Source organism: Hypanus sabinus, chromosome 3, assembly GCF_030144855.1.
Source record: "Hypanus sabinus isolate sHypSab1 chromosome 3, sHypSab1.hap1, whole genome shotgun sequence".
NCBI lineage: Eukaryota > Metazoa > Chordata > Chondrichthyes > Myliobatiformes > Dasyatidae > Hypanus > Hypanus sabinus.
This window is the reverse complement of record NC_082708.1, coordinates 169,621,127-169,763,050: the sequence shown is the minus strand read 5'-3', so window position 1 is coordinate 169,763,050 and position 141,924 is coordinate 169,621,127. Positions and strand designations below refer to the sequence as shown.

At 41.0% G+C, this 141,924-nt stretch overlaps 2 protein-coding genes across 9 annotated transcripts; one reads left to right on the top strand and one right to left on the bottom strand.

Moving 5' to 3' along the window:
• Window positions 1-25,178: 25,178 nt before the first annotated feature.
• On the bottom strand, window positions 25,179-46,245 carry LOC132391903 (vomeronasal type-1 receptor 51-like). Of its 8 annotated transcripts, none has more exons than XR_009511376.1 (3): window positions 45,967-46,245; window positions 45,690-45,780; window positions 25,179-27,714 (listed from the first exon to the last, which is right to left on the bottom strand). XR_009511376.1 is itself a non-coding variant. In XM_059965662.1 (2 exons), the coding sequence occupies exon 1, from the start codon at window positions 30,602-30,604 to the stop codon at window positions 29,633-29,635; it is 972 nt and encodes a 323-aa protein (XP_059821645.1). In that variant the 5' UTR covers window positions 30,605-31,277; the 3' UTR covers window positions 25,179-27,714; window positions 29,622-29,632. The 8 variants fall into 8 exon arrangements, 1 of the variants encoding a protein (XP_059821645.1); XR_009511380.1 differs by having other exon boundaries at window positions 45,748-45,780; XR_009511373.1 differs by lacking the exon at window positions 25,179-27,714 and adding an exon at window positions 40,393-41,805.
• A 60-nt stretch (window positions 46,246-46,305) lies between these two features.
• On the top strand, window positions 46,306-127,155 carry LOC132391902 (zinc finger matrin-type protein 1-like). The gene is made up of 7 exons (XM_059965661.1): window positions 46,306-46,487; window positions 107,973-108,073; window positions 111,676-111,780; window positions 115,141-115,303; window positions 118,309-118,587; window positions 119,868-119,955; window positions 125,343-127,155. The coding sequence occupies exons 1-7, from the start codon at window positions 46,349-46,351 to the stop codon at window positions 126,169-126,171; spliced, it is 1,704 nt and encodes a 567-aa protein (XP_059821644.1). The 5' UTR covers window positions 46,306-46,348; the 3' UTR covers window positions 126,172-127,155.
• The last annotated feature ends 14,769 nt before the right edge of the window (window positions 127,156-141,924 follow it).

Here is a 141,924-nt window from a genome sequence, read left to right as displayed (position 1 = left end):
GCTTGGCTGGAGGGGTAAACGGTCAGTATTGGGGATGTGGTCAAGGACTCTCCTTCCGGAGGTATATGTATGTACACGTGTAACAACAGCAGCTTTGGAGGGTACTTTGTTTTAACACTTCCTATGTGCAGAGTTCTGATATACAAATGGAGGCAAATTAAGGGGGACTGAGAGGATGCAATAGGAGCTCAGAAAGATAGTGAGAGGTGATTTGATAGATTGTTTTATAAATTATAAGGCCACAAAGACAGGAGCATAGACTATTACACCCATTGAGTCTACAACGCCATTCGGCCATGGCTGACTTAATTATTTGTTTATTGTGATACAGCTGAGAATCTCTCTACTCCATTCTCTTGCCTTTTCCCTGTAACATTATTATCAGTGAGATGAACAGTAAGGCTTTGTTCTCTCAGCAACTGAATGGATGAGGCTTTGGCAAGCATCATAGAGTGTAGAAGAGAAAGGAACTGAGAGCCAACAATGCCCAGTGGCTTCCACTTTGGAATTCTACCCAGAAGATTCCAAGAAAAATAACTATCAGTTTTTTTCTGAATCAGAATTAGGTTTCATAATACTGGCATATGTCATGAAATTTGTTAACTTTGGGGCAGCAGTACAATGAATTCAGTAAATATATATTAAATAGCTCAGTTAGAGTAAGTAGTGCAAAGGTTCATTAAAAAAGTAGTGAGGTAGTGTTTAAGGTTCAACGTCCATTTAGAATTTGGATGGTAGAGGGGAAAAGGCTGTTCCTGAATTGTTGAGTGGGTGCCTTCAGGCTCCTGCACATCCTATTGACAGTAACAATGAGAAGAGGATGATGGGGGTCCTTAATAATGGACACTGCCTTCCTGAGGCACCGCTTCTTGAAGATGTCTTGGATACTACAGACAACACGTACAAAATGCTGGCGGAACTCAGCAGGCCAGGCAGCATCTATGGAACAAGGAACAGTCTGCGTTTTGGGCCGAGACCCTTTGGCAGGATACTACAGATGCCCATGATGGGGCTGACTAATTTTTCAACTTTCTGCAACTTACTTCAGTCCTGTGTAGTAGCCAACACCCCATCCCTCCCCCACCATAGCAGACAGTAATGCAGCCTGTCAGAATGCTCTCCACAGTACATCTATAGAAGTTTTAGGTGACAAACCAAATCTCCTCAAACTCCTAATGAAATTTAGCCACTGATTTGTCTTCTTTATAGATGCATTAACATGTTGCGACCAGGTTAGGTTTGCAGAGATATCGACACCCAGGATCTTGAAATTGCTCACTCTCTCCACTTCTGATCCCTCTACGAGGATTTACCCACAATCAGCTCTTTGGTCTTGCTGACATTGAGTGCTAGGTTGTTGCAACGACACCACTCAACTATCTGGCATATCTCACTCCTGTAAACCCTCTCATCACTAACTGAGATTCTGCCAACAATGGTTATTTCATCAGCAAATTTATAGATGGCATTTGAGCTATGCCTAGCTACACAGTCATGGGTGTAGAGAGAGTAGCCTATGTCTCCTATCATACATACAGTTCAATAGTTCCGTATCATATCAGAAAATGTATACAATATGCAACGTGAAATTCTTGTTCTTCACAGACTTCCACAAAAAAAAACGAGTACCCCAAAGAATGTGAGTAAAAAAAGTTAGGAATCCAAAGCCCCTCCCCACTCCCCTCTCCCAAACACAAGCAGCAGCAAAGGATCGATCCTCCCCCTCCCACACTTACCCTGCACCCACCAAGCAAGCAATAGCAAAGACTAATCTTTCACCCGAAAATTCAACAAACTGGTCTCTCCCTCCCTCCCTAATAAAGAGACATAGAGGTGTCACACAGCAAGAAGGGAAACAAACAAAACGACTCGCTGATTCACGGTGTTAAAATCTGCTGCATCGCTTTTTTCCTGAGTTCTATGACTCGAGAATTGGCAACAAACAGTTATGATGTATAGCTACACAAAATTTCCACTTTATATCCACCTTGGCATCAGTATATAAAAAATATTTTGATGTCCAACAGAGGGGAGACTTAAGAGCAAAGCAAGAATTTCCAATTATTTATTTCAAATATTTTCTTGCGACATTTTTGAACGCGTGTCAGCTTTCAGAATAATCCCTTTGGACCCATTCAGCGATTTCTTCCACTGTAATGTGTTCACTCTTGCCATCAAATTCATCTCAGTCCACCTCGCATTTTTACTCATTAACCTAGCAACCATCATCTCTTTGGAGCAACCCAGAGCACATTGAGGAAACCACATGTTCACGGGAAAATCAAACTCCACTCAGACACGAGAGATCAAAATCTAACCTGGGTTTGTTGCACTGCAAGGAAATAGCTCACATACTACCGTGCCTGACAAGAAAGTAACTAATACAATTCAAGAAAAAAATACATCAGAAACAGTTTTACTCATCTTTAGTTCAAATTTGGAATTCACTGATATGCCAAATAAAGGTCTGTAGAAATTAAACCATACTTAAAAAGAACATGGCAACGTCCACTGAAGTGTGTGCCTTCAGGCTCCCGTACCTCCTTCTGACAGCCCGAAATGTCGACTGTACTCTTCTCCTAGATGCTGCCTGGCCTGCTGAGTTCCTCCAGCATTTTGTGTCTGTTGCTCGGATTTCCAACATCTGCAGATTTTTCTTGTTTGTGATTAAAAAGAACATAGATCAGTTGTAGTGATCCAGATAACCTATAGCACTATGCACCAAGAGCTGGAAATTCTCTATAATTATTTAACCAGCAGAGGCCAAAAAATGCTGAATAACCTTCTGTATCCTACATTTGCACAATGCTATGATAACGTGAGGGGGAAATCAATTAACAAATTTATCGAGAATGAGGGAGGAGGCATTGGTATTGACTTGGAGGAGAAATTCATCCCCAGTCAGTGTTACTAGTTGCATTGTATGGTAGCAGTGGCCTCAGAAAACAACGCTGGAGTGTAGCTCTCGTCACTGTAAAAGAAGGGTAGGATTGTATTCAGAGGGTAAACAGTGGATTCACCAGCACATTGCCTCCAATGGAGCACTTCAGTTGTAGGATAGACTGGAGCAGAGGAGGGTGAGGGGGAACAAAGGTATACAAAATTAAGAGGGATATAATGGGGTGGTGGGGTGGATACATCTACACCAAAGGAGGTGTAAGGCACTCCTTCCTTTTGCTAGTCTGCAAGTCACCCTTGGGCAAGGTGTAGCACCTGCTTAGACTACCCACCCCCCCCCCGATCATGTGAAGCCATTGTTTAGTCGTCTGAGCTCCTGATGCATATCACAAGTCTTGGGTATGTGACCACTGATGTCAGCCAGACAATATCTGAAGGGTATTGATAATGACTAGGATCACCCGTCTTGTAAGGACACTGCCCAGAAGAAGACAATGGCAAACAACTTCTGTTGAAAAATTTGCCAGGAACAATCATGGGCGTGGAAAGACCATGATCACCCATGTCATTGAACATGGCACATAACGAATGAACAGATAACTAGGGCAAGTAATAAGAACTTCTCCTTTTCCCTGTGGTAAAGCTGTCTAAAGCCAGAGGCATGGATGTAGGAAGAAACAAGAGGTATCAAGGTGATTGGCTGGTTACAATTTGGAACTCATACCGAGTTGAGATGCTCCACAACATTTACAAAGTACCAAGGTGGAAACTTAAATCAATAACCAAAGTCAAATCAAGTTTAATTATCATTCAAACCATACATAGATACAGCGTTCCTCTGGGGCCAAGGTGCAAACGGTCAAAATAGCAAGCAAATATTGAAAAAAAATAGCAAGTAACGTTCAAACTAGCAAATTCAAAATATTGAGCAAAGAAGCATATTCACTCAAAAAAAAATATAATTCAAGACCCTGAGCAACAACGTCTGGCAGTCTCCCAGCAGTGAACAGATGTTTGCAATCCAGCCTAACATTTCACTACTTGAACACGGGCGGGCAGCACCAGCCGAGCACAACCACTTTGTAGCACTCGCTCATCTCTCACCTGGTCTGCAGCAGCAGGCAAGCCCGAGGCTTGAGACCTAGTACTCGCTACAACTGAGGCTACACAGCTCCAATGTCGACTGTCCCTCCACCAGACAAGGGCAACAGGCCTGCAGCAACTTACATTATCACGATCCAACAGTTTTGTGATTGCAAGTGAAATAAGACAATAGGACAGACTGTGTGCTGATAATAGGATTAATCTAGATGGGTACTCATTGGACAGTGTGGACAAAATGGGCTGAAGGGCCTTTTTCTGTTCTGCATGACTCTAAGATGTAATACTTCTTACTTCAGTGGTTGGTAAGTGGATGGAGAAGATCTGGAGAGGCAGGATTTATGAACATTTGGAGAGGTATAATATGATTAGGAATACTCAGCATGGCTTTGTCATAGGGAAGTCATGCTTTATGAGCCTGATTGAATTTTTTGAGGATGTGACTAAACGCATTGATGAAGGAAGAGCAGTAGATGTAGTGTATATAGATTTCAGCAAGGCATCTGATAAGATACCCCATGCAAGGCTTATTGAGAAAGTAAGGAGGCAAGGGATCCAAGGAGACATTGCTTTGTGGATCCAAAACTGGCTTGCCCACAGAAGGCAAAGAGTAGTTGTAGACGGTTCATACTCTGCATGGAGATCGGTCACCAGTGATGTACCTCAGGGATCTGCTCTGGGACCCTTACTCTTCGTGATTTTTATAAATGACCTGGATGAGGAAGTGGAGGGATGGTTCATTTTGGTAGGTCAAATATGATGGCAGAATATAGTATTAATGGTAAGTCTCTTGGCAGTGTGGAGGATCAGAGGGATCTTGGGGTCCGAGTCCATAGGACGTTCAAAGCAGCTGTGCAGGCTGATGCTATGGTTAAGAAGGCATATGGTGTATTGGCCTTCCTTAATCGTGGAATTGAATTGAGGAGCTGAGAGGTAATGTTGCAGCTATATAGGACCCTGGTCAGACCCCACTTGGAGTACTGTGCTCAGTTATGGTTGCCTCACTACAGCAAGGATGTGGAAGCCATAGAAAGGGTGCAGAGGAGATTTATAAGGATGGTGCCTGGATTGGGGAGCATGCTTTATGAAAACAGGTTGAGTGAATTCAGCCAATTCTCCTTGGTGCGATGAAGGATGAGAAGTGACCTGATAGAAGTGTATAAGATGATGAAAGGCATTGATCGTGTGGATAGTCAGAAGCTTTCTCCCAGGGCTGAAGTGGTTGCCACAAGAGGACTCAGGTTTAAGGTGCTGTGGAGTAGATATAAAGGTGACATCAGGGGTAAGTTTTTTACTCAAAGTGTAGTGAGTGTGTGGAATGGACTGGCAGCAACGGTGGTGGAGGCAGATACAATAGGGTCTTTTAAGAGACTTTTGGATAGGTACATGAAGCTTAGAAAAATAGAGGGCTAAGGGGAAGTCTAGTAACTTCTAAGGTAGGGACATGTTCGGCACAACTTTGTGGGCTGAAGGACCTGTAATTGTGCTGTAGGTTTTCTGTGTTTCTAATAGCAGCTATCTATCAATGGAACTGAATTTGAGAGGTGGAATAGAACACAATATTAGAGTCTGTTTAATGCCAGAGTTCAAGGTTCCCTTCAGCCATTTGGTTCTTGGGCCAACCTGTACTACCCTAATCACTACAGCTTAGCAACACTATGGTGTCTTTGTACTAAAATGGAGTTTGTTTGATTTTGCCGTGATTGTGTTCTTTCTTGTAAAAATTGTGTTTAATTTACTGGATGTTTGTCTTGTGAATGCTGCTTATCAGATGCCATGAGCCTGTGATGGTGCTGCAAGTAAGTTTTTCACCGTACCCGTGCACATATGGACTTGTGCTCATAACAACGTTCTCCACTTTGACTGTAATGCAGCCCCAACCACAAGGTTTATGTGGGCATCCTTTTTCATTCATTCGTGTGTTGCTCTCCATGTCTGGTCCTTGGCCAACTTTGCCTTTCCTTATTGAAGAAACACAGTTTTTTTATGAGTTCCAGTATTGCTGCAAGGTTAGATGACATTTGTAACAATGAATTCCTTCTAACTGTAATTTAAAAATTTTTTAAATATAATTTTACTGAACATTCTACACACACATGGTATCACAAAAGTAAAGTTACTGGTCTAAACAGTTAAACTTTTGGGTTGCTGATCCTGACATACCATGGCAAACTATCAGAAGCAGGTTTCATATCATTGGCATATATTGTGAAATTTATTGTTTTTCGGTAGAAGTACATTGCAATACATAATAATAAGAGCACTATCAATTACAATTATATATATGTATATATATATATATATATATATATATATATATATATATAACTTAAATTAAGTAAGTTGTTCAAAAAGAGAGCAAAAAATATAGTGAGGTAGTGTGTCATGGCCAGAATTCAAATTGTAGTAATTAAATAAATCTGAAAATTATTAACACAAGGAATTCTCTTGTTTTTCCAGTCCTGATGAAGGGTCTTGGCCCGAAATGTCAGTTGTTTATTCCTTTCTATAGATGCTATGTGATGTGCCAAGTTCCTCCAGCATTTTGTGTGTGTTGCTCTGATAATTATTAAAATAGCTTGCCTCAGTAACAGTCATCATAGAACAAAAGCATTGTGTTTAAGTCACATTAACGTCCTCTCTCACCCTGCCTGGCCTTATCTGAAACTTGTGACATCTGACATTCAATGCCTCTTCAGGGATAGATAATGACTGCTGGAGCACACACTCTACATCTATAATTTAAAATAAATGTTAAATATCCTGTTTTAAATTATGTTTGCAGATCAACACAAGACTTTTAACTCTGTATGTTCTTCCGTAGTTGGAACTGTCTGTGGCTCCAAAAGTGACATGTACGATGAGGCTTTTGAGGTTGTTTCCATTGAATGTACTACCAACTATTGTCATATTGAGTCAGAATGTAGGTGAATGGATTACTCAAGTGTGGAGTATGACTTTTATGTTGCCTACACATAAAAATCGACCACATCTATTAAACAAAGTATAAAATGCATTAACATAGGCAACACCAGGGAAATTCCGGGTCAGAAACTGCTGGTTCATTCTAGGGAACTCTGGATGTCACAGAGTCATACAGGGCAGGAAAGGACCTTTCAGCCCACTATGTCTCTTCTGGGCATCAATTACCCATCTATACTTCCATTCCATTTTCCAGCTCTTGGCCTTTCAAGTGCATTAAATACCCTTAAATGCACTGTGCAGTCCAGATTTCAACCACCCTCTTCCTCAAATCCTTTTCTTTGCCCTTAACCTGAAGCTACATCATGCAGCCAATATTTATCCTTTAATCAGTGTCACAAAAACAATGTTTTATCACTACCATGGTGATCTCAGTTGGAGCTAGTTGTGTACAAATTGATTACATAGCATTAGTTAAAGTAATTTATTGGATGTAGAGTGTTTTAAGGTGCTCTGAAAGATGCAACATACATGTAAGCCTCACACTCAAAGTGCTGGAGAAACTCAGCAAATCAGGAAGCTTGTGTAGATGGGAAATAAACAGACGATGCTTCAAGTCAAGTCCTCATGAAGGGTCTTGGCCCAAAATGTCAACTGTTTATTCCTCTCCATAGATACTTCTGACTTGCCGAGATCTTCCAGCACTTCAGAATCAGGTTCAACATCACTGGCATACATCATGAAATCTGTTGTTTTGTATCAGCAGAGTATTGCAATACAGAATAATAAAAGCTATAAATTACAATAAGAGGTATATATTAAAGGAGAAAATTAAATAAGTAGTGCAAAAAGAGAGGGAAAAAATAGTGAGGTAGTGTTCATAGGCTGATTGTCCATTCAGAAATCTGATGGCAGACGGGAAGAAGCTGTTCCTGAATCATTGAGTGTGTGCCTTCAGGCTCCTGAACCTGCTCTGTGATGGTAGCAATGAGAAGAGGACATGTCCTGGGTGGTGGCAGTTCTTTCTGATGGATGCCACCTTTTTGAGGCATCACTCCTCAAAGACGTGCTGGATGCTGGGGAGGCTGGTGCCCACGATGGAATAAGCAGAGCTAACAACCTTCTGCAGCTTTTTCCGATCCTGTGCAACGACCCCTCGATGATGCAACCAGTTAGAATGCTCCCCACGGTACACCTGTAGAAATTTGCAAGTGCCTTTGGTGACATACCAATTGTTAAACTCGTAATAAAATACAGCCGCTACAATTGTATCAAGATGTTTGGCCCAGAACAGATCCTCAGAGATGTTGACACCCAGGAACTTGAAACTGGCCATCCTATTCACAATCAATTCCGTGGTCTTCCTGATGTTGAGTGCAAGGTTGTTGCTGTGGCACCACTAAACCGGCTGATCTATCTTGCTCTGGTACACCACTTCTTCCCAATCTGATATTTATTTATTTAGTAACACAGTGCAGAGTATGCCCTTCTGGCAGCCCCAGCAACCCCAATTAACCCTAATGATCTCTGGACAATTTACAATGACCAATTAACCTATCCGGTTCATCTTTGGACTTCCCGGGGGAGGAGATAGAGAGAATGCTCTTAGAATGGCTCTGGAATTGAACACCAAACTCCTGAATGCCACGAGCTGTAATAGCATCACACTAACCACTATACTACCACAGCACCCACTACCAACAATTTGTGCCGTTGACAAATTTACAGATGGTGTTTGAGCTATGGCTAGCCCCACAAATGTGGATGTAGAGAGAGTAGAGCAGTGGGCTAAGTACACATCCTTGAAGTGTGTCAATGAGGAGGAGGTTTTCTTCCTGATTTCCCAGTGAGGAAGTCAAGGATCCAGTTACAGAGGGAGGTACAGAGGCCCAGGTTTTGGAGTTTGTTGATTAGAGCTGAAAATTTGATTCTGTTGAACACTGAGCTGTAATCAATAAACAGCAGTCTGACGTAGGTATCACTATTGTCCAGGTGATCAGAGAGGAGAGCCAGTGAGATTGCATCTACTATAGACCTTTAGAGGTGACGGGCAAATTGCTGCGAGTCCAGGTCCCTGCATATGCAGGAGCTGATTCTAGGAGTTCATTTTCAAAGGTTTCAAAGTACATTTAATGTCAGGGAAATGTATACAAAACACATCCTGAAATGCTTTTTCTTCGCAACCATCCACGAGGAGTGCCCCAAACAATGAACGGCAGTTAAATGTTGGAACCCCAAAGTCCAACCCCCAGCTCCCCTCCCTCCCGCGCATAAGCAACAGCAAGCAACAATCCCCCCCTCCCCCATCGGCACCCGCCACCAAGCACTCAGGTGTGAGCAAAGCAACAGCAAATACACAGACTTGCAGTTACCCCAAAGACCACATTTCACCCAGTATTCAACATACCACAGGCTCTCTCTCCTTAATAAGAGAGAAAGAGGTGTCTCCGTTTTCACAGCGAGAGGAGACATAACAAAGAACTCTCTAGCTTATGATATTAAAAGTCCATTATGTTGCTTTTTTCTTGAGCTCTGTGCCCAAAGATCTGGTCATAGATATTCTGGCTTACTCGACGACACACGGGTCTCCTGCCGTGACACCGACCCTCGATCCGCCCATCTCCAGAGCCCTGAGATCCTAGGCCTCCAAAGCCGAGCCAGACTCTTAGGCCGAGCCCTTGCTGTGCCAAACAACAATGGCCGATTATGAAACACCGAGAGCAGGTCCCATTCCCACAAAGAACCATAGTCAGTGTGTAACTCCAGGTCAGGGTCTTCAAAAGAACCATGAAAGGGAAAAATAGAGAGATTAAAGATGGAAAAAGAGCTGTTTCTGAAGATGAAAGCAAAGGAGTTGCTGTTTAGTGCCATCATCACTCTGCTCCACCTCCAGTTTCTGTGGGTTGCTCAAGATTTCCAGCATCTGCACAGTCTCTTGTGTTGTAAATGTAAGCCTTTAGTCTTCGATTCTTGTACTTACTGTCCTTCAACCATCAGGCTTCTGAACCAGTGTGGATAACTTCATTCACCTTAACTGTGAACTGATTCCGCAACCTGTGGACTTTGTTTCAAAGAGTCTACAATTGATGTTCTCAGTTTTATTTATTTACTTTTTTTTCTACTTGCACAGTCTATCTTCTTTTGAGCATTGGTTGTCAGTTTGTGTGTGTACTTTTTTTATTGATTCTATTGTATACTTGTTCTACTGTAAGTGCCTGCAAGAAAAGCAAACTTTGATAATAAATTTACTTTGAAATTTACTAGTTCAACACAGAAAAGGCTATTTGGCCCAATGGGTCTGCACGTCTCCAAGGGAAGAAATCTGCTCATCCTTTTCCCCCCTCCTCATTTCCCTATACCCCTACATATACCCCATCTCTCTCATACATGCCTTTCAATTGATTGTTTTGTCAATGGTGTACACTCAGTAGTCATTTACAGTGGTCACTCAAACCTACCAGCACATTGTGGGACAACAAACAAACTGCTGGAGCAGTTTTAAAACATTATTGATACTGAATGTGTTTTTGATAGCACCCCCCACCCGCACCACCCCCCCCCTCCCAGGCTGCCATAGGATTACTCAAATCCATGAGTTCCTCCAGCAGTTTATTTTTTGGTGTAGATCCCCATCTCTTCCATCAGCATATTATGGGGTGTAGGAGGAAACCAGAGATGCTGGAGGAAAGTGATGAGGTCACAAAACTTCACACAGGCAGCAAAGGAAGATCAGCATCGAACCAAACTACATGGACTTTAGCAAGGCCTTTGACAAAGTCCTGCACGGGAGGTTGGTCAAGAAGGGTCAGCCACTTGGCATTCAGGGTGAAGTAGTAAATTAGATTAGACGTTGGCTAAGCGGGAGAAGCCAGAGATGGTTGCCTTTCTGATTGGAGGCCACAGTGGTGTGTCGCAGGGATCGGAGCTGGAAGCATTGTTGTTTGCCATCTATATCAACAATATGGATAATAATGTGGTCAACTGGATCAGCAAATTTGTGGATGACACCAAGATTGAAGGTGCAGTGGACAGCAAAGAGGGTTATCAATTCTTGCAGTCGGATCTGGACCAGCCGGGAAAATGGGCTGAAAAATGGCAGATGGAATTTAATGCAGACAAGGGCGAGGTGTTACACTTTGAGAGGACAAACCAGAGTAAGACTTACATGATGAACGGTAGGACACTGAGGAGTGCGGTAGAACAGAAGGAATGCGGATCCATAATTCCTTGAAAGTGGTGTCACAGGTAGATAGGGTTGTAAAGAAAGTTTTCAGCACATTGGCCTTCATAAACTTATGTATTGAGTACAGGGTTGGGAAGTTATGTTAAAGTTGTACAAGATGCTGGTGAGGCCTAATTTGGAACTTTGTGTCCAGTTTCCACGCACCTACAGGAAAGATGTCAATAAGATGGAAAGAGTGCAGAGAAAATTTACAAGGATGTTGCCAGGAAACGAGGACCTGGGTTATAGGGAAAGGTTGAATAGATTAGGACAAAGAAGACTGAGGGAAGATTTGATAGAGGTATATAAAATTATGAGGGGTATAGATAGAGTAAATTCCAGCAGGCTTTTTTTTTCCATTGGGTTTGGGTGAGAATAGAATTGGAGGTCATGGGTAAGGGTGAAAGGTGAAATATTTAAGGGAAGATGAAGGGGAAATTTCTTCACTCAGATGATGGTGAGAGTGTGGAACAAGCTACATTGGAAGTGGTGGATGCGGGTTTGATTTCAATGATTGAGAGAAATTTAGATGAGAGAGTTCTGGAGGGCCGTGATCAGAATCAGAATCAGGTTTATTATCATCAGCATGTCGTGAAATTTGTTCATTGAGCAGCAGCAGTTCAATGCAATACATGATAATGTAGAAAAACTGATCAATTACAGTAGATATATATATTGAATAGATTAAAAATAGTACAAAAACCGAAATACTACATATTTTAAAAAGTGAGGCAGTGTCCAAGGGTTCAATGTCCATTTAGGAATCATATGGCAGAGGGGAAGAAGTTGTTCCTGAATCGCTGAATGTATGCCATCAGGCTCCTGTACCTCCTTCCTGATGGTAAGAACATAAGAAATAGGAGGAGGAGTAGGCCATTTGGCCCATCGAGCCTGCTCCACCATTCAACAAGATCATAGCAGATCTGGCCATGAACTCATCTCCATCTACCTGCCTTTTCCCAATAACCCTTAATCCCCCTACTATGCAAAAATCTATCTAACCTTGTCTTACATATATCTGCTGATGTAGCCTCCACTACTTAAGAAGAGGGCATACCCTAGGTGAGAGTGCTTTAATAATGGACGTTGCCTTTCTGAGGCACTGCTCCTTGAAGGTGTTTTGGGTACAATAGAGGTTAGTACCCAAGATGGAGTTGTGGTGAACTACATATACCTGTCTGGACACACCCCCCCCCCCCCCACTGATTGCTCCTGTGGCTCCTCCCACTGACCCCGGTATAAAGGCGATTGGAGGCGCTGCCCCGGCCTCAGTCTCCAGGATGTAGTGTGGTGGTCACTTGCTGCTTGTTCTTTCTTCCAGCCAATAAAAGCCTATGTCTCACCTCACGTCTCCGAGAGTTATTGATGGTGCATCAGGAGCTGACTAATTTCACAACTTTCTGTAGCTCCTTTAGGTCCTCTGCAGTATCCATCCCCACCCCCCTGAACCGGACAGTGACGCAGCCTGTCAGAATGCTCTCCATGGTACATCTAGAGAAGTTTATGAGTGTTTAGGTGACAAAACAAATCTCTTCAAATTTCTAATGAAATACAGCTGCCGTCTTTCCTTCTGTATAACTGCATCATTACGTTGGGACCAGGTTAGGTCCTCAGAGATCTTGACACCCAGGAACTTGAAACTGCTCACTCTCTCCACTTCTGATCTCTCTATGAGATTGGAATGTGTTCCTTCGTCTTACCCTTCCTGAAGTCCCCAATCAGCTCTTCCATCTTACTGACATTGAGTGCAAGATTATTGCTGTGACACCACTCCACTAGTTGGTATATCTTGTTTCTGTACACCCTCTCATCTCTATCTGAGATTCTGCCAACAATGGTTATATCATCAACAAATTTATAGATGGTATTTGAGCTAAGCCTAGCTATACAGTCATGGATATAGAGTAAGTAGATCAGTGGGCTAAACACACACCCCTGAGGTGCGCCAGTGTTGATTGTCAACGAGGAAGAGATGTTATCACCAATCCGCACAGATTGTGGTCTTCTGTTTAGGAAGTCGAGGATCCAATTGCAGAGGGAGGTACTGAGGCCCAGGTTCTGCAACTTCACAATCTGGATTGTGGGAATGATAGTACTAAATGCTGAGCTATAGTCGATGATCAGCATCCTGACGGAGGTGTTTGTGTTGTCCAGGTGGTCTAAAGCCGTGTTGGAGAGCCATTGAGATTGCATCTGCTGTTGACCTATTGAGGCGATAGGCAAACTGCAAATGAGTCCAGGTCCTTGCTATTGCAGGACTTCAGCCTAGTCATAACCAACCTCTCAAAGTATTTCATCACTGTAGTTGTGAGTGCTACCGGACAATAGCGCAAGTGGGAACTTCCACCTGTTGCAGTGAGGGGTTGAAAATGACCTTGAATACTCCCACCAATTGGCTGACACAGGTTTTCAGAGTCTTACCAGGTACTCCATCGGGACATTCCGCCTTGCGAGGGTTCACCCTCTTTAAAGACAGCCTAGCATCGGCCTCTGAGATGGAGATCACAAGGTTATTAGGTGCAGTAGGAATCTTCACAGTTGTAGTTGTGTTCTCCCTTTCAAAGCGGGCATAGAAGGCATTGAGTTCATCTGGTAGTGAAGCATCGCTGCCATTCATGCTGCAAACATGAGGAAATCTGCAGATGCTGGAAATTCAAACAACACACACAAAATGCTGGTGGAACACAGCAGGCCAGGCAGCATCTATAGGGAGAAGCACTGTCGACGTGTCGGACCGAGACCCTGCCATTCATGCTATTGGGTTTCACTTTGTAAGAAGTAATTTCTTGCAAACCCTGCCAGAGTTGATGTCCAGGCCCAGGTCAGTGGTACAAGGCTAATTAATAGTTTGTTACAGACTAGATGGGCTGAAGGGCCTGTTTCTGTGCTGTAGTGTTCTTTGACTAGGATTCTAATTCCCTGGAGCCAAAAGTTAACAGCATTAATTGCTGCGCAACTGTGCTTCCTCATCGCAATTCTGCAACACCTCCTCCATCCTTACAGACTGAGTATTTCAATTTGGTATGAAAAAGGTTCTCTTATCTCCCTTTTGCTTCCTTTTGTTATATTTCTGTCAGTGGAAAAAGTTTCTCCCTATTCTGTCAAAAGAATAATCTTCTTTGCTTTGTGGTAAACAGGTTTAGATTTGTTGAACCTTATCCCGTGTGTGCTTAGTTTTTAATCACCACAGGAAGAGCAGGGTGGATCACAGACAGATCTGCCAGTTAATACAGGAACAGGAAGGAAATGATGTTCACGCAATGGGAAAAGTTATAGCAAGTTTTGTTCTAATGCGCATTGTGGCTCCCTCTGCTGGTTTCTGTAAGTATATCAGGCAAAAAAAAACCCGGAGATCGCTGAAAACTTACGCTGTTTCATTTCAGAATCAGAATCAGGTTTATTCTCACCGGCATGTGTCGTGATATTTGTTAACTTAGCAGCAACAGTTCAATGCAATCCATAATATAGAATAATAATAATAAATAAGTAAATCAATTGCAGTATGCGTATGTTGAATAGATTAAAATCGTGCAAAAAGCCAGAAATAATATATATTAAAAAGTGAGGTAGTGTTCAAGGGTTCAATATCCATTTAGGAATCGGATGGCAGAGGGGAAGAAGCTGTTCCTGAATTGCTGAGTGTGTGTCTTCAGGCTTCTGTATCTCCTTCCTGCTAGTAACAGTGAGAAAACCTCATGCCCTGGGTGCTGGAGGTCCTTAATAATGGATGCTGCCTTTCTGAGGCACTGCTCCTTGAAGATGTCTTGGGCCCAACAGAGGCTAGTACCCAAGGTAGAGCTGATTAATTTTACAACTTTTGGTAGCTTTCAGTCTGGCGCAATAGCCATCACCACCCACCACACCCGACAGTAATGCAACCTGTCAGAGCGCTCCAGGGTACACCTATAGAAGTTTTTGAGAGTATCTGTTGACATACCAAATCTCTTCGAACTCCTAATGAAGTAAAGTCGCTGCCTCGCTTTCTTTATAGCTGCATCGATATGTTGGGACCAGGTTTGGTCCTCAGAGATTTTGATACCCAGGAACTGCTCACTCTCTCCACTCTGTGAGGACTGGTACACGTTCCTTCGTCTTACCCTTCCTGAAATCCACAATCAACTCTTCATCTTACTGACGTTGAGTGCCAGGTGGTTGCTGCAACACTACTCCACTAAATGGCATATCTCACTGCTCATCACCCCCTCATCACCCCCTCATCACCATCTGAGATTCAACCAGTAATGGTTGTATCATCAGTAAATTTATAGATGGTATTTGAGCTATGCCTAGCAACACAGTCATGGGTATAACATAGAAACATAGAAAACCTACAGCACAATGCAGGCCCTTCGGCTCACAAAGTTGTGCCAAACATATCCCTACCTTAGAAATTACTAGGTTTACCCATAGTCCTCTATTTTTCTAAGCTCCATGTACCTATCCACAAGTCTCTTAAAAGACTTTTAGAGAGTAGAGCAGTGGGCTAAGCACACACCCCTGAGGTGCACCGGTGTTAATCGTCAGTGAGGGGGAGATGTTATCACCAATCCGCACAGATTGTGGTCTTCCGGTTAGGAAGTCGAGGATCCAATTGCAGTGGGAGGTACAGAGGCCCAGGTTCTGTAACTTCACAATCTGGATAGTGGGAATGATGGTATTAAATGCTGAGCTATAGTCGATGAACAGCATCCAGACATTGGTGTTCATGTTGTCCAGGTGGTTTAAAGCCATGTAAAGAACCATTGAGATTGTGTCGGTCATTGACCAATTGTGGCGAGAGGCAAATTGCAATGGGTCCAGGTCCTTGCTGAGGCAGGAGTTCAGTCTAGTCATGACCAACCTCTCAAAGCATTTCATCACTGTAAATGTGAGTGCTACAGGTCGATAGTCATTAAGGCAGTTCACATTATTCTTCATAGGCACTGGTATAATCGTTGCCTTTCTGAAGCAAGTGGGAATTTCCGCCCATAGGTTGAAAATATTCTTGAATACTCCCACCATTTGTTTTCAGGAGTTATCTAGATTTACAGTAGTTAATGTCCATAACCTTCAATGAGTATTTGAAATTGTATAAAAATGAAGTTTTTTTAGTTAATGTGCTATAAAAGCTACCACATTTCACTTCTGAGGCAAGACATGACAAATTAAAACAGTAAAAATAGGCACATTGCTTATTGTTGCATGTACACCGAAAAACATTTTTTGCATACTGTTCAAACAGGTCAATTCATTACAATGGAGCATTGAGCTCAAACAACGGTAAAACAATAACAGAATGCAGAATAAAGTGTAAAAGCTACAGAAAATCAGAATCAGGTTTATTAGCACTGGAATGTGACATGATATTTGTTAACTTAGCAGCAGCAGTTCAATGTAATACATAATATGGCAGAGAGAGAGAAAAAATAATAAATAAAATAAAACATAATAATAAACAAGTAAATCAATTATGTATATTGAATGGATTATTTTAAAATGTGCAAAAATGGAAATACTGTGTATTGAAAAAAGTGAGGTAGTGTCCACAGCTTCAAAGTCCATTTAGGAATTAGATGGCAGACGGGAAAAATTGTTCCTGAATCGCTGAGTGTGTGCCTTCAGGCTTCTGTATCTCCTACCTGATAGTAACACTGAGAAAAGTGCATGCCCTGGGTACTGGAGGTTTTTAATAATGGGCGCTGCCTTTCTGAGACACTGCTTCCTAAAGGTGTCCTAGGTACTTTGTAGGCTAGTGCACAAGATGGAGCTGACTAGATTTACAACCTTCTGCAGCTTCTTACAGTCCAGTACAGTAGCCCCTCCATACCAGACAGTGATACAGTCTGTCAGAATGCTCTCCATTGTACAACAATAGAAGTTTTTGAGCATATTTGTTGACATGCCAAATTGCTTCAAACTACTAATAAAGTATGGCCACTGTCTTGCCTTCTTTATAACTACATCAATATTTTGGGACCAGGTTAGATCCTCAGAGATCTTGACACGCAGGAACTTGAAGCTGCTCACTCTCTCCACTTCTGATCTCTCTATGAGGATTGGTATGTGTTCCTTCATCTTACCCTTCCTGAAGTCCACAATCAGCTCTTTCATCTTACTGATGTTGAGTGCCAGGTTGTTGCTATGGCACCACTACACTAGTTGGCATATCTCACCCCTGTACGCCCTCTCGTCACCACCTGAGATTCTATCAACAATGGTTGTATCTTAAGCAAATTTATAGATGGTATTTGAGCTATGCCTAGCCACAGAGTCATGTGTATATAGAAAGTAGGGCAGTGGGCTAAGCACACACCCCTGAGGTGTGCCAGTGTTGATCGTCAGCGAAGAGGATATGTTATCAAACTGCACAGACTGTGGTCTTCCAGATGAGGATCCAATGACAGAGGGAGGTACAGAGGCCCAGGTTCTGCAACTTCTCAAACAGGATCGTGGGGACGTGCAGTGCAGGTGGACAATAAGGTGCAAAGTCATAAGGAGTAGATTATGAGGTCAAGAATCCATTTTAATGTACTAAAGATCCATTCAATAGTTTTCTAAGAGTGGGGCAGAAACTGTCTTTGAGCTTGGTAGTACATGCATTCAGGTTTCTGTATCTCCTTCCCAGTGGGACGGGCAGAGAAGGGAGGATGTCTGGGGCGGGTGGGGTCTGTGGTTATGTTGGCTCCTTCACTGAGGAAGCGAGAAGTGTAGATAGAGTCCATGGTGGGGAGGCTGGATATGCTGAGCTGTGTCTGCAACCTAGCAGTTACTCATGGTCACATGTAGAGCAGTTGCCATACCAAGCTGAGATGCTTCTGGATAGAACAGTTTCTATGGTGCACCTGTAACAATTGGTGAGGGTCAAAGGTGACCTTCCAAATTCCTTTAGTCCCTTGAGGAAGTAATGCTCATTGGTGAGCTTCCTTGGCCGTGGCATCCGCATGGATGAATCAGGACAGGCTATTGGTGAAGTTCACTCCTAGGAACTTGAAGCTCTCAATCACAACACTGCTGACAGGAGCGTGTGCACTAACCCCTTCCTGAAGCCAATGACCAACTCAAGATCGTTGTCATGACGCCACGTTACTAAGCTTTCTACCTGCTTCCTGTACTCCAACTCATCATTACTTGAGGTATGATCTGCTATGCAAACGTGTAGATGGAGTTAGAGCAGAATTTGCCACACGTTGGTGAGTATACCAGGAGCAGATTAGGGGGCTGGGAATGCAGCCCTCTGGGGCACCCATGTTGGCAGAGTCATTGCTGCCTATCCTGCTGATTGCAGTCTGTTGGTTAGGAAGTCAAAGATGCATTTGCAGAGGGGGGGCTTTGACTTCTGGAGCCTAGAAATTGGTGATGAGTTTGCTTGGAATTATTGCATTAAAAGTGGAGCCTGTGGTCAATAAACAGCAGTCTAACATAGATGCCTTTACTGTTCCACATGCTCCAGAGATGAGGGCGGAGCAGGAAGGTGGCATCTACCACAGACATGTTTTGGCGGAGGGCGAATTGTGGTGGGTAGAGGTGATCAGGAAGGCTGGAGTTAACGTGTGACATGACCAATCGTGTGTGTGTGTGTGTGTGTGTGTGTGTGTGTGTGCATGTGCACGTGTGTGTGCATGCCTGCATGCGTGTGTCTCTGTGTGTGTGCATGTGTGTGTGTCTGTGTGTGCACGTGTGTGTGCATGTCTGCATGCGTGTGTCTCTGTGTGTGTGCATGTGTGTGTGTCTGTGTGTGCACGTGTGTGTGCATGTCTGCATGCGTGTGTGTCTCTGTGTGTGTGTGTGCGCACGCACGCGCATGTGTGTGTGTGTATGTGTGCATGCACGTGCACGTGTGTGTGTCTATGTTTGTGTGTGTGTGTGTGTGCGCGTGCGTGCACATGTGTGTGTCTGCGTGTGCATGTGTGTGTGTCTGTGTTTGTGTGTGTGTGTGTGTGTGTGTGTGTGTGCAGTTTATCTTTTTCCTGTGAGTACATCATTTTACATGCTGCTCTAGTATTCTCCCTTTCCCAAAGGCATGCAGATTGGCAGGTTTATTGATTAAATTGTTCTCAGTGTGTAGCTGACTGAGGGAATCATGAGACACAGGAGCAGAATTAGGCCAATCAGCCCATCGAGTCTGCTCTGCCATTCCATCATGGCTGATTTATTATCCCTCTGATGCACCATCAATAACTCTAGGAGACTGGAAGTGAACAATAGGCTTTTATTAACGGCAAGAAAGGGACCACAACCATGTTGAGACTGAGGGAGGAGCAGTGCCCCCAATTGCCTTTATACAGGGGTCTGTGGGAGGAGCCACAGGAGCAGTCAGCGGGGGGGGGGGGGGGCGTGTCCAGACAAGTATACATAGTTTACCATACCCTCTCAACCCCATTCACCTGCCTTCTCATACTCTTTGATACCCTTATTAATCAAGAACCATCAACTTCTGCTTTAAATATACCTAATCTGTTAGACTCTACAGCCATCTGTGGCAATGAATTCCACATATTCACCACCATCTGGCTAAAGAATTTTTCTTCATCTCAGTTCCAAAGAGATGTCCTTCCATTCTGAAACTGTGCCCTCTGATCCTAGACTCCCTTACTATTGGAAACTTCCTCTTAATGTCCACTCTATCTCGACCTTTCAATATTTGATAGGTTTCAATGGGAATTGAATAATTCTTCTAATTAGAATTCTGATTAGATTGTGAATAATGGAAGTTCTGCTGTAAACAAATCGATTTAGTCACCGGTCACGTGTTTTAACATGTAATCTGTTTAAAAGTACTTCATGTTGTCAAAGCATGTTTTTTTTTAATGGGCAATTTATTTCTTTCTGCTTTTGGGACAGATGTCACAATGAGGTACTTGATACCATGATTCATCACTTAAGAGCTTCCCAATTGATGCACCATCAATAACTCACTCAGACGTAAAGGCAAGATATCGGCACAGTGAGTGAGCACCATACTACATCCTGGAGACTGAGAGGCCGGGCTCAGGCCTTGATCGCCTTTATACAGGGGTCTGTGGGAGGAGCCACAGGAGCAGGGGGCGTGTCCAGACAGGTGTATGTAGTTCACCACACCAGTAAAATCCTGCTGCTTCTCTGCATCCACAATCAACAGAAACAAATTCAAAGTTCATTTAGGTGAAATTAAAGATGAGCAAAGGTTGTACAAACAAGTAAACATGAAGGAATAGCGATTTATGAACGATGATGCATAATGGTTCTCTCATCCATTCAGTGCCTGGGAGTTAATGCAATCCATATCATTTGGAAGTTTATTTTGCATAAGTCACTAGTCCCTAATGTGTTTACTCTTTTAGAATCCATTCAGCATCTCACAATTTACGACCTTCTCAATTAGATTAGTTCCCTGTACAACTCCCAATATCAATTATTCATTATTTGCTAGTCTTTACTCTTTGCATAACTCCCATTTTTGTTATCATGTATTGCTGCTCAAATGCTAACAATGATACTCTGGATGTTGTTAAAGGCACTAAATATGAGTTACTGTTTGGAGGAGAATTAGTGCACAGAAGAGGTTTAAAATGAATTGTATCACAAGCCAATGGTGACACTGTTAATTTCTAGGCTGAAGAGCTCCACAAATTCCTGTTTTTTTACTGCCAGTTTGCTAGTACAATACTAAAAATGAAAGTTTAAATGACATACAATTATTAGAAAATTGTATAATGACTCCAAAATATGTCAATAAAATAATTTCGGATCTTGGCCCAAAATGCCGACTGTTTATTCCTCTCTGTAGATGCTGCCTGACTGATCTGCTGAGTTTTGTCAATGTTGATCAGGATTTCCAGAATCTGCAGAATTTTATGTGCTTATGTTCTCAACAAATCACTCTTTTGTATCAGCTGGTGCTATAAACTGTTAAGCTAACCACTATGTTACCATCCCTCTTCCCAGGCCTTTCATTATTATGTATATTTCTGTAACCTTCCTTTCTCTAAAGACTTAGTCCCAGCCTCATCAAGCTATTGTTGTAAATGTAGACCCTCATCCAGCAAGCTATTCGCATAAATAGATGGCATGGTAGCGTAGTGGTTAGCACAACGCTTCACAATACCAGTGACCTGGGTTCAATTCCCTCTGCTGCCTCTAAGGAGTTTGTACATTCTCCCCGTGACCAGGTGGGTTTCCTCTAGGTGCTCCAGTCTCCTCCCACATTCCAGAGACATACCAGTCAGTAGGTTAATTGGTTGTTGTAAATTGTCCTGTGATTAGGCTAGGATTAAATCGAGGAACGTGGCTCGGGAGGGCTGGTAGGATCTATTCTGCATTGTATCTCAATAAGTACGTGAGTAAGCCCTTTCTGGATCATTTGCCACACCCTCGCACCCTTTCTATATTGTGCCGACCAGAATCTGACGCAATGCTCCAGTTGAGGCCAAACCAATGTTGGTGAACCGTCTTCTTGAGTAAGTGCTGGTTTTCTATTGAGAGTACTCCCACAGTGCCATTGGATAGGGAGTCCCAGGATCTAGACTAAGTGAAAACGAAGAAAGGATGATACTTCCAAGTCTGGATGATGTGCAAATCAGATCAACCAACAAATGGTGATGTTGCTATTTGCCTGCTACGCTTGTCCTTCTTGTTGGAACTGGCTATAAACTTTGGAGATGCGGTCAGCAACACCAGACTAAGTAATGGCATCAGTGCATACTTCTGCCATCTTGAGCCACGTGCAGGGTATGAATGTTTAGCATGGTGAAAGGGGAACCAATCAAATCTGCTTTATCGCGCATAGAATGAGTGTTGTAGGAGCTGTAATCATCCACCAGTTGACAAGCCATTGACTTCTGGCTGCCCAAGGAGATTGCAGCTTTATGTAAGATGCCTTGATTAAAACGGTGAATCCTGCTCAGGACTGCAGAGAAAACACATGTAGTCTCAGCTCAAAACATCGACTATTTATTCGTTTCCATCGGTGCTGCCTGACCTGCTGAGTATTTTGTATGTGTTAATTGGATTTTCACTGTCAGTCAGGTGTATTGATGTGGACCGTAGATGCTACACTGTGCTTAGAGCAAACAGTTTTTAGATAGCATCAGTTGCCACACACATCAATGGGTAAAAGTACAGTCGACGTTTTTGGCCGAGTCCCTTCAGCCGGAGAAAAAAAGGTGAGGAGTAGATTTAAAAGGTAGGGGGAGGAAGAGAGAAACACAAGGTGATAGGTGAGATAGGGAGGGGGGAGGATGAAGTAAAAAGCTGGGATGTTGTTTGGTGAAAGAGATACAGGGCTGGAGAAGGGGGAATCTAATAGGCGAGGACAGAAGGCCATGGAAGGAAGAAAAGGAGTGAGGAGCACCAGAACGAGGTGATGGGCAGGCAAGGAGATAAGATGAGAGAGGAAAAAGGTGATGAGGAACGGTGAGGGGGGCATTACCAGAGGTTCGAGAAATCGATGTTCGTACCACCAGGTTGGAGGCACTCACATTCCAATATGTCAGTGCATGGCCTCCTCTGCTGTCGCAATGAGTACACACTCAGGCTGGAGGCACCTTGTGTTTCTTCTAACCTGCCCCACCGTTTAAATCTACTCTTCGTCTTTTCTTCTCTGGTCCTGTCGGAGGGTCTCGGCCCAAAATGGCAACTGTACTCCTTTCCATGGATGCTGCCAGGCCTGCTGAGATCCTCCAGCATTTTGTGTGTGTTGCTCGGATTTCCAGCATCTGCGGACTTTCTCTTGTTTGTGATCAGTTGCATGTGCTGTGATCACACTGAGCTTTCACCTGCGGCTCCAAGTAGCTGCTTTCATGTGACAGCGGCCACTCTTCAGTACACCTCTTCCACAGCTGGCCAAACCAGGTGAGGGTAGTCGGCGGGCCTCATACCCCGGTGAGATAGGGACTTGCCTGTCCTAGCGTGTGAAGTCAGCTCCAGCAGTCTGGGCGGGTGAGACCCAACAGCCAGGAAGGCAGTTCAGCAATGGAGACCGAAGGGCATGACGAGAAGAAGTTATGTTCATCCACCACAAGCAGGGAAGATCCCAGTTGTGACATCTGCTTGTATCACTGGATCCGGGCTACTGAGGTCAATAGAGTGGAAATGCTGCAATGGCTTTCCACTTTAAAAACTCTCCCACACAGGTTTCCTGTCATCGTCGGACAACCCCCAGCAGTATTAGTCGTGTTCTGATTTGTTCTGCATTTCATTTAAATACATAATTTGTTACTCAGTTAAATGGCAGTTTGTCTTTTTTTTATACCTTTTTGACTAATTCCATGAAACTTCAACTAAGTAAGGCTGTCACTTAATTAGGCCAAAATGTTCTTGCCGTTTAGAACAGAGATGAGGAGGAATTTCTTTAGCCAGAGGGTGGCAAGTCTGTGCAATTCCATGGAGTAAATAGCTGTGGAGACCACGCTACTATGGGGAGAAGACAGGAGAATGGGGTTGAGAGGGGTAATAAGTCAGCCATGATGGAATGGCAGAGTAGACTCAATGGGCAAATGGACTGATTCTGATGGTCTAGAAGTCTAGTCACACCATTGAAATATTTGGATTTGTGTGAAGTTGATGAAGATCACTAGCACCATTACCTGAAGGGTAGTTCAGCAGGAAGAGTTGTTTGTTTACTTTAGTACAAGTAAAATGTTAATGGTGTTGTGAGGAACATGGTAAATTGTATAGATAACAAATTGTGAGATGATCCACTTTGGATGGTACGGTTCTTTGTGATTGGCTGCTTGTGGCAACCCTCAAGGATCAGGGTCAGGACCCTTGCTATTTGTGTACACACAGGGCACATGGAGGACAGAAGAATGGAAGGTTATGTAGGAGGGAAGGATTAGATTGATCTTAGCAAAGGTTAAGCGGTCTGTAGTGTGCTGTAATGTTTTATGTTCCATAGACGTGAGTGACTTGGTTGTGGAGGTGCGAGGCACAATCAGTAAGTTCACCGGTGACATGAAGATTGGTGGATTTGTAGACAGTCTCATGCTGAATAGGGATACTAATGCTTTGGTGAAATGGACTTTAAAATGGAAATGGTTTAAGCTAAATGTGAGGTGATGTTTGTATTTTGGGAGCAACAAGGAGGGTGGATCACACACTATGAAGGAGAGGTTCTTAGAGAGTATTGAAGAACAGAGGGACCTTGGAGTACAAGCTATAAAATCATTGAAGGTGGTGACACTGGTAGACGCAATTAGGAAGGCTGACGGTATACTGGCCTTCCTTAGTCAGTATATTGAATAGAGAAGTGGGGAGGTTATGCTCCAAGTTATTAAACCCTTGTCACATCTCAGCTGAAGAACTGCAAGGTGTTCTGGTCATCAAGGTAGAGGAAGGATGTAATAGCACTGGAGTCCGTAGAGAGGAGATTCAACAGAGCCTTGCCTGGGATAGAGCATTGCAATTATGAGGAGGAACTGGAGCAGCCAGATCTGTTTTTGCTGGTGCAGAAGAGTTTAAAAAGGGTCATAATTATGGAACATTAAACTATGAGTTTAGATGGGTTAAGCTCCAGGGACTCTTTGCCCATATTAGAGGTGGATGTAACTAGAGGACATAGGTTTAGGGTAAGAAGAAGTTCAGAGGGAATATGAGAGGGGCTTTCTTCACTTGGACAGTGGTAAGAACCTGCAAAGAAGTGGTAGAAGATGGGTTACAGACAACTTTTAAGGAGTGCTCAGAAGACTACATGAATCACTTAGGCAGAAAGGCCTATGGACCAAGTGCTGAGAGATGGGATTAATACAGAAGGGAGCCCACTGGCCCACATGGACAAGATGGGCTGAATGGCATATTTCCGTGCTGTACAATTCCCTATCTGTCTGAAAGCCAGGTGCTTCCACAGCTTTGTTAGCAGAGTGTCAATTGGGAAAAAAAAGATATTTATTTGTTTTGGCAAAAGAGGAATTTTGAACCAGTGAGTTTTACTCTCCTCAGAGAAAGCTTTACATGATGTGTGTTTCTAGATTATGCTGTTGATCAGATCTATATTTTCTTGGCTTTAAATCATTAATATTTCATGAGAACTTTAAAAATACATTTTATTGACTTAAAATGTGTGAAAGGTTTTGTTTTGCATAAATCTTGCATGATAACAATTGTTTTGTAGCATCATTTCACTGAGTTGGATATATAAATACAACCTCTGCATTTTAACAAAATCACTGCATTTGGCGTTTAAAAACAAGGATTTGATCAAATGGCTTATAAAATAAATTTTTTACATGACTTTATATAGTGTGACAACAACAGTGAAAACCTGTGGTTCATGTGCGTAGATTTCAAATGATTGTTGTTTTGTCAAAATATCTGCGTTAAGTAATGCAAAATGCAGTTCCACAATGACATTTCCAAATCAAAAGCATTAAAGTCAGAGAGTTATGACAAACTGTGCAAAATAAATATTTTGTTTTAATACATGACTGGAGTCCATATGCAATTTTTAAAAAAATCACCAGGCAAGTATAAAACCAACCGGTGGTTGTTATGTAATCTGCAATGTGTTAGATAACTGAATCTTAAAATAATAGGCAGTGCTGATGAGAATATGTTATTAAGGATACAATGAACTTTCTACCACCTTTTAAACAAAAGAGAAATTGTATCTCACAAACATAGCAAGATTTTCAGTAGCAGATCAACACCTATATTTCCCCAATTTGGAAAATTATAACAGGAGAGGGAAAAACCTGGTAAATCTGTTCATGGGGAGAGAGAAGGAACAAAGAAAGCAATAGGTACATAATGGTAGTGTTATATAAATGTGAGCAATTCCCTGATAACCTTTTCTTAGTAAGCAATGAGAAAGCAGTCAACTGGGAAGCAAGGAGCACCGGAGTGCCTCACAGTTATCAACCAAATGTGGTCACTGTTAAAGAATCAAGGCTATCAGGAAATTAAATGATAAAAGAAGAAACCGCATCACTTAAATAATAATGTTCCTGGCCTGTCCTGAAGCTGTCCAATGCCGGCACTGCCCACTGGTCAGGGAAGGCCTACATTGTGCCACCATAAGCCTTGGGCTTAAACCAGAGCACCCCCACCCAACCTCGCCCTCCTGTGTGGGCAAGACAATCAGAGACAGGAAGGCAAGCAGAGGTGGGAGCATTGGTCCTTTGCATCTGCCCACCTCCAGCAGGCTCATGATGTTACACAGCTCGCACTAATGAGCACATTTATCACTTAGTCACAAAATCTTGTCACTTTACTGTTTGCCATCCCAAATGCTTATTGAACCACTCTGTTGAGTTTCAGTGATTTACACACAATGGATATCCTCTCAACACCAACACTTTTCAATCATGAGTCCTAATGAAGGGTCTACCCCGAAACGTCAGCTGTCTATTCCTCTCCATAAATGCTGCCAGACCTGCTGAGTTCCTCCAACATTTTGTGTGCTTTAATTTTCAATCATTCACCATTTAAAAATGCTCTGTCATTCTGTTTCGTATACCAAAGTGGATCATCTCGCAATTTGTCATCTATACAACTTACCATGTTCCTCACAACACTATTGACATTTTATTTGTACTAAAGTAAACAAATAACTATTTCTGCTGAATTCATCACATGCCTTTCATGTATGCTTTTAGTTAGTCATTTTTAGAATACGGGCATTGCTGAAAAGGTTATTGTTTAGTACCCATGCCAAATTGCCCTTCAGGTAATGGTGCTGGTGACCTTCATCAACTTCACACAGATCCATGTATTTCAATGGTGTGACTAGTCCACCTTATCCATTGAGTCTGCTCTGCTATTCCATCGTGGCTGATTTATTACCCCTCACAATCCCATTCTCCTGCCTTCTCCCCATAATCTTTGACGCCCTTACTAATCAAGAACCTGTCAACCTCCACTTTGTGGAGGCCAACCTAATGGCTTGACCTCCACAGCCATCTACAGCATGGAATTCTACTGATTTGCCACCCTCTGGCTAAAGAAATTCCTGCTCATCTCTGTTCGAAATGGACATCCTTTTATTCTGATGCTGTGCCCTCTGGTCCTAGACACCCCCGCTGTAGGAAATGCTTGGAAACTCTCAATGAACCACAATTATCACTCAACTTGCTTAACAGAAGAATATTGCAGCCAGCAATCCTTAATTGTATATTTAATTTTCTGTGTATCTTACTGAGGTCCAGCCATCCAATTCATACATTCACAATAAGCAGTGCTACTCTCTAGGTCATTCTGAGAGCTAGTTCTGGACCTGAGTATACAAATTAATGATCCTCATTGATGGTTGGTTTTGCATTTTGAAAGGAGATCTATTAATAGCGGATAAACTGGGAAATTTATAGAGCAACATGGTTTTAATATCCTGAGAAAATAACTTGTAGTGCCTTAACCTAAAAGAACACGTGCCATCGACAGTGGCACAGTAGCATAGCAGGTAGCATAATGTTATTATAGTGCCAGCAATATAATAGTTCAAATCCCACTGCTGTTGTAAAGAGTTTGTACATCCTCCCCGTGACTGCCTGGGTTTCCTCCAAGTGCTCCAGTTTCCTCCTGCATTCCAAAGATGTACGGGTTGGTAGGTTAATTGGATACATTGATATAATTGGGAGGTATGGGTTTATTGGGCCGGAGGGTCCTGTTACTGTGCTGTATCCCTAAATGAAAAAAAAAACATGGAGGATAGGGTTAGAAAGACTAGAGCTTTTTTGCCCACATAGACATAATTTCATGGATCACATTAATGGTTATGGTTTGTAAAGAATGAAGTGTAAATAATTGAAAGGACAAAGAACAAGGTATGAGGCAATAATTTACAAGTAATGTTATTTCAGCTCGCCACTCAAAATCCCCATCATGGAAGGTGGAAACGGGTAAGCCCGGCCAACAGGACTCTGGTGCTGCCGATCCCCTGTACAGTGAATACAATGGATTACAGAAACAATGATGAACTCCAACCATATCATTGACTTCGGACAATGGAGACAGGATGTCAACAATGGGAGTTAAGGGTCCAATAAGTTTTTTCAGAAAAAAGATATAAGTAACCCGTAGCTAATTGAAAAACAATCTTACCTTGATTATTTTAGAGCGGCAATCTGTATTTCATTAGTCTGAATTGCAATCTGGTCTGGCAGAACTATACTTAACTCCCTGGCTCTCTCTGCCCAGTTAATAGTAAATTTATAAATGTATAAATCTAGGAAATCCAGTGCTATCTAAAACTGGTTTGGTATCTCCTGCTGTTAAACCATATGGTTGTGGTGAAGGTGGAGGGGGATGTTGACTTCACCTTCATATGTGTGCGTGTGTGTGTGAGCACTGAGAGCTGTTAGAAAGCACAAACTGCATAACCCGTCTATTGCAAACTTTCAATCTCAATTGATTAATCCAGATTCAACAAAGTGATGTTGCTCTCCCTTTATCATCCTTCCTAGCTCAGTACTATCACTTTGCAGTAACACAAAATGAACAGTCAAACAACCCCCATAATCTAATTAAAACCATTTAATATTTGCTCTTCCTTGGTAAGGAATTCATTCATCAGGTGTTTTTTAGTTTTAGAAAGGAGTTTGTTATGCCCCAGGGGTCACAGACCCTCCTGGCATGAAACTTAAGGAATGTTCTAAATAACAACAGGCTTCCGGAGAATGTCGGTTGTCAAAACGAGTATTCACATGGTGGATGGAACTTAATGTGATACATTTTGATGGAAGCATGGGGAAAGCATTCTGAACATTTTAAAGGGCACTCAAAAAAAAGGAAGCAACTACTGCTGGAAGAACTCAGTGGGAGGAAAGGAATTGGCAACATTTTGGACCTGATGTAAAACCTGGACCTGAAAATTCTGAGTGATTCCAGCAGGTTGTTTGTTGCTCAAGATTCCAGCAGCTGCATTTCTTTTGCATCTCCAAAACAGAACCGACATTCACACAGGCCACTAGAGGTGACAGGACAGACTGAGAGTCTGTTTAAGAAAAACAAGCATGATATCTGGTCTTATTAACAGTAGCGTTGTGCACAGACTTATGAGAGCAGGACAGAGCCTTTATAAAACTCCACTGAGCCTTAGCTGTGTACTGGACAGGATCATCCTCAACCCAGCCCCTGTTTGGGCTTACCATCTCTGCCCAGGCAACCTCCCGAGTCTTGGAGGCTTCACTACTATAGCTGACCTGCAAGGCAGAGCAATCCCTGGCCAGTGACTGGGCCTCAGAGGTCCAGCTGAGGTCCTTCCTGGCAGCTGATGGGAGTGGTAGGAGTAACTCCACCAAAGGCAATAGCCCAAACACAGACATTCTGCATCACACTGTCCTATAAGCTCATCTTTTTTTCTTTGAAAAGATCTTACACAATAGCCCAAATGCATTATCTTCTGCATCATACTGTCCTTCTAAAGTTATCCCCCCACTCTACGTTATAATTACAAATGACCACAAACCCAGTGTAAGCCTTTCTACACACACAATACGTCAACATCCATCCTTAGCCAGACAGTAAACTGGTCACGTTGTTAATATTCAATTGCCTTTGACTGGTTAATTTGCTTTTTTAAAAACCCTACCAAACGTCAAACTATATCTCCACATCTTGAAAATGCGTAGTTTTTCTCTGTTTCAAGCGTTTGCAGAACGGATCGAACACCTCTTTTACGTTCCTGTGCCCGAAAACCAGGACGTACGAGCTGGCCGAGTAGTAGAGTGAAGAGAGGAAACTGGAGGTGTATTTCAGAGTCTGGCTCCGAGCTTGGTCGGGAGTTATCCTCGCTATCAGCATGATCCAGACGATATCGTTGGAGATCCAGCAGGCCACGTAGATGCAGAGCAGGGAAACAAGGATGCGGGTCGCCTGGAGCGGGGTCTTGTTGGCCGAATTCAAGCCCTGACCCGCCGCCGCCACTCGCCGTTGATGCTTGCAGAGAAGTTGGATGATCAGAGCGTTCAGAACTACCACCCAGAGGATGGCGATGAGGTCCAGGCTGACCGAGATGTAAGTCACGATGTCAGAGGCGGGGCTGGTGGACAAGCCATTGCAGCTGGAACTGGGGATGTACTTCACCGGGCTGGACTCGTTCTCCTGCGACAGGTGAATGATCTTGTCCAGCGTGTAGGGGATGTAGAAGACGAAGCTGGTGAGCCACAAGGCGCTGATGGTCACGTTGACATAACCGCTCTGGTGGCTGCTGATGTAACTGGCCAGAGCGCAGCGAGGTCTGTTAATTTTGATCAAGTGGAGGAAACTGAGGTTGGAGACCGTCCAGATGCTGATGGACCTGAGCGAGGAGCTCAGATAGACCAGAATGATACAGCTCGTCTCCTCGAATAGCTCGACGCCGTAGAACATCAGCACTCGCGGGACGCCCTGGTAGAAGCAGAGCAGCAAGTTAACGAAGGTCTTGTTCACGATCACTCTGTCCAGCGGCGGGAAACGCCTGTGTTTCACCGCGTTGCTGATGAACGCGAAAAGCACGATGACATTCCCCGTAGTGCCCAATAAAATGGTAGCCACGAACACCACCATAAATGGAATCTCTTCTCTTTCTAACATCTTTGTCTTCCCCCCTCCCCCCTTGAGGGCTGGACACAAAAAAAACTTCTCCTTTCCAGTCCGTGTTTCCAGGTTATTTATATTCTGCGGCTAAATGACGGAGCAACAATCACTCGACCACATCGCCATAGAAACAGTAAACCAGGTGTGTGTGTGTGTGTGTGTGTGTGTGTGTGTGTGTGTGTGTGTGTGTGTGTGTGTGTGTGTGTGTGTGTGTGTGTGTGTGTGTGTGTGTGTGTGTGTGTGTGTGTGTTTGTTTGTTTGTTTGTTTTGATTTTATAGGAACGGGATCCGGCAGAGGTTGAGTGGCTGGTGAGGTTAAGCAGGAGCCATGAAGTTCACTCCGAAGCAGCGACGCGTGGAGCAGCGGCGTCACCTGGGGAAGAGTCCCTGCCCGAACCTGGATGTTCGCAGCCGGCACAGTCTCACCACCCGGAGTCCTTCCAGCCTGCTGTTTCCGATCCAGCATTCGCGGGATTTTCCCGCTGCTCCAAGTGAAGTTCACCCTTGTTCAGGACTTTACCAACGATAGGGTTTCAGATGTTTAAAACATTTTAAAAACCGTTTTTATATATCACTGTCCTTAGTTTCGGAGCTCTCCTGTTGGTTGTGCAGTTTATCCGACGTTATCAACTTGTTTGTGCACAGCTAAGTCCCAGCAACAGGAACGAGATTATCTCCGAATAATGTCACAGGGATCAGGAATCATTGATCTATTGCTCACTGGAAACAAGAAATGGCAAATTAACCCCCCCCCCCACCCGCCCAACTTCCTCAATGTACTTCCGTATGGCATGACGTGCAAACAGAAGTTTTTTACTGTATTTTGGTAGTGTGATAATAATAAACCAATACCAATATGTGCAGGCGTGGGGCCATTTTTTGTAAAGGTTATTCAATTATCCTCCAATACTGACTGCACTGTTTCATCATAGATAATCTCAGATTTCCGAAGGCATTCTTCCTATCTCATGGTATTTTCGAAAGGGGGAAGCACTTACAGTCATCTTCTTATCTTTTTATCCTCTATAAATGTTCATATTTTGAACTATTTACCCTCAATCCCATTCCAGAATGAATTGAAATGCAACTTTCACACAGAATTTCGATGTAAAAAGGAAATAGCCTGCAGTGACCGATGAGTACCAGCAGGTGGTGGTGCTTTGATCGGCATGAATATTGACGTCACACCGAAGCAGTAACGAGTTACTGTAAAAATTGCTGAATTTGTAAACTTACATGTTCTGCTCACCCGTTTACTGCTGGGTAGCTTTTCTTTCAACTAATATTGTTTTCGTTATTAGCCTATGTTTAACTAAGTAAAGAATGTTAGTATTTGTGTTAATTTTTAAAAAGCTTATCAAGAAAGATGATTTTGCCCTAGCCTAAACTACCTAATGACTAACGTTATCATATTAATGCTAACAATGCCTGTAATATTTCATGTTTTCCCACACCAGTCTGCTAATCCTTCCAGTAATCCCTCCATTCACTGGAGTGAATGGCCGACTAACGTATCACAATCTGTATTTGACTGACAACGGTCAGATAGGTCCTTAATTATCGCAGGACATTACAACATGCTAACTCATGAGTATCTCACAACAGCATGATGCTGCTTTGTTGGGACAGGTCTCTATCGAACACACTCAGTAGATTTACCTTCTTCTTGCGTCTGGTAATTGGCAGTGACGTTGAACACACCGCCTTTCCCCCAACCGTGGCTAAAGTTGTTTTGCAGTTCCCCTTCTTTTGCCACATCCTTACTAACCTCCCAATTTTCTAACTTCACATCCTGTCCCACTTCATCAAGGAGCAGAATTCCACCCACTCCTTCCCCAGATCTCTCCCGCTACTCAAATGGGGATCTCTGATTTCCATGTATCAGCTTGCTGACTGTAATACCGATGCTGGGATAGTGGTCATCCACGAAGAGCTGTGGACATTGCTTATTGTCAGTCACTCAGTATGACATGCTTTACTGGATAGGGTTATTTGTATTTTGATGGTTCTCTGCATTTTTATTATTTTAACATTTGATTTGATCACTTTACATTATGGCAGCCAGGATGAGATGGCAGAGCAGACTCGAGGGACCAAATGGCCCAATTCTTCTCAAATGTCGTATGAATTTTTTTCTCTGAGATCACAACGAGAATCAACATGAGTAGGCTATTAGGTTCTTCATTGCCCAGCCACCATTCAATAGGATCATAGTTCATCGAATAATCCTCAGGTTCACTTTCTTGCCCTTTCCCCACATTCTTTGATTTCCTTACTAACAGATATCTATCGGATTCAGTCTTCAGAAAAAAAAACAAGGATGATGCACCATTTACTCTCTTTGGTAAGGCATTCCAAAGACTTTCAACTTTCTGAAAGAAGAAATTCTTCCTCATCTTAGTTTTAAATGGGCACTGCTTCTGAGAGCTCGTCCCCAGTGCTGGATTCTTCTTGAGAGGAAAAACCTTCCTAGCGTTCATCCCATTTTGTCCTTAGTATGTTTCAGTAAGATAGCATACATGCCTCTACCTCTACAAGCTGGCAGGGGATAAATGAAACCAGGTGAGGAGGAAGATGAGTGGTTGGGGGAATGGAAATGAAGTGAGAATTTGGAAGGTGATAGGTGACAAAGGTAAAGGGCTGAAGAAGATGGAATCTGATAGGTGATAAGAGCAGACCATGGGAGAAAGGAAAGAAGGAGGGGCATCAGAGAGAGGTGATGGACAGGCAAGAAGAAAGGATAAGAAAATGGAATGGGGAATGAAAACGAAGAGGAGGGGAAGGGGGATGTTAGAAGTACTGGAAGTTGCAAAATACATTAGGACGGATAAGTCCCCGGGGCCTGACAGAATATTCTCCAGGCTGCTCCATGAGGCAAGGGAAGAGCTTGCTGAACCTCTGGCTAGGATCTTTATGTCCTTGTGTCCACGGGAATGGTACCGGAGGATTGGAGGGAGGCGAATGTTGTCCCCTTGTTTAAAAAAGGTAGTAGGGATAGTCCAGGTAATTATAGACCAGTGAGCCTCACATCTGTGGTGGGAAAGCTGTTGGAAAAGATACTTAGAGATAGGATCTATGGGCATTGAGAGAATCATGGTCTGATCAGGGACAGTCAGTATGGCTTTGTGAAGGGCAGATCGTGCCTAACAAGCCTGATAGAGTTCTTTGAGGAGGTGAGCAGGCATATAGATGAGGGTAGTGCAGTGGATGTGATCTACATGGATTTTAGTAAGGCATTTGACAAGGTTCCGCACGGTAGGCTTATTCAGAAAGTCAGAAGGCATGGGATCCAGGGAAGTTTGGCCAGGTAGATTCAGAATTGGCTTGCCTGCAGAAGGCAGAGGGTGGTAGTGGAGGGAGTACATTCAGATTGGAGTGTTGTGACTAGTGGTGTCCCACAAAGATCTGTTCTGGGACCTCTACTTTTTGTGAATTTTATTAATGACCTGGATGAGGGGGTAGAAGGGTGGGTTGGCAAGTTTGCAGAAGTTTGCAGAGGACACAAAGGTTGGTGGTGTTGTAGATAGTGTAAAGGATTGCAGAGAGACATTGATAGGATGCAGAAGTGGGCTGAGAAGTGGCAAATGGAGTTCAACCCAGAGAAGTGTGAGGTAGTACACTTTGGAAGGACAAACTCCAAGGCAGAGTACAAAGTAAATGGCAGGATACTTGGTAGTGTGAAGGAGCAGAGGGATCTGGGGGTACATGTCCACAGATCCCTGAAAGTTGCCTCACAGGTTGATAGGGTAGTTAAGAAAGCTTATAGGATGTTAGCTTTCATAAGTCGAGGGATAGAGTTTAAGAGATGCAATGTAATGATGCAGCTCTATAAAACTCTAGTTAGGCCACACTTGGAGTATTGTGTCCAGTTCTGGTCGCCTCACTATAGGAAGGATGTGGAAGCATTGGAAAGGGTACAGAGGAGATTTACCAGGATGCTGCCTGGTTTAGAGAGTATGGATTATCATCAGAAATTAAGGGAGCTAGGGCTTTATTTTTTGAAGAGAAGGAGGATGAGAGAAGACATGATACAGGTGTACAAGATATTAAGAGGAATGGACAGAGTGGACAGCCAGCGCCTCTTCCACAGGGCACCACTGCTCAGTACAAGAGGACATGGCTTTAAGGTAAGGGGAGGGAAGTTCAAGGGGGATATTAGAGGAAGGTTTTTCACTCAGAGAGTGGTTGGTGCGTGGAATGCACTGCCTGAGTCAGTGGTGGAGGCAGATACACTAGTGAAATTCAAGAGACTACTAGACAGGTATATGGAGAAGTTTAAGGAGGGGGGTTATATGGGAGGCAGGGTTTGAGGGTGGGCACAACATTGTGGGTCGAAGGGCCTGTAATGTGCTGTACTATTCTATCTATGTAAAATCAATGTTCTTAATTGGTCAGATACGGGGAGAAGGCTGAAGATTGGGGCTGAGAGGAAAACTGGATCAACCATGATAAAAAGGTGGGGCAGACCTGATGGACCAAATGACCTAATTTTGCTCCCATATTTTATGGTCTGCCACTTTGGTCAGTTGTCCAATTTTATGCATCTAGGCAGATGATGTTAACTACCTATACTGAATGTTAAGAAAGAGGGATTGAGGTGAATGTCCCCATATTTTATAATGTCCTTCCCTGAAGGACTCATGTTCTGGTTCCAATAATTAGGAATAGAAAATCTGGTTGATTTTTTTTCAATCTACCTGTAGGTTGATGTGGTATGTTCTCATCAGACATTTGCACTTATATTAGGTAGGAGGAAGGAATGGGGTGCAACGAGCAGTGGGATAGCTGGATAATATTCCTCCTCTTAATTATAGCTGATATCAGCTATGATATAGTTAATTTGAGATGTTCAGTATAATAAGTTCAAAAGCAAAGCCAATAGATAAAGTTAGCTAAAAAGGAAAATCATCAAAAGGACTCAGCTACAGAAGACTACCAAAACAAGTAAGTGTAAATAATGGCTACAAAGATATTTAAATTCAATTCTGAAACTCTGAGAACAAACATAACTAGGGCTGCATTATAGCTTTCACTATTTTTAAAATTTCCCTCACTGTTGTTTTGTTTAATTCCCACATCACTTTTACTGAATGGCAGTTGTGGTGTCAGTATTAATTTTGTTCCATTATTTAAAAGATGTATTTCCAAACAACTTAGACTAATGATAAATTCAACAGGTGAGGCAGAATCTGTGGAGAGAGAAGCAGTCAATGTTTCTGATCTGTAGCTCTCTCAGAACTGGGGAAAAGAAAGATGTAAGTTAGTTCACTCTGTCAACCACAACAGGCAGATTATTACTGGTGGCCTCCCATTTCAATTTCACTTCCCATTCCCATTCTGACATGCTAGTTCCTGGCCTCCTCTACTGCCACAATAAGGCCACACTCAGTTTGGAGGATCAACATCTCATATTCCATCTGGTTAGCTTCAAACTACATGGAGGAAGAGGAAATATGAAACGTTGCTCCTCCATCTCCATGTTCAATGGCATCAACATTGATTTCAGTAACTTCCAGTACTTTACCGACCCCCCCCCCTCTCTTTGTTTCCATTCCGCAATCCATTTCTTCACCTCACCCTTTGGTGTCCCTCCTTCTTCCCTTTCTCCCATGGTCCACTCTTATCTCCTACCTTTTCCACTTATCACCTTCCAATTTCTCACTTCATTTCCACTCCCCTACCCCTTACCTGGTTTCACTTATCACCTGCCAGCTTGTACTCCTCCTCCCTCCACTTTCTTGATGAAAGCCTCAGCCCAAAATGTCAACTATTTATTCCCCTCCATAGATGTTGCTTGACCATTGAGTTTCTATAGCATTTTGTGTGGCTTGCACTTGAAACTGTTCACCCTTTTCACTTCTAACCCCTCAGTGAGGAATGATGTGTATTGTCCTGATTTCCATTTCCTTAAGTCCACAATCAATTCCTTGGCCTTGCTGATGTTCTGAGATTCTGACAACAGTAGTTGTGTCGTTGGTGAATTGACAGATGCCGTTTGAGCTGTGCCTAGCCTTAATGTCCAATGAGGTATTGTCCTTGGACTATTCATAAATGTGACGGAGTAGGGGAGAATTGCTGGATGTTGGTCTTCAAGCTCCTGTACTTCTTCCATGATGACAGTAAAAAAAAAAGGTGCCATTGTCATGAGTGATGAACAGACTTGATGGAAGTGGGGTGCAGAGTTAACCATTCCCCAACCCCCCTCCTGAGAACTATGAACTATTGCTGTTGCTATGCTGCTAATGAGAGAGAGAGAGATGAAGCACAGAGGCAGGAACATCTGCTACAGATAAAAGGGAGAGACTGTTGATTTATTGTATTTTGACTCTTCCTGGATTGTTTACCTTTCACTACAAGGACTTTACTTTGCTCGTTCACATTCCTGAGGAGACAGCAGGAGTGGCCTGATTTGATGGACACAGTCATTCAGAGTCGATGGATAGCTGAGACCCCGTTGGTAGGGACAAAAGACAGGTCTGGGAGACACCCTTCAGACACACCAGTGGACAGTGACTGAGTGTTGTGAACCCACAGGAAGGTAGGGGCTTCGGTGACCGAATCAGGAGATCGGTCAACAAAGCTCACAGTGTGATGACAGGGCCGGTGGGGCCTTGTGTGAGTATCCACTCACACCAGAGTGACGAGTCTACCACAGAAGAATGGTCTAGCTCAAGAACAGAGGGGTCAAGCTGAATGATCACAACGGTACAACGGAATCAGAAAGCAACAGAAGGTTTGCCTGCTGCAGCTGTTACATCTCGCTCGCTCTCTCTTTCTCTCTCTCTCTCTCCAACGATTACAACAACCATAACTACCTCAGTACGCATGAACTGAACTGAACTTTATACTCTGCTATGACAATTCATTTACCCCTAGACATTGACAGTTTGTTTATGATTGCTTATTATTATTTCTACACTTCTATGTTTATTACTGCTAACCTGTTTTATATGTATATTTGCATTTTTGATACTGTATTGCATAGTCTACTAATAAACACCTTTAGTTTTGCTACCACCGGACTCCAGACTATCTTTGCTGGTCTGTAAACCCAGTTACGGGGTATGTAACACCATGTCCAGATGGCAGGGGTCCTTCATATTACATGCTGCCTTCTCAAGGCACCCACTCTTGAAGATAGCCTCGATCACGGGGTGGGTTGTGTCCGTGATGGATCTGGCTGAGTTTACAATCCCCTGCCTTCTCTTGTGAACCTGTGCATTGGGCACAGCGATACCAGTGATACAACCAGTCAGAATGCATCCCGCCGTACATCTATAGGAATCTAGTGTCTTTGGTGACATACCACATCTCCTCAAACTCCTATCAAAGTAGAGGACTGGCGTGTCTTCTTCGTGTGTTGGGGCCAAAATAGACCCTCTGAGATGTTCATACCCAAGACCTTAAAGCTGCTTATCCTTCCACCAACTGCTTAACGAGAACAGAGGGAATTTTCTTTGAAAGATCTATTCTACTATTGTGTAGCATTGTTTTTAAAATGCACTAAAATGTGTTGTTATAAATTAGAATAGCATCCAATATTCCGGAAAATGTGCCCGTCCAGAGCCATCATAGCTCCCTTTGTGTGTGCTAGACTTTTTGTTAACTGGGCACTGGTTACATCACTTTCAAGACATCACACACAAATTGCTGGAGGAACTCAGCAGGTTAGGCAGCATCTATAGAAATGAATAAACAGCCATTTTGGGCTGAGACCCTTCTTCAGGACAGAAAAGGAAGGGGGAATAAAAAGGTTGGGGGGGGGGAGGCTAGCTGAAAGGTGATAGGTGAAGCCACGTGGGTAGGAAAGGTAAAGGGCTAGAAAGAAAGGAATCAGATAGGAGAGGAGAGTGGACCATATGAGAAAGTGAAGGAGGAGGGGACCCAGGGAGAGGCAATAGACAGGTGAGAAGAGGTAGGTGGCCAGAGTGGGAAATAGAGGAGGGGAAGAGTTGTTGGTGTATTAAATGCTTTTAATGTACTGTATATCCACTATTGTAAAGCATGCAATATTGTTAGTGTGCAGTGGCTTATACAAACAACTATGGTCAGATCATATGTTTGGTAATGTTGAACAAGTTGTAAATATTGACAAGACACCAAGAACAGTACAGCAATATTGATTCTTTAGTGTCCACCTCAGAAAGACGGAGCTTTGTTTCAGCATCCCATCCAGTTGCTAACCCCTCGAACACAGCTTTACTTCTCCATTCAGGATCACCTGTTGAAGCTCTGGTGCTCAATGCAACATGGTGAGTCTGGAGCACACAATCTTTTGACTGAAAGGAAAATGTGCTATCCGTGACCCACAGATCAATCTGCACCAGTTCCTTGTATAACAGCATTAACTACACTTCCAAGCAAATCAATGAGAAAACTTAGAATTGTCACAAAATGCTGTACTGTTACAAGTTCTTCCAGTATTTTGTATAGTGATGCATGTTGTCTACAAAATGGTATAGTGGTATTCTAAAATAATATCACAGTTATACATCACGGAAACAATCCCTTTGGTCCAACTCATCTGTGCTGACCAAAATGTCTATCCCAGCTAGTCCAGTTTGCCTGTGTTTGGCCCATCTCACTACAGGCCTTTTTTATGTATGTACCTGTCTAAATGTCTTTCAGACATAATAATAATTGTACAGCCTCTATAGCTCCTCTGGCAACTGATTCAACATACCCACCAATCTCTATGTAAAAACATACCCCCTCAGGTCCTTTTTATATCGCTCTCTCCTCCCACCTTAAATATCCTTTAGTAATAGACCTGCCTATCCTGGCAAAAAGACTGCCCCCATCTATGCTGCTCACAATTTTATATACCTCTGTAAGGTCACCACTCAGCCCCCTACGCTCTGGGGGGTAAAAAAAAACAGATAAGAAGCATGACTCTCAAGAGTTTTAGGACCTGCCTTTGCTCATTTTCCCCATAAACCAGGCATGGGCAAACTACGGCCCGCGGGCCATATGCAGCCCGTTAAGCTTTTTAATCCGGCCCACAGAACTTGATGAAATTATATTAATAAACCTTGTTAACGTTTTTTCCCCACAATTCTGGCATTTTCCCAATAGATGACGCACTCTATATACATTGACCTTTGTTGAGGTGCAGCGTATTACTCCACATTTGCGCTTTACTCTTTGTTCGGCTCGACCTATTTGTGTGAACAGGCGTTCAGCGTCATGAACATCAACAAAGCCAGCCACAGATCCAAGTTAATTGACCAACACCTCAGATCCATCCTGAGAATCGCCACAACAAAACTAAATCCAGACTTTGATGCGCTGGCTAAAAAGGGAGACCAACAACACTGTTCCCACTGAAATTAAAAATAAGTTTCTTTGTTGTGTTATGTAAAAAATGGATTTGAAAATATTTTTTTCAATAAGCCTTACATGTTACATGTTATTTCTGTTATGTGATGGACATGAGTAGTGCGCAGGTGCACGTATGTTCTCAAAATAAAAAATGCGCTCCAGATCAAATAACGCGCTCCGCATACTGGCGCGCTGTCACTGTTCTGTCTTTGTGCTGGTCGTTGTTGAGTTTTGGCACAGGGGACAATTGAATAAGAAGGAGCAGGACAAGTAGACCTGCATCTCCTACCGTTTTTGAAATAAAGACAGTCAGGAGGAGAGTGATGATGATAATATCTTGAAGGATAACAGAATTTTCAGTGCTTTAAAATAATAACTGTTACTATTTAAAAAAGCTGTATTTTATTCATTTAATTTTCAGTGTTTTAAAAGTCATTTCAATAAATAGCTAAATACCATGGGACTTCAAAGACAGATATTTTGTTGTAATGCATTTGTTCATTTTCAATTGAAATTAAAGCACATGTTTTCTACATATCCCATGATATTTTATTTTCTCTTATGAGGTGCATTACCAAAACACTCCATCCATCTGCTCCTGGTCCCTGTCAAATTTTAGAACCCTTTGTGGCCCACAAGTCAAAAAGTTTGCCCACCCCTGCCATAAACCCTCCCCTAGCCATCATAATACTAAAAGGCCCCTTAAATAACTCTACATTCTCTACCTCTCCTATATCACATGGAAACTATAAAGCTAGGGGGAGACACAGGAGACTACAGACTCCATAATCTAGAGCAACACTCAAAATGCAGTCAGAATTCAGTGGTCGGACAGCATCTATGGAGGGAAATGGACAGGTGTGGCTTGAGACCCTTCATCTGGATTGGAATGTCAAATATCTATTTCCCTCCCTATTGCTGCCTGACCCATTAAGGTCCTACAGCATCTTGTGTGTTAATCTATAAAGCTATTCTGTCTGCACAGTTGCTCAGCAGTCAGAACTGCTGCCTTGGAGCTGCAGGAAGTCAGGTTCAGAATCAGAACCAGATTTTTTTTCACTGAGATACGACATGAAATCTGTTTGTTTTGCAGCATCAGTACAATGCAAGACATAAAACTCTATAAATAGTGCAAAAAAATGGATCAACAGACCATTCAGAAATCTGATAGTGGAAGGGAAGAAACTGATAAATCTCGGCGTCATCTGTGTGAACTTTTCATGTTTTTCACTGAGAATTGAATGGGATTTTGCTGTGGACTCTGGGATGTCTCTCCCTCACACCACCCCCCAGCATCCCGGATGGTGAGGACGCCACTTTCCTGAGGCACCATCTTTAGAAGATTTCCTCCATGGTGGGGAGGCTCCTGCGATGGAGCTGGCTGAGTCCATATCATTGTGGTCTTTTGTGATTCTGTGCATTGGAGCCTCCATGTCGTGCTGTCATGCAACCAGTCAGAATGCTCTCTACTGTACATATAGAGAGTTTTATGAGGGTCTTTCGTGATATAGCAAAACTCATAACAAAGTAGAGCCACTAGTGTGCCTTCTTCTTGACTGCATCAATGTGTTGGGCCCAGGATGGATCCTCTGAGTTTTCACGTTCAGGAACTTGAAGCTGTTCACCCTTTACGCTGCTGACTTCTCAATGAGGACTGCTGTATGTTAGGAGGTGAGGACCTTGATGCAGGCATTGTGACTGAAGAGATAGTGATGAGCAAGTTAGTGGGACTTAACATAGACAAGTCCCCTGGTCCTGAAGGGACGTATTCCAGGGTACTGAAAGAAATGGCGAAAGTTATAGCAGATGTGCTTGTGATAATTCACCAAAATCTCTGGCAGGTCCCAGTGAAGTGGAAGACAGTGAATAGCGTGCCACTGTTTAAAAACAAAAGGATGTAGGGAAGAGTCAGGTAACTACTGGCCATTTAGCTTTACACCTGTAGTTGGGAAAATGCTTAAACATATTATTATGGAAAATGTAGAGAGACATCTGGATAGCAGTGGTTTCATTGGACAAACCTAGCATGGATTCAAGAAGAGCAAGTCCTGTTTGACCAACTTATTGGAGTTCTGTGATGATATAATGAGTGCAGTAGATAGAGGGGAACAGGTGGATGTTGTATACTTGGACTTCCAGAAAACATTCCATAGGTGCCATACAAAAGACAAAAAGGGATGCATTTAGTTGTGGGTGATGTATTAACATGGATATAATATTGGTTCACCAATAGAAGAGTTGGGATAAATAGGTGTTTTTCTGGTTGGCAATCACCGCAGAGAGGACTGCTGCAGAGGTCAGTGCTGGGCCCACAACTGTTCATGATATGGCAATACACACAAAATGCTGGGGAATTCAGCAGGCCAGGCAGCATTGATGGACAAGAATAAACAATCGATGTTTTGAGCTGAGACTCTTCATCAATCCTGTACATATTAGTTACAGTGAATTATGATCTTTATTGAATAATTATAAATTTATGAATAAAGTACACTTTTTGAAAAATACAGAAGAAGAATCAAAAAGCAAATGGCAAGAAGACTCCATCACTCAAGCAATATCTGCAACGGTGAGGAGAGAAGGATTTGCTGATGATTCAGGTTAGAGCGTGCATTAGTTCTGATGACGGGTGTCGGTTCAGGACATTGACACCGGTCTCAACTCTCCAACAAATGCTGATTGTCCTGCTGAATTCCTCCAGCATTTTGGTTTTTTTTAAACCCCAGATTTCAGCAAATGCAGTCTCTTTACATCTCCAAAGATGAAGAGTTCTCTGGTTTCGGATAGAAATTAAGGAAGATTATTCATCCATTGTGAATATATGGCACTTGAGAGCAGAAAATTGTAACTCTTAAAAGTGGCAGAAGGCAGAAGTGACGCAAGTTTCCATATGACAGTAATATAGGTAGTATAATGGACAGTGATATAGAAGTCCTCAGTAGTCCTCATCTACTACCCCACGAGCATTCCCATCCAGCACATAATTCTTTGTAACTTTCACCATCCCACCAGCAAGCACATCTTTCCCTCCCCCCTCAATTACTGCTTTCCGCAGGAACTGCTTCCCATGCAACTCTCTTGTCCATTCATCCTTCCCCACTGATCTCCCTCCTGGCTCATATCCTTGCAAGCGGAATAAGTGTTACACCTCCTCCTACACTTCCTCCCTCACTCCCATTCAGGGTCCCAAACAGTCCTTCCAGGTGAAGGACTACTTCACCTCTGAGTCTGTTGGAGTCATCTACTGTATCTGGTGCTCCCAGTGTGGCTTCCTGTATATCGGTGAGACCCAGCATAGTTTAGGAGACCACTTCGCTGAGCACCTAGACTCCATCCGCCAGAAAAAGCAGGATCTCCCTGTGGCCGCACATTTCAATTCTATTTATATTTCGTCTGGATAGCCTCCAACCTGATGGCATGAACATCGATTTCTTGAACTTCTAGTAATTGCCTCCCCCCCCTTCACCATTCCTGTTTCCCTCTCTCACCTTATCTCCTTACCTGCTCGTCACCTCCTCCTGGTACTCCTCCCCTTTCCCTTTCTTCCATGGTTATCTATCCTCCACTATCAGATTCCCACTTCTCCAACCCATTATCTCTTTCACCAATAGACTTCCCAGCCCTTTACTTCACCTCTCCGCTTTTCCTGTTTTCACCTACCAACTTGCACTTCTTCCTCCCCTACCCACACCTTCTTACTCTGACTTCTCATTGTTTATTCCAGTCCTGTTGAAGGGTCTCAGCCCAAAACATCAACTATTTACAGTTTTCCATAAATGTTGCTGGCCCTGCTGAGTCCCTCCAGCATTTTGTGTGTGTTGCTAGTTGACAGTGAAGAAGGTTATCAAAAATTAAGAGGTATCTAAGTCAACAGAATATAAATGTGCTAAGGAATAGCAAATGGAGTTTAATTTAGATAGGTGTAGTTCAAGTTCAAGTGTGTCATTCAACCATACACATGCACAGTATACAGGTAAATGAAACAGTGTTCCTCCAGAGTCAAGGTGCAAAACACAATACTGTCACACACTGCACAAAAGTTTCCACAGCACATAGTCATACAATAATACAGTACTGTGTAACTGCCTTAGGCACACATGTATAGCTAGGGTGTCCAAGACTTTTGCACATCACTGTATTTGTCAACATGGAGTAGAGATCCAGTTTGTAAATCTGCAGGAGCAAAGGATATTGGGAATGGTGAGGGTGGAACAACTCATGAGGAGTGTGGGACAGGTGGTAGAGGAGGAGTGCCAGGGGTAGGGAGGGGTAGCGTGAGTGCAGACACACCCAGCCCTGAGACACCAGACAGGTCATTTGATTCCTAACAATTGGTTTATTGATCATTATAGAATGTCTCTCAGGTGCTTGCTGCACCCTTCTCTCTCCCTTCCCCCTTTCCCAACCATGATTCCCCTCTCCCAGTCCACAATAGAGACCCATATCAGAATCAGGTTTATAACCACTCGCAGCAGCAGCACTCTTTACTTTCTTCACTATCTTCACTTTTCTTTAGCAGCAGCAGCTCAGTGCAATACATAAAATTGTTACAGTACTGGGTAAAAGTCTCATGTATCCTAGCTATATATCAGTGCCTAAAACTTTTGCACAGTCAAAGTCCCTGAGTGGCATGACCTGAAGATTGATGGTGCATGGGATGTTGTCCTGGAGCCACGTTTCTGTAAGAACAAGCATGCAGCAGTTCCTCATCTCGTGCTGGGTTGCAGATGAAAGCAATCCATCTTGCTGCATTTTGGAAATTCAAATCACGGTAAGGCTCTGGTTTAGGCACATGATTCCCCTAACATGGTAGACAGTGTGATGGAAAAAGACTTTTGATACACTAGCCTTCATCAGAGGTGGCTCAAATCATGATGGACAAAGATACAGAAAGAAGTAAACAGGTTTATGATTGTTACCAGTACCAAGGTACAGTGAAAAACTTTGTTTACATGCCAATTATACTGATCATTTCATCATATCAGAACATCAAGGTAGTGCATGCAAAAGCAATAAAATGCAGAATATAGTATTACAATTTCAGAGAAAGGGCAGTGCAGGTAGACAATATCATGCAAGGCCAAGATGAGACAGTTTGTAAGGCTGAGTCCACCTTATCGTACTAGAGGTCCAATCAACGGTCTTAGGAGATAGAAGCTATCCTTGAGACTGTGGTACACTCTTTTCTGCCCGATCGGACATGGGGGTGGCGGGGGGGGGGGGGGGGGTAGAAAGAAAATCTGAAGTGGGAGGAATCTTTGGTTATACAAGACAGCAAAAAGTATAGACGGGCTGGTTTCCATGATGTGCTGAGCTGTATCCATAACTCTCTGGTTTATCTTAGACTTGGGCAAAGCAGCTGCCATTGCAAGCCAGGAGGTATCCGGATTGTATGCTTTTTATGGTGCACTCATTCTTTTTCTGAGGGCAGGGTAATCAGGAATTAGATGGTATATGTTTTAGGCCAACAATTTAATAAGGACTTGAAAAGTAACTTGTTTTTTAAAGAGATTGGCATGTATGTGGGAGTTTTTCAGGCGGATATGGCAACTTTTAAAATACAATTGGGCAGGTACATGGGCAGAAAAGGGTGGCCAAGCCCAGGTTAATAGGACTACATTGTATGAAGCATCTTAGTCAGTATGCACCTGTGCGACCATACTGACCGTTTCCGTCTGGTATGACTGGTGTTACAGTGTATACCATATGGTATGTACGTGAGAAAAATCTGGATGGACAAGTTTGACATTGTCATACTTACGCAAATGGTTAGGTACAGAACAAATATTCAGAAAGCATTTTACTCGAGTAGAACTCACTCGATGAAATCCTTTATCTGCCATTTCCATCTCCTGTAACAGAGAGGGCAGACCGGGCTCAATACGGATCATGGTCAGGTGTTCCCTCCTCCCCCACACCCCTTTCATTGCATCACATTATCCAGCCGCTCCGCGGGGGCTTTCTGTCTCAAAGACGGGTCTTTACCACATCAGCGATGAAAAGACCCGTCGCGCCGCTACCATCAGGTCTTCTCTCACCTTCGTGATACTGTTGAGGCACGATAATGTCACTGTGGACTTGTTCACGACCTGGGGCTAACGGCGCAGGAGCAAATGGGGTGGGGTTGCTGGTCATGTACTGCCATGGGTACCGGGCGTTTGTTCCTCTCGGCTGTGAGGGGAAGGAGTTATCTATCTCCAGCTCTTTTCTAATTAATGAGGCTTTTTATTAACTTAGGAAAATGGATCATTACACCAAGTTTGCTTCTTCCACATGATCAAGAACCGAAGACGCCATGTTGGCCCAGCGGCGCAAGCGTAGTAGCGACGACGGGGCCCTGTCGTCAAGGAAACGGGTCATCCCGCCCTTGTTCGCCGGCCTGTGGCGCAGGCGCAGTGGAGTCGCTGGTCACTTGGCACCATGGAGATGAGCGGCCCCATCCCGCAGCTAGTGGAGAGTTTTAGAAAGCAAAAGGCCGACTTTTCATGTAACAGTCTGGCAGGGGGTGACAGTAGTAATAACAGGGAGATTAATAGATCCGTGCAAACGAACCGAGAAGGTGAGTTCAGCTCCAGCAGTTAGCGCAACCACAATAACCACCACACCAACCACCAAACAAGAAAATAAAATATTAATTTAGAGGAGAAAAAAAAGCCCCGATCAAAGAAGCGGCGTGGCTGCGGCCTAGTGGCGTTCTTCGCCTGAGGCGGGCCCCGAGATGAGTGTGTCCGTGTGCTAATGATTCCCCATTTCCTAACCCTTTTTTTCGCGTGGTGCAAACGCCATTACCGAAAGATTGGCCCTCGGCCTCCGCCGATTCCAATAACGTAGCCAGGCAGTATTTTTTGTGACTTGAGAAATATGGGTTGGCATTTTTCAAATATTACTAGGACCGGAATTTTTTTTTACGAACAGCTGATAACGGAAGATTGGATTTTTTTTTTCAAATTTTTAGTTACTATTGTGAAAATTCATGATTATAAACAGTTTTTAAAGTTTTAAGTATTTTACAGTGGTGGCATTTAATCTGTGGGGTTAAAATAATTGCATTTTCAAAATTTCTAGCTTTGCAAGAGAATTTACAAAAGCGTATTAATACTTAAACAGAATTTTGAATCTTGAACCGTTTTCTTACCGTGGTTATAGAAAAATGTCTATAGGACGGTAAAAATATTATTCAAGATTAAAAGTTCAGCCTGTTATAAAAAGTGACGATTTATTAATAGCACAACTTTATGCAGTATCCGTATGCCTTATTTCATAGCACAATGTTATGTTATATCATGTAATATAAATACAAGTGATCTGATAGTTCTATTGCATTGATTAAAAGCCTCAGCAATATTCATAGAAAATGTATTTTCAAATACCGCTTTTATCCTGCAACAGGTGTAAATTTGATGAGGCCGAATAGCAATGTTACACGTTAGTATTCCATTCTAATTTATTGTAGGGATAGTGCAATATTTTTAACCTGTGGCCATCACCTTAACATTATTTTGCATTTCATGATTTCTCCCTATATATCTTTCATTAGGGTGGTTACATCTTACATGAAATTATTCTATCTAATAGTTATGTATTCATTCAGCTATTTTAATGGAAGTGTTTGCCCAAGTAAAATTTAAATAACTTCACTTGCATTTAAAATGAATATATTAACATATTTGTTGCTAACTGCATAGTTTCTGCACCAATAAAGTTAACCAGACCAGTCTCGTCATGGCCATCAGGTGGAATGAGTTATACATGGTGAAACTGCTGCATAAATATTTAGAAATTTAGAAATCTGCTAATGCTCGTGGTTGTTATTTTGGGTTGGGATTAATGTGCTACACTTCAGCATTCCTGATTGATGTTTTGTTGTAGTCAATAAATAAATTAATATTGACTTTGTTTAGAAAATAGTTAACCCCCATCACCCCTACTGGGGCAAAGGCCACTGAAAGCCGCTTGCTAAAGTCTTCTGTCCTGGGTCAATCTTTTCAAATTTTTATTTCTTTATTTCTAACTTTTTCATGTTCACTCAGGGTCTTTCTGTTACATTTAACTTTATGCTGAATTAAACAAGTATCAGCTTTCCTAGCCTTCATGAAATAATTTGGAAGTCTCATTACAAAATTACTGAGGATGATGGGAACCTGTAGTGAAAGCAGAAAATGCTGGAAATTCTCATCCAGTCTGGCAGCATCTTTGGGGAGAGAAACAGAGTTAACATTTCAGGTCAAAGATTTTTCTTCAGAAGTTAATCTTCAAAATCAAATCAAAATATTAACTGCTCTATCGCTGCTCCCTGGCAAATTTTGTTATTTTCAGCCAAAATTTTAAATTCAGATCATTTATAGTTATCCAGCCAGGTGTGTGCAACTTCTAAAGGGTTTTGTGCAAAGTATCTGCAACATCATGATTCAGATTTGAAAGTATGTAGTCCAGGATATTTTATTAATATGCAATGTTTGTGCACTCAAATGAAAAGGTAGAATGCAAGAGACATATTGCTGTTTGTGATAGGAAAGAATGATGCAGTGAGGATAGCAAAAAATGAGGTGAAATTAATCAAGGGACAGGAAGGCTTAGAATGCACAATATTTTTAAAAATGGCATAATGGGATGCAACTTGGACGTGATCTGGTAGGGTGGCCTAACCTTTTTTATACCATGGACCAATACCAATAAGCAAGGGGTCTATAGACTCCAGGTTGGGAACCCCTGGTAACCCAAAGAATGTAACTACAGTAAGCACCAAGATGTTTTTAGAATTTGAATTTTAAAACAACTGTGAGCCTACTGGTGATGGCAAAAGCAAAGTTGTCATTAAAGAAAGAACACACCACAGTACAGATCTTTTGTCCATTGATGTTGTGCCAACCTCTTAACCTTTTATCAAATATCATTCTAACTCTTCCTTTCTTCATAACGCTCCTTTCATCATGTAGTTATTTAAGATTTTCTGAAATGCCCCAAATGTATCAGCCTCTACCACCGTTCCTGGCAGTGTGTTTCATGCACCTACCACACACATTCTGTAACAAAAAAGAGCATACTTCTATCATCCCCCCTTTACCTCTGTTCACCTTAAAATTATACCCTCTCGCATTTGCTCTTTTCGCCCTGGGGAAAAAAAAATCGGTCTGTCCACTCAATCTATGCCTATATCATCTTGTACACCTCTATCAAGTCACCCTTCATCCTCCCTTGCTTGAAAGAGTAAGCCCCAGCTTGCTCAATCTATCCTCAAAATAAATGCTCTCTAATCCAGGCAGCATCCTGGTAAATCTCTGCAATCTCTCTAAAGCTTCCATATCTTTTCTATAATGAGGTGACCGGAACTGAACACAATATTCCAAACAACACACCCAAAATGCTGGTGGAGCACAGCAGGCCAGGCAGCATCTATAAGGAGAAGCACTGTTGATGTTTCGGACCAAGACCCTTCGTCTCGGCCTGAAATGTCGACAGTGCTTCTCCTTATAGATGCTGCTTGGCCTGCTGTGTTCCACCAGCATTTCGTGTGTGTTTGAATTTCCAGCATCTGCAGATTTCCTCATGTTTGCACAATATTCCAAATATGGTCTAACTAGAGTTTTACAAAGCTGCAATATTACCTAGCAGCTCTTGAACTCAATCCCTGGAATAATGAAGATCAGCATACTATACGCCTTCTTAACAATCCTATTAACTTGATTGTTAACTTTGAGGATCTATAGATGCGGACTCCAAGGTTTTTCTGTTTCTCCACACTGCGAAGAATCCTGAAATTAACTCTGTAACAGTCTGCCTTCAGGTTCACCTTCACACTTTGTTTTGAATTCCATCTGCCAGTTCTCATCCCAGTTCTGTGTCTTGTCAATCCTACTGTAACCCACGACAACTTTCTTTGCTGTCTACAACACCACCAATCACTATGTGAGCTGAAAACTTTCTAACTTGCCCTTCCACTTCCTCATCCAAGTCATTTACAAAAACCACAAAGAGCAAGGGTCCCAGAACAGATCCTGGTGGACCAACCTTTAGGCAGAATATGTAGCATCTACAACCACCCTCTGCCTTCTATGGGCAAGCCAATTCTGAATCACACGGACAGGTTTTGCTGGATCTCATCCCTCCTGAATTACTGAGTGAGCCTATTATAGGGAACCGTATTAAAAGCCTTACTAAAATCCATATACACCACATCCACTGCTCTGCCTTCATCACTGTGCTTTGTCATATCCTTAAAGAATTCAATCAGGTTCATGGGGCATGATCTGCTCCTAACAAAGCCATGCTGACTATCCCTAATCAAACTATGCTTCTGTAAAAGCTCTTAAATCTTGTCTCTAAGAATCTTCTCCAATATATAATTTTGCCCATTACCGAAATAAGGCTCACTAGTCTAAATCCCAGGGTTATCTCTACTCCCATTCTTTGAGAAAAGAAGATCATTTTCCACCCTCCAATCATTTGCTACTCCTGTGGCCATTGAGGACACAACCTTACTTCCTGTAGTAACCTGAGGTATATCCCATCCTGCCTCTGGGACTTACCTATCTTAATATTGTATAGACGTTCCAGCACATTCTCTTAATGTTGAATTAGATGATCAGATTCCCTTTGGGCCCCAGCCAGATTATTGGTCTCAATATTTATTTATTTATTGAGCTATACTGTGGAGTCCGGCCTTCCAGCCTTTTGAGCCACGCTGCACAGCAACCCATGATTTAATCCTAGCCTAATCAAGGGACAATTTACAGTGACCAATGAGCATACCAACCGGTACATCTTTTGACTGTGGAAGGAAACCTGTTTGGAAAAAGCCCACGGGATCACAATGAGAACGTACAAATATCCTTACAGGTAGTGCAGGGATTGAGCCCAGGTTTCTGATACTGTGAAGGTTGTGCTATCTACTACACTACTGTGCCATCCTAGTTTAGTCCCACTTCACAAGGGTTTAAGAAAGCCCATTAAGATTTGAGCAGGGAAATAAATGTTTGAAATTCTCCACCTCCTAAAAAGTAATATTTAAGTGACAAGGCAGCAGCAACTGGGTGGACTAGGTCAACATATAAGCATATGAATTAGGGATAGGAATATGCCATTTGACCTCTTACCTGCCATTCGATAAGAATTGTAACCTCAATTTTGCAATCCTACCTACACATAGTAACCACTCTTGCTTATTAGCATTATTCTGCCTCTGACTTAAAAATATTTCAAGGACTTGGCTTTCACCTTTCTAACACAAAGTTCCAAAAAATCAGTCTTAAATGGGTTATGCCTTATTTTAAACAGTAAGTTCTAGTTCCAAGTTCTTACACAAGAAACATCATCTCCACATCCACCCTACCAAGATCCCTGAGATCATCTTTGTTTCAGCCTTCTGAACTCCAGCAGATACAAGCATAGGCTGTCTCGCATTTCCTTAAAGAGTTTAACCATTTCAAGTAAATCTTCATAACTGCTCCAATCTATTTACACCTTCCTTAAGTATATCAATTCTATATGTTGTTCTTCAAATGTGGCCTTACCATGTGTTATATTACTGAAAAATAGCCTTTCTTCTTTCAGTCATTTATTGTATGCAATAAACAATATTTCTCTGTCACCTTTTGTAATTGGCAACTTTACCTGTAACTAGAACACATAGAAAACTTTTTTAAAGTTTTCACATCCCTTTTTTCAAGGATTGAGCTGACATGAAATTTAACTTAATGGACACAGTTGATTGTCTTAGTCGTAAATATCAAAAGACTGCAGTGGCCTAGAACCTTAAAGGCCAGATCGGTTAAGGAATGAAACATCTTGGTGGGATATCTGCTAACCCTTGAGTACTTGCTGCTTCCTGCAGTTTTGAAGGGTAGCTTTCCTGATATTATTTATCTATTTTTTTAATTCGTTGATTTACTATTTCCTGTGGTGGATTTGAACTTGTATATACAAATTTATTTTGTCCAGCCCTTTGCATTATTATTCTAATTATGTAACCATTATGCTACTATATCAAACAATGTCTGTAAAGAATGTAAAAAAGGATATTACACCTATTGGATATATATAGAGATAGGACTTCTTAGGAAAGTTAAGAAAAATTGATATGTGAACAGAATCTTTGAGTTGTAGACTGATATACTGAAATCAGTAACAAAAGATCTTGTCAGTTCTGAGTTTTATTTTTCTGGTAGTTCTATTGAAAATTAAATATTTATCTTTCCATACCTGGAAGTTATATACAGGCAGATATACTGAACACTTTCATTCATTTATAACTTAACAAAAGTACAGAATTTTATTGTGGCTGATAATTAGAAGCAATTTTAATTTAACTTCCAGAATAAGTTGGACAACATCTTGCATTTTAGTAGTTTATTCAGATTGACTGTTGTGACGTATTGTGTGATTCAGTGAGAAGCAATAAATGAATACAGTATAGGTTTGTAAAATATGAAGTTTAAGTCTTGACTGTTAAGTTGAAAACAGTGGTGCAGAGAACCTGTTAGATCCTTTATCTAGCACATATGTAAATGAATACTTTCACAAAAGCTTGTGTTGCATTGATGGAGATAGATACCTGAAAATCTACTTAAAACTAAACAGTATTTCAACATCAAAGGTACAGGATGATTGCTGAGATACAACCCTGAGATTCGTCTTCCCCAGACAGCCACAAAACAGAAAAAACCACAGAACCTATGCACAGAAAAACATGGCGCAAATAAATTTAAAAATGAGCGAAAAACACAATATAAGACACAAAATCGGAGGAGTCCAGGCATATTCAGTTAAGCTCAGTATTTGTTATCTGCAGGCCACCCTTATTCAAAGTCACCCAAAATAACAACTAAAAAAGAAGTGACCAGAAACACATCATAAAATGAACTAGGGTCCAATCTACAAACCATGTTAATTAAACCTTGCCGAAGACTCAGGACTCTAGAACCATCTTCTTACAGCATCAAGGGGAAGAGAGAGAGAGTGAGAGTCCAGCAGCAGGAATGAGAAGTTTGCAAATGGTGCTGAACAGTCGCTTGCCATCCACACACGCCTTGATGATTTCAACCTTCCTTGGAAAATTAATTGACGAAATCGGCAAGAAAAAGAACCGATCTTGGGTTCGTGCTCCATCTCCAGGTTTCTTGGCCTTGAGGCCGCATGCTTCACTTGAAACACTCTCGGAGACAGCAAAGTGCCAGACCGTTCAATTGGCCCAATTAACACACCACCAAAATGTCGATCACAGATTCCAACGGCAGAACCGCACTTGAAGGAAACAGAAGTCAGTAAAGCAATGAACTGTTCGGAGGATGTCTCCCATGGTCCATTGTTCACTGGTGCCATCTTCTTGGTGTATTTTTCAGAATGTGGGTATTGCTGACAAGTAAGCGTTTATTGCCTTTTCCCAATTTCCTATTGAGAAGATGGTGACAGGAGTGGCCTGTTGGACTACTTAAGAGAACGTTTTTTTAGTAATTGGCCTCAATGTTCATGATCATTTTATTCTTCTTCAGTATTTGGTTCCATTGACCTTTACAGAGAGTGCAATGGGAGGCAGTTGGCCTAACAACAGTTAGCATCCTGTGATCAAAAACAGGCTTCTACCTCAGAATCTCCTAAGATAAGTGACTTGTTTCAACCACATCAGAGGGGGTAAGTATAATGGTATTTTGCTACAGCATTCAAAGATTAATGACATGAAGGTACATATCTCTATGTAGTTCAATTTTAAATAACTAAGTACAAGACCAAAACCCAGAACTCTTTTGTGTACTAATTACAAGCTCAAAAGTTTTTTGGAGTTGATACTCCTTTCACCATAACGTAGATGTTACTAATTAATCTAAAATCTCTTCTATAATATAAATTACTCACAATTAGTGTGTGTGAGGTAACTACTTAAGAGCAGTTCGATTTGTCAGAAGTATTGCAGTGTATATGGCCTACAATGTGCTGTATCATTGGATAGGTGATAAGATTCAGCAGGAAAATGTTCCATTTGTCTAACATTACAAGGTTTACTGAAATCAGGCCTTTCTATAATTTTTGGGTGTTCATTAAATGGATTAATATCCTATTGTAACTTAGTGTCATCGACAAGTGTATTGAGTCTATATTGTTTTGAAAGTTAAAAAACCAATTATTTATACTTCTCCATTGGTCATTTTTTTTTGTTTAAAATAGCAAACAGCCTAATTGAGTGAACTGACTTGGATGAATTTCAGAGCATAATGTTGCGTAGGAGTTGAATTTGTACCAAAAGGTGATTACTAACTTGATGCTTTCTGCATATTTTGTCCTTTTCCTGCAAATAAATTTTGATTTCACCAAGTCAAAGCAATGGCACTTTATTAGGTATCTCCCAAACTGAATAAAGTGCCATTGAGAACATTTTCACGGTCTTCTGCTGCTTTAGCCCATCCACTTTGAGGTTCAATTTGTTGTGCATTCAGTGATGCTCTTCTGTCGCCCACTGTTGTAATGCACAGTTGTTTGAATTACTGTCACCTTTCTGTCAGCTTGAGCCAGTATGGCCATTCTCCTCCGACCTCTCTCATTAATAAGGCAAACAGAACTGCTGCTCTCTGGATTTTTTTTTTTGTTTTTAGCATCATTCCCTGTAAATTCTAGAGACAGTTGTGTGTGAAAATACTACTGTTAATAGTTCATGAGATACTCAAACAACACATTCTGGCACTAACTCATTCCACGGTTAAAGTCACTTAGATCACATCACATTTCTACCCCATTTTGATGTTTGGGTCCGAACAACAACTGAACCTCTTGACCATGTTTTCATGCTTTTATGCATTGAGTTGCTGCCATGTGATTGGCTGATTAGATGTTTGCAGTAACGAGCAGGTGTTCCTAACAAATTGGCCTCTGTGTCTGTGTGTACGTGTGGGAGAAAGCTAGTTAATGATGTACTGTTAGAAAAGAACACTGGAATTTCATGACTTTCTTTGATATGGATAGGTTTGTGCATTGGAAAGACAGACAGCAGAGTCCGGGAAACTGAGAAATGTTGGAGAGTGTGTATGGGACTGGATGTGTTAATGGAACACAACTTTTAAAGTTTTCCTGTACACTTTTAACTTAAACTGCTACTTACTGTGACCATATAGATTTACACTCAAGATAATTTATTGTTGTGTAATGCAAATTAAAACAAAAACTCATTTGTCCATAACTGACTCAATGTCTGAAGCAATTAATAATTTAGATATAATTTCTATAGAACATGACATAACTTAGATGTTAGCCATCATAGTGAGAACCTTGTATATAGAACTTTAATTGCACCGAGGTTACTTTATCCTGATGTTTAGCAACCCTATGGACTGTACAGGGTAATGGAGCACATTTAAACTCTGTCTCAGTATAAAATATTTATTGGTTAAGCATATCACAGTTGGTGCAGATAAAATTTCTCTTGTAAATGCAATTTACTTCTTGCACCTAGAACCTCTCCAGGATTGAGTTGGAAATGTACTCAATCCTTCAGAGTATCAATTGTGAAAATATATGTATTTCAGCAGGTACTTCCAAGCTGGATCTTAAATAGTATCATATCCTCCTTATGTATAATTAACATCTCACATGACTGTTCTTACTGAAATTGCCAATAATTCAATATTGTAAAACTGTTTTGTACTGAAATATCAGTTTTCAATTTACTCACAACCCCTGCAGATTGTTTTGGGAAATTGCCAACTGTTAGTGCTATTTTAATTTTAAAGGGAAAATATGTAACCTTACACCAAATCACTGACATTTTTGGAAAGCTGTTTTGTGTGAAGGCTATTGTGAAGAGTAAGTAATAGGTAATAAGGAATGTATTTTTATCAGAGAGTGATTCTGTATTAAAGGCATGTTTTGTAAGTAGTGTCTAAACTACACAGTTATAAGAAATGCAATCAAGTTTCCTTTGCCAAATGCAGGAAGTTGAAAGGAAGTGTTGGGATAAGTAACACAGGAGTACTCTTGGGGCATGTACACAAAAAACAATTAGAAATCTGAAGAAAAGGCATAGTGGTGAACAATAGGTTCACCAGCATCTATAAAGCATCAATGTACAAGAGCACAAGACATGGGAGCAGAATTAGGCCATTCAGCCCATTGAGTTTGCTGCCATTCCATCATGGCTGATTTATTATCCCCTCTACTCCATTCTTCTTACATTCTTCCTGTATCTTTTGATGCCCTTACTACCGGTAATCAAAAACTTACCAATCTCTTCTTTAAATATACCCAATGACTTGGCCTCCACAGGCACCTGTGACAGTGAATTCCATAAATTCACTAACCTCTGGTTATAGAAATTCCTCCCCATCTCTGTTCTAAATGAACCTCATTCTATTCTAAGGTTGTGCCCTCTGGTCATAGACTCCCCCTCCAGAAGAAACATCCTCTCAATTTTCACTCTTTTTAGGCCTTTCAGTATTTGATAGGTTTCAGTGAGATTCCCCCTCTCCCATCATTCTTCAAAACTGCATCAAGTACAGGCCCAGAGCCATCAAACACTCCTCATACAATAAACCTTTCATTCCCAGGATCATTGTCATGAACCTCCTCTGAACCCTCTCCAGTGTCAGCGCAGTGTTTCTCAGATAATGGGCCCAAAACTGCTCACAATGCTCCAAGTGTGGTCTGACTAATGCCTCAGCATTACATCTTTGCTTTTGTATTCTAATCCTCTAAGGCTATCTGTTTCAGATATTGTGAACTTGATGACCTTGGATGCGAAACATAAAGTGGTTGTCTTGCAAAATTTATGACGGTCATTTCTGAAAAATAATTATTGTGAGAGACATAGTTATGTCAAGGTAATCAATACTTGATTATCTAATATTAACAGTTTAAGTTATGGTTAAACATTAACCAATAAGTTCATAGTTTTTGAACGAAAAGCAATATACTACAAATGTTGGAAAACTAAGATAAATGATCTCCCCAGCAATACCAATTGGATTAGTGATAGTTTTTTATTTTATTACAGTGAAAGACCTTTAAAAACAAATAGGTTTAATCTGATGAAGTTTTTATTTGTTGGGATGAAGATTAGTGTGGATTAGGTTTTGTTCACCACTGTGCTTGATATTTTTTCATATTTTCTTATGCCACAGAAGGAAGCTATTTAGCCCATCAAGTTTATGCTGGCTGTCAAAATGTCCTCCTGAGTCACAGAGTCAGAAAAGTACGGCAAGGAAACCGGCCCTTTGGCAATCTTGTCCATGCCAAGCCATTTAAACTGCCTACTCCCATCCACCTGCACTGGGACCAGAGCAATCCATACCCCTACCATTCACGGACCTATCCAAACTTCTCTTAAATACTGAAATTGAGCTTGCATGTACTACATGTGCAGGCAGCTTGTTCCACACTCTAACAACCCTCCTGAGTGAAGAAGTTTCCCCCATGTCCAAAACTGCACACAATGCTCCAAATTCACATATATAACTTTGACATAACATCCCATCTCCTATAGTGAATACTTTTGATTTATGAACTCAAATGTGCCAAAAGCTCTCTTTACTACCCTAATTATGGATCTGTATTCCAGATCCCTTTGTCCTGCTGCACTCCTCAGTGCCCTACTGTTCAGTGTAAAAGATCTACCTTTGTTGGTCCTACCAAAGTGCAATACCTACCATTTTTGAATTCCATCTGCCATTTTTCAGACCATTTTACCAGTTGGTCCAGATCCTGCTATTGGTAAGAGACAGAATTACATCTTTAGAAGGATAGAGTCAGAGAATGTTGAATCTTTGAGTTAAGAAACTTCAAGTGTTAAAAAAACGCTTCCAAATAATAGCCAAGATGTGGGGTTGATATTGCAAAGGGAGCTGGAAAAGGCATATAATAAGGGTATGACACAATTGTAATGGGGATCTTCAATATGCAAGAGGATTGGGAAAATAGGGTTGGTGTCAGATCACAAGAGAAGAAATTTATTGAATGCCTACGAGGTGGCTTTTTGGAGCAGCTTGTACTTGAGCCTACCGGGGGAGAGGCTATCTTAGATTGGGTGTTGTGTAACAACCCAGATCTTACTAGGGAGCTGAATGTAAAGGAACTCTTTGGAGGCTGTGATCATAATATTGAATTCATACTGCAATTTGAGAGGGAGAGCATAAGTCACATGTATCAGCATTGCAATGGAATAAAGAACTACAGAGGCATGAGAGAGGAGCTTGCCCAGGTGGATTTGAAGAGGATACTGGCGGGGATGACAGCAGAACAGTGCTGGCTGTAGTTTCTGGGAATAGTTCACAAAGCCCCACAGAAGAAGTTGTTCTCAAATGACAGGGCTAGGCAACCATGGCTGACAAGGAAAGTTAAAGACTGCATAAACACCAAGGAAAAGGCATATAACGTAGCAAAAGTGAGTTGGATGATTAGGAAGCTTAAAAAATCCAACAAAAAACAACTAAAAAAGCTATAAGAAGAGAAAAGGTGAACTATGAGGGCAAACTAGCCAATAATATAAAGCAGGATATCAAAAGTTATTTTCAGTTATATAAAGAGTAAAAGGGAGGTGAAAGCTGATATTGGACCACTGGAAAATGATGCTGGTGAGGTAGTAATGGGGGACAAAAAATGGCAGATGAACTTAATGGGTACTGCATCTGTCTTCACTGTGGAAGACAATAGCAGCGTGCCAGAGGTCTAGGAGTGTCAGGGAGCAGCAGTGGGTGCCATTGCTATTACAAAGGAAAAAGTGCTTGGCAAACTCAAAGGTGGATAAATCACCTGGACCAGATGGACTACATCAGAGTCCTGAAAGAGATTGCTGAAGAGATAACGGATGCATTGATCATGATTTTTCAAGGATCACTTGATTCTGACATGCTGTCGGGGGACTGGAAGATTGCAAATGCCGTTCCCACTCTTTAAGAAGGGAGGAATGCAAAAGAAATTATAGGCCAGTTAGCCTAACTTCAGTGGCTGGTAAAGTGTTGGAGTCTATTATTAAGGTTGCGGTTTTGAGGTACTTGAAGACTAATGATAAAATAAGTCAAAGTCGGCCTGGTTTCTGTAAAGAGAAGCATTGCCTGACAAATCTGTTAAAGTTCTTTGAGGAAGTAGTAAGCAGGGTGGACAAAGGAGAGGCAATGAATGTTATTTACTTGGATTTTCAGAAGGCGTTTGATAAGGTGCTACACATGAGATTGCTTAATAGGATAAAATCCTATGGCATTATAGGAAAGACACTGGCATGGGTAGAGAAATGGCTGATAGGCAGGGGACAGCGAGTGGGTATAAAGGGAGCCTTTTCTAGTTGGCTGCCAGTGATTAGTGGTTTTCCTCAAGGGTCAGTACTAGGACCACTACTTTTCACATTGTTTTGTCAGTGATTTGGATAATGGAATTGATAGTTTTGAGGTAAAGTTTGTGGATGATACGAAGATAGGTGGAGAGCTAGGTAGTGCTGAGAAAACAATGTGTTTGTAGTAGGACTTAGACATATTGGAAATATAGGCAAAAAAGTGGCAGATGGAATACAGTTTGGGAAATGTATGATAATGCATTTTGTTAAAAAGAACAATAGTGTGGGCTATTGTCTAAATGGGGAGACGGTTCAAACATCAGAGGTGCAAAGGATCTTGGGAGTCCTCGTGCAAGACTCCCAGAAGGTTAACTTACAAGTTGTGTCTGTGGTAAAGAAGGCAAATGCAATGTTAGCTTTTATTTCAAGGGGAATAGAATATAAATGCAGGGGGATAATGTTGAGCCTTTATAAGACACTAGTCAAGACACATTTGGGAGTATTGTCAACAGTTTTGGGCTCCATATCTCAGAAACAATATATTGTTGTTGGAAAGAGCCCAGAGGAGATTCACGAGGATGATTCTGGGAATGAAGTGGTTACAAATATGAGGACCATTTGACAGCTTTGGGCCTGTACTCACTGGAACTTAGAAGAATGTGTGGGGATCTCATTTAAACCTACCAACTGTTGAAAGGACTAGGTTGGGTTAATACGGAGAGGATGCAGAACTATAGGGCTCAGCCTCAAAATTGCGGGGGGGGGGGGGGTGCTCTGGAGTAGAGGTAAGGAGGATTTTTTTTAACCACAGAGTAGTGAAACTGTGGAATGCTGTGCACAGACTGCGATGGAGGCCAAGTCCGAGGGTATACTTAAGGTGGAAGTGATATCACTACTATCCAAAGTGATATACCTGTTATTGGGGGGGATGGCCGCAGGGGTACTCTGCACTAACTGTTTAATCCCTTTCTTCTTCCTGACTGTCACCCAATTTTCTGTGTCCTGCACCTTGGGTATAACTATCTTTCTATATGTCCTATCTATCACCCCTCAGCCTCCCAAATGATCCAGAATTCATCCAGTTCCAGATCCAACTCCTTAACACAGAGTGTTAGAAGTTGCAGCTGGATGTACTTCTTACAAGTGTAGTCATCAGGGACATTGAAGGTCTTCCTGTTTTCCCACATCGCACAAGAGGAGCATTTCACTCGCCTGCCGGACATCTTTACTGTTCCTATCTGAGCAACTATGAAGAAGGATAAACAATAAACTTTGGGGGAGAAAAAAAACTTTCAGCTTCTTTTTGCCTTCTGTAACTGAAGCCTTGAAAAGCTAATTCTTCAAAATCTCCACTCTAACTCTGACCACTCCAAAAATGCTGTTCTGCTTACCCCTGCCTTACATTAATTTGTTCTTGTCAATCTGTCCCGAATGCTGATTGGCCACTGCTCAAAGCTCCAAACTATCATGAGTCGCTGCCTTTTCTACTCATCCACGAATCTGAATGAACTATGTCTTCTCAGGCTTCCAAACTCCAATTTGGTGCTGTTCAAAACTCCAAACTGCCGCAAGTTGCTGCCTCTTCTAGTCAGTCAGTGAATTTCAGACTGCAGTCTCTTATTAGGTGATGCTATACCACCATTTGCTTACCTGTGACTTATTCTCTTGCGCATGACCCCAACTCCCCAGGTCTTCAGCCATTCTCACAGTCATTTTCACCTTTACTAGGGGAAATTTACTGTAGCTTTCTTAATTTACCTGAACATCTTTGGGATCTAGGAGGAAAGTCTAGTACTTGAGTAAAGTAAACATAATATAGAGAATGTACAAGCTTTACATACGCACAGGATCTGATGTCGTGATCAAACCCATGTCACTATAGCTGATTGGTAACACTATCTGCTGTGCCACTGTGACACCTAGTGAAAGCAAATGACTAGTAAGTAGAGTGTATCTAATCAAGAGTGTATCTAATGAAGAGCAAGAAAAGAAGTATAAGAAATTATCTAGACACGAGTTACCAGGACAAATTTATTGCTGGTTACAAGGCAGTTTTTAAGTCATGTTTACAATTTACACTTACCCTTTTCAAAGAGATGCAAGATCTAAATAGGAAAAAGTGAAAATGTCACAGCTAATAGGGAAAATTTGTTGACAAAAATGCATGTTGGTTTATTTCCATCAATGTTTACAATAGAAGACGTAGAACCATACTTTGAAGATATATATGCAAGTCTATTTGAAATATTGCAGACAGGGAATTTATCTTTGAAAACAAATCCAAACATTTGCACACATACAAAATACTGAAGGAACGCAGCAGGTCAGGTGACACCTATGGAGGGGAATAAACAGTTGGCATTTTGTACCAAGACCCTTCATCAGGACTCATTTCCAAACATATGTAGTAATTGGAATATGACTGGTGAAATTAAATGGAATGATTTTGTAGCACTATTTCTTTATTAACAAAGTTCTATATTCTAATTTGTTTGTACATCACTGTAGGTATATAATTTTAGATGGATAATTAATATAAGTTTTAGCCCTCATCAACTAGGTTATAGTTCAAATATTTTATCTAGTTATGGGAACATTGCTTTAGGCTAGATGCCAAAATCATGGAGACAATGGTGGAAAAAATTTAATATGGGAATCGGTGAGGACTTTAGTGATGAAGAAACCTGTAAAAGCTAGGAGACTTTTTCACTAGTGCCAGAATAAAATAAACGAACTCTGATAGAAAAGTATATTGATACCTTTGAGGATTATTTTCACAAAGTGCAAAATTTGAAGTAATTTTTAACCTTCTTTTAATCTTGTCATGGGCTTCCTACCAGATATTTGCAGAAGAATCAATAATAGATGTTACATGAGAAATGGGCTTGGGAACATGGAGCCAAGGCATTAGCTGACACTGCACCGTAACATTCTGTAATGTAAAATTAGCTAATGATACAGTCCCAGAATTCTCTAGCATTTGATATAATTTGTATGCTTGAGCCAGGAGTTTCAGGTCTAGTTTACAGACTCAGCCAGAAGAAAGGTAAGCTTCTCTAGTCACTGATAAGTGAAAAAACTGTACATACAATACCACTTTTCTTAAAAGATAGGATTTTTGGTTGTATTACAACATCAGTCACTTCCATTTGAAAGACGAGGTTATGGAGAAGTCAAGTCCAAATTTTTTCACCCTAATCCTCAGCACTTTGACTCAGTTACTCCTAGGTTCCCCAGCAAGTAACACAGTCTTTAATTTATTTTAACTTGGCAAAATGCAGGAAGAACCGTTTATATACCAATCCTATTCATAGACTGGTAGTGGTATTCTATTTTAATCATTGATGACTTTAGAAAGCAAATTATTACTGTCCATTGCTTTTTATTACTGGTGGTTTATTTTTGAGGCTTCATTGACCACTCTTGCCCATGAATCAGAAGATTGAGGATTTAGGGCTTGAGCACAAAAATATGCATGTATTACAAGAGAGTGTTGCATAGCCATTGTTCAGGAGCTGTTGAAGACAGCCATTAGTGAAGACAGCCTTGCACCTATAGGTTTCTATTTGCACAATCTTCCTGCCTGGATTCCAAAGTCTAGTAAAAATCAATCAATCTAATCACGTAATTAAGCTAGCATCAAGCTTTTTAAGGAAAACATCCTTCGCCTCTGCAGGTATGCCAGGGTCAGGACTTCATGGAGAGAAAGAGAGGTCTGCTTCAAAGGACAGGATTAGAACTTAAGTATCAGACAGATAGCTAATAATAATGGAGAATGAAGTCTCCATAATGGGTCTTAGGGATCTGTACATCAATGGTCTAAACCAATTGAATCGATTATTGGGAAGAAGTTTGGGGTGCTGCTTCCTGCACTTGGAGAATTAAAGGTGAAAACTTTGATGTGAGGATAGGATCCAAACAATAATGGTAAACCTTGTAGTTGACTTGAGTGGGATTCCCACCTTGGTTGCACCATAAAATGTTTTTGTGCTCCATGATATTGCTCCTCAGTGAAATTGATTCAATTTCCATCATGGCAGCCCATAAGGGTTAATATGACTTGATGCCTGAAATACTGAATGATACTGGACACTGCCCAGTTGAACTTTCAGAGTCAAGCAAAAAGGGAGAAATGTTCTTTGTTTCATTTCTCCTTAATACATTTTTAATTGCACAACTCTGAAATGCATTGCACTAATTTCTCTGCATCTTTGTATAATTTATTAAGTTCAGGTTTCAACACCCTCTGGGTGAAATAAAAGATCTTCCACAAAAACTCCTTACCTTAAAATAGGTCCTCTTGTCATGGAAGACTGTAACAGGAAGTTTTTCACCAAAGTGATCTTACAGAGATTGTAAGTACTAGAGTGGTATGGTTTATTGGTCAGTGGCTTTTAAGGCCTCAGCAATATAGCAATATGCCCTTTTTTTTATATTCTAGTCCTCTCAAAATGAATGCTAACGCTGCATTTGCTTTCCTCACCACCGACTCAACCTGTAAGGGGCTCCCAAGACCCTTTGCATCTCAGACTTTGGAATTTTTCTCCCCTTTTAGAAAATAGTCTATGCTTTTATTCCTTCTACCGAAGTGTATGACCATACACTTCCCAACATTGGATTCCATCTGCCACATCTTTTCCTATCCTCCTAATTTGTCTTAAGTCCTTCTGCAGCATCCCTGCTTCCTCAACAATACTTGCTCCTCCACCTATGTATCTTCATATGACTGCAAACTTTGCAACAAGTCCATCAATTCCATCATCCAAATCATTGACATATAATGTATAAAGAATGGGTTCCAACATCAACCCCTATGGAACACCACTCATCACAGGCAGCCAGTCAGAAAAATTCTGTTTATTTCGACTCTTTGCCTCCTGCCAATTGGCCAATCTTTCATGTTATATAATGGGCTCTTCTCTTCCTAAGCAGCATCATGTGTGGCACCTTACCAAAGACTTTTTAAAAATCTAAGTACACAACATCCATCAATTCTCCTTTGTCTATCTTGTTTGTTATTTCCTCAAAGAATTCCAGCACATTTGCCAAGCAAGCTTTTCCCTTAAGGAAACCATGCTGACTTTGACCCATTTTATCATGTGCCTCCACATACCCTGAATTCTCATCCTTAACCTCAACGCCAACATCTTCCCAACCACTGAGATTAGGCTAAGATAATGCCTGAGAGGTTTCAACACCCTCTGGGTGAAATAAAAGATCTTCCACAAAAACTCCTTACCTTAAAATAGGTCCTCTTGTCATGGAAGACTGTAACAGGAAGTTTTTCACCAAAGTGATCTTACAGAGATTGTATGTACCAAACAGAGTGGTATGGTTTATTGGTCAGAAATATGATTATTCAGATTTATCACTTTTTCCCTTGTAAAATGAACTAAAAACAGAATATTCATATTCTTTTATTTAAATGGCTTCCATTTTTGAAAGCCATTTCAGTGATCCAGTTTTGTGAATATAGTGCATTTCCTCTCTCTAAGCCTATCTACACCCTTTACTACCACCGTTTTCATATAAATGTGGAATACAGTAGGAAATTTGTTTTTCATGTAAACATCTGGAAGTTTCAAGTGATGAAACTGCACAATGAGATGCACTTATCAGGACAAAAGTACTCCCTTCAGCCCAACTGATATGTGCTGACCATGATGCCCATCCAGGTTGCCCCATATCCTAAACCTTTTCTATCCATGTACCTGTCTAAATGTCTGTTGAAAGTTGTTATTGTACCTGCCTCAATTATTACCTTTGGCAGTTCATTCATACCCCTATCATCCTTTGTACCAAAAAAATTTGCCCCTTGAGTTTCTACTAAATCTTTCCCCTCTCATCCCTCTTGTTTCAAGCTCCCTTACTCTTGGCAAAGACTGTGACTATTCATCTTATCTATTCCCTTCATGATCTTATAAGCCTCTATAAGATGACCTGTCAGACTCCTAATATCTAAAGAAAATCGTCCTAACCTGCTCAACCTCTCCCTATAAACTCAACCCCTCAAGCCCTGGCAACACCCTTGTAAGTCTTTTCTGCACTCTTTTCTAGTTTAATAATTTTTTTTTTCTTTAGTAGGTTAACTAATATTGAGCACAATATTCCAGGGGCAGCCTCAACAATATTTGTACAACTGCAATAGAAACTTCCCAGCTTCTATACTCAGTGCTCTGAATGATTAAAAACCAGATGTCAAGAAGCGTTTTTCACCATCCTGTCAACCTGTAACTTTACTTCTGGGAAACCATGTGCTTGAACTTTAAGGTACCTGAATTCTACAAAACTCCCCAGAGCCTGCAGTTCACTGTGAAAGCCCTACCTTGATTTGATATTTAAAAGTGTAAAACTTTGTTCTTATCTGAATTAAATTCCATTTAGCTATTCCTTGTCCCATTTATCAAGCCGATCAAGATTCCTTCATAAATCCTGAAAACCTTCACTGTTTTCAGTACCACCTACCCTAATGTCTTCCGAAAACTTAAATATTAAACAGCATGGTCTGGTTTAAAGGTCAGCAACATCAGATTTATAATTTTTCCATTATAAAGTGAGCTAAGAACAGAACATTTGTATTTTTTATTTAAATGGATTCCATGAAGCATTTCCTCTCTCATCCCATCTACAGAGTTTACAACCACCATTTTCATACAGCTATAATGGGGAAACTTGTTCTTCATTTAAACAACTGGAATTTTCAAGTGATAAAACTGCACAATGAGATGGACTCGGTACTGGATGGAAGAAGGCCCTTCAGCCCAACTGGGAATAGTCTCCAAATAGGTCATCTTTTAGATGTTTATAAAATCACAAGGGGCATAGATAAGATGAATGATCACAGTCTTTGTCCAATGGTAAGAGAGTCTAAAACAAAGGAGTGTAAGTTTAACATGAGAAGGAAAAGGTTTAGAAGAAATTTAAGGGACAACTTTTTACACCAAGAGTGATGGGTGTATGGAATGAACTGCCAGAAGAAATAGTTGGGGCAGGTGCAATAGCAGCTTTTAAAAGACAGTTAGACAGGTACATGGATCCGAAAGGTTTAGAAGGATACTGGGCATAATAGGGACAGATGGGACAAACTTGGATGGGCATCATGATTGGCAAGGTAGAGTAGCATTTGGCATAACGCTTTACTATGTCAGCGACTGCGGTTTAGTTTCTGCTGCCATCTGTTAGGAGTTTGTACTGTATGTTCTGCTGGTGACCATGTGGCTTTTCTTTGGGTGCTCCAGTTTCCTCCCATGTTCTAAAAAGCATGCAAGCTGCAGTTAGTAAATTGTGGGCATGTTATGTTGTTGCCAGAAGCATGACATGACTTGGGGCTACTCCCAGCACATTCTTAGACTGTGTTGGATGTTCACACAAATGACATATTTCACTGTGTCGATGTACATGTGACAAATAAGGCTGATCTTTAGACTTACTAATCATGCCTTACACATTTTCATCCAAATCATTGATATAAATGACAACCAACAAAGGGGTTGCCATCATTATTTGGGGAACACCACTAGTCACAAGCCTGTAGTAAAAAAAAGCAACTGTCCACCATCACCCTCTGTTTCCTACCATCAAGCCAATCAGCCAGTCATGTATGCAGTGAACTAATGTCCCCTGTATTCCATGTAATGTTATCTTCCAGAGCACCCTACCTGTGAAACTTTATTGAATATAAACAACATCTACTGCCCTGCCCTCAATGAATATTGTGGGCATTGCAATATTAGCATTCATTTCAAGAGGACTGGAATAATACAGCAAGAGTGTAATGTTGAGACTTTATAAAGCACTGGTGAGGCCTCCCGTGGAGTTTTGTGAGCAGTTTTGAGCCCCTTAGAAGGGGTGTACTGAAACTGGAGAGGGTTCAAAGGAGGTTCACAAAAATTGTTCCAGGATTGAATGGCTTGTCACATGAAGAGCATTTGATGGCTCTGGGCTTGCATTCACTGGAATTCAGAAGAATGAAGGGTGACCTCATTAAAACCTATCAAATGGTAAAAAGCCTCATCGAGTGGATGTTTCCTATGGTGGGAGAGTCTAAGACCAGAGGACACAGCCTCAGAATAGAGGGATGCCCATTTAAAACAGAGATGAGAAGTAATTTATTTAGCCCAAGAGTGGTGAATTTGTGGAATTCTTTGCCACAGATGGCTGTAGAGGCCAAATCTTGTGTATAAGTAATGCAGAGGTTGATAGTTTATTGATTGGTCAGGGTATGAAGGGATGTGGGGAGAAAGCTGGAGATTGGGGCTGAGAGGAAAATTTATCAGCCATGAGTTATTGCACTTTGGAAGGAAAAACCAAGGTAGAACATACAAGGTAAATGGTAGGCACTGAGGAGTGCAGTAGAACAGAGGGATCTGGGAATACAGATACAAAATTCCCTAAATGTGGTATCACAGGTAGATAGGGTCGTAAAGAGAGCTTTTGGTACATTGGCCTTTATAAATCAAACTATTGAGTATAAGAGTTGGAATGTTATGATGAGGTTGTATAAGGCATTGGTGAGGCCAAATTTGGAGTATTGTGTGCAGTTTTGGTCACTGAATTACAGGAAGGATATTAATAAGGTTGAAAGAGTGCAGAGAAGGTTTACAAGGATGTTGCCCAGACTTGAGAAACTGAGGTACAGAGAAAGGTTGAATAGGTTAGGACTTTATTCCCTGGAGTGTAGAAGAATGAGGGGAGATTTGATAGAGGTGTATAAAATTATGATGGGTATAGATAGAGTGAATGCAGGCAGGCTTTTTCCACTGAGGTTAGGGGAGAAAAAAAAGGACATGAGTTAAGGGTGAAAAGGGAAAAGTTTAAAGGGAACATTGGGGGAGGGGCTTCTTCAAACAGAGAGTGGTAGGATTGTGGAATAAACTGCCAGATGAAGCACTAAATGTGGGCTCACTTTTAACATTTAAGAAAAACTTGGACAGGTATATGGATGAGAGGTGTATGGAGGGATATGGTCCAAGTGCAGGTCAGTGGGACTAGGCAGAAAAATGGTTTGGCACAGCCAAGAAGGGCCAAAAGGCCTGTTTCTGTGCTGTAATGTTCTATGATGAAATGGTGGAGCAGGCTTAATGGGCCAAATGGCCTAATTCTGCTTCTGTGTCTTATGGTCTCATAGACATTTCAACAAGAAAGACAATCAAGTTTGTAAGACATGATCTCTCATGCACAAACCTATGCTGACTATCCCTAATCAATTTCTGTTTTTCTAGATGCATTTATATTTTACCCATCAGAATCTATGTAACTTACCTACAATCAATATTAGGCTTATTGATCTATAGCTTCCAGGTTTTTCTTTGTGGCTCCTTTTAAATAAAGGCACAACATTTGCAACCCTCCAGTCTCTAATTATAATTCAAGCTTTCTAATTCCAGGAGAACCTTTGTGAATATCTTCTACTTCCTTTTCAGCTCAATAGCATCCTTCCTCTGGTATTAATCTCTCTCCCTGTCTTGGAAAATGAGAACTTTGAAAAATAGAACTGATGTCTAAGTTGTATAATCTTCCAGGAATTAGGCAGTTACAGTTAATAGTGCAGTTCAACCCATTTTATCTCATTCATTCACTAACAGTTCAAGCACTTACCTTTTCACATAGGGACAACACAAAACATTTGACATATTTACTAAGATGTGTAAGGAGGCCATTAGGTTCAGATCATCACCAAACAGGATAATGTCTTCAATTCCATTCCCACTTTTATTTCTCTATAACCCCACAGTTTATTCTTTCATACTTATTTCCAACTCCTTTTTAATTATTTTGCCATGCCTACATTAAAGGTTAATTTAAAGCGGCCCAGCCCTTCTTCAGGATGAGGGAAAAATGTGTGGCCACAGGGAGAATATACAAACCCCAAGAACAGACTGGAGGGTCATGATCAATCTAGGTCTCTGAAGCTGTGAGACAACAAACTGTTGTGCTAATGTGCAAGACCAAAAAACATACAAGTAGAAAAACACTATTAAAATGGAAATACTCCATAATGAGCCTAGAAATAGGAGAAGAGTCTTTAGACTAAATGAGTAAAGATGAAATTAGTGCTTGATGATTGGCACAGACACAGTGACTTGAAGGGATGGTTTCCATGCTGCACAACACTGTGGCACGTCGCTATATTCTTGTTCTCTCCCTATCCCCTGATGCTTTTTTATGTCTAAAAGGCTGTCTAGCTCCTCGGTATGTTCAGCTGTTTTGTTTTCTGTGATAGAGCATTTCATGGATTCATCATCTTCTGAATATTGATATTGCTCCTCATTTCATTCCTAAATGTCTTATCTTGTAAGCGGAGACTGATCAATTCAGTCTCAAATGAGAATAATTTTTTTTTGCAGAATCTTTGGAATTTACTACCTTAGATTATTGAGCCATTTGAGTATATTCTGAACTGAGATTTTATAGATTTTTGGATTCTGATGAAATAAGACTCTTGGGGAATTGAGAAAATTGAACAAGTTAAGACAAGTTAAGCCATATTATTGAATTGCAGTGCAAGCTGGAAGGGTTATTTAACATCCTAATAGGTATGTGTTTCTATGCAAATGAGTGGATAATATTTTCTGCATTTAACTGGTCTGGCATTTGTGCATGTTGACTAATGTGAAGAGGAGAACTCTGCTCTTGGAATAGAGCAATATGTGCAACCGAGAGAAGCTTTGATTTAATGCTTCCTTGAAAGATAGGACCTTCAGATGTACAGCAGCCCACATACTACTTTGCACTGTCAGCCAAGGACAAGCTTAATTGTGTGTCTAGTGTGACACCATGTGATGCTGGCAAGAGAACTTAGTCCTTGATCTTTGCTGATTTAATTAAGCCAGGAAGTATTACAATTAGCCTCAAAATTATAAATAATGGGTGGAGGAGAAATAAAATTCAGCAGGTTTTGCAATCTCAAATATCATTTAGTGCTTGTGGATGATGGCCTCTCGCAAACTAGTAAGTACTGTTCTCACACTGTTACCTGGTACTGTTACCACACTGCAGGGAAGTGTAGAGGGGGTCTACAAGGATCTTGCCATGGTTGGGGAGTAAGAACAGTCAGTAGCAGTATCAACATAAGGGCCTTTTGGCCTACTTCTGCTGATTCTTATTTTCTTATCAAGATTTGCTGTTAGACAATAATCATCTATCAGTATTGCAACAGAACAAACACAGTTTTTACATCTTTACATTAGTGTTGTCTTTTCAATAGCTTCTACTGATATGAGTATGGTCTAGTGTATTACTGAAGGTAATCTATGAGCTTTGCACTGCACAGTTCCTTCTTTAGTTGTCCAACAATAGTAAAATGGAAGTAATACAAATTTCATACCAGAATCAAACTATAATATATACAGAGTTTTTCCAAGCACTCAAAGTTTCCAGTGAAGGGTTTGTAGGTATATTTCACTGCCAATGAAATATATTTGGCATCTGTCCACAGTTATAACATAGAGAAACAGCAAACAAGTTGCACATATACCATTCATTTGTGTTATCGATATGAAGTAATTAATTAATATTGGCTGTGACACCAGGAATATTCCCCTACCTTTCTTCGAGTACCAAAGGTTCATTTGGCATGAAACAGTTCTCCAAGATTGCACCAACAATCAAGCACACATCTACACTAGTCTTATTTTATAATCTGGATATTACACTCAAATATTACTACTAACTTGCACACAAGGGACAATTTACATTGGGAAGTCAAATAGGGTTAGGACTTACATAGCAAATAGTCGGGTGCTAAGGAATTTTGATGAACAGATTGAAATGTAAGTTCACAGTTTCTTAAAAGTGGCAGCACAAGTATATTGGTTGTGAAAAAAGCATGTGGCATATTTGTCCATGTTTAAGGGCATAGAATCTAAAATTTGGACATTATGTAACAACTTTTTAAAACAATGGTTCAAACACACATGGACAATTGTATGCAGATATAGCTGCCATAATATATGAAAAGGATGTGGTTGCACTGGAGAAAGTGCAGAGAATATTCACTACGATGTTGCCTGGATTAGAAGGCTTTAGTTGTGGGTAGAGACTGCACAGACTCAGTTTACTTAACTTGGGACGAAGAAGGCTAAGGGGTTACCTGATAGAGCTTTAGGCTAAATAGTCTGAATCTTCTTCCCATGATAAGGGCATCAAAAGCAATACAGTATATGTTTAAGGTGAGAGAAAGGAGTTTTTGAGAGCATTGAAGGGGAAGGTTTTTTTTTACACAGATAGTGATTGATATCTGGAATGGTGCCAGAGAGGCTGATGCAGTTGGATATACTCACTATGATTAAGAGACAACTAGACAGGCACTGGGGAAGGTTTTGGGAGTAAACCCCAAGGAAAAATACAGAGTTGAAGTCCCTAAAGTAGTCATACTTTGAGTTCAATGCTGACTGGCAACTCTGCAATTCCAGGTCCCAAAATGTATTAATTCTGCCGTTCATTTGGATTCATCAGCTGCATGGATAGGGGGAGCCTGCTACATGGGCAACAGCTTGCCCTCCATTTTGTACTGCCCTGGCTTGCGTATCACATAGATAGCTGCAATAGAAAAACCATTGTCAACTCCAACCAACAGAGGGCCACAAGACAGCAATGGACCTAATGGAGCAAATAAGATCAATGTAGAGGGGCAAAAAAGTGGACTAAAGATTCTATTTCTGTGCTCTACAAGTCTGTGACTTTAATTAGCCAAAAAATTTGCATGCCTTTGGGATGCAGGAGGAAACTGAAGCATCCAGGGAATCTACATGCAGTAGTTATATTGAAAGCATGTAAACTCCACACAGATAGCATAGAAGGTCAGGGCTGAGTCTCGGTCGCTGGTGCCATTCGTTATGCTGTGGAGTCCTATGCATCCTAGTGAGAGGACAACGATAGTTTGATTTAATGTCACATCCTAAAGACCTTACCTCCATTGTTTCTCAATATCCTACTGCAATGTGAACCCAAATTATTACTTAAATAAAAGAAAATGTACCTGCTAAACTTTTAAGCCACTGTAACTTCAGAGCAGAATTCAATGTTTAAAAACAGAGATTGTGTCTACCTTAGCACTTAAAATCATGTTTTTAGTAGGTTTCATCAGTCTATACAATGTCTTTATGACAGCCAGGCATGCACCCTACGAAGCAGCTTAGGTGCTATTCTCGTAAGCATAAATACTCAAAGCACCCAGATGTTAAGAGAGGTCTTGATAAGATAACTGATCTCTGTGGCTTTTGATAATGATGTAATAATCAGTGCAGTTTGTGGCAGCAGTGTCAGAATCTAATTTCCAGAAATAATGTGTAGCAGGTAGCTTGCTTTGTTTCAGTAATCAAATTGAAAGACAAGAATTGCAAGTATATTGTTGCAGAGAAGATATCTAGTTGTAATAATACAAAAAAAACTATTGAAAGCCAAAAAGGCATTTTGCAAATCATAGTGGATAATTAGCTTAACAGTACCTTCTCCATCAGTGGGTTATAAGTTTAAATCCCATTCCAGAAAAAACTGCATAAACCTCAGAGCTGAAATTCCAGAGCAGTGTTAAGGACTGCTGTGTTGTTGAAAGTGGCATATATACAGTAGAATGAATTGTTAAGGAAGACCCCACTAAAGTCAGTAATGAAAAACTACAGGATCATTATCAGAGTACTAATTTTGGGAGCATGTTCTGTGGATTTCAGTTGCTACATTTCCTACTTCACTGCAGTGATCATACTTAAGAAAATTATTTTCTGCAGAATGTTTTGGTATTTTTTAGAGTTATAAGTCCATAAGACACAGGAGCAGAATTAGGCCATTCGGCCCATTGAGTCTGCTCTGCCATTCATCATGGCTGATCCATTTCCCTTTCAACCCCATTCTCCTGCCTTCTCCCTGTAACTTTTCATGCCCTGACTAATCAAGAACTTAACAACGTCCACTGTAAATACATCCACTTGTGTTAATGAATTCCACAGATTCACTACCCTCTGACTAAAGAAATTACTTCTCATCTCCATTCCAAATAAACATCCCTTTATTCTTAGGTTGTGTCTTCTGGTCCCAGAATCCTCCACCATAGGTAACATTCTCTTCAAATCCACTCTATCTAGCCCTTACAACATTCAATAGGTTTCAATGAGATTCCCCCCCCCCCCACTATTCTTCTAAATTCCAACGAGTAAAGGCCTAGAGCCATTAATTGCTCCTTGTACAATAAGCCATTCATTCCCATGATCATTCTCACGAACTTTGTCCGAACCCTCTCCAATGTCAGCATACCCTTTCTTAAATAAGGGGCCCAAAACTCCTCACAATACTCCAAGTGAGGCCTCACCAGTGCCTTATAAAACCTCAGCATTACATCCTCACTTTTATAATTTAGTCCTCTCAAAATGAATGCTAACATTACATTTGCCATCCTCACCACTGATTCAACCCTGCAAATGAACCTTTTGGGAACACTGCATAAGGATTTCCAATTCCCTATGCACCTCGGATTTTTGAATTTTCTCTCCATTTAGAAAATAGCCTGTGCTTTTATTATGCATGATCATTTACTCCCCGGTGCAGATTTCCATTTGCCACTTTTTTGCCCATTTTCGTAATATGTCTAAGTTCTTCTGCAGCCTTCCTGCTTTCTCAGTTCTACCTATCTTTGTATCAGCTGCAAGTGTGGCCAGAAAGCCATCAATTCCAACATTGACAAACAACACAAAAAGAAGCGGTCCCAACACTGACCCCTGTGATCACCACTAGTCACTGGCAGCCAATCAGAAAAGGCTCCCTTTATTCCCACTCTTTGCTTCCTGCCCATCTGCTTTATCGATGCTAGTATCTTTCCTGTAGTACCAATGGCTCTTGTTAAGCAGCCTCATGTGTGCCATCTTGTCAAAGGTCTCCTGAAAATCCAAGGACACAGCATCCACTTATTCTCCTTTGTCTAACCTGCTTGTTATTTCCTCAAAGAATTTTAACAGATTTTTCAGACAAGATTTTCTATTAAGGAAACCATGTTGACTTTGGCCTATTTTATCACGTGCCTCCGAGTACCCTGAAACCGCATCCTTAACAATCGACTCCATCTTCCCAACCACTGAAGTCAAGCTACCTGACCTGTAATTTCCTTTCTTCTGCCCCCTCCCTTCTTGAATAGTGGAGTGACTCTTGCAATTTTCCAGTCCTCCGGAACCATGCCAGAATCTAGTAATTCTTCAAAAATAATTACTAATGCCAGCACGATCTCTTAGGATCATAGAAATATACAGCACATTACAGGCCCTTTGGCCCACAATGTCGTGCTGACCATGTAACCTACTCTAGCAGCTGCTGAGAATTACCCTACCACATAGCCTTCTATTTTTCTAAGCTCCATGTACCTATCTAAGAGTCTGTTATTGTATCTGCCTCTACCAGTGTCACTGGCAGTACATTCCATTCACCCACCACTCACAGTGCAAAAAAAACTTACCTCAAACATTCCCCTTGTACTACTTCCAAGCATCTTAAAATTGTGCCCCCTCATGCTAGCCATTTCAGACCTGGGGAAAAGCCTCTGGCTATCCATAGGATCAATGCCTCTCATCATCTTATACACCTCTATCAGGTCATGGGCCTTAGTCCATCTGGTCCAGGTGACTTCTCTACCTTCAGACCCTTTCAGTTTTCCAAACACCTTCTCCCTAGTAATAGTAACTGCACTCACTTCTGCCCCCTGACACTCTCGAACTTCCAGCATACTGCTGGAAGAGTATGCTGAAGGGAAGACCCTCTGCTAGGCAGAGGGTCGTGGTGGAGGGAGTACATTCAGATTGGAGGGTTGTGACTTGTGGTGTCCCACAAGAATCTGTTCTGGGACCTCTACTTTCCGCGATTTTTATTAACGACCTTGATGTGGGGGTAGAAGGGTGGGTTGGCAAGTTTGCAGATGACACAAAGTTTGGTGGTGTTGTAGATAGTGTAGAGGATTGTCAGAGATTGCAGAGAGACATTGATAGGATGCAGAAGTGGGCTGAGAAGTGGCAGATGGAGTTCAACCCGGAGAAGTGTGAGGTGGTACACTTTGGAAGGACAAACTCCAAGGCAGAGTACAAAGTAAATGGCAGGATACTTGATAGTGTGAAGGAGCAGAGGGATCTGGGACTACATGTCTATAGATCCCTGAAAATTGCCTCACAGGTAGATAGGGTAGTTAAGAAAGCTTATGGGGTGTTAGCTTTCATAAGTCGAGGGATAAAGTTTAAGAGTCGCGATGTAATTATGCAGCTCTATAAAACTGGTTAGGCCACACTTGGAGTACTGTGTCCAGTTCTAGTCGCCTCACTATAGGAAGGATGTGGAAGCATTGGAAAGGGTACAGGGGAGATTTACCAGGTTGCTGCCTGGATTACAGAGTATGGATTATGATCACAGATTAAGGGAGCTAGGGCTTTACTCTTTGGAGAGAAGAAGGATGAGAGGAGACATGATAGAGGTGTACAAGTTATTAAGAGGAATAGATAGAGTGGATAGCCAGCACCTCTTCCCCAGGGCACCACTGCTTAGTAAGGGGAGGGAAGTTCAAGGGGGATATTAGAGGAAGGTTTTTTACTCAGAGAGTGGTTGGTGCGTGGAATGCACTGCCTGAGTCAGTGGTGGAGGCAGATATACTAGTGAAGTTTAAGAGACTAATAGAAAGGTATATGGAGGAATTTAAGGTGGGGGGGTGTTATATGGGAGGCAGGGTTTGAGGGTCAGCACAACATTGTGGGCCGAAGGGCCTGAAATGTGCTTTACTATTCTATATTCTATGTTCTACAGTAATGTCTGCAATTTCCTTGCCTGACGTTACTAAATCTACAGCATATTTTTCCAGTGGTCCAATATATCGCTTCTCTTTTACCCTTTATATAATCTGAAATTTATATAATCTAATTTGGTATCCTTTGATATTTTTAGCTAGCTTGCCCTCATATTTCATCTCCCCCTCCCCACCCATGGCTGTGTCAGTTGCATCTGGTGGTTTTTAAAAGTTTCCCGATCTTCTAACTTACGAATAATTTTTGATTTATTATGAGTCTTCTCTTATCCTTTGATATTGGGTTTGACTTCCCTTGTCAGCCACGGTTGCATTATCCTGCCTTTAGAATACTACTTCTTTGAGATTTACCTATCCTGCACCTTCCGAGTTGCTTCCTGAAACTCCAACCATTGCTGCTGTGCTGTCATCCTTACTAGTGTCCCCTTTAAATCATTTTTGGCCAGCCCCTCTCTCATGCCTCTAATTTCCTTTACTACACTGATATATCTGACTTTTGCTTCCCCCTCTCAAATTGCAGGGAGAATTCCACCAGATTATGATCACTGTCTCCTCAAGGTTCCTTTACCTTAAGTTCCCTAATCAAATTCGGTTCATTACACAGCACTCGATCCCGAATTGCTCACCCTCTAGCTGCTCCTAAAAAGTCATCTTGTAGGAATTCTGGCAGTCTTTATTTATAAAGACCTGTGAAGAATATCTCTATTGCCCATTCCGCCACTGGTATTTAGGACCAGTATTTAGGTCCTCCCTCTCTGCAAGTGTTGAAGGCTTCTGTCATAACATCAGTAGCTCAGTTTTCACTACTGTCAGATATGCATGTTCTGGGTGGAGACTCAGGAATACCATCACACTCATATGTAGAGGGTTTCTTCATTGCTGCTTCCATAGCAGTTTTGTTTGACCAGTCAGGGTTATTAGCCCTGAGCTGACCCCACCCCCCCCCAACCTGGAGGACTGGTGGACCGCTCTGTGTCTGGCCTTTACCCTTTGACCTGTTTGGCATGGCTGACCCTGACTCCAGCCAATATAGCTTTCTAGGTCATTGAGGCACACAAACATCCAAACAACAAGGTTGTGGCCCTCTTGGAGGATGAAGAATATACATCTTAGAAACAAAATGTCGCAACTGGTCCACACTGGAATTTATATTCTACATAAGCCTGCTTCATCGGAGCAGAACGGTAAAACTCTATAGTGCTGGAATCTAAAATAAAAAAAACACAAATTGCTGGAGATACTTAATAGTTGTCATAGAGTACTTGCAAGGAGGCAAGCAGTTAATGTATCCGGACCTGTTTCTGATGAAATGTCAATTATATTTACCTGAAACATTAACTCTCTCTCTGTCTCTCTAAATAGGTGCTTTCTGATTTGCTGATTTCCAGCATTTTCTGCTTTTATATCTATGTAATGCTCATTGTATAAACATCACTACAAAGCCAAATGGTCCTGTATTTTTGCATCTCAAGGACAAACCATTTTAGGAAAGACAGTTTAATCAGCCTGGAATAATTATTAGGTAGCAGAGTCATCGATGGGTAAAATGATGTCACAAACAACAAAGGTCAGTCTGTTTATAACAGTCAACCCAGTGCCAAGCTGAAATTCCTGCTGGCAAGAATTTTACGTAAACATTTATTTTTACTGGTGATATTTTGGACTTGTTAGGTTAGTTCTGTTCTTGGTGACATAGGTGGATACTGAGCAGGACACTCCATATAATTGATGTATGCTGACATCCTCAGTGAAGTTGTAAAACAAATGTATTCGCTGTACACATACCAGAATTTGCCCTGTAGGTAATTACAGAAAATTATCACAGGTAGTGTATGTTGCTTCGAAAGGGAAGACACTAGTGCAATTAAAAATACTCTTTTCATAAATAAGATATTTAAATGACTGAAAGTCCACAAAGCAACTTGGACTAAAAACTTACAAAAAAAAATTCAGTAAGTGGCTTTTTATTTCGTGCTGCCTCTGAGTACAAAATTACAGAATCAAACAGCACAGAAAGAGTCCATCTGCCTACTTGTGTCTGTGTCTGCATTTTGGAACAGTCAACCAGCCTACACTGTCCTCCTGGTTTTCCAAAGCATTCTTATAAGTAAAGATCCAGTTTGCTAAAGGAGGCTACCATTAAATTTACTTCGGTGTGTTCCAAAGTAAAACATTCTTTTCTCCTCTCTTAAAATCTATGTTTTCTAACCACCAATAATGCTGCCAGTAAAAGTAATAATCAGATAAATCTACTTAAAAAGTTGTATCACAACATCAAATTCAGATAGAATTTTAACTTTGTGGTGTCAAAGCCAAATTTTACTTGCACTAATGCTTCTTAGAACAACCATGGTAAATGAATGTTCATTTAAAATTTACAATGTGTTACACAGTGTGAGGATCAATGAAAATTTTGGCTATGATTTCAATCAAAGCAATTAAATTAGTGAGTATGTTTGTTGCTGTCTATACTGTGTATCTTCATTAAAGAACAGCTAATAAAGCTAGCTTAGAGACAGTTTTTTGTTTCATAGTTTTGTAAGGATCTAGTTTAAGATACATTCTCTTTTTCAGAATTAGAGTACTTAGGAAATTATTTTCTAAATCAGGAAAAGTAGTTAATACAGCCTTACGATGCAGGAGTATTTTTGTGGAAATGCTCAGAAATTAAAGTGCTTTTCTCCAGCAATGTATGATTGAAAATCTTTTTCTTTTCAGATGAAAAAGGTTAACAGATCTGAGTCATTTTCTTTCACTCCCTTCTGGTCCTACAGCATTCTGATACCCAGGCCATGACCCAGAATCTTTTGCCTCCTGTGATCTATCAAAATCCTCTGCAAACCAAAGAGGATACCTTGTCCTCAGAGTGAATCCTCTTCTTTCCCTACCCTCAGTATTAACTCACTAATGAATATCATAGCAATGGCAATGTCTTTCCTCCCCAACGAGGCCTTCATAACAAATCTCCTGCCCTCCCTGTGTTCTGATCATCATATTCATCTCTCCCAACAACCCACCGAACATCATGTCAGAGGTTCTCAGTTTCTCAAAACATCACAACAGCAGCCCCGAAGTCCTTCCTGATCCATGGGTTCCTCGTATGGACAACACAGCAAAAAGGTCCAATATTATATCCACGTCCCTTTGCCGTACTCATTGGGAACCGACCAATGGCCATCAGCCACCCAGAGCCCTCAAACCAGCTGTTGGAATGGCATATTTTAACTCCTGTAAGTGGGCAGCACAGCTTCAGACATGAGGCCTGGAGTGTAGCTGGTGGGTGCTGTTGGAGCTATGATAAACAGGTTTGATTAGTGACATGTCTAGTGGTTTCTAGTCCCTAGTTCAGGTACCATATAGAAGTATTCAGTGCTATTGTGTGGAAGAAAATCCACTTTTGATGGAGTAATTTTAATACATTTACACTATAGTTAAAGGAGATTTCTACAAGCCATTTTATTGGTCCCTGTTGAAAATCACATGTCAGCTTGAAAGCTTTTTATTTTGTTAGGTACTTTTACATTCCTCCAGCAAAAACAGATCATATTTTCATCACATTGTTCTTCACACAAAGAAGAGTTTGAATAAATGACTTCTTTTCATCATTGGTAGGGAGCTTTTCCCTATTTATTTATAGGGTTGTACCTAATTTCCCTACAATACATGGTTGGATTCATTTAGCCAATATATCTTATTCATAAATTCATTCCATTTCAAAATCTTGGTGAAATTGCTTGTCCTCTAGCAATCAAATTCTGTACTTGCCTCATCACTTGTGAAATATGCTCCAAGGCCAACAAGATCTGAGCATGATTCCAAGACTTTCCTCATTACAAAGATTTTGTGACCTGTTTTTCTTACAGTTCTGGCTCAACACAAAATGTCACATAGTTTCTGAATGTAAACAGAATATGAATTAGAATGAAAGGATTTCTAAGAGTAGCCCTTCCTCCTCCTCCTCCTCCTGTTTAAAATGTCAAATTGTATGTCAGTTATGATGCTGGGGATTTTACAAATATCTTCAGTGGCAAGCACAAGTAAATTCAGCTTTTGGAATGGCATAGTAGTGTAGTAGTTAGCATAATGCTTTACAGTGCCAGTGACTTGGGTTCAGTTCCGCTGCAGTCTGTAAGGAATTTGTACGTTCTGTCCATAACTACATGGGTTTCCGCTGGGTGCTCTGATATCTTCCCACATTCTAAAATACATATAAGTTAGGGTTAGTGCATTGTGCTACAATATACTATATTGGCAGGAGAGCATGACAACATCATCCAGGCCATGCTCTCTCACTATTCCCATCAGTATACAAGAGTCTTAGGTCCCACACCATCAGGTTCAGGAATAGTTATTACCCTTCAACTATCAGGCTCCTGAACCTGCGTGGATATGTTCACTCATCTCAATGCTGAACTGATTCCACAAGCTATAAACTTACTTTCAAGGAGGCCACAATTCATATTCTCAGCATTTTTATATTTGCACAGTTAGTCTTCTTTTGCACATTGATTGTTTATCATAAGTAAATTCTATTGTATTTCTTTATTTTCCTGTAAATGCTTGCAAGAAAATGAATCTCAAGGTAGTATATGGTAGCATATCCATAATTTGATAATAAATATACTTTAAGCTTTGATCTTGCAGCTGCCCCCAGCACTTTCTTGGACTGTGTTGGTTGTTAATGCAAACGGTGCATTTCACTCTATGTTTTAATGTTTTGATGTACATTGGACAAAGCTAACCTATTATTTGTTTAATAATAGAGGATATACTTTGTATCAAAAGGACAGGCAGGAAGGCATGGGCAGTGGTGTGGCTCTATTGGTAAGAGATGGAATTACACCCTTAGAAGGAGGTGACATGGGTTCAGAGAATGTCAAATCTTTGTGGGTGGAGTTAAATAACTGCAAGAGTAAAAAACCCATTATGGGAATCAAATATAGGCCTCCAAATAGTAGCCAAGATGTGGGGTTGAGATTGCAAAGGGAGCTGGAAAGGGCATGTAAGAAGAGTAATGTTGCAATTGTATTGGGGAATTCAATATGCAAGGGGATTGGGAAAATCAGGTTGGTGTTGGTTCGCAAGAGAGGAAATTTATTGAATGCCTATGAGATGGCTTTTTAGAGCAGTGTGTGCTTGAGCCTACTAGAGGAAAGGCTATCTAAGATTGCGTGTTGTGTAATAACCCAGTTTTTATTAGTCAGCTTAACATAAAGGAACCCTTAGGAGGCAGTGATCATAATATAATTGAATTCATAATGCAATTTGAGAAGGAGAAGCATAAGTCACATGTATTTGTATCTCAATGGAATAAAGGGAATTACAGAGGCATGATAGAGGAAATTGCCCAGGTGGAGTGGAGAAGGGATACTGGCGAGGGTGACGGCGCAGAACAGAGGTGGCTAACGTTTCTGGAAGTAGATCACAAGGTGCAGGATAGATGTGTGCCGCAGATGAAGTTGTTCTCATATAGCAGGGCTAGGCAACCATGGCTGACAAGGGAAGTTGAGGACTGCAGAAAAGCCAAGGAAAAGGCATACAAGGTAGCAAAAGTGAGTGGGAAGTTGGATGATTGGGAAGCTTTTAAAATCCAACAAAAGGCAACAAAAAAAAGCTGTAAGAAGGGAAAAGATGAAATATGAGGGCAAACTAGCCGATAATATAAAGCAGGATCCCAAAAGTTTTTTCATTTATATGAAGAGTAACAGGAAGGTGAGAGCTGATATTGGACCACTGGAAAAGGACGCTGGTGAGGTAGTAATGGGGACAAAGAAAAAGCAGATGAACTTAATAAATTTTTTGCATCACTCTTTACTATGGAAGATACTGGCTGTATGGCAGAGGTCTGTGAGTGTCAAGGAGCAGGAGTGAGGACCGTTGCTGTTTCAAAGGAAAAAAGTGCTAGGTAAGCTGAAAGTAAGATGGATAAGTCACCTGGACCGAGATGGACTACATCCCAGAGTCCTGAAAGAGGGTGCTGAAGAGATAATAGGTGCATTGGTCATGATCTTTCAAGAATTACTTGATTCTGGCATGGTCCCGGAGGACTGATCCTTTGACTATTGTGAACAGTTTTGGGCACCACATCTAAGAAGAGAAATGCTGGCATTGGAGAGGGTTCATAGGAGGTTCACAAGGATTATTCCAGGAATGAAAGGGTTAACATATGGGGACCGTTTGATAGCTCTGGATCTGTACTCACTGGAATTTAGAAGGATGAAGGGGGGGATCTCATTGAAACCCTTCCAATGTTGAAAGGCCCAGACAGAGTAGATATGGAAGGGATGTTTTCCATGGTGGAGGAGTCTAGGACAAGAGAGCATAGCCTCGGGATGAAGGGGCATCGACTTAAAACAAATATGCAAAGAAATTTCTTTAGCGAGAAGATTGTGAATTTGTGAAATTTATTACCATAAGCCCCTGTGGTGGCCGGGTCATTGGGTGTATTTAAGGCAGAGTTTGATAGGTTCCTAAGAACTTGACAAGGTATCAAAGGTTATGGGGAGAAGACTGGGGAGTGGGACTGAGTAGGGGAAAAAAGGATCAGCCATGATTGAATGATGGAATAGACTCAATCGGCCAAATGATCTAATTCTGCTCCTGTGTCTTATTGGCTGGAAAATTGCAAATGTCACTCCACTTTTTAAGAAAGGAGGAAGACAAAAGAGAGGAAATTATAGGCCAGTTAGCCTAATCTCAGTGGTTGGGAAAGTGTTGCAGTCCATTGTTAAGAATGAGGTTTCGGTGTACTTGGAGACTAATGATAAAATAAGTCAAAATCAGCATGGTTTCTAAAGGAAAACCTTGCCTGACAAATCTGTTAAGAGATTTTTGAGGAAGTAATAAGCATGGTGGACAAAGAGAGGCAGTGGATGTCAGTAATTGGATTTTCAGAAGGCATTTGATTAGGTGCCTCACGTGAGGCTGCTTAACAAGGTAAAATCCTATGGTGTTACAGGAAATATATTGGCATGGATAGAGAAATGGCTGACAGGCAGGAGGCAGCAAGTGCAAATAAAGGGGGGCTTTTCTGGTTGACTGCCAGTGACTAGTGGTGTCCCTCATGGGACATTATTGGGACCTCTAATTTTCACATTTTTTGTCAGTGATTTGGGTAATGGAATTGATAGCTTTGTGGTAAAGTTTGCAGATGATATGAAGATAGGTAGAGGGGTAAGTAGTGCTGAGGAAACAATGCGATTGTAGCAGTACTTAAGACAAATTGGAAGAATGGTCAAAAAAGTGGCAGATGGAATATAGTGTTGGGAAGAGTATGATATTGCATTTTGGTAAGAGAAACAATAGTGCAGACTATTATCTAAATGGGGAGAGGTTTCAAATATCAGAGGTGCAGAGGGACATAGGAGTCCTCGTGCAAGACTCCCAGAAGGTTAATTTACAAGTTGAGTCTGTGGTAAAGAAAGCAAATTCAATGTTGGCATTTATTTCAAGGGGAATATAATATAAAAACAAGGAGATAATTCTGAATAAAAACACAAAATGCTGGCAGAACTCAGCAAGCCAGACAGCATCTATGGTAGGAGGTAGTGACAACATTTCGGGTCGAAATCCTTCATCAGGAGATAATTCTGAAGCTTTGTAAGACACTAGTCAGGCTACACTTGGAGTATTATCAGCAGTTTTGGTTCCTTTATCTCAGAAAGGCTGTACTGTCATTGGAGAGAGTCCACAGGAGGCTAACGACGATGATTCCAAGAATGAGGAGCGTTTGGCAGCTTTGGGCCTGTACTCACTGGAATTTAGAAGAATCGTGGGAATCTCATTGAAACTACCGAATGCTGAAAGGACTAGATAAAGTGGATGTGGAGAGGATGTTTCCTCTGGGGGCACCCAGAACTAGAGGGCCAAGCCACAAAATTGAGGATCGTCCATTTAGAACAGAAGTAAAGAGAATTTTTTTTAAAGCCGAAGAGTAGTGAATCTGTGGAATGCTTTGCCAGGGACTGCGGTGGAGGCCAAGTTCTTGGGTATATTCAAAGCAGAAGTTGATAGTTTCCTGATTGGTCGGGGCATCAAGCAATATGTTGATAGGGTAGGTGTATGGGGTTGAATGGAGTCCGGAATCGGCCATGATGAAATAGCGGAGTAGACTCGATAGGCTGAATGCCTAATTCTGCTCCTATGTCTTGGTTATCTTAGATATGATTCTGTGACCAGTGTCATGTACTTCCCATCTGTGACTACAAAATTCAAGTTTGCCTGATGTGCTGGCATCTAACCTCAAGCAGAGAAGGCTTGATAAGCCAAGTCATGAATAAGTGACAGCTGGTAGTTCCGTACAGAGCCACTGACTGTCAATCACTTCTGTTCAACTCAATGTTCCTGAGAAAGCCTACCCATCTGGCCTGCCTTAGAATTGCAAGGGATGTATTCAGTTCAGGAAGGATTAAAAACAAAATAACAGATATGCACAACTTTAAGGCTATAAGGAGACTTTTTTTCCACTCTGAAAATACACTCCAGAATATTCTTCAAAATGTGAAGAGATAACTGCAAAGTGGCTGTTGAGTTTAGGATGTCCTCATGCTAACAGTTAGTAGAACAGGAAAGGCTGGCAGGAGAGTCTTAGAACGGACAAGAATGTGCTTTTCATCAGAAAGGGTTAAGGTTAGTAACACACACAAAATGCTGGTGGAATGCAGCAGGCCAGGCAGCATGTATAGGGAGAAGCACTGCCGACGTTTCGAGCCGAGACCCTTCATCAGGACTAACTGAAAGGAAAGATAGTAAGAGATTTGAAAGTAGGAGGGAGAGGGGAAAATGCAAAATGATAGGAGAAGACCGGAGGGGGTGGGGTGAAGCTGAGAGCCAGACAGGTGATTGGCAAAAGGGATGCAGAGCTAGAGAAGGGAAAGGATCATGGGACGGGAGGCCTACGGAGAAAGAAAGGGGGAGGGGAGCACCAGAGGGAGATGGAGAACAGGCAGAGTGATGGGCAGAGAGAGAAAAAGAACTAAATATATCAGGGATGGGGTAAGAAGGGGAGGGGTATTAACGGAAGTTAGAGAAATCAATGTTCATACCATCAGGTTGGAGGCTACCCAGCCGGTATATAAGGTGTTGGTCCTCCAACCTGAGTGTGACTTCATCTTGACAGTAGAGGAGGCCATGGATAGACATATTAGAATGGGAATGGGACGTGAAATTAAAATGTGTGGCCACTGGGAGGTCCTGCTTTCTCTGGCGGACAGAGCATAGGTGTTCAGGGAAATGGTCTCCCAGTCTGCGTCGGGTCTCACCAATATATAAAAGGACACACCGGGAGTACTGGACGCAGTATACAACACCAACCGACTTACAGGTGAAGTGTCGCCTCACCTGGAAGGACTGTCTGGGGCCCTGAATGGTGGTAAGGGAGGAAGTGTAAGGGCAGGTGTAGCACTTGTTCTGCTTGTAAGGCTAAGTGCCATGAGGGAGATCGGTGGGAAGGGATGGGGGGGATGAATGGACAAGGGAGTCGCTTAGGGAGCGATCCCTGTGGAAAGCAGGAAGGGGGGGGGGGAGGGAAAGATGTGCTTGGTAGTGGGATCCCATTGGAGGTGGCGGAAGTTACGGAGAATTATATGTTGGATCCGGAGACTGGTGGGGTGGTAGGTGAGGAAAAGGGGAACCCTATCCTGAGTGGGGTGGTGGGCGGATGGGATGAGGGCAGATGTGCGGGAAGTGGGAGAGATGCATTTGAGAGCAGAGTTGATGGTGGAAGAAGGGAAGAATTTCCCTTTGTTTAGAAAAGGAAGACATTTCCTTCATCCTGGAATGAAAAGCCTCATCCTGAGAGCAGATGCGGCGGAGATGGAGGAATTGTGAGAAGGAGATAGCATTTTTGCAAGAGACAGGGTGGGAAGAGGAATAGTCCAGGTAGCTGTGAGAGTCTGTAGGCTGATAGTAGATATCAGTAGATAGGCTGTCTCCAGAGATGGAGACAGAAAGATCGAGAAAGGGGAGGGAGGTGTCAGAAATAGACCAGGTAAACTTGAGGGCAGGGTGAAAGTTGGAGGCAAAGTTAATGAAGTCAACAAGCTCAGCATGTGTGCAGGAGGCAGCACCAATGCAGTCGTCGATGTAGCAAAGGAAAAGAGGGGGACGGATACCCGTATAGGCTTGGAACATGGACTGTTCCACAAAGCCAACAAAAAGGCAGGCATAACTGGGACCCATGCGGGTACCCATGGCTACACCTTTTGTTTGGAGGAAGTGGGAGGAGCCAAAGGAGAAATTATTGAGAGTAAGAACTAATTCGGCTAGACGGAGGAGAGTGGTGGTAGAGGGCAATTGGTTAGGTCTGGAATCCAAAAAGAAGCGGCACACACACCCATCCCTAACTGTCTTTGGAAAAGTTAGTAGCTGTGTCTCTTGAACTTGTTCTCTTTGTGAAGGTACTACTATAGCGTGGGAAGTTAGACATTCTGAGATTGAGACTCCATGGTGAAGAACGAATTGCAATTTGTTTGCAAGTATTCCAAGATGATGTATGACTTCAAGGTGAACCTGCAGACAGTGGTGTTCCAATTCACATGCTAGCCACGTCCTTCTAAATGTGTGAGACTTGTAGATTTGGCTTTCAAAGTAGCCCAAGCAAGAAACAACATTTTGTAGATTGGTACATTAGCCATGGTGTACCAAGTAAAGCAAATGTGTAGGTTTTTATTAAATAGAAGTTTATAGTTAATGTATATAATGCATCTTCATACTCAGTGTTGGCCTCTTAAAGAATAAGTTTCATTTGTAAGTTTCATGCAAAATACAGTGGAAGGATTTACACAAGTAAAAATATTTTTGAACAAGGTTTAGATGTTGGCTGGTCTGGGGATTGCAATGAGATAGCAGGAAAAAAGTTAAGGATTAAAGAGCTCTGGATTACATGATTGAACATGAGCGATTAAACAAGTGCAGTGAGGTTTTCAAAAGAGTTAGGCATATGACACCAACTGCTGACTTACTCATATTGGAATGGAGAGGGATGGTACGGTACCGTGTTACGCAAAACAAGATAAGCCCAGTGAATCTTCTAAACAGAGAAGGTCATGACAGAAAGGGTGGAAGAAGTCGTTTCACTGACAGTAGGGTCAATCATCAGATGAACCAGATTTAAGATATTTAGCAAAAAGTCCAAAGGAGAACAATGCAGTTTTTAATGATTGAGTTGTTTGGAATGTGTGGCTTTAAAGGACCTATTCAATTAAAGATATTCAACCACAGTCTATTCTGTAGAATCCCGAAGGCATGGAAAATCTAAGGTTGAGGTGGGAAAATCTATCAAAAGTGGTGTCAGTCTGTGAGCAGTAATTTGTCATCTCGTATGATTCACCAAAGCCCTTTAACAGGTTTTAAATAGACATTGTTAATACCATTCTGTGACCAGACACTGATGTATTCAGAAGAATCTATAAACTACCATGTGGTCTTTTCTTGTTTTTATGGATGCAAACATTGACAAGTCATATTGAGCATTAATTTTAGTTTTATCAGCTACTCAGAGCATTACATCAATAACTTGACTTCCTGTCATCAGGCTTTTGAGATCTTTTCAAAAAGTCATTAACCATTGTTGCATGATTCTGAATGTGCATTTGTAACCACAACTGTTCTTCGGCACTAATTTATCTCCTCAGCAACCTCGAAAAATACACAGCACTCATAGAGAGGAAGACTGAAGCTAATCAGCCTGCAGGGAAAGGCCAAATATTGGTGCAGATAGTTTCCGTTGTTCCTTCTAAGGGGATTGGGAAGATAAATCACTTACTAACTTGTGTAATTGATGTCTCAATCAGCAGCAGGTTTTGTGTTAGGAGATAACACAGGAATTATAGAAAACCATTTTAAAATCAGACCTATGGATTCAAGCCAGTACCCCAATGGTTTAGATTACATTTGTAACCAATAATAGACACTAAATCTCATAAATGACTGGCACTGTGATCTACTTGCTAAAAATAAACCAGTCTGATTCTTATTGGAATTAACTGTTCATTGTGATTGAACTTTGTTCAAAGTAACGGAAGGGGATGTTGAACAGTTGAATATTGTTCTTTTATGGATGAAGTGCTGCTATAATTCCGGGTCAAAAAAACAGGTACACAGTTTCTCAGTTTTATGTATTTAATTTCTTTGCCACCCAATGAAGCACAGTCAGGCATTTCCTGGCATGCCACCCTGTGGCTCTAAGATGATAATCAGTATCAGAGGTACATTTCCATGCAGAAATTATGTTGTAGCATTGCAGATGAAATTGGAGTAGGTTGCTCCATTAGGGTCATTATTGTTCATCACTACCAAGTGATGTTCAGTGCTACCAGGGTCTCACTAGTACTTCATTGGTTTGGAACCCTCTCATGAAGATCTTAGATTTATCCTCTCACAGCACTATCCAACAATTTCACAATCAGTCCGCCAAGGCCCAGGCCTTGTAATCCAACAACACTGAGGGTTTGACCTTTTGACTCCTAGCTCAGCCACACCAATTTCTCAAGCTCACAATCTATTAAAATCCTGATGGAAGATTTGTTCTCAAGTAGCAAGCAATCTGTTGGAAGAACATAGCAGGTTAAGCGGCATTTGCGGAGGAAATGAATTATTGATGTTTTGGGTTGATTTCTTTCTCCAGTCCACTTACTAACTTACCAGTGATTAATAGCTAGCTGGGTCCTTGAACCTTACCTTGGAATTAGGTGAATCGCCTTCATTACTGAACTGTGCAAAGCCAATACCATGGTGTCCAAAGCCTTGATTCAGTGGCTTTGGATGCATTTGAATTTCAAGGCTATATTACAAGTAGGATGACATATTGTTAATTATTTTACCTTATTCTATCTCAATGCACTGTGTAATAAGACCATAAGACATTGAAGCAGAATTAGGCCACCTGAAGCTTGTCTTGCATACTGTTCATATAGATCAAATCAAGCCACCAGTCAATTCATGTGGGTGAATACAAGCTTAAATTAGTACATGCTGTAGCCAGGACAGAAACTTAGTTGAGAGATGGACAAGACTGGCAGCTTAACATTCCAAAGTTCAGCTGTTTCAGACATGATAGAAGGATTTATAAAAGAAGCTGAGGTGTTGTTGATTAGGGAAAATGTCACTACTGCACTAAGAGAAGATATCTTGGAATGTGCATCCTGTGTGGTTAGAGCTCAGGAATATGGTGCAATCACTGTGTTGGAGTTAGACTATAGCCTTCCTAATAGCCAGTGGGAAATAGCAGACTAATTATGTAGGCAAACTTTGGAAAGCTGTAAAAACTTTTGCTTTAGTGGGTGATTTTAACCTCTAATATTGATAAGGGATTTTTGAGTACCAGGGGCTTAAATGGAGCAGAATTTTTAGGTGCATCGAGGAAGGTTTCTTGAAACACTAGATAGTCCAGCCAGAAGAAGGGCACTATCATAGTTGAGTTTATTGTTGTATACATAAATACATGTATGCATAGGTGCAATGAAAAACTTACTTGCAGCAACACAGGCACATTACATATAAGCAGCATTACCAAGAAAAAACAAATCATACATAAACTATGCACACTTTTTACAAGAAACAACACAATTAAAACCAAATAAATTTCATTTTAATTCAAAATGTTCAAAGTGGTATAGTATATTGGTCAAACAGTAGAGATTAAGGTTTTCTGGTTCAAGACCTAAATTCTGTAACCAGCCAGTTCAAGAACCAGCTGGGCGCTACAGTAATGTAAAGGTTCACACGATGCTATTACAGCTCAGGGAGTTGGAGTTTGGAGTTCAGTTCCAGTGCCATTTGTAAGGAGTTTGTACAATCGCGCCATGAATGTGTGGATTTCCTCCAGGTGCTCCATTTCCTCCCATTTTCAAAGATGCACCGGTTTGTAGGTTAATTGGTCATTGTAAATTGACATCTGATTAGGTTAGGGTTAAATCAATGGGTTGCTGAGTGGTGCAGATCGTTGGGCCAGAAGGGCCTGATCCATGTTGCATCTCTGAATTAAAAATAAGTAAGTAAATAAATGATTAGAAGAAGTAGCTGTTCGTTCTTCTGCTGATAGTACCTGCAAAAAGATGGCATGGCCAGGATCATGTGTGTCTTTGATGGATGTTGCCTACTTGAGGCATTACCTCATATAAATATTCCAAATGGTGAGAAGAGTTGTACCTTTGATGTACTAGGCAGAGTCAACTGCTCTTTGTAGCTTCCTATGTGTTTGAATTTCCCTTACAAGACCATGATGTAACCAGACAGGATACTTTCAGCAGTACCTATGTAGAAATTAAAGTGTTTGGTGACAAGCTGCACCTTCTTAACCTCCTAAGAAAGTAAGGATGTTGGCATGCTTTCCTTATGATTGCATCTATGTGCTGGCCCAGGATAGGTAATCTGATATGTGAATGCCTAAGAATTTAAAGCTGCCTACTTTCTCTACACCAATTCCCAACTGTAGACTATTTGCCACTTCCCTTTCCTGAAGTTAACAATCAGCTGCTTGATTTTACTGACATTGAGCAAGAGGTTGTTGCTGAAGCACCAGTCAACCAAGTGTCCTATCTCGCTCCAGTAGCTGACTCATCATCCCAACAAAAGTGTCATTAGCTAATTTGAAGATGGCATTGGAGCTGTGCTTAGCCCCACACAGTCATGTATGTATACACAGCTGAGCAGGAGGCTAAGCACACAGCCTTGAAGTGCACCTGTGTTGATGCTCAGGAGGGAGATATTACCAGTCCTCACTGATTGAGGTCCACCAGTGAGGAAGTTGAGCATCCATTGGAGGTGCTGAGGCCCAAGTCTTGAAGCTTGGATGCGATTGTTGTGTTGTATGTGGTGCTGTAGTCAATGAACAGCATTCTGGTGTACGAGTTCCTGTTGCCCAGATGGACCAGAGCACACACACACATCATTTGCTACTAGCACACAAGGGAATTTAAACTGCGCAAAAGGTGCCATCCTCTATCGCATTGGCATATTAAGTATATTTCACAATAGTATATAATCATATTTCCTTTTCTGGTTTCTGATACAGACAGGGTTGACAATGTGGAATTTGTGATAACTTGTCTGCAGATTTTAGAACTGGCTTATTTATACTGTTTTTATTGAAAAAATTATTGACTCACTCTGTCGAATTCCAAAGAAGCAAAGGGCATGAAGTGCAAAAGAAGTACTAGTTCATTTAAAGTGGAATGGCTTAATGAAACAGTAGAAACTCCTATACTGAAAGCTCATGAGGTCAGCAACACATATCTACGAGAAATGTTTATGCACAATACAGAAACTGATGTTACCTGTGCATACTGTTGCGATGCAAAAGTTGCTGGAGAATTTGCAAGTGGGAAGAAGTGGAATGATATTTGGAAACTTGACTTTTTAAAGCCCCGTTTACCAAGCAAATCACATATGGGCAGTGTGGAAAAGCTCTGGCAAGAAAATCCTTCATTACCCAGTACAGGCCTGCTGCATGTGTTTTGTGAGAGTGTAGATGAATGAGAGTGAAAATGATTAAACCCAGAGGAGATCAGAGTTCTTATTGACAATGCTTTGCTAGTTGTTAAAATGAATCCCTGTATATATATCAAATTCAGTGCGGACCAAGAAACATAAAAAACCTACAGCACAATACAGGCCCTTCAGCTCACAAAGTTATGCTGAACATGTCCCTACCTTAGAAATTATTAGGTTATAAGTTCCATGTACCTATCTAAAAGCCTGTTAAAAGACCCTATAGAATCTGCCTCCACCACTGTTGCTGGCAGCCCATTCCATGCACTCACCACTCTCTGAGTAAAAAACTTACCCCTGACATCTCCTCTGTTCCTACTCCCCGGCACCTTAAACCTGCGTCCTCTTGTGGCAACCATTTCAGCCCTGGGAAAAAGCCTCCGACTATCCACACGATCAATGCCTCTCATCATCTTGTACACCTCTATCAGGTCACCTCTCATCCTCCTTCGCTCCAAGGAGAAAAACATTCTCATAAGGCATGCTCCCCAATCCAGACAACATCCTTGTAAATCTCCTCTGCACCCTTTCTATGGCTTCCACGTCCTTCTTGTAGTGAGGTGACTAGAACTGAGCACAGTACTCCAAGTGGGGTCTGAGCAGGGTCCTATATAGCTGCAACATTACCTCTCAGCTTCTAAATTCAGTTCCACAATTGCTGAAGGTCAATACACCATACGCCTTCTTAATCACAGAATCAACCTGCGCAGCTGCTTTGAGCGTCCTATGGACTTGGACCTCAAGATCCCTCTGATCCTCCACACTGCCAAGAGTCTTACCATTAATACTATGGCCCAGTGGCATAGGGCAAAAAAAAAATCACAGCACACGATTTTTACACATTAGAGAGAACATTGGTCCAGAGTAGAGTGAGGAACCTGAGTATCTGCTGTTGACCTGTTGTGGCAGGAGGCAAATCGTGGTAGATCCAGGTCCTCTCTGAGGCAGGAGTTCACTAGCACCACAACCAACTTTTGAAGCACTTCATTGCGATTGACTTAAGTGCTACAGAATGGTAGTTATTAGACAGGTTGTTATTCTTTATTGAGTACCAGTACGAAAGTACTATGAGCTAGACTTTGTAGACTAGAATGAGCCTGGCCAAGTGATCAAAGTTTCAGTGGAGAAACATTTTGGGAAAAGCAATAATAATTCCAAAAGATCTTAAAATAGTTATGGATCAGGATAAGACTGGTCCTCAGGTGGAAGTGATAAATTGGGGGAAGACTAATCACAACAGTGATAGGCAGGAACTGGAGAAAATCGATTAGGACTAAATCCACATCTGACCATCCTCAGAGAGGAGGTACAGGAGCAAGCAAACAAATACTCAATAGTTTAGGAATATCATCTTCCCCTCTGCCATCTGATTTCTAAATTGTCCATGGTTTCTATCTCACAATTTGCTCTCTTTTTGGGCATGTTTATTTGTTTATTTAGAGATAAATCATGGTAACATGCCTTACCGCCTCAACTAGCCCATGTTGGCATCTATTTTTATATATTTGCAATTGTAACTTACAGTAATTTTTATGTGTTCCACTGTACTACTATCACAAAACAACAAATTTCACAACATTTGTCATTGATTATAAAGCTGATTCTGATTGTGACATGTTGGAGTCTTTTCAAAGGCTAGCTGGTTGGAGTTCAGAACCGGCATGTTCCTGTATATAGTAAATGGCAGGCCCTTCAGATTATGATTTACAGCAGGATCTTGGAGTGCAAGTCCATAGCTCCCTGAAAGTAATAACATAGGGTCATAGGTTGTAAAGGACACATTTGACATGTTTGCCTTCATCTTTCATTGTAAAAGTAGGAAAGTCATGTTTGCAGCTGTGTAAAACTTTGGTTACGCATATTTGGTATTTTATGTGCAGTTCTGCTCACAGCATTACAGGAAGGATGTGGAGGATTTGGAGAGGGCACAAAAGAGATTTCCAGGATGTTGACTAGATGGATTGGAGAGTATTAGCTAAAAGGAGTGATTGGACAAAATTGGATTGTTTTCTCTGGAGCGTCGGAACTTAGAGGTGACCTGATAGAAATATATAAATTGTGAGAGATATAAATAAAGTAAATAATCAACCTTTTCCTCAGTGTGAAAATGTCAAATACTAGGGCTTGTAGTTTGAAAATAAGAGGCAAATTCTTTTTCACAGAGAATGTAAGTCCCTGGAATCTGCTGCCAGGGGAGGTGGGGGAAACAGATACTGTACACAGTAACATATAATTAGCATTTAGATAGGTATATGAGTATGAAGAGTATAGGGGGATATAAGCCACGGGCAAGCAGATGTGTAATCTAAATTGACATCCTGGGCTAAAGGGCTTGTTCCTGAGATACACTGTTCTACACTAAGGAGTGCTGCTGTAACCCATCCACTTCAAGGTTCGACAAATTTTTGCGTTCAGAGATGCTCTTCTGCGCTCCACTATTGTAACAAGTAAATATTTGAGTTACTCTTGCCTTCCTGTCAGCTTGAACCAGCCTGATCTGTCATGAGCAAGGCATTTTTGCCCACTGGACTGCCACTCACTGAATGTTTTTCACACCATTCTCTGTAAACTCTAGAGATTGGTGTGAATGAAAATCCCAGGAGATCAGCAGTTTCTGGGATACTCAAACCACCCTGTCAGGCACCAACTATCATTCCATGGTCAAAGTCACTTAGATCAAATTTCTTCCCTATTCTGATGTTTGGTTTGAATGACAACAGAAGCCCTTGACCATGTTTGCATGCTTTTATGCATTGAGTAGCTTCCAGATGATTGGCTTATTAGATATTTTCATTAATGAGCAGGTGTACCTAATAAAATGGCCACTGAATGTATGTTCTACATACAAGTCCAGAGCTCTTTGAAGGTCGAAATGCAAGAAGATAACATAGCAAAGAAAGCATATAGGATACTGGCTAGTTGGATCACTGAATGCAAAAGCAAGGAGATTATGCTATGATGTTACAAAGGATTGGAAAGCTTCAGCTGAAGGGCTGCATGGAGTTCTGGACATCACACTGTAAAAAGGATCTGATCAGGCTAAAAAGGGTGCAGAGAGGATTGTTGTATTAAAAATGTCATCAGAGGATTGAGGATTGAATTGAAAGCAGATTTCAAACTGTTGGGTTTTCAGTAAATGCCTTACTGTTTGTTCTCATTTTTTCTTGTTTGATCATTGACCTTTAAGATGCTACTCACCTGACAGATGGCCGTTCCTGTTGGAAAAGAGGAACTCAGGGAAACAGACAGTAGTTAAAAAGTAATTGTATGTTTATACCTAAACTTGAGGGTTGGAAAATGTTCATCCATACTAATTAACAATACCATAAACACAAGGATTTCTGAATTTGCTGGAAATCCAGAGTAACACACACACAAAATGCTGGAGGAACTCAGCAGGTCAGGCAGCATCAATGGAGAGGACGAAAGAGATGACATTTCGGGCAGAAACCCTTCTCAGCCCAAAATATTGGCTTTTTATTCCTCTCCATAGATGATGCCTGATCTGCTAAGTTCCTCTAGCATTTTATTGTGTGTAACTAACAACAGCACCTATTAGTTTCCTTATCAGTTCATTGGGCTAATGCTCTGCTGCCATCTGATGGGCAGAGGATGGGCCCACCTTCTTGTTCTTTCATGAGATATGAAGTCTCCAGCAAGGTTCACCCCTAGCTGCCAGTGCAATGAAGAATTCCTTTCTTGAACCACTGCTGCACTGCTATCCATGTGGTGCAGCTATCTCCACAGACCCTTAGGGTAACAAGTCCTAGGATGATCAGACAGTGACAATAAAGGAAAAGTGATTGATTTCTGAATAAGAGTGGAGCCTGACATGGAAGAAATCTCGGATGTGGTGCCTTTTCCATATGCTCCTGGTGTTTACCATTGCAGGTTTTGAACTTGACGTTAAAAAACTCCTTGTCATTTTGCTGCGGTTTATTTTTACCGATTTTCTCAGTTTGTTTTAAGGATATGGAATATTGCTGACAAAACGAATATTAAATGCTCATCCCTAATTACCCTTGAGAAGGTAGTAATGAATCAGAATCAGGTTTAATATCACTGGCATACGCTGTGAAATTTATTGTCTTTGTAGCAGCAGTACAATGCAATACATATTAGATCAGGATAAAATCATGAATTACAGTGTGTGTGTGTGTGTGTATATATATGTATGTATAAATAGTTAAATAAGTAGTACAAAAATAGAAATGAAAAATGTAGTGAGGTAGTGTTCATGGGTTCAATCTTCATTCAGAAATCGGATGGCAAAGGGGAAGAGGCTGTTCCTGAATCACAGAGTGTGAGCCTTCAGGCTCCTCTCCCTCCTCCCTGATGGTAGCAATGAGAATAGGGCACATCCTGGGTGATGAGGGTTCTTAATGAAGGATGCTGTCTTTTTGAGACATCACTCCTTGAAGCTAGTGCCCATGATGGAGCTAACTCAGTTTACAACTCTCTGCAGCCTATTTTGGTCCTATGCAGTAGCTCTCCCAATCCAGATGGTAACGCAGCCAGTTAAGATGATCTCCACGGCACATCTGTCTTGAACCAAGTGTAGTCCTTTTGATGATGTTTCCACAGGGAGCTATGAAGTGAAGAAATGCAGTGAAAAGGAACAGCACAGAGGAAATGGCATCATATTTTCATATCTGGATGGTGTGTAACCTGAAGAACAATATGCAGATTTCTATGAACCTGCTGGTTTGGTTGGTGGTAAAGAAAACAGCTTTAGGAGATTCTGTCAGACATGGTAAAGAAAAAGATTAAAGATGACAATTTGCTTTATTTGTCATATATACATCAAAATCTGCAGTGAAAAGCATCACTTGCATTGGGGATATGTTGGGACAGCCTGCAAGTGCCGCCGGCTCTCTCCGCCAACATAACATGCTCACAATTTACTAACCCTAACTCGTACATCTTTGAAATGTGGGAAGAAACTGGATTTCCTGGAGGAAACCCACAGAGTCACTAGGAGAATGTACAGACAATGGCAGGAATTGAACTCTGATCTTAAAGCTGGTACTGCACTGTGTTGCGTTAAGCAACATGGTGAAATCACGGAAGTGAGAATGGATCATCTGGCTGCTTTATCCTGCTTTGTCCTTTGTGGTGTTGGCAGAGCGTCACTTATTCAAGCAAGTGATGAGTGTTCCACCACCATGCTTACCTGAAAAGCAAACAAACTGTAATTGCTCGATATCTGAAATAAAGGCAGAAGATGCTGGAAACACTCAGCGGACCAGGCAGCGGTTATATCAAAAGAAACAACGAATGTTTCAGGCCTGGATCCCTCCAGCAAAACTGGAAATAAAGTTTTAATGAAGGATTCCAGATGTGAAAAGATTCTAGATGGTCGCACATCGCTAGTTATCGTGCACAACGTTTCTTTCTGGTGGGCCACACTTAACAGAAATCTTTGTGTCTAAAATCTACTGAGAAATTATTATACATCATAGTAGACGTCACTAATTTGGAACAGGTAGTGCTTCAACCATTCTGTTTGTTGTTTGATAGTTTATTGAAGAATTTATTTTGTCCAAAAGCAAAGTACTGAAGATATTAGAAATATAAAGTCCAACAGAAAATCCAGGAAATACCCAGCAAGTCAGGCAGCATCAAGGAAGAGAGAAACAGAGTAAATGTTAATAGGTTGATGATATTGTCATTTTGGACAGAAGGTCGTCCAACCTAAATATAAATTCTTCCTCTCTTCACAGAGGTTGACTGACCTGCTGAGTGTTTGTAGAATTAATTTTGTGTCAATTTCATAAGGTCGGTCCTAGAAGCCAAAAGTAGAACAAATGGTTTCTCCCCAGAGCTTTGCTGTTTTTGGACACTGCATGCAGACTATAATTTACTATTTGTGTAAGATAAATGAAAGATGTTCCACTATTGCTATGGTTCTGAGTTAAGTGCCTTAAGAAAAATATTTTCCATGTGTTTTCTTTTTGTCCATAAGAGGACAATGTCAGGAGTGAAGAAACTGCAGTTGTGCACAAGATCCTTTGAATATGGAACATAGAACAATACAGCTCTGTATAGGCCATTCAGCCCATAATGTTTTTATTTTATTTAGAAATACAGCATGGTAACAGGCCCTTCCAGACAACAAGCCTGCACTGTGCATTTACACCCATCATCTCTGTAATGTGGGGACAAACAGGAGCACCTGGAGGAAACCATATGAGGTCACAGGGAGAACGTACAAACCCCTTACAGATAGCATCGAGAATTCCACCTGGGTTGCTGGTGCTGTGATAGTGTTACGCTAACTGCTAAGCTGCCGTGCCACCCCTGGGTGGCAGTTTATACTAAATGTTCTTCGCCAGAGTATCATCCATATCCCTCCATTCCCTTCATATTCATGTGAAAAGCCTCTTAAACTCTTCCATTACTACTGTTAGTAACCTGTTCCAGGCATTAACTACACTGCGTAAAAAGATTTGCCCCTCACATCACCTTTCAACTTCCCTCCACTTACCTTTGAGGATGTTTGAGTTTCGGGGGAAGGTTGTTAACTGGCATATAAAATTATTATAGAGGAGCAGCTGAAAATAGGAAGTTATTAACTGCACAAATGGCTGTCAGGCCTTATTTGTCATCCTTACATAATTTGACCTTTTGGTTATGTTGCTCATATAATAAGTGTTATCACTTTACCATCTGTAGTAATTACCTGTTCTTTGTATCGTACTGTATGTGTCCTCTTTTTCTTTGTACCACACATCAATAAACTAGTCTTAGCAACACCAGATGTTCAGATGCACATTGCTAGCAAATATAAGAAGTGTATCTAAAACAGAAAGTCCTTTGATACAGCTATGTAACCTACATTTATGCTTTAAAGTCAACAGCAGCTAGAAGCTGAGCAGATGTATGTTTCAGGAGGGCAGGGTAATGCATCTGATAGGTGTAAGTATTGCTACATTCTATTGAAACAGATGACGTATTGTAAGTATGAGCGCAAAGGTCTGACATCCAGTAAAAGCAATCATTTAGTAGCAAACAGTTTTAGCAGAAATCTCACAGCCAAAACTAGGAGCAGTGGCAGTTAAATTACCAGAAAGGTAATCTCAAGAAGAGGCATGGGTTCAAATCCCACTGTAGCAGTTGTGGACTTAAATTAGATTAATGTGGAACTTTTAAGATACAGTATTTCAGCTATTGTGAAATGTCATTCAAAAAACCCATCTTATTCACCAATGAGGTCACCCTCAGGGTAGAGGAGCAACACCTTGTATTCTGCCTGGGTGGCTCCAACCTGATGGCACGAATATGATTCCTCCTTACATTTAAAAAAAATTCCCTCCCCCTCTCCTCTTCTTCTATCCCTTACTCTGGCCTCTTACCTCTTCACAACTGCTTATCACTCCCCCTGGGTCTGCTCCTCCTGTTCTTTCTCCTATCATCCACTCTCCTCTCCTATCAGATTCTTCCTCCAGCCCTTTACCTTTCCCACCCACCTAGCTTCAACTATCACCTTCTAGCTACCGTGTTTCTCCTCCCCCACCTCTTTATTCTGGTATCTTCCCCCTTCCTTTACAGTCCTGAAGAAGAGTCTCGGCCCACAACATCAACTATTTATTCCTTTCCATAGATGTTGCCTGACCTGCTGAGTTCCTCCAGCATTTTGTTTGTGTTCCTTAAGTTTCTTGTCATCTGACCAAATCGAACAACATTCCTCTGGACCACGGTGCACCCACACAACATATATCACAATTAGCACCTGAACCAACATACTCTACTATAAATAAGCTAAAAAAATATAATTTAAAGTGCATGTAATAAAACGCAGTGCAGGTAAACAGTAAGCAGCTCGCTGTCTGACTGACAGAACCTCAATGGTGGCAGGGTATTCATTAGTCTTAGCCCAAGGGAAGAAGCAGTTACCCAGTATGGCAGGCCTAGTTCTGATGCTTCTGTACCTCCTTCCTGACAGTAGTGGGTCAAAGAGATTGTGGAATGGGTAGTAGGGATCCCCAACAATGCTTTGGCCCCTTCACCTGAAACTTTCCTGGTAAATGTCACAAATAGGGTTTCAAGGGTTTCAGAGGTACACTTAATGTCAGAGAAATGTATACGATATACATCCAGAAATGCTTTTCCTTCACAACTATCCACAAAAACAGAGGAGTGCCCCCAAAGAATGAATGACAGTTAAGTGTTAGAATCCCAAAGTCCCCCCCAGCTCCCTTCCCTCTGACGCGTAAACAGCAGCAAAGCAATGAACCCTTCTGCCCCCACCAGCAAAATAAAAGCATCGGCACCCACCACTGAGCACTCAAGCATGCAGCAAAGACACAGACTTGCAGTACCCCAAAGGCTACTCGTTCACCCGGTATTTGACATACCACAGGCTCTCTGTCTCCCTAATAAGGGAGAAAGAAATATCTCCGTTTCACAGCAAGAGGGGAGACATAACAAACAAGTTGCTGGTTTACGATGTTAAAAGTCCCTTGCGTCGCTTTTTCAAAGCCCTGTGCCCAAAGGTCTCGGGTCTCTGGGCACACAATTATAGATCTTCCAACTCCCATCATACACTTATCTCCTGCCAGGACACTGAGCTTCGATCTGCCCATCTTCAGAGTCACGAGATTCCAGGTCTCCAAAGGTGAGCTAAGCTCTTAGGCCGCATCCTTGGCATGTTGGATAATGGTCAGTCATGAAACCCCGAGAATGGGTCCCATTCCCACAAAGAACCACAGTCAGCATGTAGCTCCAGGTCAAGGTCTTCAAAAGAACCTTGAAAGGGAAAAATAGAGTTATTAAAGATAGAAATAGAGCTTCTTCCAAAGATGCAAGCAAAGGAGTCACTATTTAGCGCTATCATAACTAATGGGGAGGGGGGAGGGAGACTCAAGTGATCTTTTCAGTGGTTTTTACTATTCCCTGTAGGGTCCTGCAGTTTGATGTCTTGCAGCTTCCTTACTACACACTGATATAGCCAGACACAACACTCTCGATGGCACTCCTGTAGAAAGTTGTTAGAATATGGACACACACACACACACACACCCAATGCTGACAATCCCCATCAACCCCTGCCTTTCCAAATGCACAAAAATCCTATCTCTTAGGATTGTATCTAATGATTTGCTACCACTGACATAAAAAGGAATCAGAGTTAAGCCAGCTAACTACAGGCGTGGAGTCTTAAATAAACGAACAACATTGGTTATCCTCCAATCTTGTGGCGGTATCTTACCTGTGGCTAAGAAATTAATAACATTCTTTGTCAGGACTTTAGCTCTCTCATCCCTTGCTTCTAATCCCTTGCTCCCTTGCTTTACCTGGGCTAAATTTCTCTCAGCCCTGGGTATTTATTATTCCTCATATCATGATATCTAAAACCTCCTTCTTGATACTGACCTGCTGCAGGTTATCCCCATACTCACTTTCTTCCATGTCCTTCTTGGCAAATACAGATGAGAAGTATCTGTTTAGAATCTTGTCCACATTGCCTCGCTCTTCATGTACTGTAAGTTACTCCTTAGATCCCCAGAAGGACCCAGTTATTTGCTGGCTATCCAATTGCTCCTGATATACAAATAAAATGTCTTGAGAATCTCCTTAATCTTTGTGGCTCATTTTTGCCCTCCTAATTTCAGTCTTAAGTTGTCTCCTACACACTCTGTAATCCTCGAGATTCCCTCAATCCTAATTGCCTGTTCCTGCCATGTTCCTTTTTGTTCTGTTTTTGCCTTCCACCCATACAAAAACATACCAGCCTCGAACTGTTACTATTCCTCTTTTAAAATACTTCAACTTGTCCCTTGTTGTTTTACCCACAAGCATCTGCTCCCAATCTAATTACACCTTTGAAATCAGTTCCCTCCCAATTCAAAACCTTAACTTATGGACAAATCTTAACATTTTCCAGAATTACTTTGAAATGTACAGAATTATGGTCACCCCACTGACATTGTATTTCCTAAAATTTGTTCTGTCCCTAGTAGAATTCTCTACATACTGTCTCAAAAAACTTTCTTCAGCACACTTAAATTCCACTCCATTTACACCCCTTGCCCGTACACAAGGCGAGTTAATATTGGGAAAGGTGAAATCACCTTCTACTATAACCCAATTGCTCTTAGGAGTGTTGCAATTTGCTGATATATCTGTTCCTCTAATTCCTGCTGGCTATTGCGAGGTCCTATAGATAATGTCAGCCAAGTGATCACCCCTCTCTTCTAAGTTCTATCCATATGGCCTCATTGGACAATCTATCCAGGATATATTATCTACATACTGCCTTTATGTGGTATAACATCATGGGCCTAAGGCCATGGCCTGTGCTGTACTATGTTCCACCTAATCAGCAGTGCAATAGAACTTCTGTGGCCTGGAATATTAAATAGCCACAGAGGTAGCTCCCCCATCACTACTTCAAGTCTAGTCTTTTCCTTTCCTTGCTGTGCATCTTAACCAACCGTGGTGCCGCAAACTCTGTAGCTATTGCTGCTGTACTCTAAGAGGCCATGTGCTGTGTGAAGTTTTGGTCATCACGCTGTAGGAAAGAATGTGATTGCACACATGAGAGAATGCACAGGGTATGGCAACGAGATATTGCCTGGATTGGAGAACTTATGTTACAGGGAGAGGTAAATTTCATGGCATATGCCATTGATATTAAACCTGATTCTGATCCTGACGCTGGATAAACTTGGCTTGCTTTCCCTGGAGCAAAGGAACCTGATGTGTGACCATATAGAGGTAAATAAAATTAAGTGAGGCACTGACAGGGTAGGTAGTCATAACATTTTTTGCTTAGGACAAGTATCAAATATAAGAGGGCATGGTTCTAAGGTGAGAAGAAGAGATTTAAAGGGGATCTTAGGGGCTTGGTTTCTCACACCTGGAATGCTTGCTATCTGGAACAGGCTGCCAAAGGAGCTGGTGGAAGAAAGTACAATCATAACATTCAAGAGGCATTTAGACAAGTACTAAAAATATACTGGCCATAGAGGAATTTAGTCTGAATGCAAAGAAATGAGACTGATGTAGGCGGACAAAAAGGTAGGCAAGGACATGGTGGGCCAAGAGTCACATTTCTGTGCTGTACCCAGGACTTATTTTGACTTCAAAGTTCTTAATTGTAATCGGGTTATTCCAAATCTTTTTGCATATAAACTCTACTCTTAATGAAATCCTGTGAGGAAACCTGTTCTTTATTTGATTTGGTCTGTATCTGACTCCTAACTCACAGCAATGTGATTCACTCTAACTACCAGAAATAGTCCAACAAGCCATTCGGTTGTAACCTGAGTTCTATATTACTGTAGATCAAGATGATTCACCACAATTTCTCAAGTGGTATGTGCTCACTTTACCAAGAGTAACCGCTCCTACAAGTTGAATGTGTTGAATATAAAAATGACTATTATCACATTAAAGCACAAAATCAATCTTTAAAAGCTGACATTATTGTGCTTGTATAGAGCAGGTGATCATCTCAAATATGTTAAAAGTATTCTAAAACATTATAGAACTATGAAACGTATTTCTCCCTTCAGAGATAATACCTGCATACAACTTCAGATTTTGTTTTAAATTGCCAGTGTTTAGAGTATTTTATGAACAAATATTGTTGCTGATTGCACCCTGACTTCTGAAGCAGAAGGACAAAAGCTAATTTCTACCTGTAGATTAAACATTAAGATGCTGAAGTGAAGTTTTTTGTAGTTGTCATCCTTTAAATTGGACATTGTGTGGTTCGAATTCGAGATTTTCCTTGGGTTATGGTCAAGTCCTATATAAATGCAAATACAGTTTTCAACCTCAAATTATTGCCTCATCATTATTTAGTACCTAGAAGCAGGGTGGCAAATCAGGAGCTGGAAGTCTGTTATGAAGAGAGTTCAAAACATCAAGATACATATAGCCAGTTGTTAATTCCATGTTTATGAATGTGCAGCTTTCAACTCTATTAATAAGTTGCTTCCTGAGTTGTATCCTATCACACAGCATGAAGAGAGGCTATTTGATCCACTGACCCCTTAAAGAACTAATACTTAGGCCAACTCTGTTCTTTCCTATATAAGTTATTTTCCCTTAGACATACATATCCATGCTAAAGAGAGTTCAAAGTATATTCACAAGGGTGTTACTAGAACTGGACAATTGGAAAGACAGAATAAGCTCGGGCTCTTTGGGACAAAGGATGCTGTAGGGAATTTTAATTGAGGTGCACAAAATTATAAGGAGCTTAGAAATTCAAAGGTAAAAGTTGACGAGGGTAAAGCAGTGGATGTTGTCTATATGGACTTCAGTAAGGCCTTTGACAAGGTTCCACATGCAAGGTTAGTTAGGAAGGTTCAATCGTTAGGTATTAATATTGAAGTAGTAAAATGGATTCAATGGTGGCTGGATGGGAGATGCCAGAGAGTAGTGGTGGATAACTGTCAGGTTGGAGGCTGGTGACTAGTGGTGCGCCTCTAGGATCTGTACTGAGTCCAATGTTGTTTGTCATATACATTAATGATCTGGATGATGGGGTGGTAAATTGGATTAGTAAGTATGCAGATGATACTAAGATAGGTGGCGTTGTGGATAATGAAGTAAGTTTTCAAAGCTTGCAGAGATATTTAGGCCAGTTAGAAGAGTGGGCTGAAAGATGGCAGATGGAGTTTAATGCTGATAAGTGTGAGGAGCTACATTTTGGTAGGAATAATCAAAATAGAACATACATGGTAAATGGTAGGGCATTGAGGATCTAGGAATAATGGTGCATAGTTCCCTGAAGATGGAATCTCATGTGGATAGGGTGGTGAAGAAAGCTTTTGGTATGCTGGCCTTTATAAATCAGAGCATTGAGTATAGGAGTTGGCATGTAATGTTAAAATTGTACAAGGCATTGGTGAAGCCAAATTTGGAGTATTGTGTACAGCTCTGGTCACTGAATTATAGGAAAGATGTCAACAAAATAGAGAAAGTACAGAGGAGATGTTCTAGAATGTTACCTGGGTTTCAGCACCTAAGTTACAGAGAAAGGTTGAACAAGTTAGGTCTTTATTCTTTGGAGCGTAGAAGGTTGAGGGGGGACTTGATAGAGGTATTTAAAATTATGAGGGGGATAGATAGAGTTGACGTAGATAGGCTTTTTCCATTGAGAGTAGGGGAGATTCAAACAAGAGGACATGAGTTGAGAGTTAGGGGGCAAAAGTTTAGGGGTAACACGAGGGGGAACTTCTTTACTCAGAGAGTGGTAGCTGTGTAGAATGAGCTGTGTAGAATGTGTAGAAGTGGTAGAGGCAGGTTTGATATTGTCACTTAAAAAAATTGGATAGGTATATGGACAGGAAAGGAATGGAGGGTTATGGGCTGAGTGCATTCGGTGGGACTCGGTGAGAGTGAGTGTTTGGCATGGACTTGAAGGGCCGAGATGGCCTGTTTCTGAGCTGTAATTGTTATATGTTTATATAAATTCAACTATAATTACTTTTTTGCCTTAACAAAGGACTGTAAAACCATGCAGCTTGATTTAGGGTTGAATGATAAGAGGATATGAAAATCTTTTTCACCCTAAAGCTTGTGAGGGATCTAGAACTCAGTGGCCAAAAGATGAGTGAATGCAAAATCACTCCTCATACTTAAACAATAATTGCATGTGTACCTCCAGTGCTTATGTTACGTGGCCTTTTACAGTCAGCATTGATATACATAGGTGAATGACTTCTGTGACAAATTTTATAAGTTCCCATGAATCCCTTTTGTGAGCTTATAGTTCTCTCCCGTCAATTTTAAACATTAATAGCTTCATTATTTTCACCGCTGTACTGCTGCTGAGGCTGGTGCTTCAATGAATTAAAATGCTGAGGGGATAACAGAAGTTGACCTAGTTTACTAACTCCTTTGAGTGTGAGTTTGAATTGGAGCCAACATAAAAACCAAATCTAATTGAACCTTTTTATGCTGATTTCAATGCAGCACCTGTGCCAGCAGCACGTGATTGGCTTGCAGACAATTTTATGATCAACGTAAATGTAGTGCAATGTAGGATACAGTTCATATTCACCTGAGCGTTAAAAAAGTGATCATCTTTATCTGCACCTTAGCATCACAGACGTATTTAGTCTTAATTAACAGTAAATGAAAAGTTTTAAAAACTGCAGATGCTGGGAATATAAAATAAAAATAGGAACTGCTAGAAAAACTCAGCAGGTCAGTAGGCATCAGTTGTAAGAGAAACAGTTAAAGTTTTTTTAGCCTAAAAATACCTCTTTCCACAGTTGTTTACTGCCCCAAAATGTTTTCAGTATTTTCCAATTTTACTTTCGTATCTGTAGTGTTTTTTTTTGATTCATTTCAGAGGCAATGTGATAAAAGATCACTATTTTACTGGATGAGGAATCCAGAGACATGAGTTGAAATCCAATATGCCAGCTAAGAAATTTAATAAAACAAACCAGCAGTATTAGTTATAAGGCAACAAAGGAATTGGTATCTTCTAAAAAGGATGCTGTCCTCACCAGGCCTGGTTTATGCTATACCACAGAAATGCAGTGGATTTTGAACTGTTAAGCAAGTCAGACAGCTTGAAGGGCAACTGGTGTTAATCTAAAATGTTGGATCAATGTTTCAATGCCTACAATTTTTCTTACCATCCTAAATATTTCCAGCATTTCAATGGTTCAACTTAATATCGGAGAATGTGTACAGTATACAACCTGAAATTCTTACTCTTTGCTGACTCTTCGCAAAGCAGAAACAAGTGTTAGAACCCAAGGTCCCCCACTCCCATGCACAAGCAGCAGCAAAAGCTTAAGCTTTAAATGATTTTATTTCAGAATCTCCATCAAAAACAGTAGTAACAGTGGCTTTGTCATATAGATTTCATTGCGTACAAGATGATAACAAGCATTGAGTGGATAGCCAGAGACTTTTCCCAAGGTGGGAATGGCTAATTTGAGGGGGCAAATCTTAAGGTGACTGGAGGAAAATATATTAGGGGATGTCGGAGGTAAGATTTTTATACAGAGAGTGGTGGGTGCATGGAACACTCTGCCAGGGTGGTGATAGAAGCTGATACATTATGTAATTTAAGAGGCTCTTAGATAGGCACATGGATGAAAGAAAAATGGAGAGCTGTTTTGGAGGGAAGGGTTACATTGACATTAGCACTAGTTAAAACATTGGCAAAACATTGTGGGCTGAGGGGCATATACTATTCTATTCTTTGTGTTGATTGTTCATTTTAATGCTGCATAATGTGTTGTTTTTCTGGGGAAAACATATATAGCAATGAAATGGAAATTCCAAATGTATGATACTGAGTTGTGAGGTAAAGCTAGCCAGAGAATAAATTCTAACTCCTGGTATGTCAGTTAAATATATTTAAAAATGATCATTTCTGTTGTCATCTTTCCTCGTCATCTTTTGTGAGCTTGCATATGTTAACTCACTGGAGTTTATTATTAATTTGAGATGATTTTGCAGGCAACCTCGTACTGCCTCCTCCTGTCAGTAGGGGGCACTATTAGGGCAGTGTTGCACCTGGGATAAGGTTAGTTCTTCCCTTTGACTCAGGGCTGGATATTTGTCTTTCTTGAATTGTTATTGATGAGAATGTATTCACCACAAAGATTTTAAGGTCGGGGATCCAGACCTGAAACAGTAGTTGTTTGTTGGTAGAAGATGCTCATGTCACATTTTCTCAAAGCAATTCCCTTAAGAATTATCTTAATCTAATTCAAATAAATGGCCATTTTCTCCCTAAAAGATACAGTTGTACAGGTGAACACTATATTCTATTCAATGCCTACTATGCTGTGATAGGACTTTCTATTAGCAAATGTTAAATAATACTTGGTTTAAAAAAAAACTTCTTTCACTATTCTTGCAATTCTAATGTTTGGTTTTGCTGAGCACTTCTCAAACATTCTATTTACCTCTTGTTATAATATGCCCTTTTTTAGTTATTTTCATTTTTATTTATTTTTTACATCCTCCCAAACAAACTTCACCATGATGCTGACCAATAGGTAGGTGCATCTAATACTAAAGTACCTTGCTCCAGGTATTACCTGGAACTTGCCCTCCCAGTCTTGCCCTGTCCATCCCTGGTAGAGTTCCCTACTTCTCCCTGCTCAACTTCATTCAGTCACACTCACCACTCCCTCTGCAGCACAATTCTTCCCATTTTACTCCAGTAGTTTTTGGCTTTTAATTTTCAAACATACGATTTCTTGTTCCTTTTAAAATGCAGGATTCTTTTCCTGAATAAGATCCAGATTAATTCCACCTTAGAACACTTCATCCATAATCCTGCTAGTCGGATTTCTTTAAATACAAATTCAGTGAATTTTTAAATGTGCTGAGGTTTTCTGCCTCTACTATGCTTTAAATCATGAGTTACAGACCTTTACTCTCTCTGTGGCAGAGGGAAAATATGGTTCCTCACCCCCTCCCCAATCCATTCATTAAGTACTTTAAAGCTTTGTCCATAATTAATGCATAATGCCTTTTCTGAATTGATAGGAATGGACAACATACAGATAGAACTGCATCAGTTTTACAAAGCTAATATTTTGAATGTTTTTCAGACAAAATGGGTGGCCACGAAAGTGAACTGTTCATGGATAACTACTGCAAAGTTTGCTGTGCCATGCTAATCTCCGAAGTCCAACGGACAACACACTATGAGGTAACTTGCAGGTTTTTTAAATTAATAAATGTTAATTAAACAACATATTTCTCTTACATATAGATTTTTATTTGGTTATAACTTTTGAAGACCCAATTATGGCCGTCCTCTCACTTACTAAAGCAATTTCTGAAGCAGCACATACAAGATGCTGGAGAAATTCATCAGTCAGGCAGCTTCTATAGAAAAGAATGAATAATCGTTGTTTCAGGCTGAGACCCTTCATCAGGACCTTTCTGCAGCTGTTGGTTTAAAAGGCAGCACCATGTGTTCAGACTTTGATTTGAAATACGCTGTTCTTCAAATACCATTTCTATATCAAATACTACCATTAACTATTTTCTATTGTCATATTTCAGGTGCCATCTCAATAAAAAAAGGTTTCTTTTTCATTGTGGTCTTGTGGCAGGCACCTCTGCCTTATTGTAATATTGGCACATCACATTGTTAGTGTTCTTGAAGAGTTAACTGAATATAATGCAGCAGTTAGTGTGTGGAGACCTAACCCGAAGCATTGACTGTTTATTCCTCTCCATAGCTGCTGCCTGACTTGCTGAGTTTCTCCAGCAATTAGTGTGTGACACTCGAGACTTCCATCATCTGTAGAATGACTATGCTGTTTCTATTTGGGGCCATCACTCTCAACCTAATTCCACTTGAAGAGCACTTGGTTTACAATCCTGCAGGTCAAAGGTCATCACATACATACATGCAGTATATAAGTATCCAAAATGAGAAACTGTGTACAAAATGTATTTGGTGTTGCACTTGTTTGTTACAATTGAATTTCCTAGTAAACTAATTTCCTTAGTCATAAATGTAACTTTATTTCCTAATGAAGGAAGGACTCATTTCCCTCCTCCCACTTTCGTATTCAGGCTTCTTTCCCCTTCCTTTCCAGACCTGATGAAAACTCTCAGCCTGGAACGCCAACTGCTTATTCATTTCTGTAGATGCTGCCTGATCAACGTTTTGTTGTTTACTTGGATTTTCAGAAAGCCTTTCAAAAATTGCCATACATGAGGCTGCTAAACGAGATAAGAGCCCATGGTATTAGAGGAAAAATAATAGCATGGATAGAGTGGCTGACTGGCAGGAGGCAAAGAGTGAAAATAAAAGGGGCCTTTTCTGGTTGGTTACCAGTGGCAACTAGTGTTTCGCAGGGGTCAGTGTTGTGACCATTTCTTTTCACATTATATGCCAATGATTTGGATTTTGGAATTGATGGCTTTGTGGCAAAGTTTGCAAAAGATAGATGGAGGGAAAAGTGGTGTTGAGGAAGCAGGGAGTCTGTAGAAGGACTTAATGGATTAAGAAAAAGGACAATGAACTGGCAAATGTAATCAAATGTAGGAAAGTACATGTACTTTGGTAAAAGGAATAAAGGCCTTTTTCTAAATGGGGAGAAATTCAGAAATCACGGGTGCAAAGGGACTTGGGAGTCTCCATGCAGGATTCCCTAGAGATTAACTTGCAAGTTGAGTCAGTGGTAGGGAAGTGAAATGCATTGTTAGTATTCATTTTGTGAAGACTAGAATATAAAAACAATGATGTGATGCTGAGGTTTTACAAGACATTGGTCACATCACACTTGGAGTATTGTGAGCAGTTTTGCGCACCTTATCTAAGAAAGAATTTGCTGACATTGGAGAGGGTCCAGAGGAGGTTCATGAGAATGACAGAGATACAGTATCATATGAGAAGCACATGAAGTCTCTGGGCCTATACTCACTAGAGTTTAGAAGAATGAGAGGGGGACTCTGATTGAAACCTATTGAATATTGAAAAGCCAAGATAGACTGGACATGGGAGGATGTTGCTTATAATGGGGGAGTCTAGGACCAGAGGACACAGCCTCAGAATAGGAGGATATCCCTTTAGAACAGAGATGAGGATGAATTTCTTTAAACAGATGCTGGTGAATCTGTGGAATTCATTGCCACAGAAGGCTGTGAGGCCAAGTCATCACATATATTTAATGAGGGGTTGATAAGTTTTTTATTAGTAAGAGCATCAAAACTTACAGAGAGAAGGCAGGAGAATGAGTTGAGAGAGAAAATAAATCAGCCATGATGGAATAGTGGAATGGTCTCAGTGAGTTGAATTGCCTAATTGAACTCCTATGTCTTATAACACATTTATCTATACAGTGGATTCCATTTAATTGGGCCATCAGTTAATCGGCACAGCTGCTTATTTGGGATAACTCTGAAAGAACAAAAACTAATCGAAACAACAGCCAGGATTCTCTTCATTTAGGACACTATGCTGCTTAACTGGGACAGGGGAAGAGTTTCTAACTCATGTCAGTCATGTGCACTTGTGAAGCCATTGGACACTACACCCTGCATAAAGTGAACAGCTTTAAATAGTGTCAATTGCACGTTTGTGTTAAAAAAGCAATGATTCTTGCCACTGACACTTGGCGAAAAATATTCCATAAGAGACTTCAGAACTGTTTTTCTCACTGCTGTTTCAAGCAATCAGGCTTGGGAGATACAAGAAACAGCCAGGAGTGAAAATGAAATGATTTTACTACTTCAACAAGTTAGGAACTGCAAAGAATTTCAATGTATCGACAATCATCTTGATTGTTACAATGAAAATAAAGATTTGGAGAATGCAATTGTTGAAGGTATTGTAGGAAGAGAAAGAGAGAAATTGCCTTTCAACTCACGAGAGAGAGCATAGGCCATCAACTTTTTGCTGTTAATGTTTCTTTTTTACGAGGTTGAGTTGCTAGCTTGGTGCTCAAGCCAGTATAATGGAAAGCGTGCATGGGAGCCAGCTGGATTTGAACTCGGGACCTTCTGCCCCCGAAGTCCAGTGTTGATGCTACTATGCCACCAGCTGGTGTATTGTATGAATGCAGCCCATTATCTGCTCTAGGTGGTCTGCACTGATTTAGGTCATTTACAGTCATTCAAAAGAGCATGGCAGCATACATTGGATGAATTCCTCCATCAATAACTATTAAGAACTAATGCAGAGGTTTAAATTACTGTTGTGATGTTGGTAGTGTTCTAATTTGTATTTCATTTAAATGCATAACTTGTTCCTCGTGGTAGGTTTATCTTTTTTTTATGCCTTTTTAACTATTTTCATGAAAACTTCGGCCATTTGGGGCAGCTGCTTAATTGGGCAAAGTTCTGGACCCCATATGCCCCAATTAAATATAATCTAATGTATATGCTAGTCATCTTAATAACAAATTGGAAATATTCTGATGTGATAAAGCTGCCAACTTGCAATAAGAAAGTGAGCATACCTTTAGGAGCTTGCTGAATTACACAAAAGCAGAATCTTGCCTGATCCAGAAAACAGAATTTAAATCAGCAAAGCAAAATGAAAGTGTGGAAGTTGTTGCTTTTGCTAAAATCAGCAGCAGTTAAAATCTTATAATTTTTTTTCTGATTCAACAGATCTTGTGAAATGAGGGTTCAAACATTGTGAAAATAAGCAGAAGCTCCATTCAGTCTTCCCCCCTCCACTTCCCTCTTCGTCATTCTGTACAGGTGTTCCTTGCTTGTATGAATGCTTGTTTGTTGTTCAAGGTAAATGATAGAAGTTTTAATTCACTTCCTGCCCTTTCTGTTTTAAAGAGCAAAAAACATGCTAACAAGGTGCGGTTTTACTTCCAAACACACAAAGAAGAAGTAACACCATCAAAAAGAATCAAAACAGAAGATACTACTGTTGGATTCCAGGTATACAGTTCTACATTGATAAGGATCCTTATACAAACTAAAGTTACAGTTGAGCTGCTCAAGTGTTTGTATCAAAGTTTGAAGTAAATTTATTATTAAAATACATATATGTCACCATATACTACCCTGAGATTCATTTTCTCGTAGGTATTCCCAGTCGAACAAAGAAATACAATAGAATCAATTAAAAACTACACACAGAGGCTGACAACCAATGAATATGCAAAAGAAAACAATCTGTGCAAATACAATAAAAACAAATAATAATAAATAAATAATTACGGCACTGTGGAAAAAGTCTTAGGCACATTTATTTATAGTTATGGAGCCTAAGACCTTTGCATAGTACTGTAGTAATTTTATTTATTGCACTGTACTGCTATCACAAAAAAAATCAATTTTTATGACATGTGAGTGATGATAAACCTGATTCTGATATGGGTCAATAGTGAGCTGAGAGTAGGAAGGGGGCAGGGAGAAGGGAATTGTGGTTGGATAAGGGGGAAGAGAAAGGGGAGGGAGCAGGAAGCACCAGAGAGACATTCTGCAATGATAAACAAATCAATAGTTTAGAATCAAATTACCGTGTCTGTTGTCTCAGGGCTGGATGTGTCTGCACCTGTGCAACCTCCTGACCCTGATACTCTTTCTCTGCCACCTGGCCCAAACCCCTCACACTGTGCTCCACCCTCACCTTTTCCCAACATCCTTTGCTGCTCCACCTTGACAAATACAGCACTGTGCAAAAGTGTTAGGCACCCTAGCTATATATATCTAAGACCTTTGTGCAGTACTGCATAATGTTAAACTTTTAATAAAGCATTTGTAAGACGCATCAGCAGGGTCTCGCATTTAATTCTGACATCTCATTTTAGAGAGGACATCACCTAGCAAAGACACAAGGGTATTTACTAAATGGTACCAAGGGATGAGAACAGTCCATTGCTTGGAAACATCAATGACAGTAAAAAAAATGCTGCAAACACTCTAGATGGAGTTATCCCTCCTTCCCAGTCCTCTTCCTCTTCTGAGGAGAGGATGTTTCCTATAGTGGGGGAGCCTAGGACCAGAGAGCACAGCCTCAGAATAGATGGAAATCTATTTAAAACAGAAATGAGGAGGAATTTCTTTATCCAGAGGGTGGTGAATTTGTGGAACTCATTGTCACAGGCAACTGTGGAGGTCAGGTCATTGGATATGTTTAATGTGGAGGTTGAAGGGTTCTTGATTAGTCAGGGCATGAATAGTTGTGGGGAGAAGTCAAGAGAATGGGGTTGAGAGCTATGATTAAATGGTGGAGCTGACTCGGTGGGCCAAATAGGTCTTAATTCTGCTCCAATGTCTTATGGTCTTATGACTTTTGTTTCTCTGCTGTCTGGCTTGCTGAGTGCTTCCAATATTTTCTTTTATTTATTTTGATTTCTGGCATCTGCATTGTTTCTTCTGATTTTTATTTAATAATCCAAGTCTCCATATCCCATTATGGCAGCTGTCAGTTTAAATTTAGTTAATAATCTGTAATTTGGAAATAAGTATATGCTGACCACAGTAACTACCAGACTCTTGTAAAAAACCTATTTGGTTCTGTTATGTCCTTTGTGGAGGAAATCTGCCATCTTTACCATATCTGTCCTTTGTGTGATCTAGCACCATGACAGATTTTTAAATGCTTCCTGAAGTGCCCAAGCAAGTCACTCAGTTGTACCTTGACTGCTGCAATGAAACAGGGGAGAAATGAAACTGGACAGATCACCAGGCATTAAATTAAACATCAAATTTAAGCAAAGGAAAGGCACTCCCAGTCCAGCCAACTTTTCCAAGTCCTCCCCACGATGATGCTGACTTTGTAGTAATGCAATCTTGATGCAGGGATTTGACCTCCAATGTCAACCTTTCCTTCTCTGCACCACAGATGCTACTTAACCCACTGAGTTTGTTGCTCCAGATTCCAGAACATGTGCTCTCCTCCTCATGAACTTCTAAGATCTAGCATCCAAACTGGGAAAATGTCCCACAGGCAAGTCAAGCAGAGGCCTGACACAGTTGCTCCTACACAATATGCTAGACTTCTCTGTCATAATCATTGGGTACCTCTTGTCCCTCTAGCTCGACAGGCCCAGCAGAGGGGGTAGAAAAGTTATGTACAAGCGGGGAACTTCCTCCTGATAACAACTTGTCCAACTTTGCCTAAAGAGTTACTGCTTCCCCATGTTGTACAACATTTAGAAGAAGCACTGAAAATAGAACAGAATGTCCTCTGGGTGGAGGACTTCCCAAGAGTGCCTTGGTAGTACCACCACAGACTTTAGTTGCCCAACTCCTGAAGAATATAAATATCAGAATGGGCAAATAGTGAATGAAGCAACACAAGGGATAAATTTATTTAATATTGTTCTCACTGATGTATTTGTGGCATCAATCCTTGACAATCACGAGGAAATCTGCAGATGCAGGAAATTCAAACAACAACACACACAAGATCTATAGGGAGAAGCGCTGTCGACGTTTTGGGCCAAGACCCTTCCTGACGAAAGGGTCTCAGCCGGAAACGTCGACAGTGCTTCTCCCTATAGATGCTGCCTGGCCTGCTGTGTTCCACCAGCATTTTGTGTGTGAATCCTTGACAATGTTGCTAGAAGGGGCAGTGTCTCAACCCGTAACATAGATAATTCCTTTTCCCCGTACAGGTGTTTTTTTTAAAACCACCGAGTATCTCCAGCTAATTGTTGAAAATAAAAGGTTTGATTGAACATTTCTTAGGTTTCCTCCCTTCACACTCACCAACTCACGATTTCCTTTGTAGCTTTGTCTCCATAAATACGCATATTTACACACCTTGGCTCTCTTGGAATTAACTAAATCTATGTTTTAAAGTCAGTGTATAAAATCAAGTGACATTTCATTCATGCATTTTGTCAGCTTGATATCCATTCTTAGTTAGAACATAGAACATTGAAGCACAGTACTGGTCCTTCGGCCCACTATGTTGTGCCAACCTACTTTAAGCTACTTTAAGATCATTCTAACCTTACCTCCTCTATAGCCCTCCATTTTTCTGACATCCATGTGCCTATCAAAGCATTTATTAAATGCCTCTAATGTATCTGCCTCTACCATCACCTCTGGCAGGGCATTGCATACATCCACCACTCTCTGTGTTAAGCAGCTACCTTTGAAATCACCCCGCCATATACTTTCCTCTAATTACCTTGAAATTTTGCCCCCATGACCAAGAATAAGTTTGCAGTGATTAGAAAAGCCAGTCAATTGGGCCCAAGCAGATTTTTGAGTGTCTTTCTAAATGACAGGCACTAAAGTCATTCATAATAAATTGACATTGCACCTCATGGTTGTTAACAGGGTGCTGCAACGGAAGGAATGGACAAGAATAAATTTTGTCTTCTGTGTAATATGGTTTTCACATCTCCCACGGCTGCACAGTTCCACTATCAAGGCAAAGTTCACACAAAGAAGCTCAAACAATTGACTGGGAAGCAGCCCTTTGTAGCCCAGCCTCAGACTGGTAGGTGAAAATCCCTGCTGCTATTCTGAAAATTGTGCTCGTCTACTTTTTTAAGAGTATTAATTGAGTTGATACCTTGCATAATAAGAATTTCATATCATGATTTCAAGTACCTGAGACAAGATTCAATTTGATTCATTGTGCTTTTTCTAAATGTTCAGATTGATGTTTGCAAAACACAGACATATTAACTGTTCCTTTTCCTCGTGTATTTATGTAGCTGCTTCTTCCCCAAAACAATCAAAGTTCAAAGTAAATTTATTATCAAAGTACATATATGTCACCATATACAGTACATACTACCTTGAGTTTAGTTTTCTTGTGGGCATTCACAATAAATTCAATAGAATCAATGAAAACCCATATGCAACAAGACAGGCAAACAATGTGCAAAAGATAATGAACTGCAAATACAAAAAAAAAAGCAATAAATCAATAGTTCTATTTAATATCAGAGAATATATACAATAAACAACCTGAAGTTCTTGTTCTTTGCAAGACATCCACGAAAACTGGAGAGTGGCCAAAAGCATGTGATGGTAAAATTATTAGAACACTAGCAGCTGCAGTGGAACGACTTCAGCAAAAAAGCCATCAGCACCCTCCACCCACCAAACAAGCAGTAGCAAAACCCCCAAGAAAGACCATGATCTGCAGTGTAACAAAAGCTAATCATTGACAATTTGACATGCCACAGGCTCTCTGTCTGTCTCCCCTAATAATGGCACAGAGAGGGGTCACACAACGAGAGAGGAGATAAAGAAAACACTCGCTGACTTACAGTGTTAAAGTCTGCTGCATCACTCCCCCCACCCCCCGAGTTCTCTGCCTCGAGAATCAGCAACAGACTCCCCCACCAACAAGAGAAGAAGAGAACGAGCAATCTTAATACAGTGCCCTCTGATAGCTGATCCGGTCTAACTGACAGTCGGTTTTCTCCTGTGACACTTCATTCAGCAGCACCGGCTTAGAATGGGCTCGTCCCCAGGGCCTCTGAGTCTTGGAACCCTGAAGGCACACTCATCTTCTAGGCTGCATCCTTGCAATATTAAAACACAGCCGATTGGTGAGCCCCAGGAACAGGAACTAACATTATAAAGACTGAATTTTGAGCACAGCTGTAGGTCAGGGTCTTTAACAGAACCCCATCCACCTGGAAAAGGAAAAGGAGAGATGTTAAAGGTAGAAATTCAGCTGTTTCGGCAGATGAGCTCGAAGAAGTCACTATCTAGTGTCATCATAGCTCCATCCTTACCATCAAGAACCATGAAAGTATCAAAAGCATGAGATCACAAGGCCTTGAAAGTGAGTCCAACAGTTCAGTGTTGGGATGAGTGTAGTAACCCCCTCTGGTTCGAGAGCCTGATGTTTAAGGGGTAGTAACTGTCCTGAACCAGATTGTGGAGGTCCTTGATATTGGATGCCACTTTCCTGCGACAGCATTCCTTGTAGATGTGCTCAATTGTGGGGAGAGCTTTACCTGTGATGGACTACATATAAAAAGGAAAATGTGTAATTGGAACATTCAAAAGATACCTCTAACCCATATAAAACATAACAGACAATATTTTTAGTATATTCAGGTTAGAAAACCAACAATGCTAAAAAGAACACAAATTAATTTTAAACTGAAAATTTGTGTGTTTAGAAGTTGAACTGCAATAAGTTTGAGATGGAGCTGTTTCTTTATTTCTGTTAATGATTTGTGTATATAGCATCCTTTTAGAACAGAGATGAGGAAGAATTTCTTTAGCCAGAGACTGGTGAATCTGTGGAATTCATTGCCACAGGTGATGTGGAGGCCAAGTCATTGGGTATATTGAAGGCAGATGTTGATAAATTCTTAATTAGCCAGGGCATGAAAGAATACAGGAAGAAGTCAGGAGATTGAGGCTGAGAGGGAAAATGGATTAGCCACAGTCAAATGATGGAGCAAACCCAATTGGACAATTGGCCTAATTCTGCTCCTATGTCTTATAAAGAGAGCATATGATATCCATCTGTAATTGACCTTGGGAGGTTTGTGGTGTGGCATCTTATTAAAAACCACAGAAACATCACGTAGGAAATTCTGGGATTTAGACACAATGATAATGAAGGAATGCAAGTAAATGGTCAGATTTGAGCATAGTGTAACCTGGAAGTGAATTTCCAGCTTGTAGTGATCCTATGTTCCAGCTGGCCTTAATCTCAATGGTAGCACCATGTTGCTGAAGAAGGTTTGGTACAGTATATTGGAGCAAAACAATTTGTACTTCTATGTACTGGGTCTGATAGGCTGATGTTTAAGATGGTGGATGTCCAAGTGGAACTCTCTCCCTGGTTGAATAACTCAATGTTGGTGAGTTATTCAAATTGAGCTCATGACGGCAAGAGGGTATTCCTAATTTGAACTTTGTAAAAATGGCAGAAAAGCTTGGGAGTTCAGGAAGTGAGTCAGCCAACTATTTGATTTCTGTCATGGATCTTTTTACTTTTCGGAACAAGAATGTTTCCCCTTCATCACCTTCAACTCAAATTATTGATAATGGGTGTTTAGCAATATTATTTCTATTGATTGTTAAGGATTAGATTCTCCTTTTGGAACTGGTCATTACATGACACTTGCATGAGACAAATGATATTACCTACTTATTAGTCCATTCCTACAGATGAGCATAAATCAATTCAGTGTTTAGGGTGTAAAGGAACGTTGATTGGCATTTCCGTGTTGAAGTCTCAGACTTATTACTGCATTTTTGAAGTGCGTTTGTCACTGTTCTGTGCCAACTTTAGACTGAAAATCTGAAATGTGTACAAATGGTGTCTACATTCTGTTTCTCATGACTCCAAAATTTAAGCAAGAACTAGGCCCTGATACAAATATAATTCGCTGATCAGTCTTCTGTATTAAGGTTGCAACTATGACTTCACCTCTATTAGAATCTGTTTTGTAAGAGTTTTTATAAGAACAACAGTGTGAAATGCAAAATCTGAATAATTGTGGTCATTCCTTTGAATTTCAGCGCCGTGTTCTATCACAGTGTCCACAGATGTGGCTAATACACCTTCAGTGCAGATAACCTCTGTAGAGAATGAACAAGGCATGCAGGAAATAACTCCGGAAGCCTCTACAGCTCTGGATCAGGAGGATCCTGACAAGTTCTGCAAACTTTGTAATGCCTCCTTTAACAATCCGCTAATGGCCCAACAACATTACATTGGGAAGAAGCACAAAAAAAATGACACGAAGAGACAGTTAATGGAAGAAATGGGGAAGGAGGCCGACTCCTCTGAAAACAATGGTGAGTAAATACGAGCATCACTGAATTTGAAGCAAAACACAGTGTACAAGTGTAATAGCCTATGCTTACCTGAAGAATACCTCTTCTGGCTTCATTAAATTTCATTCAAAACATTTTATGACCATAAGACATTGGAGAAGAATTAGGCCATTTGGCCTATTGTATCTGCTCCACCATTCAATCATGACTAATTTATTTTCCCTCTCAACTCCATTCTCCTGCCTTGTCTCCTTATCTTTGATGTCCTTAATAATCCAGGGCCTATCTACCTCACTTTAAAAATACTCAATAATTTGGCCTTCACAGCCAAACTGTGGCAATGAATTCCACAGATTCATTACCCTCTGGTTAAAGAAATTCCTCCTTGTCTCTATTCTAAGTGGATGTCCCTCCATTCTGAGGCTGTGCTCTATGATTCTTGACTCTCCTACTATCAGAAGGAGCCTCTCCACATCCTCACTATCCAGCCTTTCGGTATTTGATAGGTTTCAGTTGAGATTACCCTACATTCTTCTAGATTCCAGTGGGTACAGGCATGCATATACACCTCTCTTCTCCCTCCATCCCTCTCTCCTCCACCATACACACACACACACCATCCTGTCTCTCTTAAACACACACCTCCCTATTTCACACACACGTGCATCTTCTCTCACACGCACACACGTACCTTTAAGGATCTGAAAAGTACAGGGGAAAAAGCTGAATGAATATACTATCAACACACACAAAACTATTATAGTTTTTAGATAAATCTGTACATCACACATCTACATTTGAGTGTCATCGTGTAACTAACAAAAGAGTATAGATCTTTGAATAAGCTGTAAGTAGTTTCAAGTGTGAAGAAATTTACAGATTAAATTTCACATCTGATTACAACATTTTTAAAAATGCTTGCAGATTTTTTGTCCTTTTTAATTCCCTTTTTTTTCTCCACCCTGACCTTTCTCTGCAACTTAATATTTTTCTGTTTCTTTCCCTATTTCTGACCAAAGATTATCAATGGGAAAAGTAAATTCTTTTTCCCTACCTTGAGATGCTTTCTGAACCACTGAGTATTTCTAATAATGGCTGCTTATGTTTTAGATTAGAGTGCTTTTCAATTAATTTGTGATATATGTAAATATTTAATAGAGGAACTGTATAGATTGTATATATTGGCAATATATTTTAACCTTTAATATTTGAAAATATTTATTGAAACTGTAACATTTTTGCAGACTTAATGGTAGTTGAATGGCAAACTAATTCAGTTTCTGTTTTTATAATCGAAACAGGTAATTTTACTTGCGCTATCTGCAACGTTACACTTAATTCCATTAAGCAGTACCAGAGTCATGTGCAAGGATACAAGCATCAATTTAAGTAAGAACTTATATTTTATCCAGATAATTCCTATTGATTTAACACACATCATCATCAATAGAATTAAACGAAAATGTCATGTAGTTTAAAAGTTTGGTGGTAATTAGCTAGAAAACAAGTCTTCATGGAATAAAACTAACAATTGTTTGGTCTGTCCTTTATGGATAATTAACTCCTTTCTAAATAAAATTGATTTTCAAGGCAGTGTTTACCATTAAAAAATTCTTTTGGGTTACATCACTTCTTCAAGACATACTTAACAAAATACGTATGTTGAAATGCATGGCTTGAATTTCATTTGGAGAAGGTAATTGAAGATTCAAAGTTCATTTTTTTTGCAGGCATACTTAATAAATCCATAATAGAATAATAACCATAACAAAATCGATGAAAGACCTTACCAAGTTGTGTGTATAACCACTGTGAAAAATACAACAATCTGTGCAAATACAATAATTACTAAACAGTAATAAATAAGCAAGCAAACAAGCAGTAAGTATTGCGAATGAAGAGTCCTTAAAAGTGAGTCCATAGATTGGGGCAGCATTTCAATGATGGGGCAAGTGAAGTTGAGTGCAGTTATCCCCTTTGGTTTAGGAATCTGATGGCTGAGGGGTAATAACAGTTCCTGAACCTGGTGATGTGAGTCCTGTGGCTCCTGTGCTTCTTCCTAATGGCAGCAGCAAGAAGAGAGCATGACCTGGTGGGGGTCCCTGATGACCTAAGTTTACTTTTCACTCAACCAATGATGGGACAAGTGAAGTTGAGTGAAGTTATCCCCTTTGGTTCAATACCCTCCTGGTTGAGGGGTAGTTACTGTTCCTGAACCTGCTCTTGTACCTTTTTCCTGATAGCAACGAGAAGAAAGCATGTCTTTGGTATGCTTGATGCCCTCCTTGATGCATGCTGCTTCCTGTGGCAGCATTTCGTGTAGATGTGCTCGATAGTTAGGAGGGCTTAATCTGAGATGGACTGGGCCATATCCACTACTTTTTGTAGAATTTTCTGTTCAAGGGCATTGGTGTTTCCATAGCAGGCTGTGATGCAGCCAGTCATTAGTCAATAGCAGTGATGTCCTAGTGCTAAAATGATTGACCCCACCCCCCACAGCCACAGCTATCTCCCTTTGTACAAAGTGTGACTGCAACCATTGGCGTGTTTGGCACCCCCCGCCCCACCCTATTTCCCAGTGGCTTCCATTTCAGCAAAGCTGTTTGGTCACTACACATTTTAGTCTGTGAGCCAGGACCCCAAATTTGGGCCACCGGTACAGAGTACAGAGCAAAGCTACAGGAGAAGATTCTGTATGTAAATATTACAGAATCACATCTCAAGACAGTGAGGAGGTGTCAGCTCTTCAGTGTCAACAAGAACAAGGGAGGGATACCAATCTGTAGTGATCTGCTCAGAAGACACAGATGTCTTTATCATGTCTTTAGCATTTTGTGACAAGATTGAGGCCCCATTGTTCCAGAAGTGTGGCACTAGAACCTGTACAAGGCTTGTAGACATCAGGAAGATTGTTGCCACTGTTGGCATAGAGGTTTGTAGGGCTCTCATCGGGTTGCACGCGTATACAGGATGTGACACTTTAAGTCCAAGGAGATGAGTTATACAGCTTTCTTTACATGAACATGTAGTTCAGCATGTGCAGAAAGTTTAAAGTTAATAGCTTATCGGGGTGATTGATAAGTTTGTGGCCTAAGGTAAAAAGAGATGAGTTATTAACTTCAAACTTTCTGCATAATCACTCAAAGAGTGACCTGCATGTGCATGTAATGAGAGTTGTATAACTCATCTCCTCCTCCTTAGGCCACGAACGTATCAAACGCCCATCTGTGGACACTTTCTTGAGAAGCAAGATCTATATGCTCCACGACCGTGTGTAAATGTAGGAGGGGACTATGTTGAAAAATAAATGTGCTAGGTTTTCTAAAATTGACTCCTACCTTGGGCCATGAACATATCAATCACCCCTCGTATTTTCTAACTCTCGAGATTATACTTTGCCAAAAATCGCTATGAGCATTATTCCCCTCAGGTGATACCAATCAAACCTACTGGCTCGTGAACTACTTATAGAAGTTTGTCAGAGTTTTAGATTCATGTCAAATCTCTGCAAACTGCTAAGGAAGTAGAGGTGCTGCCGTGCTTTCTTCTTAATTGCACTTACGTACTGGGCCTAGGACAAGTCTTCTGAAATAATAATACTTAGAAATTTAGAGCTGCTAACCTTCTCCACCTCTGATTCTCCAGTGAGGACTGGCTCATGGACGTCTGACTTTAGTTCCTGAAATGTATAATCAGCCCTTTGGTCTTGCTGTCATTGATTGAGAAGTCGTTGTTATGATACCATTCTGCCAGATTTTCAATTTCCCTCCTATATGTTGATTCATCACTACCTTTGATTCGGCCTCTGACAATGAACTTGAATATAGCATTGAAGCTGTGCTTAGCCACACAATCATAAGTGAAAAGTAAGCAGAGCAGGGGGTTAAACACACAGCTTTATGGAGGAGATGTTGTTGCCAATCTGAACTGACTGGGATCTGCAAGTGAGGAAATCCAAGATCCAATTGCACAAGGAGGTATTGAGGCCACAGTCTTTGAGCTTATTTATTTGTTTTGAGGGGATGAAAGTATTGAATTCTGGCATTAACATAGCATGTCTGCCATGCTCAACAGAACAACAAGCAGCGAACAGACAGCAGCAAAAACAAGCCTCTCCCACCTACACACATATGCAGTCCTTTAAACCCAGGAAATCAACTGAGAAAACCTATACAGATCTGTACCTTCCTTTCAAAGTAATGCCTTACTCACACATGGGAATACAGGATGGTAACTTAGAATTCTAGACTTTCTATGGTACTGAAAGATGCCGTGAAGTCTATGCTAGTTCTTCCATAGAGTAATTCAGTTATTGCAGTATTCTCTCCCCATTGCCCTTCAAAATATTGAACTTGGGTACAAATTGGTCCTACGTCTTAACATATGCTTATATATCTTCCAAACTGGTAATGTACTAAAAATCTTAATTGTAATTCCATTGCCTATTTTACCAAACATCTCCATGAAACCAAACAAAAAGCACTTTGTTTTCATTTATTTATTTCTTGAAAGGATGTAGCCATCACTTGCAAGGCCAGTATTTATTGCCCTCAAGAAAGGGGTTTGTGAGTTGAAACTTTGACTGCCACAGTCTATTTAATGAAGGTACCTCTGATAGGCAGGAAGTTCCAGAATTTAGACCCAGTGATGACAGAGGATTGCCAATATATTTCCAGGTCAAGATAGTTTATGCCTTTCCTGCAGTGATGTCCTAGTACTAAAATGATTGACACCACCCCCCCCCCCACCCCACAGCCACAACCATCTCCCTTTGTGGAAGATGTGACTACGACCATTGGAGTGTTCTCCCCTGTTACCCAGTGGCTTCAGTTTTAGCAGAGCTCTTTGGTCAAATACAGCATTGATGTCAGAGACTATGATGTTCACCTCACTGCTGATGATCACTCTTTTGACTATGTTTAAACAAGGCTGCAAAGTAGTCTGGAGTTGAGTGGTCCTGGCAGAATGTGTTGGAAGAAATGTGTTTGTATAAATGGAGGAAAGTACTAAATTCCAAATCAATTTCTGATAATCACTTCCCTCTGATTTCCCCCAATCTTCTCACTTTTTTCATTCCCTGTTCTTGTTCACATTTTATCCCTTCTTCTCCACCACCCTCCTGACTTGTCCATCACTTCCCTATGGCTTCCCATCTCCTTCCCTTTATTCCATGGTCCACTGTGCTTTCCTATTACATTCTTTCTTCTTCAGCCCTGTAGCTTTTCCACCTATCCCCTCCCAGCACCTTACATCATCCACCCTCCCCAATCCACCCACCTTCGCCCTCATCTGGCTTTACCTACCACCTGCCAGCTTATAGTCCTTTCACTCCCCCCACCTTACTCTGACTTCTGCCCCCTTCCTTTCCAGTCCCGATGAAGGGTCTTGGCTAGAAGTGCTAACTGTTTATTCTCTTCCTTAAATGCTAAGTTCCTCTAACACTTTATATGTGTTGCTCAAGATTTATAGCATCTGTTACATTTCTTGTGTCTAAATCAGTTTTTCTGACTCCTTGTGCAGAATTTCAACTCAAAACATCAATACTACCTTTCCCCCACAGAATATGTTTAATATAGAGTTCCTCCAGCAGATTAGACAATAGACAATAGGTGCAGGAGTAGGCCATTCAGCCCTTTGAGCCAGCACCGCCATTCAATGTGATCATGGCTGATCATCCATAATCAGTACCCTGTTCCTGCCTTCTCCCCATATCCCTTGACTTCACTATCTTTAAGAGCTCTATCTAACTCTTTCTTGAAAGCATCCAGAGAATTGGTCTCCACTGCCTTCTGAGGCAGAGCATTCCACAGATTCACAACTCTCTGGGTGAACAAGTTTTTCCTGAACTCTGTTCTAAATGGCCTACCCATTTCCTTGTGTTTACCCATTTAGATTCTTTGTTGCTCTAATTTCTCTAACTGAATATTTAAAAAATATAATTGATCGTGTTGCAAAAGAGCCATAGAACATTACAACACAGTAATGTTATTTTGACTAGTCCTGTCAACCCATATAGCCTCCATATCCATGTACTTATACAAACTTGCTATTGAACCCGCTTACACAATTTACGCTGGAAGTGAGTGAAGAAGTTCCCCTTCATGTTCCCTTTAAATATTCCACCTTTCATTCTCAACAAATGACTTCTAGTTCTAGTCTCACCCAACCTTACTGGAAAAAGCCCTGCTTGCATTTACCCTAACTATACCCTTCATAATTTTGCACACCTCTCATTCTCTTGCACTCCAGGAAATGAAGTTCTAAACTACTCAAACTTTCCCTTCAACTTAGGCCCTCAAGTCCTGGCAACATCCTTGTAAAGTATCTCTATGCTCTTACAATCTTCTTCACATCTTTCCTGTATAGGCGACAAGAACTGCACACAATACTCCAAATTTGGCCTGACCAACATCTATAGAACTTCAATATTCCAACTCCTGTACTCAATACTCTGATTTATGAAGGCCTGAAAGTGAATGGGTGATGTCAAATGAGGCAAGGGTGTCCAAGTTTGAAATTTAAAGCTGTTATACCCATGTGGAAGAGGTGTAATGATCAGATGCTCATTTCATGTTTGCTTCTTTGGATTTTGTGCAATGAGGAAGAACTGTGGGAAGCTGAAGTTATAGTCTGGGAGCACTGTATGAGATCATGATTTATTTAATGCTCGCCGAACCGTTCCCAGGAAAACATTTGGCTTCATTATTTAGCAAAATAATCAAAAGAAGGATTTTCCAGAAGTGATCTGATCTGATCATTCTTTCTTTTCCTTACAGAGAAAATGAAGTGGCCACCCTGGTAAAGAATACAAAATCAAAGAGGTATGATTCATTCCAGGATGAACTTGATGACTTCATTAAAGTTCAGAAAGCACGAGGCCTTGTGCCAAAGGTGTGCTTTAGAAGATTTGAGGACTATCCAGAGGAGGAGGAGGCAGAGGAGAGTAGTGGCTTGCATCTGAATATTCCACTCCAATCTTTTCAGTGTTCATTTGAAGTAAAACAAAGCATACCAACCCTCAACTCAAGTGGATTCCAGAATGAACAACCGCTCCCAGTGAATGTGGAGACCAAAGTATCACAATGGTCCCCCTTGCAAGGTGACCATGCAAGGGCCCAAACATTGCAAAAGTGTGACTTGCATATGAAGTATTGTGCAAAAAAGTTGCCATATCTGAAGCTAACCTGTTCAGAAAGTCCCCAGAATCTACACGGGGTGGAGTCAGCTGAAGAAAGTAAACCAGTGAGCTCTGATGATAGCACTGGTTCACATAAAAAAGAGAAGAGGGGAAGGAAGAAGAAACACAGAAAGGACAAGAGAAACAAGGACACAGAATCTAATAGAGATAGTGATTATGAGGACTGCACTGAAACACAGGGACTGAAACCAGGTACAAATCAAACCGCTCAGAAACCCAATGAAAGGGATAGAAGAGAGCTTACACTGAGCAAAGAAGAAAAGATTAAACACAAAAAGGATAGAAAAGACCAATGCCTAGAAAAAGAGGACACAAAACAAAGACATAAAAAGCAGAGAAAAAAGAAGGAAGTTGACATGAGAACAGAAGAGGAAAAGCTTTGGGATGAATCTATTTTAGGGATTTGAATCAAAAGTAGGAACTGCAAGAAATTTGATACATAATCATCATCTTAATTTGCTCAGGCGCTCTAAGAATAAAATTATATTGTTAAAAGACATGTTCAAAAATTTAACTATGCTTGTCCTCCCAAGTAAATATTGGTATGTTTGTTATTCAAATACTTTAAAAAAAATTATCAGTACCTTTAGTTATGGAGTATGTGTGTTATCCTAATAGTTTTTTTTGTTTGCACATCAAAACTCTGGTTATAACAGATAATTTACAGTAAATTGTAAAATACTGCGCCATTCAAAATTCAAGATTTAATAAACAATGTGACAATAATTTTAAATGTTTAAGTAATATTGCACTAGTTATTGTAATACCTGGTGAAGGCATTCCCATGATGTTGTTGGACAAGGAGCTTCAGGATTGAGTTCCCTCATTGTTGGTGAGTCTACTTCTTTGTCACCCTCTCAACTAAACTCTGGAAGCATTTTCAACAGAAGGGCTTCAGAAGTTCGAGAAGGTGAGCTCACCACCACTACCTCATGGACAATTAGGGATCGGAAGTAAATACAGGCTTTGTTGGTGTCGCTTTCATTCCATCAGGGAATAAACTAAATAATTCACTGTATGAAAATTTAAGTGTGTAATATATTAAACATCAATCACATGACTCTATATATTATAGCACCTTTTGGCCAGCACACTCAAGTTTTTGTCTGATGAACACTTTGGGGACAGAGGCTAGGGATGTGAGGAAGATGATATTTATTATGTTATGACAAGCTCCCATCTGCACAAATGCTTGTTTGATTGCTTTGATGTAATAATTTTAAAGGATCATACATAAGGCAGAATAATATTTTGTGTGATTATAATTGCTTTTGTTCGTAGGCACTAGTACAGTTTGTGACTTGCTGTGAACAGTGTACAGACATTCATGTACACTCTCTGTTGCACAGGCTGGCAATTAAAATCTAGTACAAATTGTAAACTCCAAAATAAAAGCTATAAAGAAGCAAAAGTGGTGATCTTTGGTGCACAGAAACATTCTCTTGGAATAAAGTAAGACCATAATAGTATTATCACCCTCCTAATTAATCTTTGCATGCAAACAAAGTTCCAATCTCCAGTCGGAACAACAATCTTGACCTCCAGTTCTACGTTTGTGGAATTTGCACTCTCTCTCTGAAACCTCATAGGTTTCCTACAAACACTTCAGTTTCCTCCCATATCCTAAGGATGTGCAGGTTGATAAATTAATCTACCATTATGCTTCTCCCTAACGTCTCAGTGACTGGTAGAATCTTGGGGGAGCTGATGGAATTGTGGGGAGAAGAAAGTAAGATTGCTATAGCCTTAGTGTCAATAGATGTCCGATGGTTAGTGCAGAGATCAGTGACCTGTAAGGCTTGCCTCTGTGCCATCTGATTCCATGACTGGGCTGAATGAGAACGTCTGAAATAAAAGCAGAAATGCTGGAAATAGTCAACAGTCAGGTAGCATCTTTGTAAATAGAAATAATGTTTAAAGTTCATAATATGATCTTTCATCAGCACTCAAGATTCAATGTAGATTTCAATACAGTTCTTTCTCTTCATTGGGCAGAAGATACTAAAGCCTGAAATCATGTACCACCAAGGTTCAAGGACAGCTTCAACCCTACTGTTATAAGACTATTGAACAATCCCCTAGGTATACTCTTACCCTCAAAATCTTCCTTGTTACAGCCTTGCACCTTATTGTCTTCCTGCACTGCACTATCTCTGTAACAGAAACACTATATTCTGCAGTGTTTTTGTTTATCCTTGTGCTACCTCAATGCACTGATGTAATATCATGATCAGTGTAAGTGACATGTAAAAACAATGTTCACTGTACATGAGACAACAAGAAACCAATTTATCAACTTACCTAACCTTTTCTGGTTAGTTCTGATGCAAAGCCATACACTTAAACCATTAATTCTGTTTTTCTCTCCCCTTATGCTCCCTGATCTGCTGAGTATTTCCAACTTTCTCTTTTATTCATGAGTTACAAATGTTCTGTATTTCATATCTCACAGTTCCAGTGCTATTTTTTTTAAACTGTCTACTGTTTTCATTCATGTCCTTCTATTTACACTCCTCTAGACAGGTCACCTACAATTAACAAATATTCTCTTAGACAGCACTTCTTTCCCCTCAGACATCCAGTGAACTCCACCCTTTTGCAATCATTCCTTCTGTTCAACCCAAAATATCAACCATTCCTCTTCCTCCACAGATGCTGCCTAAACCACTGTGTGCCTTCAGCGTTTCATTTTGTTTGCTCCACATTCCAGCACCTGCAATCGCTTGTCTTACCAATTCAAAACACCTGTTTTTCTTTAATCTCTTTTCTAGTTTTGATAATGAGCCATAGGAGCCGTTTGGTCATTAGGCAATTTGGTCAATCAAGTCTGCTTCATCATTCCATCATGGCTGATTTATTATCCCTCTGAGGCCTATTCTCTTGCCTCTCCCCATAAGTTTTGATGTCCTTTAAATCAAGAACCTATCCACCTCCAATTTCAATATACCCGATGATATCATGTCAATCAAGCATTATCCCCTTCATACATATGTTAACCCTCTCATTCCCAGTACCATTCTCATGAACCTTCTCTGGACCCTCTCCAATGCTAACACATCCTTTCTTAGATAGGTGCACCTAGAACTGCTCACAATACTCCCAAGTACAGTCTGACCAATGCCTTATGAAGCTTCAGCATTATATCCTCGCTCTTATATTCTAGTCCTCTTGAAATCACATTTGCCTTCCTTACCACCAACTCAACCTGCAAATTAACCTCCAGGGAATCCTGCACAAGTGGTCTCCATCCTATAGCAATCATTCCTTATGTTCAACCCAAAACATCAATCATTTCTGCCTTCACAGATGCTGCCTGACTCACTGACTTCCTCCAGCAGTTTGACTTTTGCTCTACATTCCAACGTTTATCACCTCTTCTCTTTCCAACTTAAAACACTTGTCTTTTTCTCTTTGCCAGGTTTGATGTAGAGTCACTAAATTGTTGACTGTATTTCTCTCTCCCCAGATGCTGTCTGCCCTGCTGAGAATCTCCAGCATTTTCTGTTTTCACCTTGTAAATCAAGACTCTGGATCAGGGGTTCCCAACCTTTTTTTATGCCATGGACCCCTACCATTAACCGAGGGGTCCATGGAGTTCAGGTTGGGAACCCCTGCTAGATCCCTAGAAACACTAATCTGACAATGTCCATCTGTCTCTTTATTCTGTCCATTATTTTACTAAAATATATGTATTTGTATGTAGTCAGTAAGCTTCTTATTCATCTTCAGATTATTCAACCATTTTTTTCTTGCTATCTCCACCCCCAATGCTTGTCTGTGCTTGCCACCCTTTTGTTTTCAGTGTTGAGTATAAAGTAGCTTGATGCAATCGCAACGTGGGTTGGAATATCAACCACTCATGCTAACCACCCTCGTGTTGGTTTGAAAACAAACGTTGCCTTCTAACCAGCTGGTGATGTGGTAAAACTATTATGTAGGCCAAGTTATGCGAAGGCACATTATAGACTTCTCTGTATGTAACATCAACATTAACCCTTGCTAGACTTGGAATGAGAAGGGGATGGAGTGGATCTTTTATAATAAGTTCCCAGAGAGAAACACTTTCCTCTAAGTCACTTTTGAAGATGATGATAACCTGTAAACTCATCTATGTTGGGTTTCCTCAATAATATTTCATAATGGAGAAAGAAATGCTGATGTGCTGTGCCCTGTATTTGTCTACCTTCACTGTATTGACACTGTAACAAAGTACAAAGCAAGTTTATTGTCACCATGTACTACTCTGAGATCCATTTGCTTGTGAGCATTCACATAGAACAAAGAAATACAATGGAATCAATGAAAAGCTATGAACAGAGACTGACAAACAGCTAATGTGCAAAAGGTAAACTGTACAAATCAATACAAAACAAATAATATACTGATAATAAGTCACATAATTAATACTGAGAACATAAGTTGCAGAGTTCTTCAAAGTGAGTGCATTCTGCTTCTCTGTTATACTACATATGGAATGCTATCCTGGATTACATGGAAACAAAAGCTTTACATTATATTTGCTACATATGAAAGTAATGAACCAATTGCATGTATGTTCATGAGATATGTAAGATCAGAATAGAGACGAGCTGATCATCGTGCACTGGGACCAGTTGCTGACTGACAGCTGGAGGCTTCCACAGCAGCCACTGAGACCAGCAGCTGAGTATTGAAGTGCTAACACTAGACACCAGGTGAACCTCACGTCCACCTCCATCTGAGAGTTTTAAAAACTGCTCATAAGCTTTTGCACAATGGAGAATATCCTGACTGATTACATCACAGCCTGTCATGAAAACACCAATGCCCAAGACTACCAAAGCCTCCATAAAGTGGTGGATATAGCCCTGTCCATCACAGGAAAAGCCCTCGTCCTCATTGTGCACATAGAGCCTCAAGAAAGCAGCATCCGTCATCAAGGACCCCCACCATCCAGGCCATTCTCTCTTCTTGCTGCTGCCATTGGGAATGATATTGGTTCTCAGCTTCTCCATCTCCGTCACATCTGTTCTCAGGATGGGGCTTTCTATTGTAGAACATCTGAGATGCTTTCATTTCTCAAAGAACAGGGTTGCCCTTCCATCACCATCAATGCTGCCCTCAACCACCATTTCCCAGACATCCACCCTCACCCCATCATCCTGCTGCCTCAAACAGGGAGAGGGTTCCCCTTGACCTTACCTGCTACCTCACAAGCCTCCATATCCAGCATGTCATTCTCTGTAACTTCCACCATTTACAACAGGACCTTACATAAAGCACTCCCAACTCTCCACTTTCTGCGAGGATCACTTTCTCCATGTCCCCCTGTCTGCATGTCCTTCCCCACCAATCTCCCTCCTGGCCAGCATGGTAAGTGCTACGCCTGCCCTACATCTCCTGCCTCACCACCATTTAGAGCCCAAGATACTCCTTCCAGATGAGGTGAAACTTCACCTGCAAGTCTGTCAGGGTCACCTCTCTATTCAGTGTTCCTGGTGCAACCTCCTCTACGTCGGTGAAGGAAGTGGGCCAAGGTGTGGCAAATGGTTAGAGCTGATGTAGACTGGGAGAACACTTCATGAAGAACCATTATATTTTCCTGCAGTGGGGTGTCTAGGACAAGCGAGCACAAAGTTAAAATGAGAGGTAGAAGATTTAGATCTGCTGAGTGTGTCCAACATCTTTCTCTTTTTTTCAGTTCTGACATTCACTTTGGATCTGATAAAGGGAAGAGCAGAACTCAGAAATCAATAGTTAATTGAAGTTCAAGAAGACTTAAGAGTTCCTGTATACAGATCACTAAAAGGTGAGATATAAAGATAGAAGTTATGACAAACTTCAACTTACCACTGATGTCAGACTCACTTGTCTCATCTATAGTTTCTAGGATTATTCATATTTCCTTCCTTGAATAACAGAGCAACATTAACTACTCACCAGTGCTTTGGCACCTCACCTGCATCTAGAGAGGACATGAAGATCATGGTCAAGGCTCATCTCTTGCATCTCTCAATAATCTGGGGTATATCCCACCAGGCCCTGGGGATTTATCTATCTTAATATTTTTAAGATACCCAACACTACTTCTTTATTTATCTCAAAATGCCCTAGCATTTTCTACATTTTCCTAGCATGCTCTACACTGATCTTATTATCCTCCATGTCCTTCTCCTTGGAAAATATGGATCCAAAGTACTCATTTGATACCTCACCCCTGTCCTCTGCCTCTAAGCACATGTTCCTCCTTCACTCCTTCGTCCTTGAGTGGGTCCTTCTCTCTCCTTATTTATCCTCTTGCCTTTGATGTATGTATTTAGAGTCCTACTTGCTAAGGATTTTACATTGTTCCCCCATTTTCCTAATTCCCATCTTGAGTTCTTTTCTAGCTTTATAATCCCCAAGGTCTCCATTTAATTTTAGTTTCCTTTCCTTTCCCTTCTTGGCTAAATTCACCACCACTCTCAATATACAAGGCTCCCTTACTTTGCCATCCTTGTCCTTCCTTCTTACTGGAGCATTCATAATATAAAGTCTTCAACTTCCTCCTGAGAATCCACCCAGAGGCTGCATTAAAAATCAGACCACATATTATTGTGGGCCAAAGGTCCTGGAATGTGCTGTACTATTCTATGCTCTATGTTAACCTTCTCATGTTCTTTGCCTCAAGAGGAGATAAAATATGGTCCACTTGAACTTAGACAAAAACTTGTCACAACTGGTAAATATGTACAAATATTGCTTTTTCCCTGCAAGTGCCTTTGCAGTTATGGTCTTTGTTATAATCGATAGTGCTATTCTTTTCTTCAACCCACTGCACTTCACTGCAACTTTAAAAGTGCTTCTCTTCTAACTTTGCCTAGTTTTATGAAAGGTCATCGGTCTGAAATGTTGATTCTGTTCCTGGCTCTGCAGGTGCTGTCTGACCTGTTGAGCATTTCCAGCAGTCTGTGCTCTTACTTCCAGTTTCTGCAGGTTCTTTTTCTTTTCAACTACAATTGCAAAATGCTTCCTCTTGTGCATCTGAAGGTGTGCATGTTCTTTAGTGTGAACAAATGTAACCACACTGCAGCTATCTGATGAATTCTAACCACAGACTCTTCTGAGGCCTCACCTTTCTCCCTTGTCCCTGCTATTGGTTATATTCCAAGTTATTATAAAAAGACATTAGATATCAGAATGAATAGGAATCAGAATCAGGTTTATTTTGCATGTGTTGCAAAACTTGTTAACTTAGCAGCAGAAGTTCAATGCAATATATAATATAGAAGAAAAATGTAAACAAACAAATAAGTAAATAAATTACAGTATATGTATATTGAATAGATTAAAAATCATGCAAAAATGGAAATAATAAATATTTTAAAAGTGAGGTAGTGTTCACAGGTTCAATGTCCATTTAGGAATCGGATGGCAGAGGGGAAGAAACTGTTCCTGAATCACTGAGTGTGTGCCTTCAGGCTTCTATACCTCCTACCTGATGGTAACAATGAGAAAAGGGCATGCCCTGGGTGCTGGGGGTTCTTAATAAAGGACTTTGCCTTTCTGAGACACTGCTCATTGAAGATGTCCTGGGTACTTTGTAGGCTAGTACCCTAGATGGAGCTGACGAAATTTATAACCCTCTGCAGCTTCTTTTGGCCCTGTGCAGTAGCCCCCCCCCCCCGCCACCAGACAATGATGCAGTCTGTCAGAATACTCTCCAAGGTACATATATAGAAGTTTTTGAGTATTTTTATTAACATGCCGAATCTCTTCAAGCTCCAAATAAAGTATAGTCACTGTCTTGCCTTCTTTATAACTACATCAATACATTGGGACCAGGTTGGGTCCTCAGAGATCTTGACACCCAGGAACTTGAAACTGCTCACTCTTTCCACCTCTGATCCCTCTATGAGGATTGGTATGTGTTCCTTTGACTTACCCTTCCTGAAGTCCACAGTCAGCTCCTTCATCTTACTGACATTGAGTGCCAGGTTGTTGCTGCGACACCACTCCACTAGTTGGCATATCTCACTCCTGTACGCCCTCTCATCTCCATTTAAGATTATACCAACAATAATTGTATCATTAGCAAATTTATTTGGGCTATGCCTAGCCACACAGTAATGGGCATTGAGGAAGTAGAGCAGTAGGCTAAACACACACCAGTGTTGATCGTCAGTGAGGAGGAGATATTATCACCAGTCTGCACAGATTGCGATTTTCTGTTTAGGGAGTCAAAGATCCAATTGCAGAGAGAGGGACAGAAACCCAGGTTCTCCAACTTATCAATCAGGATTGTGAGAATGAAGGTATTAACCACCAAGCTATAGTCAATGAACAGCATCCTGACATGCTTTTGTGTTGTTCAGGTGGTGTAAGGCCATTTGAAGAGCTATTGAGATTATGTCTGCCATTGACCTATTGTGGCAATAGACAAATTGCAGTGGGTCCAGGTCCTTGCTGAGGAAGGAGTTCAGTCTAGTCATAACCAACCTCTCAAAGTATTTCACCACTGTAGATGTGAGTGCTACTGGACAATAGTCATTAAGGCATTAAGATATAAGACTATAAGATATAGAGCAGAAGTAAACCATTTGGCCCATTGAGTCTGCTCCGCCATTCAATCATGGGCTGATCCATTTCTTCCAAGACCCTCTCTAAATACACCCAATGGCTTGGCCTGCACAACCATTCATGGCAACAAATTCCATAGATGTACCAAACACTAACTGAAGTAATTTCTCAGCATCTCTGTTCTAAATGGACATCCATCAATCCTGAAGTCGTGCCTCTTCTCCTAGACTCCCCTACCATGGGAAATAACTTTGCCATATCTAATCTGTTCAGGCCTTTTAACATCCAGAATGTTTCTATGAGATCCCCCATCATTCTCCTGAACTCCAAGGAATACAGCCCAAGAGCTGCCAGACATTCCTCATACGGTAATAATTCTCGTGAATCTTCTGAACTCTCTCCAATGTCAATATATCCTTTCTGAAATAAGGAGTCCAAACTGCACACAATACTCCAAGTATGGTCTCATGAGTGCCTTATAGAGCCTCAACATCATATCCCTACTCGTATATGCTATACCTCTAGAAATGAATGCCAACATTACATTCGTCTTCTTCACCACCAACTCAACCTGGAGGTTAACCTTTAGGGTATCCTGCACAAGGACTCCCAAGTCCCTTTGCATCCCTGCATTTTGAATTCTGTCTCCAGATAATGGTCTGCCCGTTTATTTCTTCCACCAAAATACATGACCATACACTTTCCAACATGTGGAACTCCACTGGTAACCAAAACCCAGCCAGAATAAGAGCCCTTTATTTCCACTCTGTTTTCTGATGATTAGCCAATGCTGCACCTATGCTAGTAACTTCCCTGTAATTGCATGGGCTGTTATCTTGCAGCCTCATGTGTGGCACCTTGTCAAAGGCCTTCTGAAAATCCAAGTACACCACATCTACTGCATCTCCTTTGTCTACACTGCTTGTAATTTCCTCAAAAGATTGCAGTTTGTTTGTCAAGCAAAATTTTCCTTTCAGGAAACCAAAGGATATCAAAGTTCAAATGTTCAAAGTAAATTTATTATCAAAGTACATATATGTCACCACTTATAACCTGTGATTCATTTTCTTGTGGGCATACTCGATAAACCCATAATAGCATAATAACCACAAGAGAATCAGTGAAAGACCACACCATCTTGGCGTTCAAAAAACAACAAACTGTGAGCATACAATCAATCAATCAATCAATAAATAAATAAATAAATCAATAGATAAATAAATAGATAAATAAATAGATAAATAAATAGATAAATAGATAGATAGATGGGTGGGTAGATAAATAAATAAATAAATGGATAGATAGATAGATAGATAGATAGATAGATAGATAGATAGATAGATAGGTAGATAAATAAATAAATTAGCAATGAAGTGAGTCCATAGGTTATGGGAACACCAGTGATAGGGCACATGAAGCTGAGTGAAGCTATTCCCTTTGATTCAAGAGCCTGATAATTAAGGAGTAATTACTGTTCCTGAACTTAGTGGCGTAAGTCCTGAGGCTACTGTACTTTCTTCCTGATGGCAGCAGCAAGAAGAGAGCTTGCCTGGGTGGTGGGGGTCCCCGATGATGGATGCTGCTTTCCTGTGATAACATTCAGTGTAGATCAAGGGTTCCCAACCTGACGTCCATGGACCCCTCCATTAATGGTAAAGGTCCATGGCATAAAAAAAGGTTGGGTTAATGTACTGAATGGTGGTGAGGTCTTTAACCGTGATGGACTGGGCTGTATCCACTACATTTTGTAGGATTTTCTGTTCAAGGGCATTGGTGTTTTCATATCAGACCACTATGTTCTCCACCACACATCTACAGAAGTTTGTCAAGGTTTCAGATGTCATGCCTAACTGCTACTAGTATTACCCTAACAGCAAGCAGGAAAATACTGAGAAAATGTTTATTAGAGTAAGAGCCAATAATTCTAAACATCTTTGTATAAGATACTCTAACGGGAAATTTCTAGAGAGATTCTGGGCCTTCTCCTGTTGGGAACTGTCCTCTAACTCACAGTTTTGTAAATGAAAATTGTAAGGAACCTATCAAAAGCAGATAATGAAGATCCTATTTCATTCGTCTTTACTCAAGGCAGTTGGGTGGTTTGAGGATGGCAGGAGAGGCAAATGTATTGATAAAAACAATGAGATGTCACTATGTAAGCCTTTGATAAAGTCCCACTTGGAAGATTGGTCCAAAAGGCCAGGCCTCTTCGGTCTGGAGCAAGTTGGCAAATTAGATCCAAAGTTAGCTAGGCAATAGGAGACAGACAGGGATGGTGGATCATAAACACAAGAGATTCTGTAGATGCTGGAAATCTTGAACAATACACACACACACATACTCACACAAAATGCTGGAGGAACTCAGCATGTCAAGCAGCATCTATGGAGGGGAATAGTAGTGGCACTATTATAGTAACACTAACAGTAATTACTATTATGGTGACAACACAATGATAGTATGGGTAGTTATTTTGTAATTGGATGCCTGTGACTAGTGGTGTTCCATAAGGATTATGGAACTAGTTGTTTGTTTTATCAATGAATGAATGAGATTCATTTCCTTGCAGTCATATTCAATATTTCCTTAATAGAATGACAACAATCGATTCTCTTATGGTTGTTAGTCTATTATGGATTTATTAAGTATGCCCACAAGAAAATGAATCTCAGGGTTATATGTAGTGATAATTTTGTACTTTGGTAATAAATTTACTTTGAACTTTGACTTGAATGTCATATGAAGGAATAGTGAACTATTCCCAGAAATATCAGCCACCTCTGTTCTGCCATCATCCCTGCCAATATCCTCCTCCAGTCCACCTGGGCAACCTTCTCTCTCATGCCTCTGTGACTCCCTTTATTCCATTGCAATGCTGATACATGACTTATCCGAATCCTTCTCAAATTGCATTATGAATTCAATCATATTATGATCACTTCCTCCTAAGGGTTCCTTTACATTAAGCTCCCCAATGTGGGAGGAAACCTACATGGTCAAGAGGAGAATATTTCAGCACCTTGCAGACAGTGACAAATTGAACCTGGGTCACTAGCATTGTAATACTGCTACAGTAACCTTTATGTGTGCAACACTTGCAGGCTCCCTTCGGTTGTATTGGTTGCTAATGCAAATAATACATTTGACCATATGTTTCAATGTACACAAGACAAATAAACCTGAATCTGAATCTGCATGATCAGTAAGTTCATAATGACACAAAGGTCAATGGAATTGTTGTTAGTGTGGTGGATAGTCTTAGGCTGGAGGATATAAATGTTTTAGTTGTGGAGAAATGGGCTGAGGAATAGCAGATAGATTTTAATGTGGCCAGGACACTATGAATGATAATGTCCTGGGGAGTATTGAGGAACAGTGGGACCTTATGTATAAGTCCGAAGACCATTGAAGGAGGTAGTGCTGGTACAGTAGATAAAGGCATTAGTCAAGGCAATGAATACAAGAACAGAGAGATCATGCTCCACCTTCATAAATCAGTGCTCAGACCCCAACTAAAGCACTGCATGTCATTCCAGTCACCCCACTATAGGCAGGATGTGATTGTGCTGGAGAGAGTGCAGCGGAGATTCACTAGCATGGACCATTCCATTTGTGAGGAGAGAATGGTGAGCCTAGACCTGTCATATCAGTTTGCCAGAAACTAGCCAGAACTTCAGAACCTGAGTCATAGGAAAAGGTTGAATAGGTTAGGACTTCATTCAATGGAGTGTAGGAAAATGAGGGGAGATTTGATCGAGATATATAAAATTATAAGTGTTACAGATAGGGTGAATACAAGTAGGCTATTTTCCCTGCGATTGGGTGAGACTGGAATGAGAGGTCATGGGTTAAGAGTGAAAGGTGAAGTAAACACGAGGGAGAACATTTTCACTCAGAGGGTGGCGAGAGTTGTCAATAGAATGGTGGATGCGGATTCAATTTCAACATTTAAGAGAAATTTGGATAAGTACATGGATGGGAGGGGTATAGAGCACTATGGTCCTAGTGCAGGTCAGTGGAAGCAGGGAGAATAATAGTTAGGCATGGATTTGATGGGCTAAAGGGCCTGTGCTGTGATGCTCTGGAATTCTATGAGTCTAAACATCTCAGTTAGGTCAGTAGTTAATATTCCAAAGTTAAAGAATTAAGGCTTAATTTAATCCTATCAGGTACAGAGTGAGGTCAAGAGTTCATCTTATTTCATAGGTGCCCACTTAATAGATTTATAACAGCAGGAGAGTCATGGTCCATAAGTACACTTTAAAATGCTAACATGTAAAGTCATCCAGTCTTATAGAAAATAACGGTAGATGAGGTCACTTTTAACTGAAGAGAGATTGAAAGGTGTGGGTGCTGTTTTGTGACAGCAGCTCAGTGCAATACAGAGGAAAATATAAATTACAATATATTTAAAAATATATAATTAGTGCAAAACAGCAGAAGTAGTGAGGTAGTGTACATGGATTGGTTCATTGTCCGTTCAGAAATCTGATGGCAGAGAGGAAGAAGCTGTTCCTAAAAGTTGAGTGCATGCCTTCAGGCTCCTGTAACTCCTCTATGATGATAGCAATGAGAAGGGGGCATGTTCTGGGTGGTGAGGGTCCTTAATGATGGATGCTGCCTTTTTCAGACATCACCTTTTGAAGATGTCATCCATGTTAGGGAGGCTGGTGCCCATGATGGCGCTGGCTGAATTTATAAATCTCTGCAGCTTTTTCCGATCCTGCGCAGAGGCCCCTCCATACCAGACAGTGATGCAATCAAGTTGAATGTTCTCCACAGTAGAAATTTGCAAGCGTCTCCTCAAATTCTTAATAAAATGTAGCCACTACCATGGTAGCATGGATAAAATATTATCTGGTGAACAGAAAGTAGAGAGTAGGCAAATATGGATCCCTTTCTCATTTCCGAGATGCAGTAAACATTGTGCCATAGGGCAAAGGACCATAGCGCCTGGACCTCAACTTTATACAATTTACATCAAAAGCCTGAATGAAGCCAACCTAAGGATGGTCACTAGGTCGCTGGTAACACAAAGACAGATAGGAAAGTCAGTTGTGAAGAGACATTAGGAATCTACAGGTGAAGTGAGTGAGCAAGGATTTAGCAAATTTACTGCAATTGGGGGGTCCATGAGTCAGTCCTCTTTGAAAATCAGGGGTGGAGAGGGTCAGCAACTTTAAATTCCTCAGTGTTATAATTTTGGAGGTCCTGTCCTGGGCCCAGCCTGTAAGAGCAATAATGAAGAAGGTCTCTACTTTCTTAGGAGCTTTTGAAGATTTGACATGACATTTAAAAGTTTAACAAACTTCTGTTGTGTAGTGGAGAGTACATTGACTGGCTGCATCACAGCCAGGTATGGAAACACCAATGTCCTTGAATGGAAAATCCTACAAAAAGTGGATATGGCCATGTCCATCATGGGTAAAGCATCATTGAGGTGTGCATCATTGAGCACATCTACACGAAGTGTTGTCACAGGAAAGCAGCATCCATCATCAGGGACCCACATCACCCTGGACATGCTCTCTCCTCACTGCTCCTATCTGGAATAAAGTACAGGAACTTCAGGTTCAAGAACAGTTATTACCCTGCAACCGTCAGGTTCTTGATCCAAAGGGAATGACTTCACTCAGCTGCACTTTCCCCGTCATTGAAAAGTTGCCACATCCTATAGACTCACTTTCAAGAACTCTTTATCTCATATTCTCAATATTTATTGCTTATTTATTTAGTAATATTATTTATTTCTCTTTCTATTTGCAGTTTGTTGTCTTTTGCACACTGGTTGAATGCTCAAACTGGTGGGGTCTTTCATGGAATCTGTTATGATTATTACTCTATTATGGATTTATTGAGTATGCCCACAAGAAAATTAATCTCAGAGTTGAATATGGTGACATATATGTAACTTGGTAATGAAGTTACCTTGAACTTTGAGTCTCTTTCCCAAGGGCAGTTCCTTCCCAAGGGAACTTCGAAAATATTTAAGACAAAGGTAGCTCTCTCGTGTTAGCCACTTCAGCCCTGGGAAAAAGCCTTTGACTTCTCCTAAATGTTGCCATCAAGCCTGCATCCACCATTTCCACTGGCAATTCATTCCACACTCTTAGCACCCTCCGAATGAAGAAGTTCCACCTCAGCATGCCCTTCATATAGTTAGGGCTCCAGTCTATTCCAGAGTTGGCCAGCAGAGGCAGACATAGTACCCTACTGGTTTCTTTAGAACTGATTGGACTCTTGCTATTGATCACTGATTGCACATGTTCCCAATTAATGTCTGTATACTTAAACCCTGATTCCTGAACATCACTTTCCTCAGTCTTAAAGTATAAGTCTTGTAAGTAGCAGGAACCTGCGGTATTTTTCTTTGAGCCTTTTCTCTGTGTGTTTTTAGGTCTGCTGACTGTCTGCATTGGATCTTATCTGTGCACCAAGATCTTGGATTAATGAATGTGTGTTTCGATTACTGCATTTTTTAGTTGGACTGGTTGCCTGTTTTTGGCCCATCTTGGCTAAAGGAACGTAAAATATGCTTTTGAATATGCACATCAACTCCTGTCTGCATTGTGGTTTCTGCAACTCAGTTCACTCACAGTCCTCAGCGGTACAGTGGCAGAGGGCTTGACTATCAACCAGTGACCTGAACTCCATCCCCAATCGGGCCATTTCCCTTACAGCAAGGCTGTGCCATTTCATGGACCCAGTGGAGACAAACCCACCTCATTGTGTCCCTTCTGACTTTGCCAATCTTCTTGCTCTTATGGCTAGTCAAGAAACTACTATAGGCATGAGCAAGCTTTGGCCAGACAGGAAACTGAAGGCATGAACAGCTGCTCACTCAGGTTCTACATTCATTGACTCTCCAGCAGTACAATCCGTCACCTGGGTCATCTCAGCCCATTGAGGTCTCTCAGTTCTGCCTAGTCCACCAGTTTCTGGATCTGATCCATGCCTGCCAGCTCCCCAGAGGTACGGTGGGAGCCCAGGGGAGTGTCGAGGGCTCCTCACTCAATACTCCCTCACATTTCAGCTCCAACCAACTACCTTCCTTACAGACCAGTCTAAAATATGCCATGTCATCACCTTGCTTACTCGAAAGCATTTTCTTGGGTTACCACCATCTGGGATCAGCAGGGACCTCTCTGCTTCTACTGCGGGAGACGGGTTCACTTTAGATAAACTTGTCCAGAGCTATCGGGAAGCCCAAGCCCATCCAGAGGAGGATGCTCTGTGACAGATTCTTCCTTCACTCCCAAGACCTCAGTCACCGGTGTCCTGCTTCGCATCTCGAAATCCTGGGAGGACCAACTGCACACCCTTGAGGACCTGGTGCACTCTGGTGCAGAAGGTAGCTTCATGGACATTTCCATTGTGAAGAACCTTCTAGTCCCTCTCACTAGTCTATAGCCCTCACCAGGTGTAAGTGCCTCAGATAGGAGAACTCTGGGTGGTTACAGTGTTCGCCACCTCATTGCCCCCTTGAGCCTGTCCATTAACAATCATCACAATGAAATCCACTTCCCCCAAATTCCCTGTTGTCCTAGAATTCCTACGGTTAACTTGCCACAACCCACACATTGACTGGACTGCTGGAACTGTAATTGAGTGGGGCCCTATGT

Excerpts from the sequence above, each read along its gene's own strand:
- LOC132391902 (XM_059965661.1), top strand. The coding sequence starts at position 46,349 with ATGGAGATGAGCGGCCCCATCCCGCAGCTAGTGGAGAGTTTTAGAAAG. Across the intron at positions 111,781-115,140 it reads ATACTACTGTTGGATTCCAG|GGTGCTGCAACGGAAGGAAT; the intron begins GTATACAGTTCT and ends GGTTGTTAACAG. Across the intron at positions 115,304-118,308 it reads TGTAGCCCAGCCTCAGACTG|CGCCGTGTTCTATCACAGTG; the intron begins GTAGGTGAAAAT and ends TTTGAATTTCAG.
- LOC132391903 (XM_059965662.1), bottom strand. The coding sequence starts at position 30,604 with ATGTTAGAAAGAGAAGAGATTCCATTTATGGTGGTGTTCGTGGCTACC.